General features: G+C 50.8%; 2 protein-coding genes across 8 annotated transcripts; one reads left to right on the top strand and one right to left on the bottom strand.

Annotated features, from left to right (window-relative positions):
- Positions 1–47,411: 47,411 nt before the first annotated feature.
- LOC114879298 (protein tiptop) lies at positions 47,412–114,776 on the bottom strand. 7 transcript variants are annotated; one of them, XM_029194102.2, is made up of 5 exons: positions 114,718–114,776; positions 112,724–113,402; positions 73,743–73,874; positions 54,351–54,594; positions 47,412–53,312 (listed from the first exon to the last, which is right to left on the bottom strand). In XM_029194102.2, exons 3-5 carry the CDS (start codon positions 73,807–73,809, stop codon positions 49,370–49,372), a joined length of 4,254 nt encoding a protein of 1,417 aa, XP_029049935.2. In that variant the 5' UTR covers positions 73,810–73,874; positions 112,724–113,402; positions 114,718–114,776; the 3' UTR covers positions 47,412–49,369. The 7 variants fall into 7 exon arrangements, with proteins under 7 accessions (XP_029049935.2, XP_029049933.2, XP_029049936.2 ...); XM_029194100.2 differs by lacking the exon at positions 114,718–114,776 and adding an exon at positions 114,296–114,643; XM_029194103.2 differs by lacking the exons at positions 112,724–113,402; positions 114,718–114,776 and adding an exon at positions 96,480–96,798.
- A 380-nt stretch (positions 114,777–115,156) lies between these two features.
- Positions 115,157–140,279, top strand: LOC114879297 (zinc finger protein 808). The gene is made up of 9 exons (XM_029194098.2): positions 115,157–115,265; positions 123,334–124,342; positions 124,422–124,691; positions 124,892–125,209; positions 125,277–125,890; positions 125,948–126,433; positions 135,280–135,477; positions 136,942–137,119; positions 139,433–140,279. Exons 2-9 carry the CDS (start codon positions 123,350–123,352, stop codon positions 139,670–139,672), a joined length of 3,297 nt encoding a protein of 1,098 aa, XP_029049931.2. The 5' UTR covers positions 115,157–115,265; positions 123,334–123,349; the 3' UTR covers positions 139,673–140,279.
- The last annotated feature ends 3,509 nt before the right edge of the window (positions 140,280–143,788 follow it).

Here is a 143,788-nt window from a genome sequence, read left to right as displayed (position 1 = left end):
TTCAGAGTGGTGCGGTTTGATGGGGATCCTCGGATCAACCCCCGTCATAAACCCTTCTTAGCACCGGCCACCCTTGTAGCTCCCTGTGAAATATGCATGAACCTTCTGCATACTGATTGCGTTATTTGTTGTATCACCTACCGAGAAGACAACGCGATCGAACGTTTGCGTTCGTCGCGCATCTCGCGTCTCGCGTTCCTACTCGCTTCTGATCGCGTGTCGATATTCGATATTCGATATTTGCTATTCGTCAAGAGAAAACGGTTTATCTTTGTTTTTCTTCCCTTCCGTCTTTCACCACTACTTCCGACCCTTCCAAAAGAAAAATGTGACGGAGGAAGAAAGGATAGTAGCGTGCAGGATGGAATAGTTACCCTGGCTGGTGGGAGCAGAGTTCGTTTTCGGGTTGGATTTCCTACCGAAAACGTTCGATTCATTGAGAACTGACGGGGGAGCCATAATTCCCGTCTCGGTTTGACATTAATGCTTCCCCTACTTCGAAGCCGGCAGATAGGCGAGGGGGTTAAGCTCGCTGCGACATATTTATGGAGAGGACGAGATGTTATCGTGCACGAGGACCCCGGGTTTGTCCGATCGCGCTGCGAAATCCGCCCTTCCTACAATCTACTTCGCAATTATCGGGTACGACGTTAATATTTGACCCACAGCTATCGCGTCTCCGTCGTCTAGCGATCTTCGATATTCGAGAGAGAGAGACTCGTGCAAATTCGTTTTCCCTGCTAGAATACCAGTTCGTTCGCAACTTGTTACATATCAGGCAAAGCTTTTACCTGTCCGTGAAAAATCTCGCGAAAGACGAAAGACAATGTAAAAGAAAGTGGAAACGAGGGCGTCGTTGGTATCGTTGCTGGAGACGGAGACGATGGCAACGCTGACGACGACGCTAGGATATAGCGGGTCGAGGTGCGTGTAAATTAAAGGCGTCATAGATTTTCGCGGTAGCCCGCAGGATCAGGGCCTTAGATTTGCGTCCGGCAGATTACCCCGGGGGTGAAATGGGACAATGGGCGTTAGTCTGGGCCGACGGCGTATAAATAAGGATCCCCAGGAAGCTTGTGGGGGTAAGGGGACAGCAGGCAGAGGAGATCCTCGCTTGGTAGCGACGTGGTAGCCGAGTAGAAAGCCCGGCTAGTGCTGAGACCGGTCGGCCGTCCATCTTGGCCGTCGCCGTGGCGGTCCTTATCTGCACTCACAGCTCCGCTGCTAGACGTCCGGTGATCTAGGGCACTTCTCTAGCCCTCTCTCCTCCCCTTACCTCCCTTTTCCGCCCCTTTCTCCCTATCTCTATCACTATCACTATCGCTATCACTATCTCTACCACTATCTCTTTCTCGCTTCTACACTCGCAAGCTCATACTACGCGAAGCCCTTAACATTTTCTTCTGCTTAACTACGTATGTACGTCGAAGGATTTTATCGCGTGTATTCTAGACAGAGTAGGCCGACCGAGAAGAAAGTAGAAACCAAGCGATTTTCCCGTGACATACGATTTTGACGTCGAACCGTCGAACCATTGGATAGGATAGTTGGCGGTCGAGAAACATACACGAGACGGCCAACTTCCTTTCGGGCAAGACCGTAACGGAGTCCCGTCACACAGTTGTTTGTGCATATCGAATGAACGACATACTCCGGGATCTCGGTCGGTTCTCGTGAAATCTTAATCGAGGTAGCACGTACTTATCGCGCGTCGCCGACACGTACACTCGTTCTACACCGTTCGCCAGCCAAGGGGATCCGTAGTTTCTAGCTGGAAGAGGAGCGGAGCATTAAATATTGGAAGTATCCTCTCGGAATTATACAAGAGAAGGTTCGCGCGCGTGGACCTTGCGAAGTCGAGGCGCGTGTACCGTAGCAGCGAAGGGTAAAGAGATACAGTAGAAACGGAGGGTGGTAACAGTAGGTGGTTTAGAAGGGGAATAGGTGAGCGAAGGGAGAGTCTGAGAAAAAGCAGCACGGGCTACGTAAGTACCTGTTTGGTTAGAAGGTGGACGACGAAGAGGATTGCGAGAAGTATACGGTGCATGTACTTACACAGTACCGCTTCTAATTAAACGATCAAAATATTTCCATTACGTTTCATTAGTGTACGTATAATCAAATTCTTGAGCGGAAAAGGAGGGAAAAGATAAAGGTCGGACTTCGTTAGGAAAGAGGTGTCACTGGAAACTCATGTTTCGTCTTGAACAAACCTTGTCCACTAATAAGCATAGGATTAATTACCATCGCACCTCTGTATTACGATCTATGTACTAGCCGTTTAATGGAAATAACTAAGTATTGTTTGGGCGAATGCCTTCCGTACGGAAACGATCCATCATAGTCCGGATAATTAGCACAACCATGGTTACGCCTGTAATCATCACCCGGAATAATAATGACGACGAGTGTACATGTATATGTACGTCTGTCTCTGCGCTCCCTCTCCATGTATCTCTACAATCTCTTCTTCTTCTATTTTTCCCTTCGTTGCCCGATGGAAGGAATTGTTTGACAATCGATAAGACGACGTATTCGGTGTCGAAACGTCGAGGAATGTTCATCGACGAATATTCATCGACAAAGAAGGTTGGTCGGCAGAGCAGCCCGAAACTTTAGAAAAATCAATCCCAGCCAGGGTTCGCGTAACGTTGGTGCCGGTGCAATTCATTTGCATGGGAATTGCACGCGACGGAGACGGCTGCAGCTCGGTATCGATTTTAAGTGGACCGGCTGTCCCGTCAGCCTGCTGTCTCGTCTTCCCTTGGACAGAAGCTACTCGAAGTCGCGCAAGCGCTGCCACGAAAACTTCTCTCGGAGAATCGACGAAAGCTTCAAAGTCCGAAACGGAAGACGCGTTGGACGGATGAATCGAAGCTTCTCCGTCCCAAGGTACAATCGCCATATTATTGGTAAAATTAGCGCAACGTCTCCAGTCCCGATTGCGAGATCGATTTCAAAGAATTAACGGGGGTGAGTTACGTCTGTTCGTTTCTCAGAGGGTTTCCGAGCCGGGGTCACTGAACGCGTTTCGCGCGATACGCGTATCGAGTTAGGAATTGCGGAACGAGTTTGAAAGTAACTCGGCAGCAAAAGAGGGCGGTTGTACTTAGGTGAGGCTTGGCGGGTGGGTAAGACTGGTTAGGCGTGGGTCGAGCATCCCTCGCGGCCAGTACGTAAGGACAATAAGCCAAAAAGTTGGTTTAAGGGAAGCATGGCGGGAGCCGTTAGCCTTTATGAAGCTCAAGGGTGAAGTCAAGATTGTAATTAGCTGGCGCTAAGTTTCGAGGTTTCGCTTGTATTTGCATGCGATCCCGGCTACCCAGCTGCTTCGACCTGCCGACCTGCCATCACCCCATCTCTACCTCTTTCTCTCCTACGGTTCGCGAACACGCGCGTGATAACGCGTTTCATCGGAAACATAAGCGGGTTTACGAAACGTAGCGCAAAATAAAAATTAAGTAGAGGAATGTTAAATCGGCGCGACGCGGCGTAAGGCGTAAGGTAGATACCTATGCGTGCGCGCGACGCGATTTCGAGTCAAAGGTACAGTCGTGCCGGAGCTCTTCGAAACACGTACCGCAATTACAACGACCATTCTGGAACATTCTGGAAAATAGAGGGTTTCCATCCCACGATTGTTATCTACACGTGTTGTTTATTGATTGTTTCGTTGTCTGCAGGCAACCGGCAACGTAGATTGTCGGAAGCGAAAGCACGGCTGCCAGTAATTGCCGGCAGCGTAGAGAAATCTAACGTAAATAGCGATACGTTTTACCCTTGATTTCGAAGAAATACGCTTCGAAACGAGCTACATAGCGATTACGAGGAATATACACGGCCAAAATTGGAGATAACGATTACTAATAGAACCGGTCTAATTTCAAAGATGATTCTTCAACGAGATGCGACAAGAAGAAACTACACTCGGTTCGAACACGGTCTCGATTTCGACCTCGTCGAAAGTTCCGTATCCAATTTTCCTAGCGTGATCTCGCGATGAACGGCACGAATCGCGAGAATCCATCGAGAATGTAAGAATACCGACAAAATTCCCGCCAATCCCTCGGAGAAATCTTCGAACCGTTGTATCATCGAATATCGTTGTATCGACGAATTTGTTTCGCATCGTATCGTATCGTGATGCGTCGTGTGGCAGCTAACAAATTCGCGATACCTGAATTTTTCACAGAAAATACGGTACGTTGGAATCCAACGATTTCATAGGGAAACTTAAAAAATAGCTCGATAGTAGCGTGCGTTTGGCAAGAGGCGCGAAGAAAAGTTGGTTCGGATGGTCGAGTGGTGGTAATTGGGTGGAAAGATAACGAAGCGACGGTCGCGCGTTAACGGGGAGGGAAGATCGTGGTAGTAAGACTGGGTACGGATGGGGTGGTGGCGTCGCGACGGGACACGGGTCGAGCGGTATCGCGGGTTCTGAAGGATGCGGCACGCTCGAAGAGGAGAGCGGAACGCGTATCATCGTATCGTTGGTACGTGCAGTACGGTACACTCCGTTAACGCGCTGCCATTTTCGATAAGAGAGGTTACGAGAACGACGTTGATCGGTCGCGACGCGTAGGCAAGCTGCTCGTAAAGTGTTTAGCAGAGGGGAAGGCAGGTGGAGAGGAGGACTCGCCGGAATGGGGTGGATGAGTTAAACTACACGAGGTCTGACGGTAGTAATTGAGTGCCGCTCTGTCTAGTTAGCACCTCGTGCCACCGGCTGACTCTCGTCACTTTATCGGTTAAACGACAGCGATGCGTGACAAATCCATCTTGCCTTAACCGCGGCAACGCCTAGACGCGGTACGTCGATTATCGACGTACCTACCCTTCCGTTCCCTTCCGCTCACGTTGATTACGTCGAAGAAAACGCCGACAGAGAGACGCTGCGATCTCTGGTCCCTACTTGCTAATAACTCCCCTGCCGTACCATTGTTTCCTATCGCGAAACAACCGTGTCCATTGGGATAGAGAAAAAAAACGAGTCTGAGAGTACGAGTAGAGAAAGCGGAGAAAGAGGAGGACGAGGGTGAGGACGCGTCGCGAACAAGTAAGGAAGAAGACGACGCGTCTCGTCGTTGCTTTATCTATCCGGCGAGTTGCCGGAGAACGATCGTTCTTGCGACTAAGCAACGACGAAGATTTACGCGACGCGCTACCGGGAGGAGATACCGGTCGCCGCGAGGAAGATATTCGAGCCCGTTTCTCCGTGCACTTTTTTCCCCTCTGGTTCTTGCCTTCTTCGCGGAACGGGACTCTGACTCGGAATCGAGATCGGGATCAAAGTTGGGATCGAGGTCAGAATCGGATTCTATGCTTTGCAACCGAGTTAACACCGGATGCGAGAAGGGCGGTTCAACAACGAACGGTAGTTGGCCGAGATCCGGTGTGTTTGGCTCTCGAGTGAATAATTAAATTACGCGGGCGAAAGATTTCGCGTTGAAGCGAAGAACGGTGTATAGCGGCGAAGGAGGAAAAACGGGATGAAGCTATAGGACAGAAGGAAGGAAGGAAGGAAGGAAGGAAGGAAGGAAGGAAGGAAGTTGAAAGGTAGAAGGAAAGTGGGAAGAGAGGACTCAAAGTTGAAATTTCACGCACCATTGTTCGATTCCGCTAAAGGAATAGGAGTTAGAAGCATTTAGGGAGCGGCAAGCAAGCGCTGGGAGGTGAATTACGGTCGAAGATACGCTGAGACGCGGCGAGGCAGCGAAGGGATACCGTGGAAGAACGGTCGAGGGTGAAGGAAGTTAGGGACACTGTAAGGGGCTGCTGCCTTTGCTGAGACTTTAATTCCAAGCTACATCGGCCGGCTAACGGAGCAACGATTCTTCCTCGTAAACGGCTTCGATTTCGACTCTGCGTGGCGAAACGAGATTAATCGCCTTTCCCTTCCACCCTTTTACCACCCCTTGTTCCTCCTCACCGTTTTTATTATTCGCTCTTCTGCTTTTTAACAATTTTTTACCGTTTATCAACAAACGTGTTCGAGGTGCGACACAGTTGGAAAAGGTAATCGAGAACAGGGGTGCGATGAGAGGAAACGAGAAGAAAAAGTTTGTGACGTTGACGAAGAAAGTGATAGAGACGCCAGGGAAGAAGCAACTGTAAAGAAGAGGAACGAATGAAAAATCAGGATGAGAAAGGGAAGAAGATGGAGGTGGAGGTGGAGGAAGAAGACGTAGAAGAAGAAGGGGGATGAAGTGAAGGAAGGAAAGGAGGAGCCCGCATTCTCGGAGATTATCGTGCTCGCCATCAGCGTATCACAGCGTCACAGGACAAGATTTATATGTAGAGTTTATTGTCGCTGAGTCCGCCCTACTGCGTTTTATGGATGTTTTTCGAAGGAGCGCTGCCACCCGCGTGATCTATCGCAGCTCCCTCACCCTTCCGCCGCGCTTCAGCTCTTTTCTCTCTCCTTTTCTCTTCGGCTCTATCCCTCTGTGTCTATTTCCCTCCTTCTCGATCTCTCTACGTTTCGTACTTTGCTCCGATTCGGCAGACGGGGGTAGCGAACCGAGGGAGACGGAGGGATTCCTAATGAACGCCACGACGGAGTCTCTTTTCTTCTGTATCTCTTTCTCCCTTTTCCCTTCCAATCTTTCTCCGCCGACTCGCTCCTGTAGCCAAGCAAGTGTCGCTTGTTCCACGCATTAACTCGAGATTTATACCGCGGATTCGTTGGACGATATCGCATTTACATTTTTGTCGCATCGCTATAAACCAGCCACCTACCTACCGACCTATCGGCGTACCTTTCACCAACCTTTTTTAATCATACAACGCTTCCTCCCTTCGAGCCATTCTCTCCTTTTCTTCAAAGATGTATCTTTTGAAACGGGGACGCGTCGATGGGTGTCGAGGATGAAAAAAAGTCGATGGTTGGTAGAGGCGGATGCGTGAACGTACCGCGATGGCCATCGTTCTCGATTCCAGCCGCGTAAACGCGTTAAACGGTGGAGAAAGAGCGCGATCGAGAGTGGGAAGGAGAGAGGAAGAGGGAAAGGGAGAGATACATGACGGCAGTATGTTACACGTGTTACCGGCCAGGCACGTACGGGTTACGTCCGGCAGTCAATCGCTCTAATACTCGCACTTGCTGCGCCACGTTGCGTACCGGTGGTTGCGCACATCGTGTTCCCTCGTTGCTATTCGCCCCCGTATCTCCACCCTTTCACCGTCTTTCTCTCTGTTTACGATTCCCCTCTCGTTGATCGAGATCGTCCGCGGTCAGTCTACCCTCTCGCGTTCGTCCAGCTTATCGCCCTCGTTCGTTTATTCGATTAACCCACCGCACTTTTCTGTTTTCTGTTTCGCGAAAAAAAAAAAAGAAAAATCCATCGAGCTACTTTCGAGTAAAAGTACCGCGAAACCGGACCAAATCGTTCGACGGAAATCTTTATTCGGTTTTAGACCGTTCCCGCTCATCTATCGGCCTTATAGTTACGCGTTTAACGAAGCTGAGCTGATTATGCCGATAAATTAAGTACAGCTACAATATTTCTCCCTCTCTCTCTCTCTCTTTCACCCCTTCTAGTCTCGTTCTCGTTTCGTTCTCATCTCGTTCTCTCGGTTTCAGTCTGGGACAGCGTAGACTCGCAACCGCTTTACCGGGGCGTACATCACGGACGTCCAGGGTGTTCCGCCCTGAATTATGCTCGACAATTATACCTATCTAACAGCGCGGTGAGCGTTATTATCATATTATACCGCGTTACCCTCCGCGTTTACGAACCATCCGATTCGTCTATCGAGGTCAACGTTCCGATTCGACGACCGTCTTATCACCTTATCCATTTTGTTTATCGAATGTCAAACACCGAGACCGACTCGGAACCGAAATCCCCCGAGGGGTCGGTGGGGAATAGAGAAGAATATGTAAAAGAAACGGTTCGGTTGTCCTGTTGTCCGTATGAGCGGTCGATAGTCTCGAAGAAACGGAGCGAAACGGAAACCGAAAGGTAAAGGCAGCTCGCGACGAAGCGAGCATCGATCGACGCGTGTCCCCCTCAGCGGGTGACCGGGCCTCGAGCCAAAGCTCGTGCGCTCTGCGGGACGGCTGTGAAAAATCCCTGAATTATGATAATGGCGCCGACATAATGCGATCCAATGAGGCAATCAAGGGGTGGCAGTGGCGTCGGCGGCGTCGGCGGCCTGCTGGCTGTGGAACCGGCGGTGGTGGCAGCGGCGAGAACGATAGCTGAACCCGTCGGTTGACGGTATCGATGCTCGGTGTCGACGTCCACGTCCATGTTGGTGTCGGTTTCGATGTCGATGTCGATGCCGATGTTGATACCGATGACGATGCCAATGCCGATGCTGGTGTTGCGGGGTAGCGCGAGTTACGGGTCCCGGGATCGTATTAACGTTGCTGGCCACCGAGCCGAGTCGAACCGAACGAGCTCGGCGATCTATGTGTCGGGAACGATACAATACGTGTACCAGGTATAATTGTCGTTGGTGGGTAGCAGTTGCTCTAGGAAGACCTGTTTCCATCAATCAGCACCGCTAAACAGTTACGCGCAAATCGCAGAACGCGACCGTTCGATACCAATTGCTCGAATGCGATTTCCCTACGATTTCCACTGCTTCTATTTCCTCGTTGAACCAGCGTACGAGTTTCGTGGCGGGGATGAAATTTTTAAAAAGCATATGCGCGAAATCATTTTTGTTCGTTGACACGAATCGTTTGTAACGTGGAAACGCTGTGGGAAACGATGAGCACGAGGGACAGCACGCGCCTTATTTAAACGTACCGGGCAATAGAGATGGGGTGCGCACACGAACAGGCACACGATTGCAGATAGAACGCAACACCTATGGTGATGCTCGTTGATGGAACGGGATGCCGTGCGGTAGTTATGGGACCACGAGGATGTTAATGACCATAAACAAGCAATCACGGTAATCCGCCATGAGTCACTCGGACTGTCCGGTTGACTGGGTTGAGATACGATGTGCCATATGCCTGAAATAGGCGAAGCGGGCTGCAGTTGAATATGCAGCACTACCGCTGCACGCCGAATCTCTGTCGGTCTCGTCAATTTCATCGAGATTGTACGTTTCCACGCGTTCTCATATCTTGTTTATTCCTTCGCGTTATCACGGTGGACGCGCGTGAAATATGTTATCCAGATTCGCGACACATCGCCAAGTTTCGTCTTTGCTTATTCCATCAAGCATCGGTATTCGTCTCGAGTTAAAATCACGACAGCGGGGATTCGTGTAAAAGGGTAAAAAGCAAATAACCTGGAGTCTGTCGACTGTCGTCGAGTTGGCTGATCGTACAGATGTGCAATCGTAGGGTGGGAAGGACGAGCGAGGGAACAAGCAAGGAAGACCGCGGAAAGTTGGCGATGACGGCGGATGTTATTGGCAGCGAGGCCATTCGTCGCGATGATGGATGCTTGACAGCCGTTCGCTCGCTCGCCAGGCAGTTATAATAAGTAATGGGCTCGCTTCCGCTGCCGTCGCTGCCTGAATGCCCGACTGCCTTGCCCGGTTATGCCTTCGATGCCCTGCGAAACCTTCGTGCCTTCGCCTCGTCTCGCTCTCTTTTCCCCTACTATTTCTTCCCGAACGTTATCTTTCCTTTTCCAAGCAAAATCCGCCTTTTCTTTCTCTCTCCTTCTCTTCCCTTTCTTTTCTTCCTTTTCTCTACTTCTCTATAGCTACCACCTCGCCTTCTCTCTTTCGCCTTTTCATTCCCTGGGGCTGAGTGAGGAGTCCAGGCCACTCGTCTTCCTACTCTTTCCAGCCCGACCTCCGCCGCCGCCGCCGCCTCCTCCACCTCCTCCTCCTCGTAATAACTACAAATCTGTCACGCATTAATTCTCCGTCCGGCATAAATTCGAGCACGGTACAAGCGGAGAAGGAAAAAGTTATCGCGGGGGTTGGAAAGGGTAACCCGGCTCACCCCGTTTCGCCTTCACCCCACTCTTCTATTTCCTGCCTCGCACCGGCAACTCGACTCGCTATCCTTTTTGATGGAAAAGGTGAATGGCAAAAGAGGGATCGAAACGGACAAAATCGAATTTCAGAGAGCAGCCTGTCGTTCTTTTCGTCCTCGTCGAGGAACGCGAACATGTTAGGAGTATATTAAGAATACGTTTATAGCGACACGGTCGAAAAAAGTGGTTCACTCTCTGTTCGGTAGCCGCGTGCTGTCTTAGGAGCGAGTAGGAAGGAGAACGAACGGGTACATCAACGACCGTGACAAATAACTTTCCTTCAACAGGGGTCTGCGTCATTTAATTTTCCTTAGCCTTGCCGTCGAAATCGATGATCTCCTCTCTCGACTATCTTACCGAAGACGAATGAGATGACTTAGACCGTGTTTCACCACCTAACGGAAGGATAGAGGGTGCGCGGCCTGGCTGGCTGACGGATCGATCGGCCGGATACCAATTATTCGCGGAAAATTAACCTTCCGCGTTCGACCCGATCCATCGTTGGCGGATTAACGCGATAGAAGTCGCGTACTTGGCGGTAATAAAAATAGTGTCAAACGTAAGGGGACGATACGCGGTAACTGGTCGCTCGATGGAAAAAGAGGAATAGGCAAATTTTGAGGAGAAAACGAGCAGGTAGCATCGCGTTCGGACGATTCTCTCGACATTTACAGCCTTCAATTTGCTCTTCCGAGAAGGAGGCGATGGTGGTGGTGGTGGTGAGCGAGTCAGGAATGTTAATTAAAGCCGTTCGCTCGACGATCTCGCGCTTCGACTAATTAGTCGCGCACAATGGCATCGTGAACGCCGGTAGAAGAGAGGCCGTGTTAGCGAGCAGGAAGGAGCGTGACGACGGGTCTGAGGGAAGGACGTAACCGGTCACGGAAAGGCGCGGTAAGTGTCGGCCGGGGATATCGTGGGGGTTGGGGAACGATGAACGATGAACGATGAACGGTGAACGGTGGACCGGGGAAAGGGCGAAGGGTGAAGGGTGAAGAGCAAAGGGGGATCGGAGGAAAGGTTTCGGGAGAGGGTAGAGGAACTGTCGGTGGCAGCCGGAGATCACTTCACCTCGGATGCGATGTCCAGGATCTCTCGTTCAAAGGAGCTCGGCAAACGTCAAACCAGCCCGTTCTCGCATTCACCGTCGTTCCGTTTCGAAAGAAGAATGCCAATTTGCCGAAAGCTCTCTTCGCGGTGGCCTGAACGTCGCGCGTCCAAATGGAAATTCTAAAGCGAACGGCTGAAATTCCAGCGAGGTGGTCGACTCGCTTTTCGACTGGTTTGTTAAAAACAACGAATCGTTCGATTCTGATTTGTCGCGAATATCGATGGATCGATAGATTCGCAAATTCGTTGGCGTATTAGGAACGCGGCAGGATACAGGGAGAAACGAGAAGCAACGGAGGATGTTTGACGCCAGAATCGGGACGATCGTAACCGGCTGCGAGAATCGTCGCAACTCGGACTTTTCCTCGAAATCCGACGGAAACGACGCTCGTAGGAAAATTTCTACGAGCCACGGAGAGGAGGCGCGCAGGATAGCAAGCGACGCGACGAGGTAATACTGTTAAGGAGAACGGGAAGAAGGAAAGAGGAAAGAGCATCGTAACGGGAGACCTCATCTAAAGTTACGAATCGCAATTCTTCCATGGCCGTGGTTCCGATTCTGTAAAGTTATGTTATGGCGCAAAGTAAGCGGGATTTATCAAGAAAGTTGGTATAACTTTGCTACGACTATTGATGCAATGAAACGATCGGATCCGCCTCATTTACCACACCGAGAATCCGTGCACGCGAATCCCTTCTCTTCTCCGCGAATTCTCCTTGGCTCGGCCCGAACAAGCTAATTCCCCTTGTCGTTACCATTTTACCAGCGAGTCTCGGGCTCGTTGCTGAGCTTGCTCGAAGGCTCGAAGGCAGGAATCATCGAAAATAATCGAACGTTAGGTAGACGGGGGTGGTCAGCGAGGGTTGTTTCGAGGGAACGGATACGTTGGCGTGACTGCAGCCACGAAAGATGGAAAGGGTAACGGCAGAGAGGTAGGCGGGTGAAAAGCAGTGGGGAGGAATCGTAGGTTTATCTGAAAATATTATGATGGTGTCGTCCGTGTTCTCGGTGCAAGGTAGCCGCCGGTTTTGATACGTCCCCAGCGTAGCGTAGACTCGTGCACGCTCGTATAGCCGAAGATATATGAACGGGATTGCAATCATGTCCGTGTTAGCCGGGAGTGTCCTGTTGGGATAATATAAATATTGTACGGCCGTCGTCGGTGGTAGAGGTTGACCCGAGAGGTGGATCGAGCGACGAGAACGCGAACATCGAAAGGGATGAAAGAAAAGGGAATGCCTCATTCTATGGATGAGGCGCAGGGATGAACGGTGAAAGGAGAAGAAAAAAAGAAAGTAAGATTTTAATATTTAATATTTATTTGATATACACGGATGTGACAAAGACCTCGGTAGAGTACAGCAAGACAGTGAACAAGATATTCTGAATTATTGCATTCTCTGACACGATACTTACTTACCAAAGAGAAGAGAACTAATAGGGGAAGCCAGAGAAAAGAGGAGGAAGGGTGGAAATAGAGAGGGAGGAAAGTAGAGTGGTTGGTATCTGGTCTAGATGGTAGGCGGTAGGGAACGAGAGATTCGTACTGGTCAGATAAGATTGCGAAACCGGTGTTCCGGTCCCTGGTGTCCTTTAGCTCCTGGCTTCGGTAAGGAAGATAGCGTTGGCCGAGTCCGGAAACGGATTCGGATCCTCAGAGCAAAGTTACGTAGCGCGGATGCTCGTAGGTCCTGATTTTTAGTCAACGATCGGGATAGGTTCGTCTCAGTTTGTGGCGCGTGTACGTCGGGTTTGCGTCGAACGAGCAAAACTAGTCAGTTCCGTCGGTTAAGACAAATAAAAGAATCGGCAGAGAAGGAGTAAGGCGCAAGCTTAACAAGCAAGCTTCGTGATGTACTGGCAGGAAAAACTTTCCTAATACCGTCGCCCGTACGGGATTACGCCGGAGATTGAAACGTATATATGTATTTACGAAGGTAAACCGTGCCTCCGGAGAATACCACCGGTTCTTGCTAGAATCCGTATTCCTTTCCCTTTCCCTTTCCCATTCCCTTTCCCTTTCCATTTCCTTTTTACTTTTTATACGTTCCATTCCCCGGTTTATCTGTCGATTCGTCCAATCAATTCAGATTTATTTTTGCGTCTACTCGAAAAATGCCGTGCAACGTTGCGATCGGTGTCGCGTCGACAGCTCAGGGAGAATGGTAGGGTAGCGGTTCGAAACTTTTCCTCCCTCGAAAGCATTCCCCGTCAAGTCCGTGGAGCCGTGGAAGCGTCGAGCCGTCGAGCCGTCGAGTCGTCGCGTCGGTTCTGTGGCTCGCGGGCCAACCCCCCGGTGCTACCTACTGCTATCCACCCGCTTAGCTACCCACTCGCACAGACCACGTTACAACGGGCCAGTATTTATGCACATTGTTGACTGGCATGTGGATTTATGTACGTCCGTTATATTATGCGTCCTGTCGTCCGCCGTGCAAAGCCGGTATCCCTGGTACCGTTGCCCCGACTACGCACGCAACACGTATTTTGGATGAACGTCTCGAGCTAGGAGAATTCGAAACCTAACGAAAATCTAACATTTCGCCTCCGGCTAGGATGACCGAGTGGACACGCAAGCCTGAGATAGCTCGCTGCTACCGCGATTGTTTGCGGGACCTTCTTGGAGCATAGTTTGCCACAAAGCTAGCTATTCTCCGAGTGACGCGACCCCCGGCGGCGCGTGCATTGTGTCGCTGCTTTCGACCACCGCCACTGCCGCAAACACCGTCTTACTTCGCCGTTCGGTTCCTTCCATCCTTGCACTGCACCGACAGCGAGGAAATCTTCTTGCTCCGATCTCTCCTTTCTACCTAATCTTAACGATAACCAACTGTCTGTCATTCACCGATTCCCCGATAATCGACATCTACGATCCTCCTGTTCGCAGAAGAACAGTTCCGGTGACAACGAGCAGCCCCACGAATCGACGCGAAAATGGTCCAGGCTTTGGAGAATGGCAAGAGGTGGTTAGCGAGGAGGAAGGCAACGGAAGGATAGTGACGCTAGGTAGGCGATGGCAGTATATCGGATGGCGGGACGGTGCTACCATCGGAGGGATTTTAGTGTCTCGGGGAGTAATAACGTCTCGGGGTGTAGATTATACGGTGTCCGGCCAGGAACGGGCGAGTGCCCAGTTGGGTCCTCCGATGATGCAAGGTCCCCCGGTGCCACCCCCGTCCGGACATATATTAGCATTCTAACCAACCATTATTATATGCCTGGTGAGCCGCGTTGGGCCGAGAGTACCACCAACGCCCATGTTGCGTACTTGGACCAAGTTTACCAACAATTCACCGGGGCTCGCGCTCTATAATGGCCCCACGGCTGCTTAATTTATCGCGGTCGTAATTAATAGCTTTGTAATTTTCATACAGGCGTACACGGGCCGCGTCGCCGAATTTATGGATACGTTTTCGCTCGCGATTATCGATTTCGTGCGGTGCTCGACGATAGTCGCGCCCCGCTAATCTCCGATGTGTTCTTCCGTAACGCGAAGCGACGCGTCGCGTCGCGCCGTTTACCTCCAGCTGACCGAACCCGTTATCAACCCTTTCTAACGTATGCCCGGATCGTGGATTTTTTTTTTCTCCGCTCTGTTGCAATTCATTCTCGTCGACTAAACGTCACAATATCGATTATTAAATATCCCCTTTCGTCTTGCGAGTAGCTTCTTCTTTACGACGCTTAAATATAAAATAAGTGGACGGGTGCACCGGTAAGGTGCTTGCCGCGATAGCTGGCTGACTTGTGGCTCCATTAGCGCCACCGGCCTCCTGCTCCCGGTAACGTATAGCATAATAAGAGTTTATGTGTCAGGTTGATGCGCCAGAAGTCTAGCAGACAAACTCTGCCCGAGCATAGAAACTGTTATATTTTCATTAGATCACCATGATCGTAACGAAGGGTGGCTTCGATGAACCGGAAAGAATAGCGGACTCTCTTGCCGCGAAACACAGGGCCTCGGTCGGTCGACTGGTTGTTGAAAAGGTTCGTTTCCGGAAAAATTTGAACGTCGCAGTGCGAGGGTAACCGAATAGAAGTGGAGGCGAGGGGTAAACGTAACGGCATACTCGTCTATACGCAGTCAAGCGAGCGAAGCATTATGCAATCTTGAGGTAAACTTAGCACTTAAAGGGGACGGGGAGTTAATGCAAGGTTGTCAGGCGAAGCAAAGTGTGGCATGGCGTAGCATGGCGTATCGTGGTGCGACGTGGTCCGACGTGGAGCGTAGAAAGACGATGGAAGGACGCGATGGGCGGTGGTCTATGGTTCGAAGTCCGGTCGGTCGGGAGGTGGGTGGCTAGTTGGAGCTTGTAAACGTCCGGGCGGTCGACAGCGGGTGCGAGCGAGTCCGCAGCCCTCCTTCCGCGATCCCTGCATTTCCCTGTTCGTTCGACTGCCTTGGCTTCGAAGGTACGCGAACGCAGCACGATAGCCCTTTCACTATAGACCAACCATAGTTGCGGCTGGTCGGCCGTCACCTCTGCGTCCACGCTCCCTTGTCTCTTCGACTGATTCAATTTGCCTGCCGCGTGGCTGTTTAATTACTGGCCGGAGAGTGGACCATGGTCGCGTGAGTAGGAGAGAAGGTCGATAGGAAAGGAGAGCCGCGCGGGGGAAGCTGTATGTATTCCGAACGGAGGAACTAGCGTGCGAGAGAGGAAGAGAAGCGGAAACGGTGAACGGATAAGAGAGAAGGGAAAGACGGAGAAGCGGAACATCCGCTCGAAACCGACACACCATCGGCATCCCCGTTTACCGTTGTGTTGGTGGCGTCGCGGGGCGACGCGACGCTGTTCCGCTGCCACTAAGACACTAACGGTGTAACGGCGTTCGCCGGTGGAGATTGTTGTTGATGCTAAAGTAACGGGCTGCCCTGAGGGGTCGCCGCAACAGAGCATACAGGGAGAAAGAGCCGGATACACGAGGAGAAAGCTGGCCAGTGGGGGATCGAGAAGAGGCTGGGTCAACCCTGCGACGTGTCGTGCAAACCGAACGACTGTCCAGCACCCTTCTACTCTTCCCACTCTTGCGCGCCATTCTTGCCGCTCTTGCCACCCTCGCCGCCACTCTTTTCCTTCTTGTTGCATTTCGCTTCCACCTTCTCGCTTTTCTCCCCCAACCCCTTTCCCGTTCCCGTTCCCGTTCCCGTTCCCGTTCCTCTCCTACTACCCCTGTCCGGTACTCTACCTCTCCTTCTCTCATCGTCCAGTTTGCATTGCAAACGTATTCGCATTCGCGTCCACGTTCTCTATCCTCGTGTTCCACACTTCGGCAATGTCCTCCGGCTTTACGCTCGGTTTGGAATACGATTTTACTGCTATCGGATAAAGAAACAAACCGTCGTGGCGTGGATTCGTCCAAACGTCGAAATTGCTCTTCGTCCTACGAGAGTGGACCACGAACGTTCGTCCTTTAACCTTACGAATGCTTGCCCCTTTGTTCCGTTTACGACCGTGAATTCGTAAGAAAACACGCGATGGACTCGAAGCACGTGGAAACGATCGAGCTTTTTTCTCAATCTCGAAATGATCGACCATTCGTGGCCGCAGGTGCGAATCAAAACGCGTAGGTATACCGGTAAGATCGCGCAGGTGAAGGCGACAGACAGGGCCTGGAAAGAAAGTTAGAACTATCCTGCTCATCGGTCAGCCGGAATAATCCTTCGACCCGTTCGTGGGGTCGTGGTCGCGTGTTTACCGATACTAGAAGAGAATATATGGTTGCACGTGTATCCTTCACAGCGCACACGTAGGCAAGTTTCTAAGGCAGCACGAGCACGTGATGACGAAGACGATGGTAGTAGTAGCGGTGGTGGTGATGGTGGTGATGGTGGTTCGTAAAAGGGCTCGACACTCGGCAATAAAGTGTGCCTCGACGAGCAAGCTCACGTGTTCGCGTTTAGCATTTATCGAAACTCGGTGTGCGAGATCGTAACTTGAAAATGCAGGCCTGCCTGCGTGTCATGCAGATAGGTTTAAAAGCAGAACGTGCCGCGTTTACAAATGTACTTTTCGTTTTTCGCTTTCTTCCTCTTTACCATCGTTTCTTACGCGCCGACATCCTGCGGTCGTTCTTGAGATACGACGGGCCTCGACCACGGATCGGTTTCTCGCGGAATTTCGGGCAAGGCGTAAAATAAGCGTTGACAACAAACGATCGATCCGCGAAACAGAGGAAACTTTGTTCGCGAACTCGTCCAACGACGACAGGATATCAATCCAACGTTGACTCGCAGGAAACATAAATCTTTTATTAATGAAACTTTGCCAGCTTGTAGAGCTCGTCGAGCTGAACACGTCTATACCCCGTTTTGTGGGCAGACGACTAATTGTTTAAAAGATATTAATAATTAAAGTTAGTTACTACTGACATTGAGAAGTATGACAGACTTGCACATACAACTCGCAATCTAGAGATCCACTGTTCAAATCCTTGATTCCAAACATTTTTCCTTTTTTTTTAATGATAATTTGTCTCTTTTTGAATAACTATTACATAAAAATCATCATTAAAAAAAAAAAATTTTTTGGGAACTCAGGATTTGAACCGAGGACCATTGAATTCCGAGTCACGGATCAGCTCCGTGGTTAAACACATGAGTCGTAATCTAAAGGTCATCGGTTCAAATCCCGGATTACCTGGTTTTTTTTTTTTTTTTTTATAGTGATAATTTTTAAGGAATAGTTATTCAAAAAGAGTAGATATATGTAGACGTGTACCTTGTGAAAGGATACGGATTTGTCGCGTTACGCGTTCGCGCTGTCTCTCTCGGAGGACGTTTAAGGAACAGTCGGTTGATTTCCTATCGATCGGCAGGAAATAAATATCCTTCGAGTTAATTCCAGATTCGCTCGTCTCTCTTCGAATCGTTGCATTTTTATTGGAACGTTTCAGCTGACCGTTTCTTTCCCCAGTTCCTTCTTTCCATTCTTTCGCCGAGTTCTTTCTTTTATTTTCTTGATCTCGGCGCCTTTAGTAGGAGAATCGGTGGATGCTGGCAAACGAGAACAAACACGAGAGTAGAAGAAGAATGAAAATAGAGGGAGGAAGACCGCAAATGCGGCCTCTCGTCTACGTCAGCGCGAGTTCTGGCTGCCTTAATGGAGACACGTTCACGCGAGCTGCCTCTTACGGCGGCAAAGCCGATTTATCTGCGCCCACGATCCCTTCTCCCTTCCCGGTTCTCGCTTGTTGGTTCTCGGTCTCGGTCTCGGTCTCGGTCTCGGTCTTGGCGCGTTCCGGTGCGGCGCGACGCGGCGGCCCTCCAGCCCGTTTACAAAGAGGATCGTGTCTCACACGGGGATATTTCACTTTCCCGTGTTCCCGTGGCACAGAAATCGAAGAAAGAGTCGTTGATACGCGTTCCACGACCAACGTGGGACCAACGAGATACGTTAACTCTTTGATCTCGATTGGAATTGATATTTTCGCCGGTCAACGACGTCTCTTCGATGCATAATCGAGCGAGCTAAGGGAAAATAGTATATGATCTATCGAATCGTAGATCACAGCGATTTCGAAAGGTACGAAACCCTATATCTCCGTATCTCGGACGGGTAAAAATCTACTCCGGCAGAGAGGTAGAAAAGATACTGACGAAAAGAAGAGACGCGTTCTGTTTGCACTCTGCACAAGCTGCGATGGGTGCGAGGGCGCAAAAAGAAGGGGTGGATGAGAGGATCCTGAGGGCGTAGCAGAGAGAGGATACGGTGAAGGAGGAGGAGGAGGAAAAGGAAAAGAAGAAGAAGAAGAAGGGAAAGACGAATGCGGTAAACCGTAGAACCGGAACGGCAGAGTTTGCCCAGCAGGCAATGAAGCACGTCAAGGGGATGATGGACGTCTCCGCATAAACCTGACGAGTGACTCGTGGCGCCTTCAGGAACGACTCTGAGGAGCCCCCTACATCACTTTTATTACGGCCGTCCTCATTTTCATATCTCATAAAACCTCCAGGGCTCCTCCGTTCTTCTCGGCCGCGGACGAGCTTGATATACGTATAATCCACGATCCGACTCGCGTGGCGAAATTATCAGCCTCCCCTTTTTCCTCTGTTCCAGCCCGGTGATCCTTCGTTGCAACGGAAACTCTTTCTCCCGGCGATTCGAGCAACCTCGACTCGCGACCGAGGACCGCGAACGGCTTTTCTCTCTTCGCTCCTTGCTTCTATTCTCGGTATCGGCGAAACTTTTGCCATTAGGAACGCGTCCGTCTTTTTCACGCTCTTATTCGAGAACGTCCCGAACGCGGCAAGAGGTTTCTCTCTCAGTCACTGGCAACAGGACTGTCGTGAGTGCCGGTACGCTGCCGGCGACAGTGAATGACTGCGCTGCACGTGACACAAGACTGACAGGTTTATGCGAGCGCGCGTGTGGGAACATAAAAGGGAACACGTAGCTAGCTAGCTAGCTAGCTGCATGCCTGCCCGACTGCCAGCCTGCTTGCTTGCTTGCTTGCTTGCTTGCTCGCTCTCTCGTTTGCTTGCTTGCCCGACCGCCCGTCTGCCTGCCTGCCTGCCTGCCTGCCTGCCTGCCTGCCTGCCCGTGATGTACGTCTGTTTGTGTAAGTGACACGAAGCGAACGAGTGACGCGTCTCTCCCTGGCAAGGCACCCTCTCCAACCCCTTTACATCCACCTTTTGCTCACCCCTCGAACATCCTCCCTCTACGTTTTCGTTCGAACCTGTTTTTAGACGGATTTTCCTCTTTGAGTAATCTTGCAAACTGTAACGGCGGCTGCTGCGTTTCCAATGGAATCAACGAACCGTCAATTTTTTCCTCGTTCGATGGGGTGCCTCACGGGGAAGCGATAAATTAGCGCGGAAAAATGATAAAAAGTGGAGGTGGGCGGAAGCTAGATATTTCGAGGATCTAAAAGTTACGCAACAGCAACCAGCGACCTTTCCTTTACTTCCATCTAATTCAAAACTATAAATCGAGGGCGTCTGTTGTATGTATGATGGCGAGCTGGCGCGAACCTGCGAGCTTGGCAAAGGAAAGAGAGAAAGAGGTTGAGGGAAGGAGAGAGCGAAGAGATTCGTGGAAAGATAGAAGGGTGAGGAAGAGAAAGAGAAAGGTAAAGAGAGAGCACGGCAACGTAGAGGGTGGGCGGAGGGAGACGTAGAGCCAGAGTAACGTAACAGATGCTGCACAATAAACACCTCCCGTCACTTTGCTCCATAAATCGCCCGGCGAGCTTCTAGAAGAAACATTCAACCTCCATCTACTCCTCGTCCTCTTTTTGAACTTAGCCACCGTTCCAGCGTCTGCCGACGCTTTGCGTGCCAACGCGTTCGCGAATGGCACGAGACCGCGCGCTGATTTCTAGCACCGCAACCACTGGAAAGGGTAACGCGACGAGATATGCAATTTGGAAACGCCGATGAGTTTAAAGTGGTGGATGTCAATTATTTTGGTGTCCAGACGAAAAACGCGCGAGAAGGGACGCGATGACCGGCGAAGGGACAGGTCCGAGCGAACGTTGCATGGGGTGTAGCGGGGTGTACCGAGGTGGAGTGGGGTGCGGTGGGGTGCGGTGGCCGAGGGCACGCGAAGTGGAAGGAGGCGGATAGGAGACGGAGGTTAGGGGCAACCGTGGCCGCGCGCGGCCGTATTGATCTTATCCCCCGACATGAGAAATGCCCGCCGGTTTAATAAACTCCCGGGACTTATGAAGCACGTCAGGGTGATTCACGGCCGCCTCATTGAGTCGTATTTATACAACCGCGACTGATAGATTTATGGAGGACAGCGCAGCGTGGTCCCTCCTGCCCCCTGCGCTCCTCCCTTCCTCCACCCCCCTCCTGCCAACCTGCCATCCTGCCCCACTATCCGCTCGTCCACGTCACCACCCCCTCCTCCTGATCCTCCTCCGCGGAACTCCCTGTCCATCTCGGTACACCACCCACCCCTTACCGCCCACCGCTTTCATTCGCGGCCTCTTATTCCACCTGACCGATAGGTGTTCGGTAGTCTCGGCAAACAAGAAGAAACTGGAAATCGGGGCAACAGTCGAAAGGATGGATTCGAAAAAGAGGAGGAAGTTAGGACGAGAGGGTGCGGGAGCAGAAGAAACAGAGAAGAAGGAGCAGATGGAGCAGATGGAGCAGATGGAGCGAACGGAGGTAGAAAGAACGGATGAAACGGAAAGAGAAAGAAGGGGGCGGGTGGTCGTTCGACGGGCATGGTGGAACATCCATGGATGTCAGGAGGGGTCCATGGCGTCACACACGCACCTCGGTTCGCCATCGGGCGAGAGCAAGCAGCCTTATAAAGTAGCTGGGCTACGATTTAATCCGAAATTTATTTCCTCCATTAGTAAGAGCTTGTCTCGGAACCTCGAGGAGCGAGCGAGAGGCTGACGAGGACGATGCTGCCCTTCCATCTCTCCACCATTCTTTTTGCTTCTTACCTGTCTTTGCTCTCTCTTTTCCGCTCCTTTTCTCGTTCCTCTCCTGTCTCGCGGGACCATCGGAATGCTCGCCGGTGCATCGGTGCATCGGTGCATCGGTGCATCTTAAGTACACCACTACATTATGACTCCTATATCGTCGTCTTTATTATATCCGTGGCTCACCAGTGTCCGCGGTCACGTTTGACGTCGTTTCCTTCTCTTCACCTTGTTTCCTCTTTTTTCATTTTTTCCCGTTTTCCCCTTTCCGCCGACTCGACTTCTTTCTCCTCTCTCTCACGACATTTGTCATCGTTATTGTCTAATACCGAACTACGCACAAACGCATCCTCCGAGCTGGATCACCAGCAGCCACAGTCCCGTTGACAATGTCTTCGACCGTACAGGCTGATCCCGTAGCCAGATACCTTAACGCAGATCGCGAAGAAACCCTCTCCAACAGGCTACGCAAGATACGCATCGGCCGTTTTCGACAAATTGCCTCCTCTTCCCTCCGCTCTTTGACCCCCTACCCCATTTCGATGGATCGGCAATTTGGTAGCTGGTTCGGGCATAACAAGTAGAAAGGTTACGTCGAGCAGACCGGAGGTTCCAGAGTGGGAGTTGACGTCTCAGTCAGCGAAGCGGGATGTTCATAAGTGTGTGCACGTCGGTGCAAGCGACCGTAAAATCCCTTGTTTCGTATCAACGGGCTTCTTTGCATGTTTTCCCGATTTTTCGTTTTAACGATTCCATTCGCGTGTCCTACAAGTGCGACATCCCGCACTTTTTTTACGCGTAAGCGACAAGGGGCAACAAGTGGATGGAAGCTTAAGCCTTTTCCTTCGAAAATCCAGCAGAAGGACGACTTTGCGAAAAGCATGTCGCGAAAGTTATCCTTCTCGATCGTAACTTTTTTTTCTATCGGACGTAATGCAGTTTGATAATTTTCACGTCGTGGCTTCGTTCGTAAGAATCGTATACCGCGCGCCAAAGACGAACGCCGTTTCCTCTAACGGAGTTACATCGCTAGTAAGAACCTTTCTAGTTGCTTCTCGAACCAACAGATGGCGCGGATAGTCTCAAGGTGACCTGTCCAAGAGAACCGGAAATAGGATTTGAACGCGTTTTTTACGGTCGAACATTTTCGGCAAACGAAAGGGTAACAGACTTTGATCGCATTATCGAATTTTCAACGCAACTTCCCAGACGATTTTCGTGAAACTTGGCCAACTTTATCGTTGCCCACGATTGTCGACGAAACCGTAAGGCAGGGTTTCCATATCATTTCGAGCCTATGACGTCGTTTCGTTGGCTCTTTTTCAGTTTAGACTACGCGTCGGAACAATCGTAGGGCTAGATCCCTGGTGCAACGATTACGGCACCCCGTGGGTTCCCTTCCCTCCGCCGAATTCGCCAGAAATACGTACACGCGCGATCTCGCGAACACGCGTTTACGCGTTTACGCGAACGGGATGTACGGCGATGTGTGGTAGAATCGTGTGGCCAACTACGGATACTCGTCGCAACGATTGTGTGCGCGCGCGCGTTGGTCACTTGCCATAAATCAGATTCCCGTGAGATAGCCGGCTAGCTGCTTCACTCCGTTGAGTTTTATCGGGCGTACCGGCGCCGCGTGCTAATTAAACTGACGTGAAATAATCGCGGCTGTTTCACGATTGATCGTTGATCGAGACCGTCCAAGTACCGACGTACATATTCTTTCCCTTGTCCGCGGGCGTGCTCGCGGGACTCCAAATACGAATCCCTATCTGTTTTCTGGATACCTTTGGCAGTTGGAGTTCTCAATTTTATTCGTAGTCACGGGGCGATAAGGCGACCGGAAGCAAAGATAAGAACGGGCATAATCGCGGCTAGCCGAAGCGAGAATTTATGCGATTCTTGATCGAGTAGACCTTGATCAGGCTGCAACTAGTTCCGTTGCGTTGGTTTCGCGACAAGTTTCTTTTCGCTTCGCCTTTCAGCCTACCCTTTCTGTACAGCAGAGTTAATCGGTCGCGAATAAGACACGAATCATCCACGAGTGAAGGTAATTACAAAGAACGAGATAAACGCGTAAGATTGCGAAAGAAGCAAGTTTTTCTCTCCTCGTGGTTCGATCCGTCGAGGTTCGACGAGTTAAGAACACGGAGAACCGTGTCGCCCGTATCGCGAAAAGGGCGGAAAAAGGATTGGCAAGTTTCGCATCAGTCTCGAAAGCAAACGGCGACCAGTTTTTTTTTCTGTCGCGTTGCAAAATAGTTTACGCGCGCCGGATCGACGAGCAGAAAGACTAAACAGGTTTTCGAGGACATCGGTAGCAATAAAGAGCGATACCGAAGTAGCGCCTAACTCTGTCGAGATATATCCGAGGCGGACGCGCGTTATCTGGTTACGATGGGCGAATCTCGTATCTAAACGGCGTACAAACATCCCTCGACTCTAAAATATGAAGTGTCCTGGCGCGATCCTTAGCCCGCGATCAAGGACGTCGCGCGTTCGACTCGCGGTTCATCGTACGCCGATCCGGACCGCCGCGCCGTGTTCGACGTTAAATCGGTCGGCCGCTTATCGAATTCGACGCCATCGCCTGCCTCGCAATTTAACCCAGCCCTTTTTCTCGCTCCTATTATCCCTCGAACCGTAAGAATCGGTACGTAGAAATCGAGAAGAACGCGTCCGAAACAGCGAACAGAGAACGTAAGCGAGTTAACTGGCACCGAATCGCTTCGGAAGCGTGGCCAATCGAAAAGTCGAGGTATTCGGTGGATGTTTCTCGTAAGCGGCGACGAAGCAGCGGGCACAGCCGAGGAAAGATGTTGCGCCGTAATTAATGGCGGAGCGAGTTCGTCGCAAATCACGTGGCACGTCCTATAACTCACCAAGCTGACGCGTATTTAAATAGAGTCCGATGGAAGAACGAGAGAGCGTTGCCGACGCAGCGAGACCGTCTCTGCTCGCGTCAAAGAAAACCACCACTTTTACCGTTTATGAAAAACGTCCTCGCGTCGCACGATCGCCGCGATTTTGGTAGTCGGTTGAGAATCGAGTGGCGATTTCAAATTTTTCGTAAAGTTCGAGACGATCGGCATGGCTGATTCGAGCGTTTCGGCGATTTCAGGATCGAGTCGCCAGGAGAGTTACGCCTGACGCGAAATCCCGAGGCTACGATCCTGGCGAGTATCGTACACGACACGAGCCATAGCATCCTCATCCTCCGCTATCGAAAAGCTAGTATTTATAGCTCCATTAAGGCCGGGACTAAATCATCGGTGTAGCCACAACTTTGTTGTATCCAGCCCGGCACTGCCCATCCAATACCTTCCTAGCCGCGCGGACCTCTTGTCTAATATTTCGTTGCTATGGCGTGGTCTAGTACACTCGCCCCTGCCTCCTCCCCATCGCCCCTCCGTATATTTCAACTACCGATATCGAGGTTGGAGGATGAAAATTTTACCGTGTCGCTTACCGAGCAAAGCAGAAACCCGGTAGACGATGGAGCGAAAGGAGGAAAGGAAAGAGAAAGAAGCAGAGAGACAAAACGGGATTCCATCGAAACGAACGATTTTCTTCCATTCGCGTTCATTTTGTAGAAACAGACAGCACGAATTCTTCTAGCCGATGCTCGAATTTCAAAGTTTGGCGAATGCCTTCGCGGACTATCCGAAAACCAAAATGGAAATGGTATCGGAGGTGGTTGAAATTCGAACGTTTCCCAAGGGAAGGTAATTCGGTATCGATTCCCGAATGCGTCCGGCCGCCGAAAGTCGTCGACGAATTGAATCCGTTTCGCCGATCCGTCTCTATGACGGCCGGTTGGCTGCAGGATATCGCGATCCAGTTAGTCGCTAGATCCTAGAGTGACTCGCGTAGTGGCATAAAAGACTGAGAGCGAAAGGGTTGCTTGAACGACGATTTCGAAAATGGAATTGCGAATCAAACGTCTACGCCTATGGTGGATCGGTGGATCGGTGGATCGGTCTATCGGTCGATCCTCGTTGCGGTTCTCGTAGCGGCGTGTACCTCGCCGGCCGACCACTATCCAAGAGCGGCCCTTGTAACATAAAATGCTGATTTTATTTAAACGCCAGCTCCCCTTTCCTCTTCGTCCTCGTCCAGTTTCGTAGCCACCGGTGTATTTATCGCGGGGCATTCCGGCCGGACGTAAGTATGTCGGTCCCTGGTACGCCCGTTAATAATGTCCTTAATCCTCGAGCTCGAGCTCGAGCTCGAGCCCGAACCCGAACTCTGCGGCGATCCTCCCACCCTCGCTGAGCTTTTTTGCATATATCGCGGCGAAACGTACACCGAGAACCGACCGAATTCTCGTTTTTCGAGAAGCTTTTTCGACGATACGCGACCTCTACTTTACGACCGTTTCGATCGTTCCGACGTCGCGACCCCCGTCCCTACAACCACCCACCTAACCTATCCACAAGCTGCCCATCCCCCGGCTGCTCCAGCGACCAGCTACCAACAAACAGAAGCGATCACCGCGTGTACAGATTACCATCGCTCCTCGTGATATACATACGCTGACGCACGGACGGGAAAAACATCCGTTCGAATTATCGACTCTACGCGAAATACTATGGGGGAAAAAACGGATCGCGTCTGGCCGGGTTTCGATCAACCAGGTCGCGGGCAAATCCGATCGTCCGGGCCGTTGTAAGTACTTAGTTGAAAGCGAAAGAAGAAGGAACATGGTTCGTGGAAAAGATGGCGGAGAAAATACGTCGCGAAGAAGAAGGTACACAAATTAATTAAAAAGCCGTGCAAAACGAACCGGACCGTCTAATTACCATCGCGGGCGAGTAGCCTCGTTTGGTGCAACTACGAAAGTTGGAGCAACCGTGTAAAGGATAGGAGGGCGGCGAGAGCGGCAAGGGTGGCGAGTACGGTGATGGCGCGTTGGCTTCCGCGGAACAGAGAAACGCTCGAGTCTCGGGTAACGGTAAGGAGGTTGCGGAGAAGAGAATTTCAGGCCACATCGAGACAACCGGGGCTAAACAGCCATCTAAATGCATCCGAGGTGGCGCTCGCTGCCATTACGGCTGATGGACGCTTATTGACGCGCGCCCTGCCACCGACCGAACCGGTGCCTCCGGCAAGCCCTCTTGGATCCCTCGGTGTACATTCTCCTACACCTTCCGTTCCACCACCGTCTCGTTCCTTCTCTATCTCTACCCATTTCTCCTTTCCTCCCTTTCACCCTTCCAGCTCCACTCTTTTCTTCTTCCGTTGCTACTTCGTACCACGGAATCCAGTACAAACCCTGTTTTACACCCTTATCCCACACACGAACCTACACTTCCACCTCCGACAGTTCTTGCTCCGTTTGTTCGTGTAATACAAGGGAAACGTGGTCCTGTCGGGGCTTGGAAACGGATACAATTCGAACGAGGCGCGGTGACGATTTTAATTTTTACGACTGTTCGCACTTGTCGATGATTAAACGCATCGCAGGATAGGAGCCGGCGAGATATAACGGCGCTTCTCTCGAATTCTGGCACTTTTGTCGCCGGGACAGGATTATCGCGTTATTTATGCGGCAATAATAACGAGTTAGCGTAGCGCGAGGGATGTGCTTTATGTCCTTGCGAGCCATTAGGGTTAATATGGCAACAGGGTCTCCTTTCGTACTCCGCACTCCGCGCTCCTTTTCCCACCGTACCTTCTTCTCGCGTTTTAACCAACGAAAAACCGAACGTTTCGTCCCTAGATCGGTTTAATCCTGCGCGATCTCGTTCAATTTCCTCAAACGTTTCTCTCGAGATCTTCTCAAGATGGAAGAAGCGAACGAGGGAGAAGCAAACGCGCGAAACCGATTAAGGAGGATAGATCGCAGGACGAAACGGTGCACGGCCAGTGGTCGCGCTGCCCCGAGTGTAAAAAGCTCCAAGACGAACCTGCTGAGTCCGCCGAGTAGAAGATCGGCTCGGTTGGTCATCGGGGAAGACACGAAGGACCAGCGGCGTCGGTTGATTGGCTCGCATCGATCCGCCGTGCTGGGAGCAATAGATCAGCGGAGACACTGACGCCATGCTGGCCTCGGCTTTCTCCTCCTCTCTTATCCTTTTACTTCCTTTCCTTTCCTTTCCTTTCCTTTTCTTTCCTCTACTCTCCACTGCCTGGAAACCCACACGAGTGCCAGCCCGACGAAGACACCAGGGAGCAGAAAGACGAGAAAAGGGATACGAAACAAGGGCTGGTAGAAACGCTACAAAACGGATCTATGAACCGATGAATGTCTAAAAATGAACGAACGACGGGTTGGAGAAAGCAGTTTTAGAAAGTCGAAGGAAAGTATCGAGTAGCGTTCGTAGAGGTAATCGCGACGGTGAAGAAACGAAAAGCGTAAAACGTAAAGATAGTATAAAGGAAAGGAAAAATCGAAGAAAAGAGTGGGAAAGAAGAAGGGAAGAGGAAGAGGGGAGTGAAAAGAGGCAAAGCATTGGGGGAGAAACTGAGATCGGGAGCAAGGGAAAACGGCTGAAGAGAGAAGGTTGTCAGCTTGTTCACTCGCTCACACGTGGCCTTCGCGGCACGCTGCTGTTGTTCGATTCGGGCCGCGCGGTTGCTGAGAATACGAACGGCCGAATTATGAAAATGGTCCCGTGTGACGCGGCAACCACCCTCGCCAGAAGAGATAGCTTCCAGCAATAAACATACCACCCTCTCCAACCCCGTGACTTGCCTTCGATCCTCCAAAGACGCGAGTCGAGACGAGTAGAGTCGAGCGGAGTCGAGCAAAGTCGAGTCGAGTCGGTGAAACGCGAACAAAGTAGCAGAATCGTAATTTTTTTTTTTTTCGACCCGTCGAGATCGCGAAATTCACGATCATTGTTCCGCTAAACTCGAAACCAATTTGGCTATAACGACAATTACAGAAGAGAGAGAGAGACATAGAAAAGGTTTGAGAAATTTTTAATCATCGCTCTACAGAAGCGAATTCGCGCGTTTCGATACCCGAAACGCGTCAATTCTATTAGACGTCTCTTGCTTTTCGCTCGTAAATCTTTCCTAGCCGAGCTTGATGGACAGGTTTCATACGCTAATTGCCACTTTTTTTCCCCGTATTTTTGGACGACGAACCAGCTCTGGCCAGCAGTTCAACAGGTGTCGTGGCGGTGGGTCACGGGAAACTTTTATTTGAGCGTGCGAGCGAGGGAACCCGTGAGAGAAATAGACAGAGAGAAAGAGAGAGCGAGGAAGGGGTGGAGAAGAGAGAGGAAAAGAGGAACTAGAAAGGGGATGAGGTGGCGAGGGGGAGGAAGAGGGTGTACGCCGAGTTGAGCGAGCTAGCGGGAGTCTATTAGTTCACCCCGGAAAAACGCGCGACCCCTCCTGATCCCTCTCTACGTTGACTCGACCCCGTTGTTTGGTATCGCTGATTTTTTTTCCCTTTCTTTCCCCTCCTTTTTCCATTGAAACGCGTCGACCACCGTAATCGCTCTGTCGAAGCAATCCCTCACTCGGTCCGATCTCACGACAGAAGGTCCGATAATCCTGCGCGTTGTCCACGCGGACGAGTTTTTCCAACTTTTCCACCGCTCCTCCACCATAGAGGTGCACACGCGCCGTTAATATTTTCCCTCTTTTTATCCAATCTACCGGTGACGTATGTACGATTGATCCTGTTACCACGAATCGACCGACCCTCTTTATCCGCTCTTTCTTTCTCTATTCGTTTCTCGCACCTGCTGGAAAAAATTTGCGTCCATACCGAAATGGATCGAGAACGAGAAACGGAGTTGAAATGAGAATGGCGATCGTCGACCGTCGCGTTGGACGGCTCATTGTCATCGAAGGCATTCAAGATCGTCCGTGCACGATCATTCTCATCGATCGATCGGTTTGTCGCGGCACGCCGCACCGGCAACGTTTAAACTCCAGCTGACCGAACAGTTCGAAACGAGCGTATTGCTTTCTTTTATTCCTCCGGCTCGTTTCGAATCTCTTTCTCTTCGTTCATTTTTTATTTTACCTTTTTAACTCGTATCGGCTGAACCGTTCTCTTCCGCTAAAAGATGACGAGTCACGCTCGTAGTTTGTCGTCGTACGAAATTGAAGAAAGGAGAGAAGTTCGACGTTCGTTGACCGATGCGGACCAACGCGTTTCTTGCAAGCTATACGGAAACGTTCCTCTTCGTGTCGAAAACGTAACGTGATGAGTGATAAGACAGGTGAGTGGTGGCGCGTAGAGTATGCCATGTGCTTGCGGCATACGCGAAGATGACGGCACGTATTCGAGCTGGCATTGTTGGCTGCTACGATCTCGGCCTACGTCCGCCTAGCCGTTTCGTATCGATAGCTAGCCAGATACCTTCGAGTATCGCATAATACTTTTGTATGGGTTTGCTAGGGTAACGCGACCGTAACAGACCGATGGAAACGAGCTGAGCGGAGATAATAGCAAAGAGATAAGAGTACCGGCTCGTTACATTCGGCGTGTCAGCTATGCGACCTCCTTGCCATTCTACGGTCTTCGGTCTGCGATGTGCGATTCGCGATTCGCGGGTGCACGCTTGCGTCCACCTTTCGTTCCTCTTTTGCAGATCGTTTTCAAGAGGTTCCAGAGTTGGCGGGCATCGACGGAAAAGGAGAAAACTTTTTAATAGCGAGTAGGATATCGCGCAATCGAACGATCCAGCGATCGTGTCACCGAAATTTTCGTTTCCTCTCGGCAAAAACGGTATGCTTGCGTAGATAATACAATAAATTCGATGGAAAATTGTAACGAATTTTAAAAAATGATTTTGTCGGCCGATATTCTGGCCGCTGGACGCGCAGACATAATATATACACAAATTACAATTCCGCGTTTAAATCCCGTTTAGTCTATCTTTATGCGTCTATGTCGAATCAATATTACGAATACATATTTACGAGCAAATTCACCTCGAAACCACCAATAAGCCGCGGCCTCGTATACATTTCCCGGCGCAATCGTTACCGGCACCACCGAGATTTTGATTTTCGTTCTTTGTTCATTTATTTGTTTTTCCCTTTTTACCGAAAAATCTGCCGATTTACGAGGGCTACCGTTTCCATCGCATCGACATTACCGCGCGTATCTGGTTACGCGCTTTCATTCGTTTATTTATCGCACGGAAATTTCGCTGATTAGTATCGTGCGGACTGCACTAATGCGTTGTCTCGTAATTCATCGATTTTAACGGGTTTGACCACGCCGGTCCATTGAATCCGTTTCGTCGCTCTGTCGCTCTGTTGCTCTGCACTGTTCACTCGCTCGCTCATTCAAGTCTGTCTCTGTCGAAGAACTGGGGAAAAATAGTTACGGATAATCCTACAACGATTTTTCTCGATTTCCAAATCGCGCGGTGCACGGTTTATCTTCTCGACCGCATCGTCGTGTTCTCGCGTGCAGCATTGTTCCTCAACGCGAGCAATTTCCCTGTGTTGGCGATGATAAGACTTCTGGTCGCCGGAATTCCCTCACAATAGAAATGGACAAAGTTTCGGCATGGTCCTTAACCCCACCGAACGTAGACTCGATTCGACTGGGTTTACCCTTTCACCACCCCTTTTGCTTATCCCTTCCATCTCCCATCCTTCCTACCTTGTTGCTGTTCAACGCACAACGCATTTCCGTTTCCCTCTAACTCGATTCGCGGCGCGATAGAGAAGGGGATTTAATTTAGCATCGAGAAACGAAGTAATAGTTGACGACAAAACTGAATCTTTTCTCGGTCGGAACAAAACTGGTCGGACACAGGACAGTTGTAAGGGAACGGTAAACTCGTGACCTGGCAGCCGACGTCGAGCCGAGAGATTGGATCCCGGAAATGAGACAAACCTATGGAACTCCAAACTCCTCTGGCTAAAACGACGCGGCTGTAGGTACGCGGTGCTTGCCTCGATAGTGGTCGTTATCCAACGACGAATCTACTCTATATCCTCCTTCTTCGGTGTTCGCGTCTCGCGTCCTCCCTGCGGGCCCCCTCGCATTTCTCTCGTTCTCATTCGTTTCGTCCGTTATCGCCGCCTCACCCGCTTCCAAGTATTCACGGCTTAGGTAACTCTACCGGCCAAAATTATGGGATCGAACCGGAGAATCCACGGCTTCGTCACAGCTGGAAAGGTCGTCGTCGTCGTTCGGTCACGTTCCTCTCGAACGAACCACGGAATCGGCGAAACGTGTTGCGATCGATCGGCAAACGATTCGATAGTTTGCATGAAAAACTTGCCGATTCGTAGAAACGTGGTCGCGAAGCCGCGGTATCAAAATCTCGAGGAGAGGCTAACTCTGTCGAGAAAATTCGAAGAGGTGTCGGTCGCGCCTGTAGATCTATCGAAAAGGAAGGTGTAGAGAAGAGGGATAGGTGGGGGTGGTGTTGGGTGACAGAAAGAGGGTAACATCCAGGACGGATAACGGGCAGCCGTTTAACGTAGTTTCGGGCGTTCGAGCGGCAAATCCATCAGGCGGGTAGCTCGGCATCGCATCCCCCACGGGGCGGATAAATACTTATTTAACGCGCTTATGCATGCAGCCGCGGTAGCGATACGACCCGTAAATCTGTCCGAGGAAGCACAATGCTGCTAATTATATACATTCCCGTGACGCGAGAGCTGGAGAGCTGGAGAGCGGGTAACGGCGTGGCGTGGCGGGGTGAAGCGGCGTGGGGTCGACAGGGAGAAAGACGGAGAAAGAGAAGGCGACCTCTGGTACCCCAGGAACGACGACCCTAGCCCCGCGCCTCTTCCCCAAACCATGCCGCCGTCGGCTCAAAAGACTCGCAGATTTATTACCAAAGAGAGGAGGGAAAATGTCGACCTAAGCTCATACGTACAGGCTTGGCAGTTTGTATGCCCGCGCACTCTCCGTCCAGAAAGACTACGAATCTAGCGAGAGAGAAAGGAGAGAAGCGAGAGGAAGGAGAACGAGAACGATAACGAGAGAGAAAGAGGAGGAGAGGTACGTATACCCTGAAGAGCGAGCGTGCGAGGATATCGGAAGGGGTGGCTCGTAGAATGAGCGGTGTCGGAGGGTGAAGAAGGCAAGGGGAACGCTTGCCAGTGGAGAGGGGCAGCAGGAACTGGCAGTAGAGGAAAGAGAACGAAGCAATAAATTCCATCCCTCCGCGTCTCCGCTCGTCGTGCTATATCGCTGATTTATAAATATGACTGTAGCGAAGTATAATAATACGTACGTATCCACCGAGCCGCGTCGGTGTTCACCCCTTCCCTCATCCTTTCTCTCTACCCCTTCTCTCTTTCTTCGCCCATCTCACGTTTCTGTATTCTTCAACAACGACGTCCGTTCTTCGACACCGTGTTCTTCTTCGAATTTTTCCTCAGCCACTTTAACAAGAGACCAAACCGACTTCTGACTTGTTCCTCGACGAGTTTTCCCGCTTTTCAAGTCGCAACGTCGGGAGAAGCGAACCGGCCGGACTGGCCCATGCGGTGGATCGCGTTGTTTCGCTTCGCTCCGTCTTACCTCGACGCTCTGATACGCCGGCTCGCTTGCCTTGGCTGCGCCGTAATTGAAAATTGATTTACGCGGTCCAGGCTGTCAGAGTTGGCCGAGTAAAGACGAACGGAGGAGGCTCGTTCGCCGCTGGTCTAGGGGGTGGTAGCTAGTCCCGCCGACGATGCTGCTGACTCTGACTCGACGAACAGAAAGGGTGGGAAGGAAGATAGAGTAGAAAGGTGGACAGCGACGAAGCACGGGTGGTGCCCGCCTGGATCGAGAAACGAGCAGGGCGAGAGGCGGTCGTTGTTGAACGCGGAACCGCAAAGGACCACGTACTACAAGGGGTGTCAAGTTGAGATGGAGAAGGAAGGAAGGAAGGAAGGAAGGAAGGAAGGAAGGAAGGAAGAAGGGTGGGAAGGAGTAGCGCGGAGAAATACAAAAACCAGACTCGAACGTGGCATCGTCCCCTCGCAGTATAACGTCAGTGGCAGAATATAATCAGGATTTGTAGCGAAGTATGGCGGTGAGTCGCGGCGATGCGGCGCGGAGAGCGTCCAGGCCGGATCGGTCCGGGCTGCAGAGAAGGACGAGAGCTACGATACGAAGGTTGGAGTGGGTTTCGAGGAGCACGAAGCGGAGGTGCGGGCGAGACGCGCGGCCGTTATTAAGGCGCGACAAGAACTCTGCCGTGATGAGCGAGCCGCCGTGCCAGAAGATACCGGCAGTGATTTATGCGACAGGGACATCCACCGAGCGCATCGAGCGTACCGACCTCACCGTCGCACCGACCATCGAGCAACACCGACTGCCTCCTATCGCCTCCACCCTTTTTCTCGCCCTTGATCCTCTCCAACTAATCTTTCCTTGCTTTTCGTAACGCGTACGCGCAAATTTATTTCAGTTTTTCCGCGTTTCTCGCATCTTCCGTTTCGTTTTACCCCGCGTATCTTCTCACCTTGTCTCTTTTTAACCCGTTCCTTTCCCTTCTCTCTATTTCCTATTTCTACCCAACCTTGCATACACGCGTCCATCCATCCATTCGTCTATCTATCTCTTCTGACTACCGTCACCAATAAGTCAAACTTATCCCGGCAGAGAAAAATGCCAGACGTTTCCCAGAGCAGAGAAAGGCTGGCTTTCTCTGGCGTGATTTGTGGCGACCGCTCGCTCAACTCACCGCGGCAATGAGTCGGTCAGTCGTAAATATCCTGGCAGACTCTTAGACGGCACGGACGGATGGACGAGCACGGAGGACGGCCCTACCGGATGGCCCGAATCGCCGGAATCGCCCGAATGCTCTGAATGGTCCTGATCCTCTCAAGACTTCTCGTCACTTTGCTCGCCAAAAAATATCCTTTTCCCATTCCGCTAACGGTCCACCTTCGAGTAGCTCACTCGCGTGAAAAGGTTTCGCCCTGCTCGATCTCGATCTCGATATCGATACCGATATCGAACGCGAACGTATCGTGGTCGTTTCGCGTCTACCGTACCCTGGAATTACTCTTCGACGAGAGCTCGTTGTTTCCAATGGAGTCTTAGCGAAGACGAGGATAAGATACCTTTCTCGATAACTGGAAATTATAGGTTCGAACGGTACCGAGCGAAACGACGCGGCGACGCGACGTTCGTTTCAAGTAAACGCGAAAGAACGTCGCGAAAGCTTCGGATCGTACCTCATGCGAATTAATGGATCAACGAGCGAATACACCAGGTGACTCCCTAGTGCCAAATTCCGTCGGTCGGTCGTCGGGATACCGGGTACGGGGTACCTCGGTAACGAACCGTGAAGGAAGAAGACGCCCGTTACCTTCCGAATTGCCGATCAAATTCGCGATCCTTTGGCAACCCACCCACTTCGACGGCGAAGCACGACGGTTCGGCTCCACCTCTCCTCTAAATCACTCATTCTTTAATAATAGACAGATCCCATTATAATACCCGAGATTTATATTCGTGGCTCCCTTTTCTTTTTAGCGATAAATTTCATCCTCTTCTCCCTTTTTTAACCATCGCATCGTGTCGATTAGCAAACTGTCGGTCGACGAACGATTTTCGCGGCAACGACGTCAAACGAGGGTCTCCTAAATATCTAGTTGTCACCGGCTATGAACAACGGGTACCCTTCCGATTTCGTCGAAATCGATCGACCCGCAAGGGGTAAGTTTATCCATGGCTTGCGAAAAGAAAGGAACTAGGCGGACTAGCCGTGCAACGCGATCGAGCCGAACCGGATCTATAAATATTCTCGAAACGCATCAAATAAATCCGAATCTTTCCCATGTTGCGGAACGAAGAGGGAACGAGCTGAGCGATGGTCCGATACTCGTCGTAAGGGTGACCCCTATTTATTGCCGAATTAAACCGCGTCACCATTAATTTGCATACCACGAACAGGATCCTAAAGAAACGTCAACGCCTGTCCGTTGTTCCATCTCACAAGGGGAACTACCCAAGTGTTACATTCACTTAAAACAGCTCCTAACATTTTTTTAAAATCATAATTTGCCTCTTTTCGAATAACTATTACCTAAAAATTATCGCTAAAAAGAAAAAAAAAACAGTAACCCGGGATTTGAACCGAGGACTTTTAGATTACGAGTCATGTGTTTATCCACGGAACTGATCGGTGACTTGCAATTGGAAGGTCCTCGGTTCAAATCCTTGGTTACCAAAAAGATTTTTTTTTTTTATGATAATTTTTATGTAATAGTTATTCAAAAAGAGACAAATTATCATTAAAAAAAAAAAAAAAAATGTTGGGAATCAAGGATTTGAACCGTGGATCTCTAGATTGCGAATTGTATGTGTGAGTCTGTCATACTTCTCATCGTCAATGTAAGTAGTAACTAACTTTAATTATTAATATCTTTTAAACAATTAATCGTCTGCCCACAAAACGGGGTATAGACGTGTACAAGCTGGCAAAGTTTCATTGATAAGTGAGTGTAACACTTGGGTAGTTCTCCTTTTCAGCTGAACGTTTCACCGCAAAATTCTTTCTCACGACAATGTACCGCTTTCTGCCAGATTCTCAAATAATCGATCGCCCGTGCGAATTCTATTGAAAGTTTGCAAGAGTAAACAGCAAGCGTATACACTCGTGTAAAGAATCTATAGGAGAGAAAGGGTGTAAGAAAGAGAGGAGAGAGAAAGGAAGACGGGAGAGTAAGAGAGATTCGAAGCAGAGGTAACGAGCCGCTCGATGCGCGCCATAAATTAGCAATTATTTAATTTTCGTAGGGCTCCGGGTCCTTAGACGGCTCTAAATCAGTCTCCGTTGCAAAAAGCATAGATAACTATGACGCATGGCCCCCGGGAAGAGACAGGGGTGCGCTCACCGGATTGTGGCGGTGGTGACTTGGTACGGACGAGTAGAAACGCGACGAAGGGGACAAGGTAAGAGACAGGAACGAGAGGGGGATAGGAATGGAAGGGAAAGGAAATGACCGAAGGACGGAAGGATGGTGCAAGATTTCAGGACTTATTGTAAGAGGAAGAAGAATGGTAAAGATGGGAAGAATGAGGTAGGGGATTTGTTTGACGGTAGCCGTTGCCCCGTAAGCGGTATCGGAACGGAAGTGGTGGCAGAAGCAGAATCGGAAGCAGAACGAGCGTGCTTCTGTTTCTCGCAAAGACGCGGGTCGGTGTCGTTGGTCTGGCTGGTTGGTTGGTCGTCTGGATAGCTGGATGGGTAGAGATGGCTGGTTGCACGATAACCGGTGGTAGGTGCTCGCTGCCACCGCGTTGCACTTGCTTCGTCTCCGAGTATGTAAATGCCACGCGAGAGACGGAGACAGAGACGTACGGGGTGCGGTGAGGAAGGGTGTAGCGGTGTACGAGTAGGTGTACGTTTGCGAGAGAAAGAGAAAGAGAAAGAGGGAACGGTGGAACAGGCGAACGAGCACACAGTGCTGGGCACAATGGCAACTAGTTTTAATTACAAAGTAAGGTGAAGCGATCAATCATAATGATGTACGTGAGGCAGGCGCGGCCTCTGGGGTGCCGAGGGTGGGAAGTAGCGCCGAGGAGAAGGACGTGGAAGAAGAGAAGGGAAAGGAAAAGGATGAGGAACGGTGAGGAAGAGGGGCTAGCTGGCGGTGACGCGGCGGGACGAGGGGGCCTTCGCGTACACTTTGCGTATAATTTACTGGCACTGGATATACCTGAAGTTATGCTATACCGAAGCTGCCGTTGCTCCTCTTCGTTTCGCTACTCGTTCTTCTCTCTTCTACCGTCCTCGGTTTTCGCCAACCTCGAGCGCGGAGCAAAGGGTTCTTTCGCGTTCCTTCCTTTTCTCTCTTTCCTTCTTTCTCCTCTCCTTTCCTCCCTTTCTTCATTTTCATCCGCATTCTCTTCTTCTTGATAGCTCTCGCCACCCTTTCTGTCTGTCCGTCTTTTTCTCTCTCTCTCTCTCTCTCTTTCTCTCTTTTTTGCTCCCCGTTTCTCCCTGTCTATGACTTTGCGCTACGTCTGGCAGACTGGTCGCCATAACTCTCGGTCGCTCCCTCCGAAATATCTGATGCGCCACGCGATATTTACGATCACCAGTCGCTGGCGAACCCTGCCGCTGAAAGCCTGACGGCGGTTCTTCGCCTCTTTCCGTCCCACCGATTCCCATCTTGCGTTTCGTTTTCGCGCGCTCCTGTCTTCTCCAGCTGGAATACTCGCGATCGCGTTCGACGCGATCGATCGAGAAAGGCGTCCGGTGGAGGCGCGTCGCGACGCGCGAATTTACGAGCGAAGGAACGACCGCCAAGCGTCGAGAAGAATATCGCGGTACTCGCCTCGGTATTTTCAGGCAACGCGACGAGCGTTGATGGAAATCTGCCTCGGTTTCTTCTCGCATGGTCCGCTGCAACAACTCGAAGCGTTAACTTGCTCTTGCTCTTCGCTTTCCGCGTGATCGCGATGATTCCTCGCGTGACAATACAACATCCATCAAGTGGCATCCTCCGCCCTCGCCATAGTCATCACCACCCGCCGTTTTCGAACGCATACAATTTGAACAATCATCGATCTCGTGTCGTCGAGTATCTAGGTTGTTCGAGGCTCTTCCTAGCGAAAGCGTTGTTCGAAAGTAGGCGCAGATCGTTCAACGAAGCGTCGAAGAAGCGTAACAATGAAAAAATTTATCGGAATTGAGGTGGAAGAAGCGAGAAGCGGTATGGATGGAAGGAAAACGATAGGAGGTTTCCAGTGTCGCGGATGCGTGTCGAACCGTACGGTTACGTCGTTGCTTATCGCGACCAAGGATGCGACTAATTAGTCTCTCGTTAGCGAACTCGGCCGTTCTACGAGCGAGAACGCAAAAAGGAGATAATTTTGCAATAGATCCGCGACTTATCGGTCTGTCTGCTGTTCGCCTGTACGCTGCCCCGTCGCATCGTTGCCCCTGCTACCACGCGAAACGGAGACACTCGCCACTCGCCCCTCCCGTTCTGCCGCTGCGAGTTCGCGAAGCGATTAATTACATTCTCGGATAATCAAATATGTCACTCAGCCGTCCAGTTTTAATTAAAGTTCGGACATTATCTATTTGCTTTATCATCGCCGAGTTGACTCGATCGGCCAAAGACCGAGATGAAAGCGAGGGTGAATAGACTGGCGTCGAACCTAGAGCGCAGTCAAACGCCTACCTTTGCGTCGACGCATCGTCGCGTCGATCCGATCGACGTCGAGCGACGTCAAGCTTGAAGCTCATTCGGAAATTGTTGGACATGTCAAAACTGAGTGAACGAATCTCGTTCGGAGCTGGTCAAATTTAGCGCTCGTTTCGCGCCGTGCCGGGTCGTTTGAATCGAGCGAATGTGCACGTTCGAAATTGCAACGAAGTAGTTATTTCGAAAGGGAAGATGTTGTATCTATCGAAGCAGCCAGCCGTCGGACGATGCGAGTCTCGCGACTTCTTCGTCTCTCGTCTTTTTGTCTTCGCCTCGATTAGAGTTTCCGTCGTTGGTCTGGAGCCGCAGCCGCAGCCGTCGCCGTCTCCATTGCTCTCCTCGTTCCCGTTCCCGTTCCCGTTCCCGTTCCCGTTCCCGTTCCCGTTCCCCTTTTCGTCCTCGTTTTCCGTTCCCTCCGTTACCCTTAGTCGTGGCTGCCTCCGTCGGTAAGACGGTTTTACGTCTTATGAGTTCCCAACTGCGGCACCTCTTCTATTCCTCGCAATGATTTCGTCGCAATCACCCTCATCCTACCCGCTGCCAGAACCCTCGACGGAGCGGTAATATCGGAGAATGGCGCGACGAAACTACGAGAGGCGGAGAAGCCGACCGACACTTTTGTCAATACACACGGAACGAAGGAGAAAGACAACCGTCGAAAGAGACGGTCTCTCTCAGCTGGCGTTGCCGCTATAAAGACCACTCGTGTCATTTCGCAATGACGAAACTTTACCCCGAATTCTCTCTTTCGTTCGTTCTTCCGTTCCGTTCCTTACACCCTGCCGCCTGTCCCGTCTATTTCTCTTTCTCCTCCTCTCGTTCAGCTGCCGTCACACCACCCTCTCACCTCGTCGACCCTTTCTTATCCGTGTCTCTCGCCAAAGCTGCAGGTTCGTTAGTCGAAGCAGCTTGCTTTTGCTGCCGTCAATTCTACCGTACTCCTTCTTTCGTAGTTCGAGTAACTTTTCGTCGGACGACGAACGGGAAACGACGCTTTCGAACGAGTACGGAAATGCTTCGGACCTGGATAGCCTTCGCATCGTTTCTGCATCGCGTCGATTAGAATGCACGCGAGTGTCTTTAAAACGCGTACGTGTTTGCGTGCCGGTTACGGGACCGACCACCCAACGACATACGCTCGTGCGTATAGCCACAGACAGTGACTACAGATACGAGAAGAGTGGACATGCCTTTGTTCTCGAGGGGTAGTGATTTTGGGGGTCCCAGACACCTCCATGCGAAGTTAAATAAGGGATGTAAGGGATATTTTTTTAACGGGGGAAATCTTGCATGGAATATCCCACCGCCCCCTGGGGTAGTCACCGCCCCAGAGTAGTTTCAATGCACAGTATCCCGAGTCTGTGCGTTTCGGTAGCCGGAGGAATCCGAAACGGACCAATGCGTCGCTACAGCAGCAGCAGGGAAAAGAAGAGCAAAGAGAGCGGGATGGAAGAAGGACACGGTCGCATTTGATATGGACCGTAGATAGCAGGTAAGATACACCGGGCGCGGACTCGCTGTCATGCAGCTACATAGCTGCTTACGAGCCGTCCGTGTATATATGGTTCGAGTCCGACATCGGTCCGTTGCTCGAACGGATACACGAGAGTGCGGCAGATGCGCGTAGATGCACGCATAAGCGCGCCAGTTTTACGATCCGAGAGCAGTGACTACAGATCCAACAAGATTGGACATGCCTTTGTTTCTAAAGGGTCTTGAATTTGTGCCTTGAAAACGGGTGCCATTTGCTCTATCCTAGGATAAAAATGTGAAACACTTCGCACTCAACGACTGTACCCTCTCATCATCAGTCAGTGCTAGTTGCATCTGTTTTCACTGCCGATTCCGCTGGTCGAGGCTCCCTTCTTCGAAGAGGGAACGGAGTAGGTGGATGCTCGCGATCTGCGTCTAATCCTGAGAATCGAACCGCGGTATGCATATTATTTATACGGGCGTAGAGAAGTAGTTGACCGGTGGGTAGGAAGGGGTGGAAAAAAGGATTGCGAGCGGTGGTGGCGATGTCGATGCCGGTGCTGTGTTGGGTGCACCGCGCCGCGTCGCTGTGCTAGTGGTGCAGTGCTGCTGCTTTCAGCGATAGCGAGGGCCCAGCCTCTACGGTGCTCCCGGTCACGACTCGCGGGCTCCTGTATTTGAATACAATGCATTATATTGTCCGCGTCATATCATATATCTCCCAGCTAAATAAACACCGTCTCAATATTTAGGCCCGTGAACCGCCCTGCCGGGAGCTGCGGTACGTACGAGTACACCTTTTGCCAGCGACTAAAGAGGGTACAGGGTCGAGAGGTAGAGGCGCGACGACAAAGAAGCCCGCTACGAACGCAGGCTTTGCGTGGAACGATCGTAAAACGCGCTTCGCGTTTAGCGTTGCGACCCCTGAAAAAGAAAATCGCGATGGGGTAAGTTGCGAAACGAACCTAACCAAAGATATTAGCTTTCGAATCTGTATCGGGCCGAGTCGAGCCATCTCGCGGCCGTGTTCGCGGTAATCCGATACGTCGAGCCGACGTCAATTGACATTTAACATGCAGCCGTGCACTTGCCGTTATATGGATCTGTTGGCGCAGTGTATCGCCCCGGGTTTATGATCTCATCGGCCGATTGATTTATGTCGGCAATTATAGCGTAGCTAGGAGTGACGCACGGCTTCGTGTCCCGAATGAGTTATGGGTGTTAATCTCGGGAAAACCAATGAAGGGCCGCCCTCGAACGACCGTCAACGATCGCGTTCCTCTCGGTTTCGGTCTCGGTCTCATTTCGCGTTTTCCTCCCGGTCCGTTCCTTCTTCGATCCTCCGCTGGCCCTTTCCGCCCGTCGCATCGTCAGTCGTCGCACGAACGATCGCCTCCACTTCTCTTAATCCGATGACATCGGATCGCACCGTTTGGTCGCCCGCCAGCCCGTCTCACGAAATCTCCAAAATATTAATGATCCTTAATGCGACCATTCGAGCAGTTTCGCCGAAAACCTGCTAGCGATACCGATACAAAAAGGACCAAACAGAGAGACCTTTTTCGTCGCGTTGACCAAGGAAAATCTTACGTTCGCGTACGCGAACCTGCACGAACTGCCATGCTGAACGGCAAGAAAGAGGACGAATACAGCCTTGAAAGTTATTACTCTGTCCCGCGTAAAACGTAATTAGATGACGCTCGAGCGGAGCAATGCCGCTCCTCTTCTAACAAACCATGATCGCGGTTCTCAACTTCATCCATCCATCGCTTCTGATCTTTTCACCGGTATTGTGGCGTTTCTTACGGGACAGGATACGCGTAGAATGGAAAACGCTAAATCACCGTGCGTCCTCGTTGTTGCGGAGGTTACCCTTTGCGGTATCTCCGCGGGTAGATCCGACAGCTTCGGGCACGAGAGGAGGACCGAGAAACAGAACCAGCGAGGGGGTTAAGCCAGAGAAAGAAAAAGGAGAAGGAGAACGAGCAAGAGAAGGGAAGGCGAGAGGGGTATTTACATTGCTAATGTATCGCCGGCCTAACTTCTAATTAAACAAATTCGCACAACTCAGCGCACCGCGCGGTTGCCTCGTGGAATTGCTCCGAGGAAAGAAACGGGGTAGGAGACGAAGAAGAGGTAATGAAGGAGGACGGGAAAACGGATGCTAAAGAGAAGAACAGAGGCAGAGACAGTTGGTGTACTTTAGCGAGGTAGCGGGGTAGAGGGAAACGAAGGGGAAACTCCCTTCTGGCTAGAGGGGTCGCTCGTTAGCGCTCTTAACGCGACTTACCGCCTGGAGCGCGAGCCTCCAGTCCCTCCCCGATTCATCGAGAAGAAGGAATGAATATTTATAAGAAACTGCAAAATAGTAGTCTAATTTTTTCTCTTTTTACTGTAGCCTCCCTTTTCCTCTGCGCCATCTTCGTTCGCGCACCAGCACCCTTTTGTCTCTTTGCTCCCCCGTCTCATCTCTATACCCCCTTTCTTTTCTCTCGTATTTTTCGTGTCTCAACACCGTGTTTCGAAATATGTCACAGGAAAAGAGGGGCGAAAGAAAAGAAATCTCGCGGAGAAGGAGCGCATCGTCGATGGTGCTTACGCGACGTCGATTAACGGTCAGACGTTCACGATCAGTTAATTTATTCGACCTATGACGATAGAGCGTTGGCCGTGCTGCTAAATCCACTGCCGTTTTCCGTAAGTGATTTAATCGAGCCGGATTAATATCGATCGTGTATGACGATTAAAGTAAGCGGTATACCCACGCGTTTCTCGCGATGAAACGCGTACGAGCATAAACGAGTTATCGGGCAATAAGTTGAATAAATCGCGAACGCGCACCTCCCTGCCTCTCTGCTCGTTCCTCCTCGATCCTCGCGATTGCTATCTACCGAGATAGGAACGCGATATTGTTTTCTTTGCGAATCGATGTCGAAAAATGTCGCTCGATCGAGTCAGAGGATAGAATAACGCGTCGCAGATTTCGCTTTCCGCTTTCTGCTGCGTCGCCTATCTGCACTCGCTTCCGGCGCCTTCGTTGGCTCGATTACGGTGCAATAAAACACCGAGCCGACACCTGCGGGCTCGACGCAGAGCACCGTCTTCCTTCCTCGATAACGAGAATTCGTTCACAAAGCGGGCTCTATACCGTGGCAAAGTTCTCGCGTATCCCTCTCGCAACTCGCAGCCTTGCAAACACTCTTTTTCCACGAGTTGCCAGTCACTCTACCGTCGGAAAGGATTCGACGATTCGACGTTTCCGGTCATAGTTTCATAGGGAAAATTCACGATCGAACAACGATCGAGTTGATTGCGGCAATGAATAACAAAAATATTGGACGTGCCTTTTTGGGGCTTCCAGACACCCAAAGGGTTGGATCACCCTCCTATTGCTTTATCCCCCTCTTCGCTTTATCCGCGTAGGAGCGTAGAGGTCGACGTGCGTGCACTCGACTCGGATCTTACTTGCCCTTGACGAGAGACGAGCGTACAGACGTGTAGGTGCAGAGCGAGAGAACGGGTGAACGAGCGGCACTTTGTGGGGTCGTAAAACAGCGGCAGCCTTGTAAATCTGTGCCCGAGTGTGCCAGCCCTGACAGATTCTCGCTCCCACCTCTTCTCTTCTTCTCTTCTTCACTTCTTCCCGCGGTCTCGCACACTCGTCTCACGCTATGTAGCGCCTACACCGCGTCCGCAGCCGCATCGCGCTTCCATCTATATTCGTGTTCGCGCTACCTGTACCATCTCTCCTTCTATCCCCTGTTGTTCGTTCCACCGGCTAACGCGTCGTTGTCTCTATCTTCATTTATTTCTCATTCCTCGTACACGATTTTCTTCGCCGCTTCGTACAGAATAGTATGCGCTCCATCCCGGTAGATGATTCGGCCCTTGTGATTCGGTAACTAACGCGAAGAGCGTCGAATTTCTTGTACAAGAGTGAGTAGAGCAGATTGAAATTCGCTAATTTGCAAGGCAAATGTCGGGGCAAGATTTTGCTGCATGCCCACCGGTCGCATAGAATTTTTATTGTTCCGTCGCGAACTTAAGCCTGTTGTTCACGATACACGAGAGCCGTGTAAAGCGAAGAACAAATGTAACGAGGCGGTCGCGTCTTGCTCGACTAGTAGCTTACCTGATCACCCGCGTCTTACACCCTTTCCCCTTATGCGCGACTTCTTTTTTGCGGTGGCGCGCTACATTCCGCTTAGTATGCGCCAGCGAGTCTCGTAAAGTAGATGCACGGATCGCGCGTATCTTACGAAACTAAATTGGAACGAGAAGGAACGAATGGCAGTGTGAAGGCGAGAAGGTAAAACGGCCAGATAGAAGCGGAAAGGAACGTCCAGCCGAATGAGGACGAAGAAGAAGGAAATCCACGGAAAGGGAAGAGAGAAGAAAGGAGAGGAAAGACGATGAAGAAAAAGAAGATGAAGAAGAAAAGGAAGGATGGAAAAACGGTGCATGGAACGCGTGAGAGTGCGAACACCCACTGGTCAGCCTCGGTGTATCCAGCTGGCTCTCCCACGCGTTCCCAGTTCTCGGCCAACTGACATCTTCATCATCCGCCGGGGAACGATCCTGTACCAACTGAATTAAAATTCTCCTCAGCGAACTCCCAACTCCGGGAGCGCTGCCCTTCGAGTTTTTCTAAGCTCGAACGATTTCGATCGCGACAACAGTATGCCGCGAGATTTGCGAGAACGTACGTCGTGCTCGTTGGACGATTAAACCACGATGCAATCGACGAAAACGAAGCAGGAGGAAATAAAGAGAGAGAACGAAACGGATTCTGCGCGAAAACAGCTAGCCGGTTGGTTATCGGTTGACCAGAACCGCTACAAATCTCCAGCTATCGAACGATCTCTGGACCGCTTTTTGGTGGCCTCCTCTAATGCCTCTGCTCTCGTTCTCGATCCAAGCGCCTACGCGAATGCTAGAGGAACGAAGGAAAACGCGAAAAGAAAGATAAAGAGAAAGTTTTAAAAAAGGGAAGTACCTGTACGAGTACTTGAATAGTTGGATAGTCGAAAGGAAGAAACGTATATGTATGTAAGAGAAAAAGGAACGGTCTTTCACGTGATTACCAGCTGAAAGTCTTCATAGCTTTTGCTACAAAATGCAACAAACGAAATGAACTTAAGTAAATTAAATAAATAACTGAGAAAAGAAATGACATGCATTAAATAAATAACTCGGAAAGGAAAGTGGGTAAATTAAATGATAAATTAGTTGCTTTCTTAAAATCATTTATTTACCAAAGTGCATTAAGGAGAACTACCCAAGTGTTACACTCACTTATTAATGAAACTTTTCCAGCTTGTAGAGCTCGTCGAGCTGAACACGCCCGTTCGCGTATGAATTTATACGTAGTCAAATTCCGCGCTACCCTGACTAATTATGCGTAGCGCCGCGACCAGCGCTCGCGCCGCGATTACCGCTAGCGCCGCGACGCGAGACGCTGGGCACGTGCCGGCTGATTAGGTCTGCACTTCGTCGTTCTTCATGGATCAGAACGTTACTTGGTCTGTTGCGGCACCGCAAGGTAATTATATCCCCTTTTCGTTTTCGGGGCTCGAAATTTGCCCACGGGGTTTCTCTCTCGCGTTAATACGTTTCGTAATCGGAAGTCGGGAACATCCTTCTCGAAGCACATTGCGATACGCGTTCGTTTGTCGCGTCGCCATTTCTCGCCGGTCGACCAGCGACCGTTACAATCGTGTCGGTTGCGTTATACGCGTTTGTTCGCGATTATACGTATTATTTCTATCTTTTCGTGGATTCATATATCCGGGTTTTCAATTCTATTATATTCCGATTTGTACTTGGTTCATATATCTATTATAATTTGCGGTTACGCGTTATATTACAATTTATATTCTGTTTTGTTATGATTACGTTTTCTATTACGTTTATTTTTATGTATACGTTATACCCATTTTGTGGGCAGACGACTAATTGTTTAAAAGATATTAATAATTAAAGTTAGTTACTACTTACATTGAGAAGTATGACAAACGCACACATAGAACTCGCAATCTAGAGATCCACGGTTCAAATCCTTGGTTCCCAACATTCTTTTTATTTTTTTAATGATAATTTGTCTCTTTTTGAATAACTATTACATAAAAATTATCATTAAAAAAAAAAATTTTTTTTGGGAACCAAGGATTTGAACCGAGGACCTTCAAATTGCGAGTCACGGATCTGCTCCGTGGTTAAACACGACTCGTAATCTAAAGGTCCCCGGTTCAAATCCTGGGTTCCCGTTTTTTTTTTTTTTTTTTTGAATGATAATTTTTATGTAAGAGTGATTCAAAAGGAGACAAATTATCATTAAAAAAGAAAAATGTTCGGAACCAAGGATTTGAACCGTGGATCTCTAGATTGCGAGTTGTATGTGTGAGTTTGTTATACCTCAGAATGTAAGGGGTAACTAACTGCAATTGTTAATATCTTTTAAACAATTAGCCGTCTCAAAAGGGGGTATAGGCGTGTTCAGCTCGACGAGCTCTACAAGCTGGCAAAGTTTCATTAATAAGTGAGTGTGACACTTGGGTAGTTTCCCTTGTAACTGCAGACCTAATCTCATCTGGGGGTATCTGGGACCCCCTAATTCATAACTCCTCGAACAGAAATGCATGTCCAGTCTGAGAAAGGGAGGTGAGAAGATGAGGCGAACGTTCAAAAATTACGAATTCGGAGTAGTTGAAGCTGCACGATTATAGAATCTCTCAAATGCAACATCCTTTCGCAACGAAGCAAGGTTGATAAGTTCCATTTATGGATACCGTGGCCAGCTCGATGTCGCGAATAATTCGTGAATACTATCGCATTTGTTTTACTCTTTGGACAATTTCACCCACCGAAAGAACGGTCGAAAAGAACAAAAAAAAAATGCGAAAGACAGTTTCGAGAGTGAGGGATCAAGAAAAGGAGGAGAGAGAAAGAGTGAAATAGGGAGGGATGAGAGCTCGTTTCTTTAAAGCGAGGGTTACTTTAAGGATCGTTCGAGAATCGGTAGCCTCTCCACCAATGTTTTATTTTATCCTCTCCGCTCCATAAGATCGCATTCTTTACGACCCATTAGACGAATTCATTACCAGCCCCGGGCTAGAGGTAGGCGAGGTCCGTAAGCCCTCTTTCCTTCGATTCCCCTTCTACTGTTGACCTTCTCCCTCCGTCGTTTCCGTCCTGTCCATCCTGTCGTTCTTGCCTTCTCCCGATTCCTGTACTGTCAAAGTCGAGGAAACAGAGGGACAGAATTGAAAGTCGGATAACTGACTGGGAGAGTTAATCCATGGTATCTCGCGAACTCTCCGCTGATAAGCGATTTCTGTTTTACGATGAAAGAAAAGAAAGCTAGATAAGAAAACAAAGACACGCTATTACTTTATAACATATATATTTATTTGAGCTTTAATTGCATTTTAAAATACAACCGAAATAATTAAATAATGACAAATCTGGTAAAATGGTTTCAAGAGTCGCGTATACATGATGCATATCTTTGTGGTTGCGCATTTGTAAGTAGGTAGGTACTTTTCGAGCGTATTTTTCGCACGGTTGGCTATTCCACGTTTCGTTTCTTATTTTCGCGAGTGTGTACACGCCGCGTTTTGCTTGTGCGCGTATGCCGTCTTTCGCATCCACGTAGACCTCTCGTCTCTCTCGCCTCCGTCACACTCTCAGCAATCGTATATAATTACAATAATAATATTAATATTATCGTTATATCGATAAATACTTTTAAAGTCCGCGATGGAAGAATTAGAGTTTACAAGAAATACGTATACAAGTGTGTTCCGCTCCAGGTTTGCACTTTCTCGTCCTCGAACGCACGTCGCCCATCGATCTATCGCTCGAGCCACCACCAAATCCCTTCTCGTACTCGCGTTTTCGTGTTTTCCCGCGTCTCTTTGCGCTTTTCTGCGCTACTCATTCACACTCGCACACAGGCACGCAAACAAACACCCATCCATGCATTAACCAATTCACACCAGCGATTCTTCGCACACCGGCACGCCCTCGCTTTTGTCGAGACACGATCCCGGCATCGAACGCGGCCTGCTACACTTTCTGTCTCATCTTCCCATAAGTAATAGAATAATCGTAATCGTAATCGTAATCGTGTTCGTATTCGTAATCAATATACACGGCTTATTCGCGATGATCCGAACGATAGTAATGATAGTATTTTACACTTAAAATGTTGACGCGTTGGCTCGCACGGCGCAATAAATAGTGAATTTGAACAAAGAAAATTTACAATGGTCTACTCGTACGAGCTACGAGCGAAGTAAAACGTTGTATTGTTCGAGGACGCCACGTTGCGCGCGCTCGACTAGCCGTGCACACGTTTCAAATAATTGCGAGCCTCGCTATTGCACCGCATCTCGTTGCTTCTTCTCGATGCTCCTCGCTAATTTTCCCTTTCTCTCTCTCTCTCTCTCTCTGTCTCATTTTCATTCTTTCTTTCTTTCTTTCATTCATCGTATATCGCTGTTGTTCGTTCGGAGTTCGGTGCTCGTCAAGCAATCGAGCAGCTTCGATTCCGAACGTTTTATCACCGGTTTCGCAGCAATAAGAGTCAACAAAGAGATTCCTATACAAGGGCGGACCCTAGCCTAGCCTATTTGCTAATCAACTACGCTCTTACGATCTAGAGGTATACATGCTGATCCAACCTTACGACAGCTTCGATAGGTATGCCTTCCCTTTCTTTTCATCTTGACAAATTTGAACCCTTCGTTTCAGCCCCGTCGCTAGTTTCCTTACTCGACCATCCCTTTTCCCCAAACGTTCTTCCGTTGCTTTAATTTTCGTTCAGTCTCTCCCATTCTCTCTCTATTTCTCTCGCTCGTCGTAAATGTCCTTAAGTATTTATAAAATCACAAAGTTGGCCGCTCGCCGAGCCCCTTGACTCAGCGGTGTCGCGAGATATGGTGGCATCACAATTTAATTAACGCACCTTCGAGATCCACCTCCTCGTTGGACGCGTCGTCTTTCTTCGGACCGCGTGATCCGATCGTCCGTGCGAGAAGAAATTTCGGACAGTAGTTTAAATCGAAAACGACGCGAAGAGACTAAACGAAAGACAGATCGAGGGAGGGAAGGGAAAAAGAAACATAAGAAACGCGAGTTCAACGCAAGAAGAAACGAACGACGGATGATGGATGAGTGATGAACGATGATGAGTGACGGACGATGGAGTCGCGAGCGAAAGAGGACGAACGATCGAGGCGGATGTTCGATGATGAAATGTGTCCAACCGCGTGGCTAGTTACAGTCGTTACAGTATAGATACACTTATGTACAAGTGGCACCGCTACTTACGGGGCTCGGACTATACGTACTTGCTGGACAATTGTTTGGCCAGCTCCGTATACTTGAGAAATTTGGAGTGCGGGCTCTCCTCTAGGGGAGAGGCCGCTGACTGAGATGGGCTGCCGTTCGCCTGCGGCAGCGGTGGCGACTTGTTGCGCTGGGAAGTTGGTGGCGAGGAAGAAGCGTGACCGGTCGACGGGCCGATGCTCGAACTCTGAGAGACCGCGGCTGCAGCGGCGGCTGCTGCTGCCGCCGCCGCGGCCGCGGCCGCCGCCGATCGTCCGATCGTCAACGGGTCCGGAATCACACCGTCCTTCACAAAATGCATCTTGGACAAATGATGCCTATACGCGCCCTTCGAGATAAACGGTGTATCGCAAAACGCGCACTTCATGATCGAATCGGCGGTGACCACGGCATCGTTACAGGCCCAGCTGAACGCTAAGATCGCACCCGGGGTTGTTCCGGATCCCGGCCCTGACGCGCCCACTCCACTTCCGGCCGCTGAACCGAGACCGGATGCAGTTCCGGGACCGCTACTCGATCTGGACCCACTCCCGCTCGGACCTCTTGTCTCCGTCTTGTCGCAAAGCTTCTGCAAAGCCGCCAAAGGGTGACTACTGGTTTTCCGGCCTTGCGAGTCGACCGTGCTGCTCGAACCACTAGCCGCGTTGCCACCACTTCCGCCTGTCCCACTGCCACCCCCGCCGCCGCCACCGCCAGCGCCGGATAAACTGTCGAACATGGAAGAGAGGGCTCCGAGACTGCTCGATCCTTTGGTGTCTGGAGTTCCGCGTGGCGTGACGGAACGGTCACTGCTCGTTGGACTACTCGTGCTGTTTCTACAGGGACTGCGACCCAGCTGTTCCGGTTGTCCGCTCGACCTCGGAGTTGGTGGATTCATGCGAGGCGATAATACCTCGCGACCCTCTTCGGAACCTTCGTGCAGGCTGCTTCGTCGATGATTGAACGAACCTTGTTCCTCCTCGTCTCTACACTCCTCCACGATCTCCTTCTTCACGAACACCTCGCGACTCTGTTGTGACTGCGACTGTTCGTCCTCGTTTGCCAACCCCCGTTCCTCCGACTCTTCGTCCCGGGGTTCTTTCTTAACGACTACCGTGGTCGCCGCCGTGGCCGCTGCTGTGGCGGACGACTCTTCGTCACCGGATTCCTCCGTCGCGGGATGGTGACGAACCGAGGACAAGTTTTGCGAAGGAGCGACTTGCTTGTCCGGCGTGACGCGAGGATGATGGGAATGTCTACCGTCCGAGTGGCCGACCGATGACAGATCCACGCGCCTCTCCGGTGTCATCGTCTCGGTTCTACCGCCGCTGCCCCGCTCGGACACAGAGCTCGACTCGCTTCCGCTGCGTTCTCTCCGCGCCGCGGTGCTAGTGGAATAATGTTGCTGCTGTTGTTGATGTTGATGCTGCTGTTGATAAGATCGTAGGAGGTTCATCGTTTGAGGATCCACCAGAGGTTTCGTGTAGTCCACGCTTTCGTCGATACCTAATCGCTTGAGGATACTGGTGCCCATCGGTGCCCCAGGTTGAGCGTGATGCAAACCGGGCGTACCGTGTCTGACGCGAGAGTCGAAACTCTTTTCGATCAGCTTTTCGATGGCGTTTAGAACGGATGGAGAAGAACTACCGGTAGTGTCGCCGGTGGTGGGTGTTGGGGTCTCTTTACCTGGTGTGGTTGCGTCGCTGGCCGACGAGGGTGACCGATGGTGCCTCGAGGACACGGACGAACTGTCCTCGGTGACGCTTTTGCGTCCGCTCTCGGTCGGCGGTAAGGTTGCTGGTAAATGATTGGACATTAACGCGTTCTTTAAAAAGTTGCGTTGATTCGCCCCCATCGTTCCCGCGCCGATGCACTGTCGTATGTGATCGACAAAGATGGTCGTCTCGATCTTCTCGCCGCACTTTTCGCACGTTATTCTACCCGCGTGCTTACCGAGTGTGTGGCCAAGACCAGTGGCAGCGTCTCCGTTCTTGAACTCGTTCTGAGCCCGTTCGAGTTCCAACAGTTTCCTCACGGGCAACGATTTCTTGCGTTTCTCTCGCGTTTGTCGCCGCCTGCCTCCGCTTTCGGTGATTGAACGCATAATGTGCTCCTTGTAATGCGAGTTCTTTACCATGTGATTGCTCAGTTCCTTGAGCGAGCTAAACGCCTGGTCGCAAACTTTGCAAGTGAGCACAGCACTCACGTGGCTGCTGGTTGCCCCGGAACCGGGACCAGTTGCGTTCCCTGGATGTGGTCCGGAAGCGGCACCGGTAGGTACCGCGGTTCCGCCACCACTACCACCACCCACGCCACCACCAACCGCCCCACCGCCGCCTCCGCTTGCTCCACTTCCACCGCTGCCACCCTTGTTCTCGTCCGACGATTTCCACGAGATGATTTGCTCCTGGGAGATGATGTTGGTGTAGTGTTGCGTTTGTTGCATGTGCGACGTCATTTCGGCGAGGGATCGAAAACTCTGGCCACACCACATGCACTTAAGAATCTGCCTGGTCTGTTCGGCTCCCTTGCCCAGCCACACATCCTGACCGCGAACCAGCTTTCTCGGTAGCGGCATCGTTTCCTTGATCAGCAGATTCAGCTCGGACGGGCTCTGCTTGTTGCTCGGTGCGCCGGAACCAGGACCAGCACCGACCGCCGCGGCCGCGGCCGCGGCTGCAGCGGCCACGGCGCCACTGCTGCTGCTCGTCGAGGTTGTCTGCGGTTGGTGGGGTTGTTGCGACGTCGGAATGTTCGGCACGTTACCCTGTTGGGAATGCAACGCGGACGCGGCACCCGGGACGGGCGTGTTGACGCCGCAATGTTGCGCCTCCTTCATGTGTGTGGTCATCGCGGCTAACGTGGGGAAACTTTTATTGCACCAGACGCACTTGAGGACATCTTTCGCCTGATCGGCGCCCTTGTTCAGCCAGTGCGATTGCCAAGCGCTATGCCGACTGCCGGACGTCGAACCGGTCGCGTTCCCAGCGGCCGCAGCAGCGGCAGCTGCAGTCGCGGCCGCGGCTGCGGCACTCGCCCCAGCCGCCGTTACCCGTGAGCTCGATCTGAACATGTCTTCTCCGCCAAGCTTGCTCAACTCGCTCATTTTCTCGAGCGCTTTGGTCGCCTCGCTCGGTTGATAGGACTTGTCCAACGTCGACGGTGGTTTCATCTTACCGTTCCAGAGCTGCTGGTGATGCTCCATTACACCGGCGGTACTCTTCGGGGAAAGTTGCTGTTGACTAGTAGCCGCGGCCGCGACCGCGGCAGCAAAGTAGGGGAAGTGGGAAGCCATGACGGGCGACGTCCACGGCGAAACGACCGGCGGCCTCCCGAAACCAGCAGTCGTCGCGGCTTGCGCGACCTCTTGGTGTGCCGTCGTGGCGGATGCGGCAGCGCCGGATAACCTGGACGATTTGCGAGTTGGCGGTGGCGGGGAGTCTTCAGGTCCTGGTCGTTTTCTGCTCGGTACCGATAGATCTAGCGGCCCGTTGTTCGTTTCCGTGGAGGAGGAAGGAGTCGGTGGCTTGCTCAGGTTCAGTATCTGTTCGTCCTCGTCATCTTCGGTCGACGAAGCCTTTCTGGTGCTAAAGTCGAGGACCGCGGGTAACGGGGTGGCAGAAGGGGATACTTCGCCGATGCTGCTGGGAGAGACTAGCAGGCCAGGGGTGGCCGCCGGTGGAGAGCACGAGGATGAAACCAACGGCGACACCGATCCTCGGGACAGTGGCGAGTGGCCGAGGAGTAGCCTTTGGTGGGTTTGTTGTAGGTATGCTGCCATCATGGCTGCGGAATGCGGTGGTAAAAGAGGATGATTACCGAGCGGCAATGGCACGATACCACTCGGGCTGACTGGACTCGCGGTACTCCTCGTGGCAGGCGGTGGAGGACTTCCGGTTGCCGGACCGGACGACTCCCTAGAATCTCTCGAGGGACAGCGCGGACTCATTGGCTCTCTGAAAACATGAAACAAAAAGGCGAGAGGTTACGCGAGATCGGCAACGATTCGTTTCTTTCGTACGATCGTAAAGATACAACGGTTGAAAAGTACCGGTCGAACGTGATTCGTGGTTGGCGGTTGGTGGTTCGCGGTTCGCGTGGAACGATCGATACCTGTCGAACTACGAACACCGGGTCGACTGTTCTCGGCCAGGTAGAGAATCGGTAACGAGAATCTAGCACTTGACCGAACGATAACGCGCGAAAACCCGGAGAGATACGTTGCGGCAGGCTTGTCGACGGCTCGCTCGTAACTGACTGCTTCTGACTGAATGCCGAATACGTGGCGCGAGATAAAAGGGGAGCAGCACCGGCGGCACGCATGCAGGGGAAGTTCCACGGCACTGGGGGGGCGGCGAGGTGCGCGGGGCAAGAAGGCGCCACCGGCACACGCATCCACCACCGCCCCCGTGGTGGTAACCGTTTGCGTTGATGCGGCAAAGCGGTACCGAAGCGGCGTGTTCGTCGGCGTTGGTGGGATCGTCAGTGCAAACCGACGCGTAACACGTGCCTATCTCTATTAGCTGTATGACGTTGCACGGCAGTCACCGATATCGGTCTGGCACTGGCTTATTTATCCCTCCTTCGTACGCGATCTCTCTCTTTCACTCTCTCTCTCTCTCGCTTTCTCTCATTCCCTAACCGCCTACATCTCTTACCCCCTATTCTGTTCTGTTCACATGCTATCTCGCTTCCTATCACGGGGAGACAGCGAACGGCACTTGCAGACTCTCGCTCGTGCGCGGCACGGATACGTGACAATTCGTTGCGCTTAAACAACGGGTATATAGCAGCGTGTGTACACACACGAGGGCGCGCAGAGTCGGCGACTTCAAAGGGAACAGTAGCGGCGCTCTCGTTGATTTAGGCGGTTTATGACGAAGCTTGGGATAAAGCACCGGCTAATGAGTTTCGAGCGAACAACGAAGCACGTCAAAATTTACGTTGCAGCGGATATTTTCGTCGGTGGCGATCCATTTGGCGAACGACTTTACCTGTCCGGGGGTCCTGTTTCCCTTAGAATCGTAGGATTCAGTCTCGCGGCTGCGGAAGGGGGTGGCGTTGGCGCTGATGCGTCCTCGTCGTCCTCTTCGTCGGTTGCATCACCATCCTCTTCCTCTTTAGCCACCACCGTACAACCCCTTTCGCTAGGGCTAATTGGGCCGTCATCCTCCACGCAATCGCCCTCCTCCCCTTGGAGGTCCGTGCCGGGCCCTGAGCCTTCGACTCCGTCCTCCCCTGCAATGAAAAATCGTACGATCGTTTAAGTAACACGAAATTGATCAACGAGAATAAGAAGGAGAAAAGTCGAGGTCGAAAATGAAGAGGAAAAAAGAGATTGCAAAAGACAAAGAAAAAGCAAAAGCGCTTTCGCGACGCGTTTGACGTGGAAAATTTGGAAATGACAAAGTCCGCCATAGGAAGCAAGGATGTAAAGAGGTGCAAGGATGCAGAGCAGTACAATAGCGTTATCGCTTCATTTATCGGCCTTTTGCAGTTACGGCGTCGGCGTCGGCTTTGGTGTTGGCATCGGTGTCTGCGACGACAACGCGACGTCGACATCACAGGCGTCGGCACGACGAAGTACAGTACATTTTCGCGAGGTTGCGTCGAGCAAGGTACGAATTTCCGCTACTCACATTATGACTGTTAATCAAATCGCGATTCCACAAGCAAGGCCTTTGATAACGAAAGTGGAAATCGAGTTCCGTTTCGCGTCGTTCTCGTTGTCGAGACGCAGAGATTGTGCCACTGTCCGAGATCGCGGTTTGTTTCGTCATTCGCGGTTCGCCGTTCACCGTTCATTGAAGCGCGAGCGACTGGAGATTCCGGAAAGGGGCGCGGATCGGCGAACGGACGTGTGGAACTAGCATCGCCATCTTGTTCCGGTGACGCGTCCTCGGTCGTGAGTCGGTGAGGAGAAACGCAAAGATGAGGATGCCGAGGCAAAGGGTCCGAGGAGGGCAAAAGGGAGGCGGACAGGAGGCAACACACCTCCCTTCCAAGAGGGTGGGGACAAACAGGACGAAGCGCACCGTCCTACTTTGCCGACTGGCCAACCAAACGATCGTTTGTTCGCCGATGGGCCACGGAAGAAGAGGAGGGAAAGGAGATCGCGCATTGATCCGAGAAGGCATCGGCAACTAATTACGCAGATTTATGTCCCCATTGTCCATTGTCTGTGTCGGGGCCGGAGTGGTCCTCGGTCCTCGATCCTCGGCCCTTCGGAGCCCTCCGGATCCTTACGTGGCCGTGAACGATTCGCGATGGAACGGCCGGAGCACCAACCAAGAACGGGAGGTGCTCGATGAAAGGAGAACGCGACCAACGACCGCCAGGACGAACGCGTCACGCAACTCGAGAACGAGGAAGAGGACAAGCGGGTAAAACGAACGAGAACGGTACGAGGATGGCTCGGAATCGGAGAGACCAGGGCGGACCACCAGTAGCCAACAGCTCCGCCCGTTTCTTACTTCTTCTTCTTCTTCTTCCTCTTCCTCTTTGTTCTCGTTTCCCTTGGTTCGCGTCCGCGAAACAAACTTTCGTCTACCTCCTCAGGCTGTTTCTTCGCTATTTCTCGATCTCGATCCACCAGTCAATCGATATCCTCCGCCAACAAGCTCTTTCGTTCGTCCACAAGTTCTTCCAAGCGGCCTGCACTTGCAAGCGACTTGCAAGGCGAGTAACAAACACGAGTCTGCCGCGGCAAAAGAAATAGAATGCAAATGGTCGCGCGCGAGCCAAGATCGCGTATCCTCATTGGCAGACCGCTAACGAGTAGGCCAGCACGCGGGGTTGCTGCATATTCAGTCTCGACAAAGATACGAAGGGAATAAGGAACGTGGCGTACCGAGTTTAAAAGCGGTCGAGCCCTGACACGGCTTCGAAGATGCTACCGCGCGATATCCGTTCCTCCCGTACCCGACTCGGCCAAATGCTGCTGGCTCGAAGGATATATTAGTAGCTACGAACGGAACCCCGACAACACGAACTCGCCGATCTCATTCGTGTCCCCTGCGATCGTCCACCTCCCCCGCATGCCGCGCACCCGATCCTCTCGCAGCGAGATCCGCCATCGGTACTTGCTGCGCAACAATAATTAGTCTTATCGGCAAACCCTTTCCTTCGAACAGTCTCTTCGTCCTCGTCCTCGTTCCCGTTCTCGTTCTCACTCCCCGCTAGCCACTCGTTACCGTTCAAGATTTAAGGAGAAACTTAGACCGATATACTACGCGTCGATACTTCCGTCGACGCGACGGTTCGATTCGATCTACCTCGCAACTACATCGACAGAGATTTTTATAAGCTAGCTGAGGTATCGGTCGAGGATAGCGTCGAGCCTGGTTCCGCTTGAATTTATGCACCACCGGCGTGTTAAATCGGTTGCGTTTGCTGGTAATTAGACCGGTCGTTAAAACATCGCGCGTCGTGAATATTTACGACGAAACACGCGAGCTTAACTCGTTTGCAGGGTAAATCGAGATAAGACATTTTTCCCTGTACTCGCTATCACCGCCTCTTTTGTGCCTGATCGTCGGTAAACAGGCAACGAGCCGAAGGAAAAACGTTGACGAATAGAAGGATTAAGAACGAAGGAATCGGCCTGTTTCCAGCGGCAAAAAGTTGGCCAAACGATCTCGTGTGTAGTACGATATGTAGTAATGAGCGATTCGAGATGTAACAACGAGTAGCACACCGAGTGGAATTGAACGCGAAGGCAGAGAAGAGCAAGGAAACTGGCAAGCGGAGCAGGAGGATGAGTGGAGCAAAAGAGCGAGAATGCAAGAGTGCGAGGGTGTGAGGGAGCGAGAAAGGGAGGGAAGGAACAAAAGGAGCAACGGAGGAGGACAAGGCAGGACAGGACAGGAGAGGAGATGAATTCCTGATGCGAGAGAAGCGTCGGGAGGCTGGCGAGTAGAGTGACAGGAGGCAGACGAAGAGACGATCGGATGGACAGGCGGACAGACGGACGAACGGACGAGCAGGAAGGCGAAGGGAGCGGTGAGGAGGAGTGACTGGTCGTACAGAAGGACGAACAGAGACGAAGAGCAAAGGAGGGCTAGGCTTCGCATTGTGATTCTCTCGCGGTCTGCCAGAGAGTGACTGACGGGTGAATCCATTCTCCTTCCTCTCTCTTTCTCATCCCTTTCCTCTCTTATGCTCTCGTTTCTTCCTCTCGAAGCAGCCGACTCGCGAATTGCAAACGGACGCGTCGCCTACTTCCGTTTCGCGGTTAACGTTTTTCACGATTCTTGCCCGTTCCATGCTTTTCCACGAGATGCCTTGCTTTTCTTCTCTCCCGAAACAGCCTACTAACGTATTCTGAAATTGTCCCGTGGTCTCACGCGTTTGGAGTCCGCGCGTAAAACGTTTACGATTCGGTTTTCCTCTGTCTACCCTTTCGCGTTATCGCGCTCGTTTTCGTACCTTCCCCGATCGCTTTGTCTTCGCTGGTGGAACCGGTGGGGTGGTCGGTCGTATTCGTGAGTCACTTAACCGTCCGAAGGAGAGGACAGGCCCGAACCGAAGACGGAGCACCGACCTACCGTAGTCTACCTGACTGATTGACCGATGAGCCGACTGTTATCCTAAGTCAACACTCACTCCATCAGCCTGTCGAATCGCTTCCTCCCATCGCCGAACGCGCCACGTTCCTTCGTTCTTCCACCGCCGTTGTTGCTCACGATTCCAGCGGTGCATAAAAATGCGTCGACCGATCCTCCCGTTTGCTCGTCGCCCGATTAAGACGTTCGATCGGTCGAAACGCTTTCGAGAAACACGAGGATTCGCGATGTTATTCGGAGAAGTGGAATCAAAGCGACGCGACGCGACGCGATTCAAAGGAAAGCCTTGGATTGCTCGATCCCTGTTGAAACATCGATGAATTCAATTTTCGGGGCTGGTATTTCGTTCGACTGTAACGAAATCGAAGAAAACGCACGATAGGAATTTATAAATCCCCGTGGCTGCGTTTCTCCGGTTCGACCGGATTCACAGAGCAAATACGTATATCCGCGAGGATGAAAGCGACTCGGCTGCGGTCAATTACCGCGACGAGGACGGCCGTATCGTTTGCTCGACCGGCTATTTATCGCGCGCTATGATCGCGAAGACTTTATCGTGTATGCGGATTTTCGTGTTTCTCTTCGACCAAAGCGTCGAGCTTTCTCGTCGATGATTCGACGTCCAACAAAATCATTGCAATAAAAGTATCAAAGACCGAGGAGGAAAAAGCAACAGAATTGAGAGAAGCGCGACGCGAGGCGTCGCGACGCGACACAGTGACGGAGCGAAAGATGAGACGGGCAAGCGGAGGACGAGAGTGGAAGATGACGAAGCGACAGACGCGTCGAGGTGACGGTGAGCGATGGAGTGGAACGCGACTCGACGTGGTAAAAGCTGAATCTCGCGACGAAAGAGCCGGTGGATCAGCGCGACGCGTTTGCCAATGAAAACACGGCAGTTCGTAACTCGGTAATGTCCGGGTTATCGTTGGAAATTTCGATCGATCGTCGAATCGAACGTTGTTTGAGGAAACAAGGTGCGTTTGTTTTCCGCGGTCCTAGATGTGATTCGCGAAACACGAACGAAGGAAGGAGCGAACGAGCAAGCGATCAAGTAAATCGTGTCACGCGTACTTGAACGAACGGTATTAATGATCGGAGGCGCACGGTCGCGCCGTAGGTGCGTCCGCCGATGCAGGTAGAACGACTGGATGATGGATGATGGGCTACGCGTCCAGCAAGATCGACCGCTCGTTCGCTCCTTCGTTCCTTCGTTCGTTCGTTCGTCTGATCGAGCAACAGGCGACAGTGATGATCGATGCGCGGCTGCCGCAAGGTGCTGCCGCTGTTACTGGAACTCCCGCTTAAAAAGTTGAAATCGGCTAGCCCGTTTCGCTGTTAGCACCGCGACATTCCCGTGGCTTCTGGATTCGAACGAAAGGTGATTCAGACGAAGAACAAAAGCGCGAGAAGGGTGTGGAAAGGTTTTTCGTTCTCCCTTCGTAACCTTCGAACCTGCGCCTGTCCTTTTCGACTCTCCCTCTATCTTCTGCGGTACGCGTCACGCTGCCTTTCGAAATGTCACTCTCGTTACCGAGCGGCGGTGCAGAGGCCGTGACAACGATAATTGTCAGCGAGGCAACGTCTCTGCAGTCGGTTACGGTTGAGAGAAGAGACAGGAGAAAGAGTTTAAAAGTCAGTCGGCAGGTTGACGAAAGAAAGGATACGAGAGGAAAGAAAGGAAAACGGGCGAGAGAACGAAGGAAAGGATCTTGCGACGGGTAGGCGCGTACCCGAGAAAGAACGAGCAGTCCGCTCCTATTTATAGAACCGGCAACAAACACGGAGCAGCTGGTGTCGATCCGTCCGGTTATCGTTTCGTTTACACAGCCTCCGGTGTCGCGGCCCTCGCGAAGTGGTCGCGCGAGAAACCGTGGTTCACCCACCACCCTCGATCGCGACATTTCACTGGCACCCTCTTCTTCGAACCTTTTTTCAACTATCAACCCTTCGAATTCGAGCCGAGTTGCGAGCGCCTGGAAAGCAACAGTCGTGATGGAGAGTACAACGACCCTTCTGATCGTCGCGCGTCGTGGTTGCTGCAAAGCCGATGCGTCGTGACAGCCGTCAAAAAATAAGACGCGTGACCGGTCTGTGTATCTTAATCCCGAAGGAGAGTGGATGTCCCGCGGAACGACCGACTGGCCGGTCTTTCGCCGCGAGCACAGCCTCCCGAAATAGGTTGCCGGCTCGAACGACCGCCTCACCGATCCGTCCTAATAAATATTGTGTCAACGTAAATAAGTGCGATGTCTGCTGGTACGCGCGAACCTTCGAGCGAAGACGGCACACCGACAGAGAACGGTCCGTCCTCCGGATGACGGACGGCTGATGTACGGAAGGACAGGTGCACCCAGCTCTCGATCTCTTCACCCTTCTTCCGCCTCTCGTTCATGTCGGTGCTTCGTCTCTTCTGCGTATGAGGACGAACACGCGCGCTACAGCTAATTTTCAAGCCGATCGTCGCGACCGAAGAATTTCCCAGCTTCACTTCCCTTACTTTGTCCGCATTCGAAAAGATCCGAACCTCGAGTTTCGACTTTCGCGGTAATATTCTCTGGTCGCGATAAAGTCGCGAGATTGTAAAGACGTCGCTTCGCAAACGGTGCTCGTCTATAAATAATCTTACCGTAACGCGGAGCAGAACGTGGTTCCAAGAGAAACGCTATATCGACAGCTTTACGGCCGATCGACGTCGAGAATAATTCGGAGCGGGAATCTTTCGACCGCGTACACGAGCGAGGAAAAGAAATTTTTGGCCAGATCGAAGAGAAAGGGTGAACGAAGCGCGCTTCGATATCGATCGTTTCGCCTGTCAGTCGGTCTGTTAAGGTAGATAGCTGGATAGCCAGCCAACTAGCCGACTAGCCAGTCAATCGTCGTCGTCTTCGTCGTTGTCGTCTTCTTCGTTGTCTGTACCGAAGGAAAGTGTAGAAACTGTTCCAGTGCAGTGGCGAGGGGTTCGGTACCGAGGTCGGAGCAGATTTATGCGACACACATGCGGCAAAGCGTATAACTCACTCGCACGCCCATAATATCTTCCCCCGGTCCCTTCGAGCGTCGCTTCGCCTCGCTTCTTAGCCCCCCAAAGGCATCGAGATGAGAGACAGATACACCAATAACGCCGAACCAGGCCGTCGCAACGATATTTATTACGAATTGCTTGGAATTACGTTACGTCAGTGGTTCTCAGTCAATGCGGCAAGAGTAGACGCGATGGTGGTTCGCGATTCGCGTCGATGGAAAAACGGGCGAGGAGGGAAACAGGAAAGAGTAGCTGTATAAGGGGTTCGTGGTGGCCGTATCGGGGCTAGTTAGTTCAGGATGGTGCCACCTTTGTTTGCACGCCCCACCTTCGGCTTCAGCTTCGGCTTTGGCTTCGGCTTTGGCTTCGGCTTCGACGCGACAGCACACAAGCGCGCACGTGCACGTACGTGTACGTACACGCACACCATCGTGACGGCGGTAGCCGTGGCATTATATCGTGAGCACAGAAGTAATTTATAGTTGCAATAATTTATTGGGTACCATGGGGTTTATACTTGCCTGACGTGTAGCCATCCGTCACCGTCAGTGACGTCACCTCCCTCCACATAATGACTACCTACGCCTCCCCCCTATCCCCCTACGGTGCCACCCGTCCGTTCCAGTCGTCGTACCCCCTTCCCGTCTCGCGCCGTTACCGTACACCCTTCTGCCCAACTAACCCTGCTCTTTCTTCTCGCTTCGACGATTTCTACGGGTGCGTTTCCAATTTGTCCAATCCACAGCATCGAAATTCCACGATTTGCTCGAGTTTCTCGTCGGAAAAATGGCAAAACAACGAACGGTTCGATGGAAAGAAAAGGGGTGGGAAAGCGGATGATATCGAATCGCGTAACGAAAGTAGGTAGATATCGAGAATAACGGCGGGTGCGTCGGATGCGTTGGGTGCGGCACGGCAACGGGGAGAGCAGTGCCGTGACAGTCAGCAGAGGCGCCTCTTGATGGCTGGTTGGCAGAGACGACGAGTCGGTCCAGAACTAGATACGCTCGTCACGTTTCGAGCTCGCCTCCCGCGAGAGGAGACGAGCAAGGAGACGAAGGAGAGACGGAGAAAGAGAAGATGGAAGAGGCGAAGGTGTCGCGGAGAGGGTGATATCGCGCAGCAGCGCGTCGGTGCTGTCGGAGGAAGCCGACGTTGCGAGTGGAAATGACGTTGACGGGCGTTTGTCACTGTCCTCGGCAAATAATATCCAACACCGCCCGCTGTATACCCATCCTATTACCTCCACGAAGCTGTCTCTCGGTGTGTACAGCCGAGCGTGGAAAAGAGGCTAGTGTGCGAGCGAGAAAGATAATATGTACGCGTGTACATACGTGTGCCGTCCATCCGCTTGGCCGTACAACTTTCTGTTCCACCTTGTATATTACCCGCGTAATCCTGTTCCGCGTATTCGTCCGCCTACGAATCTCTTTCTTTCCTTTATCCCGACATTTCTTTCGTATTTCCACTTAAAAAGTCGACACCCCGATCGAAACAGTATTTTCTTTTTCTTCTCCTTTTCTTTTCGTTTCCGCGACAGGGGATAATTAGGAAAAAGTTGTTCGAGCCGTCGCGTCGCGTTGCGTCGGGGCTGCTAGGCGAGAGAAGCAACGCGACGGCATCGAGTCGTCGGGAAGGCTTGCCGGGTTAGAAGGTGGAAAGAGTGGAGGGTCTTGGCGACAGCCGTCAATCGATTGTCAACCGGGTCAGGCGACCAACCTAACCTAAACCTTTCTATCCTTCTCCTTGTCCCGTTGCTCGCGTACGTATCCGTTTGTACTCTCTTGCCTTCTTTCGGTACTTGCACCCTCCTCTACCTACACCCACACTCGCACCCATCTTTGGTTCCGGGGTTCTCGCGCCCTCTTTGGTCCGTCTTTCTTTTTCCCCGTCTACCACGAGCATCACGGTGCTCGATATAATATCGTTTCGAAGAAAACAGAAGACTGCAGGGTTTAACCCCCAGCGACGCGGTGGTCGAACGGTCCTTTGCTTGCTATCGTAACGAGTTCCGAGTCTCGAATCCAACGATAAACTCGATGGCTGCTTTCGAAAAGGTCGAAAATTAGGGTTATTCGTAATTGCGGACGATCGAAAAAAAATTTGCAGTTTAATTCGATGGTGTACACCCACCATGGTTCGCGTATAAACGATGGTTCCACGGAACGGACGGCCCTCTGACAATTTGCCGGGCTTACCGCAATAACGATCTTGCGGCTAGTTCGCGGAATTTCGTCTGAGATCGTAAACCGGAGGCTTTCATTATAGCACTAGCCGAACGCTGAATGCCGGTTTACGGTTTTCGGTTTTCGTTTAGGCGTCCAGCGTGACGCGTAGGTTGCATTAATTGTCGGAGGAGTGGCTAGGAAAACGGGAAAGTCGCATAGTTTGGGTGTGCACGGGACTCGTTGGATCGTTCGATCGGTCGGATATCCGGAAACAGGTTGGAACCGAACGATTAAGCGACACGCTGAAAGCTGTAGAAGGGGTAGGAGTATTCTGTCGAGGGGGAACTTAATCGAGCGTCGAGAACCGCACGGCGTTCAATTTGCCTCGATTAACGTTTGCCGGGTGACAGCGAACGAACGAGCCGGCGAGCTACGAGGTGAACGCGACCGAATCAAGGGAAGCAGGAGGGAGAAGGAAACGAGATCCTTCGCCGGTTCTCCAGGGAGGAAGCTCAAAGAAATCGGAACTGACGCGACGAGGAAACGAGGGATCGACGCCACCGTGTTTTCCTCTCTTCTTCACCCGCGCTACTTTTACTTCCTACGTTAAACATGTAGATAGGTAGAGCGATTATTTCAGTACGGATCGCGTTTCGTTAACGAGTCCGATCGTCGCCTTTTCCCTTTTCTTTTTCGCAAAGCGAAGAAGTTGGAAAAAGTCCGGCATCCGCCTAGCTGCGTGGCCGTCTTTCCGGACCCTCCCCACCGTCGATATCAAGACAGCCGTCCGACAGATCAATGCCGTGAGCGGCGACGACGCCTGGGCGTCCACCGTCGTCACCGTCGTCTCCGTCCAACAGATTCCAGCTGACGGACGTAGCGGTTGGCTGGCCGACTCTCAAAACCTTCCTCGAATACATGTACGGCATACAAATATACGGTTCACCAGCATCGACTAGAATCACCGTTTGCATTGGACGGAGAATGACGTTCGTTTCTTTCCGATAAGCGTCCGTTGGAATCGGAAAAGGGTGGAGAAAGAGTCGAACGAATGAACGGAACGGATAGACGAGACAAACGAACGTAGAGACGAAACCACACCCGCAAGGTTCATTGCATATTCAGCAAGAAAGGGACCTATGTTGGCGAGAGGATTTTGTCTTCGAGTCTCGGCAAAGAAAGGACGGAAAAGTCAGAAAAGCCGGAAAAAAGCAGAGATGGCACGCGAATCGTAGTCAGTCTGTCCGAGACTTCGGAATATCGTGTCCCGCTGCGGTTTATTGGTTTCGTCTCTGGTGGATCTCCGGTTGGATCCTCGAATCTCGTCGAGTTGTCGAGAATGGCAACGGGGTAAAACGGGTAACGGGATGCCGGAGCGTCCTCTCCGTGTAGGGTGTTGGTTGGGTGCGATTAAAGGGGGTGACGACGATCCGTGACGTCGAGTTATTTCGGAGCGGACCGGGACGATGTGTCCTCCCGGTGAAACGAGAGAATTCGTAGCAAACGTACGTGGCTACACGACCTCCTTTCTTTGCCGGTACGACCGAGAGAACGCGAAACGCGCATTCCTCGCGTGTCCCGCACTGTCCATTCCGTCGACGGATCCGAGTACGCTGGACCGCGATGAAATTAACCTCGACCAAACTACCCCTGCGCTTCTTTTCCGTTTTTCGCTTCTTCCGTTGTCCCGTCAACCTACGGTACCTTTCATCTTCAACTATTTCCATCGCTTTCTTTTTTTCAACGTCGTAATCGTTTCACGTATTTTCGCGAGATATTTGTCGATTAAAAAGAGACTGGATTAAACCTTCGGTCGAGTCACATGCAACGAAAGTTTGACCGGACTCGGTTCGAAGAAAAGGGTCGGCCGCATCGAAAGACCGCGAGGGGTGTGGTACGCGACAAGCGAACGTGAGTTTGCAGCAACGAAAGAGAGGATGCTACGATTCTCTTTCTTTCTCTTTCTTCGACAACCCTCTCGCCCTCCCCCCGGCCATTTACAATTCTATCTTTCTTGTTCGGTTTCTCTCCCTTTACCAGCGTTCCTCTATCTCGTTTTCCGTAAGAGCTACCGTGTGCGTGCGAGCGAACAAGTGCATTCGATGAAAGAACAGAGGGTAGAGAGGGAGAGAGGACGGAGAGAGAGAGAGAGAGAGAGAGAGAATGTAAAGAGAGAAGAGGAGGGATCTAAAGAGGGTGCGAGGGAGAGGGTAGCTGTTTCATCTGTCACCTGCAGACGCCGCCTTCCTTTCCGTCATCGTCCCTCTCACCCGACCGGCAACCATCCCCCAACGACCCCCTTTAATAATAACAACAATAGAGCTGGACTAGCGGCGGTCGGTCGGCGTGGTGGCATGTGGACTGGGAAGCGGGGGATGGAGGGATCGTGGGTCGCGAGGATCGGGGGTTGAGAGAGGGTTGAACGGGGTGGAAGGAGCGGTGCGGCGCGTCGCGTCGCGTCGTGTCGCGTCGGTGGGACGGTACGGGTCACAAGACGGCCGTGTCACGTCCGCTTCCAGCCTCGACCCTTCTCCTCGACAGGTCCACCCCGCGCGTCAACTTCATCCAGGGATGTAGTGGACCACCTTGAGTTTAGCTACCGTCCGTACGTTCGATACTCGTAGCGCGCGCAACCACGCGAAAATCTTGTACACACCAATATCGCGCTTTTACCTTTCTACCTTTTTTACTCTTTCCAATAATTTCCGACGATTCACTGCTACTTTTAACGCGTCCACCAGTAAATGACCATTTGACAGAACGTCGAGTACCGATCCGACCCTGATTCGATGCAACCCCTTTTGTTTCCACACCCTCCTGCTGCTGTCGCTGTCGCTGTCGCTGCTTTCCTCTACTTTTACCAACCTACGTCCGTACGGTCCGTCTCTCGCGACCCTTATTACGCGTCGCGGCTCGACTTCATCAGAGAAATGTCGTGCCGTTCTCTCGCGCGCCTACATTAACTTGCGTGCACATCGCACGCGGCCACCGTTCGTACACGCTACACGGATATGCTAATGTTCAAAAACGACGTCGTGTGTGTGAATGCATCTGCAGTATTTCGCGATAATGGCCTTCGTCCAGGGTGGGGATGAAACGCGCTCCGCTTCGTACAACGTAGCTAATACACCGCAAAAATATAATATAAATATAAGGTTCTCAAAGAGTTAATCCCGTTTGGTAATGAATAAATAAATAAATAAATAACGTCAACTCGCTTTCTTTTGTTTTTTTCTTCATCGGTCATTTCGAATCGAGAGTGATTTGAAATTTGAACGAGCAATTTTTTAAATGATTGCTCGATGAAAATAGGGAGAACAAAGTATGGACAACGAGAAAGAAAGACGGGGAGAGATTCGGATCGCGAACGATGAAATAACTCTTTTCGGGATATACTTTTTGCCGGGAATTCGGTGATTTCGCGCTGATTCGTGACCCACGAACGCGTCCAGAGCATTAATCGTTCGTAATTTCATTCGATTTAATTACCTGGCCGGTGCGCTCGAATCGAACGAGGCATTAAACTGTCCGAACCGACTGGAATGTTTGCATTTTAATACGCGGTGCTGATGTTCTCCGTTCGCGTACACTTTTACCTCGCCTAATGATAGACGCGTAACGAGCGCGACGCTGCGTCAATTAACGCCCGATAATTAGCAGCCGGACAACGCGACTCTCGTGGCCATATATCGGCGTCTTTTCTACTTTTATTCGAAAATGTTTTCTCGAAACGTTTATAGCGTATAACGTGTAGGGAAATGCCAAGGAAAACGCGACGAAAAACGGCGGTAATTCTGTCGAAACGAATCCAACGTTCGTCCAATGGTCGTTTCGGTCGATCGATAGGTTCGTATAAAACTGAAATAATTTGATAAACGAATAGGCGCGTGCGTGTAACATCATCCTCTCGCACAATTTCCCACGCATCGTTCCTCTCCCTAGCCACATTTATTTTTATTTCTCTTTTTATTTTCGTTCGAAAGGTAATCGAATCGAGAACGATGATTGAATTATTAATCGAATGACGCGCGCGTGGTCGAGGCTGCGAGTGCGTTTTCCTGCGCACGTTCCATTCGTCCACGCTGTTGCGGAACGACTGTTCGTCGCGAATTATTCGGCGACTAGCGTGGCTTTTAATCCGTCTCGGACGAAACAAAAAAGCAGCCACCCACTCATCGATGGAACAGTGAAAAACGGAGTTGAACGCGAAACCGCGAAAGCTTCCATGAAGAGAACGCCGCGTTCTCGAAAGCTAAAGAAGCTTTGGAAGCCGAAGAAGCGAGGCGAGAGAAGAAAAAGGTAAGAATCAACGGTGAGAAGAGGTATACGGCCGCGAAAGGAGCTTTGTCTCGATCGTCGACGGCCTTGAATAATCTCGTCCTCGGAAATTTGATCGACACCGGTCAAACGAGTCGACCGGACTTCAAATACCCAGGTACGCGGTTCTCCATTCTCCTCTCAACATCCCTGTCTACCCTTCGAACGCATCATTTCTATCCTTCGTCTCTTTTCCTGTCTCGATTCGTCGGACGGGGGCGACGAAGTAGGTAGAAGTAGGTTGGAAGTCGTTCGATGAGAAGCGAGCAGTCGGAGAAGCAGAAGAGCCGGAGGAAAACGACAGCAGCGATCTTCTCTCGGCGGGAACGGGAGAGAAGGAAACAGCGAACGCCGTGAAAAGGCACACGGTCGGAATAACTTGGAAAGTGTCGGAACGATAATCTGACGGCAGCTACGTGATGGACGGGTCGTACCGTCCACTTCGCGTCCACTTGCTTCTCTTTTATCTCTCTCTCACTCTTTCTCATTCCGCCTCTGTTTACCGTTCCCCTTTTGCATCCAACCCATCATCGCGTTCCTCTTCTCGTCTCCGTCGGCTTCGACGAGATCTCAACGAGAGCCGTTGCACGTCGATCGCGTTTGAACGATGAACTCGATGCGAAAATGAGGGAAAATTCGCGAGAAAAACCGCGCGGAGGGTGAGAAAGTACACGGTCAAGTCGGAAACGGGCGGGCAAAGTACAAGGTGAGAAACCGAAACGGGTTCGGTGGTCTCGTTTCCGAATATCAATTCCAGTCCCGTCATTTCGAGTCATCGTTCGAGTGCGCGGGACGAGACGAAAGCCAGGTGCATCGAGACAGATCGAGGTCGTCGCGACGGGGATATTAATTGCAATGCGTCGCGTACGAGAGGCGAAAGCGAGGTCTTTTCGATGGCTTCTTCTCCTTCGTCTTCCTACCGTGTCACACCGATTGATTCCGACAAGCATAACCGCATTGCGTATAATCGAAATAATTGACGTTGCATGGAAACACGGGCGAGGAAGGATCGAGGAAAATGATCAGAAGCAAAGGGTAAGACGAATCGAGGTAGACCGGAGGTGGAAAAGCAAAAGCAAAGCAAAGTGAAACGAAGCAAAGCAAAGCGAAACGAAGGGATGGAAAGGGAAGGAAAGGAAAGCAAAGCAAAGCAAAGGCACCTGGACGCTTTTGACGCGAAGCTCGGAAAGCCTATTGTGCGTTCGTTTGAAAGGCTCGGCTGGGATCGCTGGCCGCGATAGGATCTAGCGAGATCGAGGGCCGACCGTGGGGAATTAAAAATGAGAGAGGCTACTGCCGCCCGCTGGCAGGTGGAGGTGGACCGTATTATTCGGAACGGTCTTATCACTCGTCCTCGCATAAATTCTGACGGAAACAACACGCGACTCAGCAGCGGTGCACCATGGATCGCCAGATCCACCAATCGTCCTCGTGTTCCTGCACCTCGTTTCGCGAGTCTCCCGCGTCGCCTTGCATAGTTTCGTTACTTTCACCCGTCTGCTCAGAAATTTTTCTTCCCTCGACTCCGTTCACCGTGTACGACAGGATCACGAAACCGTCCACGCGATCCTCTTCCCTTTTAACGAAAAGAATCAAGATTTCGAGCTCTTGTCGTACGTCGATTCTTGTGCAAATAATTCGCGAGCCAGTCCTCGCGATATCTCTCACCCGGTTGTGCACGGTCCACGTTCTCCTACGGTCGTCGACGGAAATAGACGATACGGCTAGTAATAAATATCTCCGTATTATAATTAAGCCGCGTTCGAGAGTGTGGAATACGTGTTATGTATGACAGACATGTAGATGGATGGACGACCCAATGTACGCCACGACCGAAGCGATGATGATGGTGAAGTAGGATACGGAGGGGGAGGAAAAAGAAGAAGAAGAAATAGAGAAACGTGTGAAAGACGAAAAGTCGGAGAGTCGGAAAAGCAAATAGATAAAAGGCAAGATGGCACACTTAGCAACCGTAAATTATAGTTATTGGTAGTGGACGGTCGTATCGACGCGTTTGGTTAGAACCGTGCTTTCAGCGGCGCGGGATCGACGCTGGATCGACGCGGCATCGTTGCGGCACCGGGGCGGCATCAGCGAGCTACGAGCGAGGAATGAGCACGGCCTTGTCAGCCCGTCCGGCACGTCCGTCTGCTGCTGCTGCTTGAGTGGCAGCGATTCATTCCGCTCTCCTTACACTCCCGTGTACCACTCGCTCTTTCCACTTCTTCGAGTCGAGCGATTGCATCGACCGGTACGAATGCACCAACGCGCCTTGCACTCCTCGCCAACGAACGTCAAGCTTTTGCTCCGTCTCCTTCTTTCCTACGCTTTCCATCTTTCTTATACTATTCGCTACGTTTGTTCAAACGTTTTCCCAAATTTCTAAAGATACTCTTCGACTCGTTCGTCGAACAATCAGCTCACCGATGGCTGCAACGAGAAATTTTTCGAAACGATCGACCGATTATTATTTACGGTCCCTGGGAGCAACTCGTTTTCCATCGAGATTCAATCTGAATATTTCACCGACTCGAGGACGCGTAATTGAAAACGTACAAAAAAAACGAATATCTTGTGCACCGGCATACATTAGTAATTAATCAAGCTGGTGCGGTGGCGTATGCAAACGCATCGACTAGAAAACGAGATTATTATTCGATCGATAAGCGGCAGATCTCGATCGGAATAACCGAAGACATCGTCGCGACAAAGTACAAGGATATCCAGTTCCTCCAACGCATAGCCTAATTGCCAGACGACGTTGTTCATCATCCGGTGATAGTCGTCGACTAGAAGCCCGGAAGAATAAAATCAAATACGAGTCGAGAATGTCAAGCTCTGCACTGTTCCCCGTAGTCAGAGCGGTGTGTTCCAGCGTCGGTTCTCGAGCGTACGGTTTGGCCAGCAGCCGCAGTAGTCGCAGTACCAGCCGACTAATATCTCGTTCTTTTGTTGCGTTTCGCGACAATTCGCCTGCCTACGCTCGCAACGAATTTCAGGCTGATTATTCGGGGCGGTGGAGTGACGTCGGTTTGCTGGATTAAAATGCTGCTAGTAGAACTACCCGCGGAAACGCAAGAGGGACAGAGGAAACGAAAGAGAGGGAATGCGCGGCATGTTAGCCTCGGGGAGTCAAGTTGAGTCTTCCTCCCTCCTTCCTTCATTCTTTCTTTCGTTTCGTAAATTAACGCTTTAGGTGCTCAACGCGAGATATCTAGTGATATCAGAACTGTTCGAAATCGCGATCGTAATAGCAGAAAAATAAACTAGCGATCGCGTGTTGGACGAAATAGGTACCCTGAAAGAAACGAGATAAGAACATCGTTGAAAGCGTAATCGGTGAAAAATGCGGACACATGGAGAACTACGTTACACGACTTTCTTCCTCGTTAATCCTGTACCCATCGTTTTTCATTAAAATATAATCGTTCATCCGCTCGCACGCTATAAGACGCGATTCCGGCTTACGGAAGCGCCGTGTCAAAGGTTAATTCGAATCGATCGTTCGACGAATAACGGAAACAAATAAATTATACCGGTCGCGTTGCTCATCGAAATTTTCCATCTTTACCTTTTATACGCTCAAAAGTCCGCTTTCCCCTCGACCTCTTCTCGACGAAAGAAAGTATTTTATACACGATATTATCGTAGATGAATCATTGTTGATTAATAGATCGTGAAAAGAAGTTACGGAAAATGATGAAAAGCAAAGACGATTTTGAAACGGAAGGATCGACGAAGGCTCGTGAAAGACAAAGTAGAACCGAGAGTCGGTCGTTAGCGCGTTTTACGACCGCATTAAGCTTCTCTTGAACGACGCACGCAAAGTGCACCTCCTTTCCACCTCCTCGTTTTCCTTTCTCCTTCCATCTTCGTATGGTCGAAGCTAGTCGATCCAGGAATCGTTCTAACCCTTCGCTACTCGTCGATGTGTCTATCGGCGGGATGTTCTACTTGCTACGAGCTCGTCTTCTCGTTCAGGTGGTCGTGTTCGATTTATAAACAGGTTCGCTCGTAAAACGGAGAATCGTAGAGGTGGTAGGGAAAGAAGGTAATCGAAGGGGTTGGCAAATCGAGGGAGACGAAAAGTTACAAGACTGACAAGGAGAACTACCCAAGTGTTGCACTCACTTATTAATGAAACTTTGCCAGCTTGTAGAGCTCGTCGGGGTGTACACGCCTATACCCCCTTTTTGGGGGCAGATGGCTAATTGTTTAAAAGATATTAACAATCACAGTTAGTTACTCCTTACATTCTGGGGTATAACAAACTCACACATACAACCTAAAAATTGTCGCTAAAAAAAAAAAAAAAAAAAAACAGTACCCGGGATTTGAACCGAGGACCTTTAGATTACGAGTCATGTGTTTAATCACGGAGCTGATCCGTGACTTGCTATTTGAAGATCCTCGGTTCAAATCCGGGGTTCCCAACAAATTTTTTTTTTTTTATTGATAATTTTTATGTAATAGTTATTCAAAAATAGACAAATTATCATTAAAAAGAAAAAAAAATGTTGGGAATCAAGGATTTGAATCGTGAATCTCTAGAAGTTTGTCATACTTCAGAATGTAAGGAGTAACTAACTGTAATTGTTAATATCTTTTAAACAATTAGCCGTCTGCCCCCAAAAAAGGGGTATAGGCGTGTTCAGCTCGACGAGCTCTACAAGCTGGCAAAGTTTCATTAATAAGTGAGTGTAACACTTGGGTAGTTCTCCGTACGAGAGGGAGAGAGAGAAAAAGGGAGGGAAGGGGGATCGAAGGGAACATGAATGGCGAGGACAAAGCGCGGAATCGAACGATTCCGCGACAGAGATCGGACGTTGGCCAGTTGGTGGGCGTGTATGGACATAACGCGCGCAGGTAGACAGGTAGTAGGTGCGCGTGCAGTCGTGACGAAGAACGAGAACGAGAACCAGAATCAGAACGAGAAGGAGAAGGAGAGAGGGAGAAAGGGAAGAGGAACGGAGGACGCGGAGGGCACATAAGTCCATCGGTGACATTGGTGCAACCCTCGCGTCGGACTCGAGTATCGACAGATATTTAAATGAATATTCCTCGGCTGTTAGGGATCCGCTCTTTGAAATCAAAGCAGAAGGTACAACGGTTCATTTAGACGACGTCCGCCGATATTCCGTGCCAGCCGGACCGTGGATACAGGATTTCGCTTGTCACGTCATTCGTGGGTTATCGTCGAGACCGGTACGATTCCCTGCTAGAGGCTATTGGAAAGAGAAGTCGCGTGTCCCTCGACGACCCCGTTTGTCCGGCACACGCACGCCGACTTGTTCTTTATCCGAGTCTGTTATCCACTTCGACCGACGCGATCGTTCGATATCTCTGACCTGTCCCGAGCGTCATCCAAGGTGCTCCTGCCCGGTAGTGACCAGCCTAGCCAACCAATTTCCACGCCCAGATCTTACGCGAACGCATTTTCATCCTCTCGTTTGCGATCGAGGCTTCTTTATTTTTCCTCACGAAACGACGAATCGGTCCCACTTACCAGCATCATAAATCTCGAACGTTAAACTCTGCTTCTCGACAAAGTGAAAGCGCTCCCGTACCGCCTGAATCTGTTCGCGTTCTTACGTTCTTACGTTCTGACAGCTATCACACGACGAGGTTCGAACGCGCACCGGTATACGTTATCGCGTTGGACGTTACAACGATTTTCCATCAAAACGGTTCGACGAATATCTGTTACGTCGAGAGGTTCGTAAATCAGCTAGATTCGGTAAGAACAGAGTCCCTTGGTCAAACGATATCAGTCGATTTAGCTTCTGATTCTGAAGAAGGTAACTGATCGGACGACTCGTCGCGACTGTTCGAAAAGCAGATACACCAACTGAGCACGCGGCAATAAATCTCTCCGGGTATTTCTAATTTCCACCGAGACGCACGCACGTACGTTAAACGCGGACGCGGCATCTGGTAATTCAAGATCTTCAGCTTTTTGGTGCGTAGAGGAAAAGAAATTTACTACAGACGCGTTCGAACGACGTAACTGGCACTGCTGCTACCATGAAATTAACGCCCGAGGGATGAGCAAGGGCCAAAAAAGCAGATTTCTCGATTAAAATTTCGTAAAAAACGCATGCAAGAACGCGTAAAGGATAACAGATGTTTAGATAGATCGAGGATGCTCGCATAACGCAAGTTCGTAACGAGGCGCGGAAATGGCAACAGTTGTACAAATGAAATGATAATATGCTTGCTTGCTTACTTGTGAGCATGCGTGCGTGTGTGGGTGCGGGCGTGCGTGCGTACGTGCTCGTGCGTATTGATATGTTGCGAATTTGAAATATTTACCGGTAAGATTATCACCGCGTTGCTGCGGCCACCGAAAGGAAGGCCTCGGCTGCTGCTTGCTGCGCATGTCTTCCGTCCGATGCGGCGGCTGCGGGCCGCTCGCTTTTCAAACGATCGGAGACCACTACTTACCTGAAAGAGAAAAAGGTCAAAATGGTCAGAAGAATGTCCTGTTCCGACCACGATCGTTCGATCGACCGATCGATCTAACGGTGAAAATAGATTTTTATTTTATCCCTGTTCGTTTTTTTCTTTCTCTTGCGGGCGTTCAGAGTTTTTCCGAACAGTGGTAAAAGGTTAGAGTCGCGTCCCCCGTGCAGCCACAACCAATTCCCCGACCCCTCTCTTATCCACCAGTTACCAGCCATTCTAACCGGCCGTATATCTTTCCACCGTACGCCCTCGAAAGCGGCCGCCTTTGTTTCAGATATTTATGAGGCGTTTTAATTCGCGCGCCGCGTCACCCGGTGTCGCCGAGCCTCGGTCTACGTTACTCGGGGTCGTTCGGCATCGTTCGGCCAGGGTCGACCGCGCGAACCAAGTCCACGCCGTGCCGAGGGGATTCTCGCGTTAAAACTCTACCATAGGAGGGGTGAGGAGGTATAATAGGCATAAGGGTGCTCCGATAAAGCGGCAACCCTGCTCTTCCCATTTGCTCCTCTCTCCGCAGTTAGCCCTTGCAGAACCTACCGCCCCCTTTCCAGACGCAAGCCATAAGCGCGAACAAACTCTCGCTCGTATATCTCGGTTGAATGGTTTGCGCGTCGCACGCTGCCTTCTATCGCCGTGCCGTATCGCACCGCGCCACCTCGTTCCCTTTTCCTCTTCTTGCTCTAGCCACCTTCATCCGTAGATTTGTGGCCGATCGAAAAATCGCACGGTTCACGATTATTCGTCTATCTCGCGATCTTTATTGAAAATGTTTTTAACACAAAGTTCCTCCTCTCCATTGCTCTCGTTCCCGAAAAACCAGCCACCGCACCGCGCTGTTTCTCTTTTTCTCTACCCCCGTTCGCATTACGGGCTGTCTTTGTCGTTGGTCTTCGTTCCTTTCCTTCTTGTTCAAACACCATCTCTCTCGCCCTCTTCTTAACAGCCTTCACTCTCTAAAAGCCTGGCTGTGATCTATGGCGGGACGTTGCGTCACTCGGCGAACAGATGCAAGACTCGTATATTACTCGACCGTATCTACCGGGAAAACGGAAAGAGGAGAAAGCAGAACCAGCGAGCGTCGAGGATAGTGCGAATGGAAAAGATATCGCGTACGGTGGGGAAAGTGATAAAAAGTACGACGAGCCCGACAAGCTCGATCGGTAAGAAGAAGCGTAAAGCTAGGATAGAAAGAGGTCGAGTCGAGAGGCGGCGAAGCGGACACGCGTTTGTGGAAACGCTAGCCAGCTGTCTGCGCGTACCGTGCGGAGAGAAAGCAACAGCGGGAAGGGAGGGAGGGAGGGAGGGAGGGTCGAAAACGCGCGTCGGCAGGGTAGACACTTGGAGAATCCCATAAATCAGGTCAGGGTTGGCGACGGGGGTGGCTGCGCGGCGGTAGTTACAGAGGGTGGCCAAGGGAGTTGAGCGGAGCTAAGGGGGATAGCTACGACTCGGAGCGGAGGGAGCGGTTAGGTAAAGGTCGACGCACAACAAACCCACGCCGAGGACTTGGAACGAGGAACTAGGAACGAAGAACGATGAACGAGGGACGAGGAACGAGCGCATGCTCGTAAAACGTTTGGCGCCAATTCCATTCGGCGGGATAGATCGTTGCGTCTGAGCTTGAACGAACGGCCAGCCACGTAATTCTTCGACGAATCGTTCGATTTTAACCGTTCTTGGCCTACAATTTTCGTGGCTCGAAACGAAACATCGATTCCCGTTTGTACGTCGCTTGTTCCCCGAGTCGTTGGTCGACAAAGTCTAATTCGGAGGCTCGCGCGTACACCACGGTGGATCGATACTTGGAAAGTAGTAAAAGGGAGAAAGAGAGAGGAGATGGACAAAGAGACAGGAGGGAAAAAGGAGAAGGACGTTGAAGAAGCTTCGGAGGGACCCCAGATGGAATCGGTGCAGTTTGGAATATTGGAAAATGTTGGAACGTGCGAGAAATCGAAGGTGGGAAGGGTGAGGGAGCAGAGGAACCGGCAGAGTGCGAGCAGGGCCACTATTTATGACGCGTACGTGAATTCTTGGAACAGCGGGGATACGGCGTGTTCGTGTCACGGCGTCGCCGAAGAAAAAGAACGATCGAGGTTCACTGAGCCACTCACCGGGGGTGGATACGGTGTACGCTGTACGGTGGTGTCGTAAAAACTAGAGGAGAAAGAACGCCGTGCTCGATTTGACGCTACTGCGACCCCGGCTCGATGTTACCATCGAATTTCTCGTCTACGAGTCGCAATTTAACCAACTCCCCGCAACCGATCGTTCGCTGGTTGCACCAGACTTTCCACGGAATCGTCGGGTTGCATCGCGATCAGTTTCCACCGGAGAAAGGCGAGTTTCGAGTCGAGAGAAATCCGACGGAAAGTTCGTCCTTCGTGGACTGCGTTAAAGGTTTCTCTTAGAGATCAAAGCTCCGAGACGCGAGAGAAAAAGAACGAGGCTTCGATTGATTCATTGGACGCGCGTGCCTGGTTTCAAATCACCAGAATAGAATCCGCTCTGCCTTTGGAATGCCAGGCTCACGGCTAATCCATCGAGCGTCTTTATTGCTCCGCGACATTTATAAAACGCCAGAGAGACGAGGGCTCCCTGCGATCGCGCTCATTCGTCACCGATTATAAATCGTCAAGTCCCCTCTGCCCCTTTTTTGTCGCTCGCTCGTTCGCTGGCTACTCTCTTCTTCGTACTTTCCTCACTCTTTTCGCTTCTCTTTGCCTCGTCGTTGCTCATATTCCGTAACGCCTTCCATAATTTCTATTCGTCGTACTCGAACCACGACCGTTGTTCAAAAACAGGCGTTCACCCATTAAATCTTTGACCGATGGCTGAAAAACACGTGGAATTTCTACGTTGCTTCGAAGCAACTACCCACTCGGCAATCTAGCGGTACTAAGCGAAACAGCAAAACGAAAAAGAGGAGATTTATTTTGTAACGAATGAGTACTGATATTTCGTACGAGTCTATCCGGTCGGAGAGTAAGATAGGTAACTGTGGAAGGTTGATAGGTCGGTCGGTCCTCCGCGTCTCAGCGACCAAGGGATATAGCGTAGATAAGGCGGGCTCGTTGCGTCGAAACGTCCCTGGGCGACCGTCCTGGAACGTCCTGAAACGTCCCGAAACGTTCCGATGGCCCGACTCTTGCCCCCGCCTCTATTCTTCCTAACGACCACCGGTCTCGTTCTCCAGAGCATCGTCGAAACTCCAGCGTAATATCGCGCCTGTTCTTCCTGCCGCCGTTATACCGAGTACCTACAGTTCGTCCATAGGCGAATGGAACGAGGGGAACGAGGAGAACGAGGAGAACGAGGAGAACGAGGAGAACTCGAAGGCAACGCACTCGCATCGAGTCCCTCCCTTTTCTTCTCATATTCTTCTTCTCATTCTCTCCATCGCCTCTCTTCCCTTTTTCTCTCTATCTTCATACCGACAAAAGCAGAAGATTCGAGATATCGCGAGAGTGTTCGCGAAGGGAAATAGAAACGCCGCGGTGCCGTGCCGGTATCCGTGGGTGGAAACCATTTAATACTCGCCTCGATGGCCCAGTGTTTCTAGTAATTGGGAAGTTAAACGGCTCTCCGACATGCACCAGCCTTTCTCTTTTCGTCGCATCTTCTTCCCTTTCTTCATCTCCTTTCCTTTCAACTTATCCCCTTTCCGTGGTGAACGCGCGCCTCTCCAACAACCCTTCGATATCCTTGCATTTCCCTGCGCCCCTGGAAACTGTACTACCCGAAATACTACGGCTACGAAGAATCTTCTCGACGGATAGAAAGCTTTAATTAAAGAAGTCGAGGCAACGACCGGAAAGATCGTCGAAAGATTCTCTCCTGATTCCAAGACGCAAAGCGTTCTCCTTTTATTTCCAGACAGTCGGACGTCGATGAAAAATTGAATTGCTATTTGTTGTTTTTCTTTTTCCTTTCCTTAGGCAAGGACCCAGCGATCGAAAACCATACTACCCCTTTACCTTATTACTACCGGTCAGTATCGTCCATTACGCGAACGATCCTTCCATCGTCTCGAAGCGGAAACATTCCTTTGGCGAAGATCGAACGAGTCGAAGCGCTAGCCGAGCGAAACGAGTACGAAGGAGAAGAAGCGATCGAGGGTGGACGGTGAGAAAAGAGAAGGAGACGATTGAGAGAGAGGGGTGGGAGAGGAGAGAAAGAGAGCAAGAGAGACGAGAGCAAGAAGGGGCAAGGTAAGTAGGTATAAAGGAGCGTGACTGGACGTGAGTTCAATACGCGGCCCTCGAGCACAGCTGTCACTGACATCGCCGCAATTCGAAACTGACCACGACAGCTAACCTCCGTACCGGCGGACCACAACGGCGGAAACTTATACCAGCCTTCCGATTGATACGTCTCGGCCACTCACCATACGCCGAAGGGGACGGATTAGTTGGCGGATGGCAGCCTTCTCCGTACTCTCTGCCGCTCGTCTCGCCATTCTACTACCACGGTCCGCTCAGCTTCGGTCCAGTCCGCTCCAGTCCGCTCCAGTCCGATCCGATCTTTTCGCGTTCGCGACCGTAGCAAACGAAGATTCGCTTGCCCAACATTCGTCTGGCTAGAAAGTTCCTCTGAACGCGTTCGACTTTGACTCTCGCATCACACGGCGGAATGATCGTGCGGAAAATGAACAAAAAGGGACGGGAACGATCCGTTGGTCCGGGAGAATTAGGAGCCGCAACGTCGGCGTCCCCGGAGAATAGCCGGCTTTTTAATAGGTGAACGCCAAATAGGAGGAGGAGGAGGATCGGAAACTAGCGTAGTCACGGTGGGACCGCGCGACCAGGATAGTAGGTATATAGTCGCTTCTCGATGAACCAAGGACCGAAAGGATGGTACGCGAAAGGCAGCGAATTAATAAGGACCCGGCACGATAATAGCAAGTACGAAAAAACCTGCAACGAACGAAGAGTGCGAACGAACGAACGAATGAACGAGCGATGAAGGAGAATGGAACGAAGAAGAAAACGAAAGCGGAGGTAGTTGGGTCGTAGCTGGTCGATCCTTCGTGAGAAGGGCGAAGAGGTGATTGATGGAACGTCAGTCATGGTGCAGCCATCAATCTCCCGTACCTATACCTATACCTATACATGTACCTTTATTATTTATTATCCTTGCCGTTACGGATACTTCGCTTCAGGTACACCCTATTTCTCTCCTCCTTCCAATTCCTTCTCTTGTCTCTTCCTCCCACCGATCAGGCCGATGCATCGGCCAGGCCCAAAGGCCGACTGGTGACGAAGCAGCCTTTCAACTACGAGCCACGTCGGGCCACGTCCGTGGTGCAAGTTCAGAATTTCCATCGTCCACTTGTTTCTTCGCGAAATCGTTTCTGATATTCGATTTCACCGAAAAGTTGAAAACTTCCGCCTGGTACACCCTCGATTTTAAATCGATTCATTTTTTCTTCTCCTCGCTCGAAAGCTATTTATCACGACGCGTACGAACGAGCGCAATACACGATACGTACAAAAGAACGCGCGATGAAGTCGATGTAGTCGAGGCGTATTACTTCACGGGCACATTCGCGAAACGTTCGTACGAACCGATGCCGGACGAATCTTGCTGTCCGTTCGCCCCTGCTGCGTCACGAAACAAATGCGCTTTCAGCCAATCATCGTGGTGCCGTCCATAAGGACGACGATCAGGATGACGATCACGATGACGCGGTCAAAGATGACTCTTCGCAGCTGTCAATCTTCGAGAAGCAAGGTTCGCCCGTAGCCTCGAACGGTTTCGAGTTGGCTACGAACGTTTTGATCGGATCAAACGAACCGTTCATCGTCGGCACGGCACGGCGGGACGTGGCGGTCAAATATTACGATCGAAAACTTTCTTTCCTCTAGCTAAATATTGAAAATTTTCATTTCCGAAACAAGGATGCGTTTTCGTACGATCGCGATGGAGTTTGGAGCAAACGCTCGCGTTTGTTCCCAAGGGATTGGTGTAAAAAAAGGTGTGCTTTAAGACGGCGAAGGACGAGGAGAACCGCGCAAAGGGAAGGTTGGCGCATCAAGCAACAGGGGCGGAAAAGTTGACGGCTTAGACGTTTTAAATTTCTCGAGGCATTCGAGAAGACGTCGAGCAACTCGATCTTTCGAGCCGGACGCCGGAGATACCTGCACCTGAGCCTCTTAGACGTTTTTTCTGTCCCTTTTACCGTTTCGAGAGCCGAACGGGTTGGTTCGCCGTGTCTGCGTTCTCCTCGAGAAAAGAAGCGGATCCGACGTGGAAAAATTTTGCATCGCCGTTCGGATACCTCGACTACGCGTCGCGAATCGTACGCGATCAATTTTTCCGCGAAACACTTGGTACGACCGCGTACAATTTCGTGCAAAGATCGTTCGACGCTTATTGTTAGACCAGGCGTAATGAATGTCGCATGAGATTCCCATGGAAATGAATTGTGCCTCCGGTTGCGCCGTTGTTAATCGTTAACGCGGAGTAATACCGGAATCGACTATCGATAATTAACCGGTGACCGAGCACGGCAGGTGCGTCGGTGTAACTCGTTAATATTTTAATTATTCGAAATCAGTGGGTTCGCAACGCGACGTGGCGCGGGCAGAAACGGGTACACTGGCAACGATCTGTGCGCGGACGGATTAGGATTTACATGATTTGAGGCAGGTCAAGACCGGGTACACGCTTCGGTCGTGGTAGTAGATACGACTGAAAGGTACGGGTCTCTGCTTCATTCATAGTTGTGCGGCGCTGTTTATGAACGGGCATACCTATTATGTAATGTATCGTCGGCAACAACGAGTCTTTTTATATCCGCCACGTGGTCGAACGCCTGGATTACGCGTTACTGCTGCCTCCTCTTCGAGCCCCGACGAGCTATGCCTGCGGCTAATCGCCCACCGTTCAACTCTTCCTTCGTCTCGCGAACAGCTAGTCACCTTTTCCTCCACTAATCGTCAGGAGTCCGTGCGTATCGAGGCGATCAAACAATGCCGTTTTATCAAAGAATTCGAAACGGTTCAGCCGAAAAAACGGCTCCTCCTGTTGGGTGAACCGAGATTCAAGGAGCTAGAAAAGCATCGTCGACCGCGTACTCCTTTTGTCCTTCTCCGGGCAAAGAAAACGATATTCCTCGATCATAATTATCGCGCGCAAACCTCTTGGTTGATACGTTCGAATTTACGAGATCCTTGAAACGTTCCCGATCGCCGATGCGTGGAAGCGGGTTAATTGGAATCGTATTCGCGGCCGATCGACGGGAATCGATCACGGTGATACGACGCGGAGACCTGTTTCTCTTTCTCCCTCTTGTTCAGTTTCCTCTCTTCGGCGTTGATCGATAAAATTGTGACGAATGGTATTTCGTGACGAGGTCGTAAGACCGTCGACAAAATCTCTTGCCGGGAGAAATTGGGTTACATGGTTGGCGAGTCGACGCCACGGAACCGTGAAACGATCGTCGATCGACGAAAAAATTGTTTATTCGCCAAGATCGAGCCTGTATCGAGATGAACAGAGGGATGGGACGAGCGTTGAAGGAAGCGCGGATAGGTGCTCCGAAACGCGGCCACTAGATAACACTATCCGGCATTATTATCCCGTAACAACGAGGACGATACGAGTGTGATTCACACGATAGGACGTTCCATAACCAGCAATGTCCGCCCGCTCAGCCGACCGCTCGCCTGCCCGCCTATCGATCAACCTTGTCAAAAATAATCGATCGACTTGACGAGTCTAAAGCAAATCCCCCGTGTCGACGAACCCGACCGGACACGTTAATGCGAACGTCCAGCCGGACCGATCGGTCACGAATTTTCGTTCTAGTGTACCTACAGTGTATGCAGTCTGTCCAAGCGGCGTGCAACGAGAAAAGCATCAAAAAATCAAAGTTTAGTGTTCGACGACCGATCGAAAGGCTGCGAAGCTTCTCGTAACGCGACGCATCTGTTTCGCAGTCTGAAAACGTTGATCCTTTAGTGCCACGTACGACTCCACCCAGACACGATTCTTGTCACCGCGTGATCGTCATTGTCATTGCTCTCTGCTTTCCGCTGACGACGACGACGACGGCGACGGAGACGGCGAAGAACACGAAGACGACAAGCTCGAGGAACAGGAGGAACCCGACGACGATAACTCGTCGCGAAAGATCGGTGTCCTCGAATGGCACTGCCACTTCCGTCCCTTCCCCACTATCTTCCCACGCAAGGAAGCGCCTCGGCGATGCAGTGATTCACCGGTTTACACGCGACTTCGATACCGTTACACGCGTGTGGGCATACACGGTACGCGCGTGCAGCCACGTTGGAGAACCGCGCGGGCCAAACCGGGTCGGGTCGGGCAGCCTTACTCCTCCGACAATAGACCGCGTTTACGACGTCTGTGTCGTTTCGAGATTCTAGCTCCTCCTCGGAATGCAGTTGCTCGTTTCGAGAAAGCGACCGAAGGTTGAAAGGAAACACCTATAGAGGATAGGTGAAAGACAGATGGTTGGGTGGCAAGTTTGAATAATTATTATTCACCCGATTTTTCATAAATATTTTCACGTTGCCCGATAAGTGAAGTACCGTCAAATCTTCCTTCTGTCCTGTGAAATCCGAAGTGCAACGACGCGAGTAATCTACCGGGTGATTCACGGAGGAATTTTTCTCGGTAGCGAGGCAAAAGGGAGGGAGGATTTATCGTCTATCGCGAATACATAAAGTATGTCGTTCGCGTTTCTGGACTTCTTCGAGCACTAACTGCGAGATATCATCTATCCGAGTTGCGCTATCCGCTGTACGATAGCTACCTACGTATCTCGGGGATGGATGAGCCCGTGATCGAACAACCGGAGCGAGAAAAACTCGGTGAATTTTAGAGTTTCTGGCGAGAGTCGCGAAAGGTGGAAAGGGAGAGGAAAGCAGCGCGACGAGACTGGATATTCGGACGGTTGTGCAAGGAGAATAAGTTACGAGCCGTCTGTGGCGTCAAGCTGGCAGCTTCTTTGATCGATGCGGCGCCTGTAACGCTACCATCCTGCTACTATCCTACCGAGCGTTTCCACGCGAGAAATTTCGGAAAAAGCATCTTTCAACTTATCTACCACAAAACTATGCGTATGTAGCTGCGCGCTCGCGGCAAAGATTCTCGATAAAAACGTTAACGAACAAAACTGAGTACATATGTAACTACCTTTATTTGGATGGCTCGTGCTCCGTATCAGCGGACATTAGCGGTGAAACGTGCAGCATGCGGAACGCTTACCGGGACAGCGTATACCAGAGGTTATAGCTGGCTGCCGCGAATAAAAAGTTGCACGCGAATTATCGTATTTCACGCATCTCCCTTTTTGATAAGCCATTAGCCGGGATCGCTCCGATCGACGGAACGCGGCGAACAGACAAACTGTTCGTTCGCGTTAAACAGACAATTTATGAACTCGTTGCTTACAACGGAAACGACAGAGGATATCGAGGATCGAAGAGAGAACCGGCATTTCGATTGTTCGCCGATGCACCGTTTTTCAGTCGACCTGTCTTCGCGGTCAAACTCGTTACCGATAATTAAAAATTGTCAAACGCACTTTGGTCGAATCACAAGCGTCACAAGCCGCGCGGAATTCAGTTGGAAGTAGCCCGAGGGTGGATCGCGAGTAAACCAAGGGAAAGGGAGACAGGTACAGAGAGAAAGAGAGAGGAGGAGAGATAGATAGACGGAAGGAGAGAGATCAACTTGACTATATACACGGTTGCACGATCATTAGCCAGTGTATATTATTATTCTGTGGATATTAATTGATTTCGAAAATACAATTTTCTGTGCGACCGATCAAAAACGTGCGCATCTCCCTCCTTCCCCCTCTCTGTCCCGTTCGCTCTTTTAACCCCCTTTAACTCCCTTTAACCCCCTTTGCCGTGGTGCTCACCCTCGTTGTACCTCGTTTCGTTTGGCTAAACCCCGCCGTCGACGAGCCTCCAGCGTTTCGTTTCCCTCTCTCGCTCGATCCTCTCTCTTTCTCCAGGGAGACATCGAGGAACACAAACGAATCGAAAGAGCCTTTTCAAAAAATGACCAACGCGAATTTGAGAAATCTTGATTTTGTCGAAAAGTTTCGCGCCATTTCGCGGCAGAGAGATATGAAAGAAGAACGAGAACGGGAACAGGAATAGTTTAAAGTTGAGCGCGTTTTTCGCTTGGCTGAAACGTGCACGTGAAAAGGCGGAAACGGAAGCAGGGATACGTCAAATCGAAAGGTGCGCATCGATCGTAATTCGAAGTGCAACGATAACCTTTCGTGGTCATTCGTCGTGCGATACGATTGCACACACGCGCAATCGATGCGTAAAAATGGAAATCGAGCGAAATGGATTTGTTGGAACGAAAAAGGGAGCGAACAACCGGACGACTAAACGATAGACAGAGAAAAATAGCCGGATTGGGGGGTGGAAAGAGGGAGGAAGAGGGAGAACAACAACGGGGTGGAAGAGAGAATGGAAAGAGAACAAGAACAACCAAACCGCCGCGGGTCGCGGCAAATTAGCGCCATCACGGCTGGCTAATATTTTTTTGCGTTCACGAAGGGTGACGCTTTTTTCCCTTTTTTTTTTGGTTTTCGTTTGAATTTGTTCCTTGTATGACGTATGTATCACGATAAAACCGATGGTTCATCGAGTGGTATGATTTTGATCAAAGAGTTTTTTGTCGTGAAATTTAACGAATAAATATTTGAAACGCATCGCTCGTCGACCGGTTTCCCACGGCGTTCTCGCGTCGAGAAGCGTTGTTCGTTTAGCTCGCGACGAGAATCGTTAGAAATCACGACATATGTATGTACATAAAGAGTTGTTGAGCGGTTCGGGTAAACGTCGATTTCGAGTGATCCGATAACGCGATGCTGCCGTCAGGGATTCGAAAGAAAAGAAAGCGAGAAAAAGGAAAGAGGGCACGAAACGCTGCTAACACCGTATTGCGCGTACAACTTCGCTATCGTTCATTGAAACGTTACTTACTCGTTCGGAAGCGGCGTCCCTTGACAGTTTACAACTGCAGCGAGGCCGCGTTCGTTTACCTCCGTAATAATCTCGTCTTTCTTACCAAGATCGTTCGTATCTTTCGACGAATGGACGTTCGCCGTTTACGAGATCTTTACGATCGGGCGAGATTTAAATGCGCGCGTAAAGCTCACGCTCGTAGCGCCGCCCCTTCCGAAGCCCGCGAAACACGTACGAGCTCGTAAACAAACCCCCGAATCGTTTCCTCGACGCGGAACCATGGAATTTTTCTCTCGCGCATTCCCGAATCGGAATAAATCGAAACGAGAAACGTCAACGAATGCTAAAATACCGATAACTTTGTAGCTGCAAAGCTTCGCACCTGTTTGTTTTCCATTCGCGTCGAGAACAAAAGGAAGCCAGAGGTGAGGGTGTACCCGTAACGAGTGTGTACCGAAATGAAGAAAAAGAGAAAACAACGAGTTATACTAAAACATGAAAGAAGGAAAGAGAGAAAAAGAGAAAAGGCGTGTAGTACGTTGATCGGTGGTAAGGTAAGAGGAAGGGAGATCGGGAGATGGAGAGACTGAAAAGTTGAAAGAGAGCCCCCGAAGGCCCGAATATCGATCTCATACATAATTAAATACCGACCCGGCGGAGCATCACAAAGAGAGCTTACTTCGGCTTTGATCTGCTGACAGACGGGGCCCGTCATCGCAGACTTCAATAGGCGCTACTGAATCGCGGGGGTGTGTGCTATTGACGCGGCAGAGAGGAGTTCGAGTTGAAGCTCCAGTTCGAGTTCGAGTTCGCGTTCGAGCTACCGTTCCCGCGCTCGTTTCTTTACCGCTGCAGGTTCGTCGTCGCATGCGAGCCTTTGGTCAATTGACTGTAAACGCGAATATCGAGAAGGGGTGAAAAGTAGCGAAGCAGTGATCATTTTGATAGGAAAGCGTCGCGAAAACAAATACCTAATCAGGTTTTGGAAGCCAACCGCAATGACGTCAACAATGTCAGCTACGCGTCAAACGAGGATCCATAATTGGCGTCCATTAAAAAATGCAAAAAGGTATCTGCATTGGGAAAATGAGAAGCCATCGAACGTCACGCGTTCTCGAATTTTGAAACGAGCAATGAAATCAACACTTTATACCCTGGATCCTTTCTTTCTCACGAATTCGTGTCGCTGGTTGTGCGCGTATACGAGGCGTCTCACGGTGACAGGACGGTTTTAATCGCGTCCAATGACGTCATTTCTGCCCAGTTTTAAGTCGGTGAATTGTAATTGTCCGAATCGATCGGGAGCATGCAAATACCTATTTACGGCCACTCGATTTTCGTTTCGTTTCGTTACAATTTCATCGTTTCATCGGACATAACTTTGAACGTTACCGCTGCAGAAAAAGACATTTTCGAACGCGGCGTTTTATCCACGTACGAGTGTGTAACACCGTGCCTTGTTTGCACACACGATCACCGCGATTCCACGCGAACACATTTTACGACGCACGAAAGTGTCTGGGAAACGTTGACTCGCACCCTACGCGATCGCAACGAGGAAAGTTATACGCGTCGACAGTTATCTTCGTCGCAAATCACACTGCGTGCCACGTGGCAACGCGTTCACCGCTTTGGCAAACAACGAGGACGACGACGACGACGTAACGCGAGTGCCGAATGCTCCGAAACGAACGCGTCTCAACGTCTGATCACTGATTGGTATATTCTCCTTCGTTTTCGCGCCCTCCATTCCCTACACGGTTCAGCTTAATCCAAGTAGAATTAGATGCACGGATAATGAATTATGAGTCGATGGCCGCGAGAAATTGGCAAACTTGAAACGAATCGAGTTACCCGCCAATCGGTGTGCTGTTTATCGTCTATCAGCGAGGAATAAATGTGCACCCTCTACATGCATGCGTGGGTGCGTGGGTGCGTGCATGCATGCGAATCAACTCGTGCCTGTGCACGTTCTATACGCGTATGCGTGTCATGAAACGAGAGGAGCGAGCTGAAGGGGAAGGGGGTGAGTGTGCCAAGTGGTGAGGGAGGGGAACTATAGAGAAAGATAGATACACGTTAACGACGAAGAGGGAGGAAAATCTGAACGGAGCGCGTGGACCGAAATAGAAGATTGAAACGCGACGCGATTCGAATCGTTAATTTCATTGCGAAAACAGGATCGGTAAGAAGAAAGTGGGATACTCACTGTCAGGTAACTAATCGAGTCGAGGCGTTCGAGACTTTTACGGAGTTTGGTTGCTCGCGATCGAGCGCATCGCGGATTTCGCGAAACGAGCAGCCCCGGTTGACGCCATTCGATCGCAAACATTGCGAAAAAGGACTCACCGTGAAGTAGTGGTTCCAGAGCGCAGGAAACGTCAGTCCCGATGAGTTCTCAGCTCCGTGATTACGTCAGGAGCGATTATCCTCGTCGCGAATAGATGAAGAAGAACGCGACGCTTGGACGAGGAGCATCGGGACACGCGTGTCCTCCGTGGTTCCTTCGACACCATATCACCGCGTCATCCTCACGGATCTTCCACCCACGCAAAGACAATAAAGACGCAACGCAACGCACCACTCACTCAACTGGTTTGGCGCTCGCTAGCCGCCTGTCACTCTTTCCTCCAAACGTATCTTTCTCTCCCTCTTTCTTTCCTTCTTTCTTTACTTTTCTTCGTTGCTTTCGCGCACCTCACCGCACCGTATTTTTATATTCGCATACCCGCGATCTGACGAATCGCTTGACCGAGTTAACAATCGCGGAGACGAAATCGCTTCGAACAAACGGAGTCACGATTTAGCGGTGACGGGCATGACTCGGGGACGGAACGGAGCGAAAGTAAAGACCCTCCTACGACGACAGCACGTGGCGCACTGACGGCTCCGCGGTCATCTTCCCCACCTCTGCCCCCTCCACCTCGCCGCCGCCGCCGCCGACGACGACACGACGACGATTCATCCCCTCTCTGCCCCCGCCCCACACTTTCCGTCCCTACCATCACCTTTTCGCCTTCTCCACCCGCCCCTTGCCACGCTTCCCCCCACCCGATTCCTTCCCCTTTCCGCCCTCCTGCTTCGCACTACTCATCACTCTCTTTCTCTCTTCGTTCATCCCATCCGCGATGCGCCTTTTTCTCTCTTCCCCTTGATGCACCCGTCCGTCCCATTGCGAGTTCCACGCCGAACGGACCGTATCGCCCCGTCTGGCCCCTCACCCAAACGAATCGCCCCTATCCCTCCACCCGCGGCCCTGACCTATCCCCACCCACGACACGCACCGGTCCGACGTATTTCTCTCCCCACTAATGCCCCATTCCACCCACGCCCCCATCCCACTCTTCCTAGTTTCACCGAGGAGACTCTCTTCCTTGGCTCGCGACTTCTTCTCCGTGTCTCTCGTTTCTTCGTTTCCACCCTCTTTCTCTCTCGCGCTCACCCTTCGCGGTTCGCCTCTCTTTCATCCCCTCGCTACCACTCTGCCAGACCTTGCTGCCCTTTTTTTCCTACCGTCGCGTCGCGTACACTCCGTCCACCTACACCATTCAGTCCTTCGAGCGAATCTAATCTTTCGTCCCTTCGCGCGCACCGTCCGTCCTTTCGTCCATCCGACGCGATTCGTCGATCCGTCGATTCATCGATTCCTTCTCGATACTCTTATCCGAGTATTCCGGTAGTCGGTAATTTTCCCGGTACTTTGACGCGCTCGAGAATCGTTAAATCTTTTTTTACCTTTCTTCATCCCTTCTCCCGTTTTCGATTTCCCTACCTGTTCCGTCGTCGTACCTAGTTATTCGTCTGTTCGGTCGAAGGATAATTATTTATAGACGGGAGAATCTCGAAAATCGAAAAGATACAAAGATAACACGGCCACGGTCAAAGTTACGTAATCCTTCGAGACGATCTCGTTAACATCGGTAATACGATTTGCTTAATAATGATTTATCAGGCGGTTACGATACCGTTTGTAGCCGTAAATATTTCGGCGATGACGTTTATTAGTTGGGTGTAACGGGATCCCCTGTACACCCTTCTCGTCTTCAAAGGTTTGTTAGTCAAAGTTTCGTAGTTGCCCGTAACGCGTTAACGCGACAGATTAAAATCCGAGGATAGATCGTTCGCCTGATTGGTTCGTTCGAAATTCAGAATGCTCGCTTCTGTGTTTTAACTTGGAAAGTGTGTTCCCCTGTTGGAAGCGGGCTTAAGGAACGATGGTGAAACGGTGAGTCGCGGAATAGAGAATCGGAGGCGCGATCCGCTGGCCCTTGTTAACGCAGGAATGTAAATCAACTCGTAATAGCGTGGCAGCCGAGGATTAAGCGGCGTGCGAAGACGAACCGTGGTACGGCACGGCGAGAAGGTACGAAGTGTCGGCGAGGCAAGACCCACGACGACAACGACAACGAGCACGAGCACGACGACTACGACGACTCCGATGACGTCGAGGGCGACGACGGCGACGACGGCGACGACGATGTTGGCGACGGTAGTAACGGCGGAACGGGGGGGTGGCTGGGAAAGCTGATGGGTGGGAAAAGCGGCAGCACCCTCTCCTCGTGCCCCGAAGCATTAGGAGTTCGGTAATAAATCTCGTTGAAAAAACACACGCGCGCACGTACAGGCACGTACACGCGTATATTCACGTATTCTCGAGCAGGGATCTCAGACAGTTCCGTTCTCTTGCTTGCGTCTATCTCGTTTGGTTCGTACATCTGTGCTCTCCGAACGCAAGCAGCGCGAGAAAGAGAAAAGCCAACGGATTGTAAGGTGGGAAGAAGGGTAAGAGGGTGGTCGTCATACCCCTCCAAGCTTTAGATCTTTCCCTCGTCTCTTCGTCGCGAAGCACCGCGTCCGACGGCAACGAGGTCGACATGATCTATGCACGCCGTGCAGAGGCGAGTGTCACCGTTTGCTTGATGCATCGGTTCTCACCTGAGCCCTCCCCTCCCCGAACCTCCCTGCCACCCATCGCTCCTTCACTTCGCGACGTTTCTTGGCCGTGCCCACCGATGCGATGCTTCGTAGATCGCGGATCGTCCTCCTCCTTTGTTGCGACCGTACGCGCCACGTTGTTGAAGAAAGCTTCCGAGACACGTGGAAATGTCCAGCTAGTTTCAAGGGCGATCGAGTTCAGAGACGATGGAAAATAATGGATAACGACAGGAAAGAGAGATAGAAAGAGGAAGACAAGGGTGAAAAGGGGGGCCAAGTTTGACTCGGTAAAAGGCTCGACACGGCGCGGCGAATAGTACGACGATGGTTACGTTCTACGGATCAGAGAGCTCGATAGCGTGCCGAAGTCGGAGCGAGCGGCAATAAATCCATTTTTCGTGAAGGGTCGGTCGAGGGGCGAGAGCGAGCCAGGGTCTGATTAGCAGCCTGACTCGCCGTACAGGATGACAGCCGGTGAGTTATAATATTGCCCATCCATCTATTTATCTACTCCATCGCCTCTCTTCTCCCCAATGCCCGTTCCTACCACCCCTCTGCTCCCTTCCTTCTCTTCTCACAGTTCCAAGCTCCTTCTTTCGAGGCGGGAACACGAATTTGCGTCATTCGCGTCAATTCGCCAAATGTCTGAAAATCTACTCAAACATCGAGACGCGATCCCAAAAATTCCCATCCGTTCCCGACGAACGACTCGACGCGACGCGCGACAGTCGAACCGTTTGCCTATCCTGATTTTTTCTTTTTTTGAAATCGAGAGAAAGAATTAAACTCGCGCGATATCGCGTCGAGGGTGACCCCTCGCAAATCTTTCCGAGGAAGGCGAGTGGCGGGACACCTCTCTATACATTTTGAACTGGAAAGACGCGGCGTCCCGAACTTTCGACGGGAACCAGTTCATATATCTGAAGTATGGCTGCCATAAATAAGCGACCTGTCCGTTTGCTCTGTTCGCCCAACCTCTTGCAAATCTTTCTTCCCTTCTCTTTCTTCCTTGTTCGTTTCTCCGTCTTACCCCCGAATTTCTTGAGATCGTAATATCGAGGTCGTGCGTACAGAGCTAGCCGTCTAAAGAACTACCACCACGAGGAAATATGGAGGAGGGTAAGACACGGACCTTTCTCTTTGTCCTCCTTCGCCTTTTTGACGTCACACTTGTTAACGAATCCTAGACCGTTTTCCGCCATTTGCTTCGACCGATTGTTCTCTTTCATTCATCCTTGTCGATTTTTTCATTATTTGGTTCAGTTAAGGTGTCGCGTTAACGAAGCATCGTATCGAATACATAAATGTTCGCAAGTATGTGTGTATGTGAACGTTTGAAAGCCTGATGCCGTAAAAGTACGCGTTGTCTTTGATAAATCGTTGACGTGGAACGGTTCGCGATCGCGAGAAGCCAGAACGCGTTTAAAGAAAAAGAAGACGGACGGGGCTGTGATCGCAGTATGGTCGCGTTTCTGCAGCCGGATATCGGGCGAGCAAGCGACCAAGAGAGGGACCAAGAGAGTAAGCGACCGAACGAACGAGCAAGAGAGTGAATGGAGCGGAGTGGAGCGGAGCGGGAGTGATTTATGCTAAGTCGCTGATGCTGGTGAAGCGGGGGCCCGTCTGTACGTTCTCGGGCAGCCATCTTGGGGTCCCTTCGTTTCTCCGAGGACTCGGATCGATTGACAGACCTATGCCCCCCGATCGTCGCTTAACGAACTCTCTTTTCGTTCTTCTAGCGACGCTTCGGTCGTTTCTTCTTACCTTTTCGCGCCTATCCACTCTTTCTTTTCTTCCTCCGCCACCTCCTCCTCCTCTTCTTCTTCTTCTTCTTTGCCTCGCTGTCGAGATTGTAGACGCGCGATAGTCAGTCACTACGGTTCGATGTATTCGAGAGTATTGTACTCGGACAACGTATCAAATATAGAAGCTGCTTGTTTCGAGGGTGAGTATCGCTGTCGAAAGCGAACACAGTTGATCGGATAAAAAACAAAAGTAATTCGGTTGATCCGTAGGTCGAAAGTTTCGCGCCTCTTGGTGCCGTCGTACAGTAAAAATCGTGCCACCGACCATCAGCCAGCAGCCAGCATCCGTTCTGATTTCTATCCGTCAACGTTGGTCAGATTTACGATGTCGCAGAGGGGCCCGTGCGGCCCTGTCGGTGGGCCCGGGGGTCCTCGTGCAACAATGAAACCACGCCATTTGTCACAGAGGCGCTTCCTCCGCTTCTAATAAACGTTCGTCCTACCGTCGTGGTAGAGTCGAGCTGTGCAACGTGCAGCACGGATCGACCTTTGCTTTTGCTCCAAGGATCGTGATCTCTCGACCGACTGCGCTCTATCTTTCTCTCTTTCTTTCTTTCACAAAGTCCTGCTTCCTTAACTCTCTACTATCCTCTCTCAGTCTCTCCCGTGTCCCCCCTTCTTTTCACCTTTACCTTCTCTTTCCATCTTCTCTCTTGTCCGTACCTTTTGCCCCGCGAGTTTCATCCTTCCTTCTCACTCTCTTTCGTACTTCGGAAGGTTGCGCGCCTCCATTTGTGATTCCGAAAGAGAGATCGAAACGGGAAAAGAAATGAGGAGAGAGAGAGAGAAAGAACGAGGGGCAGAGGTAAAGAGACAACGTGCACGATAGGATACAACGTGCCCACGTTCGTACTTTCACATGCCGGCACAATGCACCGGACCATCGAGAGGAATTGTCATACAAATTGTCGCTTATTCAACGACGATTCTGAAGCGAGGATGTACGACCTACGAGTCGGTAGCTTGGAACGCAAACTCGCCTTTTCAAAGAAATCGATCGTTCGAAGGAAACGAGGGACGAATTAAGTAAGAAAATAAATCTGATGAATCGTGTAAGAACAAACGATATCACAATCGATTGCATTCCGCGAGAACGCAGAGATTTCTGTCGTAAATGTAACGTGTCTAGCAGGAAAGATAGGAGACCGGTAGCTTGACTGGCGTTGCTGGCTGCCGTTTTGTAAACGGAGGTCATCCATGCTTCCCAGCCGCCAGATTCTTTTTTCTCCCTAAACGTCACCGCCGATATTTATGGCAAAGCATAGAGCCGAGGGGTTCGACTACTCTTTTCTCTGGGTCTCGCTACACGGCGAGAGCAGAAGACCAGGGCCCCGACGTAATTCTGTCAGCGTCACGCTCTCGGGTCAGCTCGACCTCGAAAGAGAGCCTGCGAAGAAGCGTAACGGAAGGAACAGCAGCGACCGAGTGCAGACCTCGGCGTGGGTGAGGGTGAAAGACACGAAGAAGAAATACGTCACTGGAGCATTTTCAATCATAACGCTCAACGCAACACTTCATTTCATTATCGGTCAAGGTTATCAGGTTATCAGGTTATCGGATAGTAGATCGCGTCCTAGATACATGCATCGATTCTTTCATTGCCGATTTACCGTATCCTTCGTTGGAAGAGCGAATCGCAGAGATGGTGGATCGTCAACTGTTTATCCCGCTTCTTTTCTCGAGTAAACGAGATTTCAGGTGGAAAGCATCGGTATCCGATACGCTATGACGAAAGCAGGAAGACGTGGTAACCGGTCTTTCGTCGAGTTTTCTCCTCAAAAGATAACACCGGCAGTCTTGCCGAAAAGCTGGTATTCAAGCTACGTGCTCTGTGCTCTATACTCTGTGCTTCGTGCTTCGAGGAGGTCTACCAAGTTGAAAGATTTATCGCTCTCCACTTATAATAGGTACGAAAAGTCGAGTTGCGCATCGTGGGTGACTCGACGAAACACGTTTCGTTCTTTCTCAAGGGAAATCGATCGATATTCCCATGGAAAGGCTCTATCGGGGATTCGTTGAATCGTCACTGTTAAAGGAATCGTATCGCCTGTGCAAACTGAACGAGTCTGGAAAAAAAAGAGAGGAGACTAGCAGATTGCACACCAACGATTTTACACCAGCCTTAAATAATAGAAACGACGTGAATTTTTTCTTAACATCTGCAGTAAATAGCGCGTATAAAACAAGCACGGTTCAACGATAAACCTACAAAGCCAACAGATGTGGTAGAAAATTTGTAACTTCTTTAAATCGATGCCCGAGGTAGTACGTTAATCGCTTTTGGAAAATATGGTTGGCAGATCTACAGGTTTTATAGCTTTATTACCACCCAAACAACTCTAGAGACTCTGAAACTTATTGTCGGTACCCAGGTACACCCCCATCTGCTTTCCTCGCAAAATTCCAATCTTCCCATTGTCGATCTAACCACCCAATACACCTATCTGATGAATCGTTCATCCGTTCCTCTTACCATACGTATCTAATTGTAACGAAATGTCACGATTGCGTAAGAGAGATTTCCTAGCTCGTAAAATGAAGAAGTTGAATTGCAAAGGGAAGGAAAATCGGGATCGAGAAAGAAGGATTTGGATCGAATCGATTTCATGGCTCCGGTTCGGCTGATTATACGATATTGTTATACAAAGGAAATCATGCGAGAAGGAGCGCACGGACGTGAACGGAAGAACGGATGGACGGATGGACGGATGGACGGATAGACGGGCTGACGGACTGACGGACAGACGGATGGACGAACGGACAGAGATGCGTACGGAGCGATCAGGTTTGAGCAGCTGTCTGCAACCACGTCACTCAAGTTCAGCGTGTCGGGTTCGCGGTGGAATGAATGCCTTTCATTATGAGTCTTATCTTCTGCCCGATCTCTCAACCCTTTCTACCTCGCGTTCCCGCTGCTCTCCTTTCTTCCTCGCCCATCTTCCTCTTCGCTCCGTTTCGTTCTCGGTAAATTCGATAGAGCAGGACTCTCGCGTTCCCGGAGGATACGATAGAGAAACGGAAAGAACGAACGAACGACGGAGAAGGAAAATGTTATCGTCGAACGGAGCACAGCCCTCTTTATACCTGAGTACCGCGAGATTTATCGTGGGTAAACCCGTCGAGTTTTTCTTCTTTCTCCAACGGCGACGCACCGACCGGTCTCCAGGGTCGAACGGAAGGATAATTAGAAGGATACACGGTATCGCGACCGCTTGGACGCGCACGATTCGATCGATCGAACAACGAAAGAGTGAAAGACCGGAGGAGGAGAGGAACAAGTGGTATCGGGGGAATATGAGCAATCGATGACAAAAGTCGACTACCGTCTCGTCGAACATTCGAACGGAATGAACTGTAAATATTTCCTTAGCTTAAAAACGCGAAGGAAAGTGTAAACGCAAAGAACCTGTTCTCTAACTCTTGATTCGCGTCAGAAACACCTGCTATCATCGACGAGTACCCGTTCATCTTCCGGAGACAGCGAGAATCTCGCATTCCTCTTTCGAACGTGTAAACGCCGCGATAGCTACGGCGCGGTGGCGCGCGCGCGATGACAAGCCGGACAGTTTGACACTCGACTTCCTAACGATCGGTGCTGCCTGTCGGAGAAAAAGGAAGCTTTGAATGCCGATTCTGTGGACCGCTTGATCGACGCGTCGTCTCCCTGTCGAGACCGTCTCTCTTTCTCTCTTTCCATATCCTAGATTTTCTTCTACGAGCCACCGCTTTGTGTGCCAACCCATTCGAGTTTAACGTTTATTGTCTGCACGCGCCCGTCTTTGTCCTCCTCGTCATTCATCGCCACCGAGCGACCGTGCGACCGCGTACACTGACGACCGTCCGTTAACGCGACTTGTTTTATCAACGAAATTCGTCCAACTTCCAGCATCGTTTTCATTTGCCAAAGTTGACAGGCGAATCGCAAATTTAAGAAACCACCGAACGAAGAGGAGGTATTGGGCTTCGTATAGATTGTCCGAGAAAATGTTTGCAAAGTGGCCTAGCCTCGGTCGAAGCAAGAGGCAATTGGTTTCGTTGTCTTTCTCGCGACTCCGTCACTTCGAGCAATTGACTTTGATCCGTTCGTGCGCGCGTAACATTGAACGCAATTACGGTCAATTTACGATGCCTCTCGGTTTCTCTCGCTTCCCTCCGCGTTTTAGCGGTCGCGGTCGTAGGTAGAACGCGATACGCGATCCACGAATTTACGCGTATAATAGTCCGAGAGGGTCGAGAAGGGTGTTTGACATGGTTCGATCGAAAGGTAGCCGATTCGTAAGGGAAAAGGAGCGGAGAACCTTCTCGTGCTTTCCCGCCGTTAAAGCCCGCGAATTCGAGTGGACGCGACTCTTCGTATAATATTACATCCTATTAGGGAGGAATAACTGCCGAATGAAACGCGACGACTAACGATAAACGAAAGGGGCGGCTCCTGAGGGTGCGTGTCGGTTGATCGTCACGAGGTCCAGGTAGGGCCCTAACGCGACGTCGTTCCTTGGTAATCTATCATTTCAGTTGGTCCTCGTCTTGGCTTCTCCGACGATATCGCACTCGCGAATTCCTTCGGGTACGCGGTCACCGGTGGTCGCATAAAATCCTCCCCGCGAAGAATAAATAATTTTGGTGGTAGATGGTTTTCGGCGAACGCGAAGAAACAAAGGGGCAAGAAGGAGCGATAGACGTGGAGGGGGACGAATTCGTGTTCCTTCGGGAGATCGGGGTGACGGCGGGGCAGTGGTCGGAAGGGGTGGTTTGTACCGAAGGAAAATTTCGACTATAAATAGCAGTGTATTCTAAACGAGGTACAGAGAGCGCATTGGATCTAAATTATGAATTTCATCAGCGGCAGTCTGCCGTTTCATTCCGCGTTTTAGCCTTCTACTCACCCTCCATTCAGCCCGTATCCTAGCAAAACACTCTTCCCAAGCGTTCTCGTGCCGCGTTCCCTCTTTGCCGTCTTTGTCCCGCCTGGCCGGCTTCGGTTCTTTCGGTCACGTCTCTTCTTCGTCGTTCGCGTTCGCGTTCGCTTTAGCTTTCGCGAGTTTTCAACGGATAGCCGCGTCCCACGGCACCCTCCGCAACCCCCGTACGCCCCCCTGGCGTTTTCCCGGCACCGCCAGAGATGAAAAGTTCTGGCGAAGACATAAAAATACGGCGCTGCATTTCCCTTTTAAAATAACGCCCTTTGCTCCTTTTTCAGTTTATTATTATCAAGTTGCGCAGGCTGTGCAAGCGCGCGTTCGCTTTTCGCTGTTTGCCGACCTCTTCCTCTCTTTCTCGCTCCCATCGAGATTCCCTTCTCGCCGACTTCCTTCCACTCGGCAGCCACCCCTCGGTACGACCGTATCTTTGGCTATAACGCGGCAAACTCGCACCCTGTTAGCCCCGTGTTTTCCTCCCGTCTCATCTCGCAGCCAACGCGGCCCGTTGCAACTCTATTCGTAACTTCGCGTTTGGGAAGTTCCAGTTATGGGAACGAACGTCCTCGTTTACCTAACTATACGCCCGCTCTACCCGACTCCTCTTCGATAACGCGATAACGCGATAACGGCAGGCTACGAGGGATCGCCGCACCGCGGCCGTTCTCTCGGTTTTCCATCGATTTTCTCGCCGACCGACGGGAGTCATCGATCGAACCGCGAAAGACGAAGAGGACAAAGAACGAATTTGGTTTCGTCAGCGTGGCGACCTTGAATACGATGACGAGCTCGTGACGCGAGAAGGCGTCCGGTTCGGAGCAAAAGCGAGGATCGCGCCTCACGCCGCACGGCTACACTATTTATAGGCGGCCTGGCAAAAACACGAACGATGACGGCAGGGTGCGAAGTGCCTTCTCTGAAGCTCGACCAAGTAACTGGAGAATCGAGCGGATCAAGAGGTGGAAGGAGAAGAGAAGGAGAAGAAGCTGAAGAGGATGGTGGTGTTGGTAGCGGGAAGCAAGAAGCAAGAAGCGAGAAACGGGCACCGGGGAGGCGAGTGGCGAAAGACGCGGGAGAAGAGACAAGACAAGACAAGACGAGACGAGACGAGAGTGCGAGGAGGCGAGTTCGATGCGGAGCATCGTGTGCGAAAGGAGGAGAGAACCGTCGATCAAACGTCGCGAACGTCCGAAGCGTCTGTCTGGAACGAAGACGTCTCCATCAGACGTCAGATCGAGCCACACGTTTCTCCTTCCTCTCATTTTTATTACCGCCCCAGGGCTGTAGCTACTCGTGCTCCGATTCGTGCCATCGGCACCGCGACGAGCAAACAACGAACAATGTCTTGCGAAAAGATTCGCGATTTCGGGCTCACCGAAACGAGAATTCTCGATTCTCGATCATCGATAATTTGGTGGAAAGTCGAGGGACGTAGAGCACGCTGGAATTTGTCCGCGAAACTAGCTTCGAGCCGTTCGAGCGGTAGTTGGCGAGGAAGCGAACCGATAAAACGGCCAGATACGCGGCTGATACGGGAACGACGCGCATCGTCCCAAAGTGTTCCGGCTAGTTGCGACGCGGTTCAACGTATGATTATCCGCTCCCCTGAGGCCCGACTCGGCAGAAGAGAAACTACGCGGAGGTGGTGTTGCGCGAAGGGACGCAGCGGAGGTGGTGGTGGTGGTGGTGGAGGAGGAGGATGAAGAGGCGGAGGACGCAGGACGGTTATTAGTTGCCACGCCGTTGTCGTTTTATCTTCGTGCCCAATTAGCAAATATCATTCCGTAATGCAACGTGACGGGGCCTCCTCTGAAAAGAGTGCAGCTGCATCGGCATTAAAAAAAGGGGTAGAAGAAAGCGACGCTCGAGGGCTGCGGGTCGACAGCGGGGCCAAGGGAGCGTGAAAGAGGAAACGACAAAGATAGCGGATCCCCGTTCAAGTTTTTTTTATTGACATTTTAAAAGGTACCCGAATAATACCAGTCGACATACGTAATAATTATTGCCTTGCTCTCGCTACCGATCGGTAATGCATGGAACGATTCTCGCGACCGGTACTCCACGAGAAAACGGCATCGATCGACGATTTTAAGCCGTCCACCGACTTGCCGCGCGTCCCTTCTGGGATTTTATACCAACGACTCTCGATGTTCGCCGCGCATTGTAAATTATACGAGTAACGGTCGATTAATTACCAACACCGATGCGCCAGAACTCGTCCAAGATTCGCTCGTTACCCAAGCCGAATCCCTGGACATCCCGAGAGTGCGTTCATGCTTTCCACCGACTCGCGTCAGCCGCGAATTAATTCTCTCCTTGTCGTTTCGACCGTGATACCCACCTCGCCGAATGGTACGAGTATCGTCATCGCCAAAAGTCTTTCAGTCTTTCCGAGATATCGCGGTTCGATAGTATCGAATTTTCAAAAAATCTGGTCGAAGGTCGGTTGAGGGGTGAGATAAATGAAAAAGGCGGGAAACGGGCGAACGATTTCAACTCGGGAGCCCGACTAGAGCAAAGATCGATGACGACGATGCCATGCCGAGAGAAGTAAGGTGAAGGTGAAGGTGAAGGTGAAGGTGAAGGTGAAGGTGAAGGTGAAGGCGAAGGCAATGGCGATGGCGATGGCGAAGGCGAAGGCAAAGACGAAGACGAGGGCGAAGGGGAGGCGAGGACGGATCCGAAGAAACGACTGGTTGGCAGTGCACGGTGGTCAGTCAGGTCGATGTCAGCTCGCTAATTGGCAGCCGTGTCGCATAAAGGTACCTCGAAGCCGGTTTGTGTAGCTGGCTGCTCGTCGCGTAATTCGTAAGCGGTTCTTGCCCCTTCTTTCGTGGACGCTCCCACCCAAGCCTATCCTCCCTTCGTTCGCATTTCTCTCCTCTTTCGTCTCGCGAGCAACCAGCTACTCGTTCATCCTCCATCCAAATATCTTGGCATTCGAATGTCCCTGCGTTTTCGCTCTACGCCACTGACCGCGACCCATACACTCCTCCATCCACACCGTTCCTCCTCCGTACACCTTTCGGCCCTGTTTCCCTTTATGCGTTTACGCGTCGCGCGTGGGCGAGTTAAACGGAATGGACAGCCTGACAGCGAGCGCGTCGAAACGAACGACAAAGAGAGACCGTGGTGGACAGGGGGAGGCGAAGAGATAGGGGCCGGTAGAAAACCAACAGGGAGGAAAGGAGGTGGTTAACCGACAGAACGATGTATCCTCCGTTGCATGCCTATGAGCTCGATCACCGTTAACTCTTGTAGAACAACGAAACGTCATGGGTGGTCCTCCAGCATACGTTCTACCGGGTCGCGTATATCTACCAACTTTTTCTCCGAAAGCGTACGGGGGTGAAACGCGACCGGAAGGAATTGCCAGAGGACACGAAAGGACCAACGCGGAAGGCCGGTAGGCGATGAGCTCGGAAGGGTAGAGAAGGGAACGGTGCGAAACGGTGGTGGGAAACTGGGAGTAGTGGGTGGAGGCAGCGGCTGCTATCTGCACCGCGGCTGACACCTGACGGATAGCCTGGCGTCGGCAACGCGGGATATTAATTTGGTAATTTATGAGGCCCGATTAGGCAGCGCTATCTGTCGAGCTAATGCGCGAACCGTTGGCAGGTCATCGCCAAAGGGCCTGTGTTTCGAGCCGCTAGAGGCCCTTCCACAACAGGGACTCGGACCGAGTGTTTGCCTACATCCGGAATTCGAATTTCAAAATATCGCGTCCACCGAATGACGTTACATTTTTGTAATTTTCACGAACATTGTTTAATCCTGAGCGTGCGGGTGGTTAAGAGGAGAATCGTGTACGTACGGGAAGTCGATTGTCGCGAATGGACAGAGAAACGAGGAGGGGAGAGAAGGTTTCGGAGCTATAAAGCGGCTCTAGCCTGGACTCTGATCACGGCAGCAAAGCCGCGTTACTTCTGACGCGTGATAGATGGATGCACAATGGAAGAACACGCGTGCCTGGCTGGGTGCGTGCGTTACCGGTCCGGGTAGCCGTGTAGGTATCAACGTAGGTGGATGAGGATGAATGGCTCTCGTCAAACGGAAGGGACCGCCCGCCGTTTCGCGCCGTAATACGCGTCCGCGTAAGAAGCACAGTAGGTCGGCTTATCGATGACCGGACGGCTACTTACCCACCAGAGAACAAGCCACTTACCGGGTTCAAAGTCTCGCCAGTTGTTTATCACTCGACCCTTGACAATGTCTCGACACCGACCCTAAGCTATTCGTACTAGCAAACTCGGTTTCATCGACTCTTTCCTTCGGTATCTTCGCATAATCGACGAGAACATCAACGACCTAACGATTATAATTACGCGGTCGGTTTATCGATAGCCGGAAGCTAACCGAGGAATCGAGGAATAAGCATCGGTTTTGCGATCCGAGTAACCGCGTACAAATTTCCGCGCGATTGACGGAAAATCGTCGAAGCGAAAGAAATAGAATCGATAGGCCGGTTCGCGGGTAAAGCTACTCGCCGGCAACGCGTTTAACGAGTCACGAAGCTGTACGGGAAATTAGAGCTCGCGTTTTCCCGTACAAACGCGACCGTACAAACGATAACGTTCGATTCGAGTTGGCAGGTCCTTTAAACGGATCGCACCGGTGACGCTGGGAAAAACAGAAAGCGCCGCATCGAACGGGAAAGACAATAATCGGGTGTAAACAAAAAAGCGAAAAACAAAAAAAAAATACTTTCAGCGGAGTGGTAGCGCGAACAATGGTAGCCACAAATCAACGGGATTATGCCACTATTTCACGCATGGCTATGGCCGGCTCGCATGATAAATCAAGCTGTCGTTGGGCCACAATAAACAATAACATTTGGACGGCCGGCTGGCGGGACGGCTGGTACGACTCTTCTTCACTTAACTCGGTCATTCGCTCGCTCCAGCGCACGCTCCGATCGCACGTGTTATTTCCTCGGCCTCGACGCTCCCGAACGCACACCGGTTCTCGATAATAAATCGCTTCGCGAGGACATCGACGAGCGCGTGGGCATCTCGCTGCTGCCTGTCGTCCAACTTCTCTTTCTTTCTTTCTTTCTTTCTTTCTTTCTCTCATGCCCGATAACCACGCTGTTAAATCTGTTGCGATAAACGGAGCCAGGGATCGTTATTGATCGTACCGATTCGATTGCCCGCGAAATCGATGAAACTCGCTCCGTTTCGATCGACGCGCCGAGAAGTTACGAAATCGTCGCCGAGACGTTCACCGTATCGCCTCGATGCGTCTACCCGTGGAATTTGTTCGTCGACAAAGTCGATTGGAACTCGCGAACCGGTCGCGTACAGTGCACGACCGTATCCGCCGACTAATTATAGCCTCCTATTTATTTTATTTACGCGTACGCGCGCGGGCGAGTTCCGCCATGGTACTCGTATGCACAGATACACACATCGAGTACGGTAGAGACATAAATCAAAATTCCATTTCAACGTTCTAACGAAGGATCAAATAAAACACTTTAATTGACGTTTTTACGGCGGCCGGCAGCCCAAGTCGAACTGCTGCCTACCCGCTCGACGACTGACCCCGCTCATTCTCGCTCGTTCCTTCGTTCTCGAGTACGTTTCCAAGACCGTTCCGGTCACGTTGCAAGGAGATACGACGTTTTGTCGCGCTTTTGCTCCGTACTCTGAACACTATATCCTTCGAGAATCGATCGACGTTTGCGTATCGATTTATAGCACGAGGACACTCGACGATTCTTACGACTCTGTTTCAACGAGAAGTTGCGTTCGCGTCTTTGTTTCGGAGCAAGACGCGTAAAAGTGGACGAAGAAGAAGAGAAGAGAAGAGTCGAGAGGAATCGAGACAAAAGGAGAAGAAATAGGGGGAAAGGAGAAATGGTATGGGATAAGAAGCGTAAAGGGGGATCGGTGATTATAGCATCGCGGTTATTGTTAAGGGTGCGTCTAGCCGCGTTACTCCCCGCTCATAGTGATTATCAGTAATTTCACGGTTTTCGGAAGAACCAGCGTAAATATAGAGAAAGCCCTCTGGCCACTTTAATATCGCTCCACGCCGATCAATAATAATAACGGAATACGCGGCTCTTGTCCCGGACTCGATACACCCGATGTATTATAGTAATTTCCTACCACGATTTCTACTCCTTCGCTCTGCGCCCTTTGGCCCACTGCCCGTCTCGAACCTTACGAATACAGCGTAAATTTTCGAGGAATCGAAAAATCGTTATCTAGCGAATATTTCGTATTTGATTTTCATTGAAATTATCCTGAAACAGGAGGTGTAATATGCGAAGAGCGAAATGGAAAAAATTGCAAATAGAAATTGGATCGGTTTCGAAGTGTGCGACAGTACAAGAGGGACCCGATAGATCTGACTAGCCAAACTCGAAGCGACTCCAGCGACGAAATGAAAAAGACCTCTTCCCTTCCATATCGAGATAATGATACTCCAGCTTCCATCCCTTTAAATATAAACACGCACCCTCACTGGACCGCATCATCGTTCGTTCCTCCAAGTTGATCTTCCAGTCGCGATTTTTTTTCTCTCTCTTCTGTACCCAGTTTGATGCTCGATTCTAGTTGTTTTGCGGTTTACGACGGTTCGCGTTACAACTGATTATTAGCCGCCCTTCCTCCTACCTTTCCCGGCCTTTCGTCCTTCTCTCTTTCCTTTCTCGTTTCCCTTCTTTTCTCCTCCACCTATTCATCGTTCCTTCTCTTTCTCCATTATTATACGTGGCCGCCATATACGGCCATTATGCCCAGACCCCGATATACAACACAATCCGCTGTAATGCCGGCCATAAAATTAAATTAGGGTTATAACACGATTTTTCACAAAGGTTCCGTGGGCCGCACCATACCGAGCCACGCCGCATCGCGCGCTACGTTTTCAACCGTTCTTCTCTTCTTGAACGTATTCTCGTGGCTCATCGGCAACTACCTGCTTCGATCGAACGTACCTGCCAGTACGTCCCGATCGTTCGATCGATCGACCGACATTCCTACTGTCGGAAACCTGCGTACCACTTTGCGAACCTCTCGAACCAATGATCCTGTGCTCTTAAATGACTGTAAAATGCTTTTCAACGCCTTTGAACCCGTCTCAGCTATTCTCTTACAACTTACGCCGTTGTGTTAGCAATGATGATCGATAGTGATCTATTTAAGATGAAGGAATAACGTCTGTCGAAATAGTTTATCTTCCGTCCGATAAGCATCACGGGTTTATAAGGTATGCGAGGATTTTTGATCGCGGGTCAACAGTAATCGTCGGTGCATCGGTGTCTCTATCTATATACGAACTATGTCGCGTATTAAGGTCAATCGGTAGAAATATCCGCGGCACGGCGTGGCGAATCAGCGACGAATTAAGAGAGGAAGCGAGCGACGTCTGGCACTCGTTAAAACGGACGAGACCGTAAAAGTGTATCACTGATGCACTGTGCAAGATCAGCGCGTGAAAAGCGCGTTATGCCAAGATGAAATTCGGCGGAAACGAGTCGCGATCGAGTGGACGCAACGGCGAACGAATCTAATTAATAACTGGATTATTCTGTACGAAGGATAGAATCGTTTCCAAGAAGGTTCGTGTTGTCTACCTTTATGAAGAATTCAACAAAGTTGTGGATAGACGAGCGAGCCTGGGGCCTCGGATAGAGAGATAGAGAGATGAAGAGGGAGAGATAATAGAGCTATGGGGGAAGTGAGAAGCGAGGAAGAGAAAAGGAGCGTCGATCGGAAAGAGGGAAAGAGGGAAAGAGAGAAGGGTAGAGGGTGAGAGGGAGGAAAGTTTCGGGAAGGAGAAGCCCGCGAAGAGAATTCGAGAGGCCACAAATCACGGAGCGAGGGTGTGAGGCGTTGGAAGTAGGGTTCGTCGGAAGGTGGAAGAGGGCCGGAGAGGTCGGAGGCAGCGATAACAGGGGGGTGGACGGGTTGGACGGTTGGACGGGTGGTCGGGTGACGGGGCAGGGTGGCGTAACCGGGTTGGGAACGGGGGCGAAGTAAGAGGCGAAGGCAGAAGCAGAGTCAGAGTCAGAATCAGAGGCAGGGGCATAGGTAGAGGCAGAGGCAGAGGAGGAGTGGCAGGCTGCAGACGCGGGGCGCGACATGCTTTATGACGTCTGTTCATCACATCGCCCCAGTCTCATAAATTAGAAATCACCCCTTAGATAGCTGGCACCCATCTACGATGGCGTCAGTGCCGTATCGTGGGAGGCAGGGATCGCCTCCGACTCGTCCGATCCACAAGAAGGCGGGGGAGTGAGACGGAGGGCGGCAGAGAGGATAGAGCGGACAGGGGAGCGGTACGGACGACGGCAATAATTTTCACCGTATGTCACGCTGCTGGAAGAAAAAAACTGGCCATGGCTCCGCAGGATCGCACGAACCATTCTCGTTGACCCTCTACCGTTCTTTTCCGTTCGCGTTCTACTCGCTTCGGCTTCGACCCCGGCTTCGATCTAGCCGCGTAAACGCAAACCTTAGATCCCTTCCAACCCTCGATATCTTTTAACCACCAACAATCGTTTCCCTTAAATCGTTGGAAAATCAACGAGACTACGAGAAACCCCGGCTAAGCTTACGAAACGGCGAAACTTTAGTCCGTCACCGTGACAAGAAATCTGAACTCGACGTCGCGTCGCGTCGCGTCGCGTGACTGACGCTCGACGTTGACTGTATCGATCGCTTGTTCGTTCGTCTTCGAAGTAATCGACGTTGATTAAAATCGAAGCGTAGCGAAACGATCTATTGGCCTTATCCGTTGCTAGACTGACCGGTGCGCGTTTCTAACGTGTACGCGGCCTTGTTTTTGCACCGCTACAGAACGCGGCGTCTAGCTGTCGTTATTCTCGCTTTCTTCCCCTTTCTTTACCCCTCGTTCGTTCGTTGGCCACCCTACACCGTGACGTCCACCTTCCTTTCAACGAGAGCGACAAGCGCAGCAAGCTGTCATCGTGCCAAAATATCTTTCGTTCCCTTCCTCTCTCTATCGCCCTCTTATTCTCTTTCGCTTCCACTATTTCCATGCTCTTACTCCATTTCCCTGGCTTATTCGTCTCTCCGCTTCTCCTCGGTTGATTGTGAGTCACCGGGCCATCAAACTTGCCGGTAAAGCGCGGAAACTTTACGGTTCCGCCGTGTTTAAAGGTGAACGATTGATATCACTGGGCGAAGTCGAAAGTCGAAACGAAAAAGGAACGAAAAGGGAAGAAGAGAAAAAAAAAGAATAATTCGGGTAACGAAGGAAATGACGCGAATGAAAACGGTGCCTCGATTCTCGAGACCCTATGAAACCGGGAAGAAAACAAATCGGAATCTTTACGGTGCTCGCAAGCAAGAGGATTCGTTGTCGAGAAAACTTTAATTGGTTCTCGAATCTTAACGATTAATTAATCTTCGATTGACTCTCGACTACTAATGATTCATTACGGCCGATCTTTGGCCGTTACGATCCTCGACACAAGAGGCGCGGAGAAAGACGCAGACAGCTAATCGTCGCGACTTCTTACTTCTGCAAACTTTGAACGGTGCACGTTCGATACTGGAAGTTTAAGCTAATAACAAACTATAATATTTTATCCAAATGTCTTGGACGGGTTTTTTTTCTTTACCATGAGCTCGATTGGAAAGGTTCTGTCGACAGCTGCAAAAGCGTTCATTCGAAGGGAGTTTCGAAGGAACGATTTGACAGACGCAGAGCTGTACGTCGCAACTGTCCGCCTGTACACCACAGACTCGCCACTGACAAGACGATGGCCCCTGTCGACATACTCCCCCCTCGATTCGTTCGATGTGGGATGTGGAAGAATACTTGGGAAAAGTGTGGACTCGAGATACGGTGTAGCAAAGGGGTAGAACGTGGTGCAGTAGCAGCAGCACAAGGACGAGGATGAGGACAAGGAGGAAGTGAAAAAGGAAGAGGAAGAGGAGGATGAGAAGGAGGTAGAGTTGGCATCGGTGGTAGTAGCGAGAAGTAGCGTTGGTAGTGGTTGACGAAGAGGACGGTGGCGTTCACCACCACCACTACTGAGAGGGTAGCGTTTATGTGAACGATACAGAGGGGTGAGCGAGTTTGGAGTGCGGATTCGACGGTGAGGCGAGGCTGTCCATCTCGCGGCACGTCGCGGTAGAATGGAGTCGTGGAGTAGGTCGAGGGGTGGGTGGACGGTCGAAGGTGGAGGAGGTGGTAAAATGAGGGTGGTTTGAGGTGGGTGTTTGAATGGGGAGGGTGGTAGCTGTCGCTCGCCCGGGCAGCAGACGTCTTCTGACCCGGCCGGTGGCTCAACTCGACTCAACTAGACTCTGCTTGCTGGCAGGAGGCAGCAGCCGGAGAAAGAGGAGGAGGAGGAGGAGGAGGAGGAGGAGGTGGTGGAGGAGGTAGCGGCTGAGGAAGAAGAGGTACGGGGGTCAGGGGAAAAGGAAGGTTCGCGGAGGAGACGCGAGGAGACGCGAGCAGGGATAGAGAGTAGGGTGGGTAGGTGATGGCGATGGTGAGGGGCGCGGATGGTAGGTGCATTGCTTTTCACAGGAGAAGGTGGAGGAAGTTGGGGTCGTAAGGGTGGCAAGCGTATCGATCCGGACGGAGCTTGGCTGACGGCTGACGAGGCCGTCACGCGAGACGAGACGAGACGAGTCGAGTCGAGACGAGACGGGACGAGACGATACAGCCGGACGGACAGACATACCCTACGTACGTACGAACGGACGAACGGAGCAACCCCACTCCTTCGATCTTCCCTTCTGCCAGCAAGATTCGAAGGGGGTCGCGGTGTCGGGGTGTACGAAGCGGCAAGCCGTAATAGTAGATTCGGAGATGAGAGAAAGGGAGACGGACATAGAGAAGACGAAGAAGGAGGACGGACAGAGGACGGAGGACGGAGGACCGAGGAGCCGCGAGGGAAACTCGAGAGATACTGCTTACTTCCCCTTCGGGGCCTTCTCGTTGCGAAACAGTAGCTAGATTGTACGTGCATGGCCGGATAGCTTGGCCACTGTGCCGCGATATCGTACTTCCCTTCCTACCCTCGTACTTTTCCCGCGTCCGTGTACTCGTGCACATATAGGGGCGCGTGTCTGTGAAGCTTCCGCTTTCCGCGCACTCGTCCCACCCTTCGAACGCGATCCTGCACGCGTGTGCGTTTACGAGTTTTGGCTCGGTATGTCGCGATCGCTACTCTCCAACGAAATCTTTCCACTCTTCCTCAACCTTCCATCGAACCAGTCCGAGCAAATTCTTGTCTCGCATCCGGAACTCTCGGTACTTTGGCCAACTTTTACGACGACGATTACTCTTCTTAATGAGAGACGGGTTTCGTTCAACGTCGACCGTTTTATCGACCGTACCTCGACGAAACGAATCGAATGCGTTCTATGTTTCTGGAAATTTTCCGCTATTTACAGAAAAACGGAATGCGATCGTGGAACTCTAAACGCTTGTGCTTTCCCTGGATGGCCGAGTTTATTTCACGGCAACCGATAATTAAACAATGACGTTCTCGACTTGCCGCGTCCAGTTCGTTTTTTCCTCGCACCCTCGAACGAGCTCACGTTCGTTCCTTTACCCAGCCACCCCAATCTCGGTCGGCAGCGTTTCCGTGCCCCCAGTGTGACGCGTTATATATGAACTGGTCGACACGGCGATTCGGTTACCTGTCGCTGTGTGTTCGAGCCGAGTACAGGTAACCCGAGGGAGTTTGCAAAACTGGCAAGGAAAAGTCGGGGGTGGCGGTATGTTGTGTGCGTACCGGCGAGAAACGGGCGAGCGAGGGAAGGAGAAACGAGAGGTCAAACGCACTATCACCACCGCCACCACGCCCACCCCCGCGTTCCCGCCTGCGGCTACTCGTCCGCGAGCATAGCCGCAAAGCGAACGTTGTCGCAAAGGCAAAAGAGTCTCGCCGCGTGCAAAGGGCAAACACCGAAAGTCACTTAAGCGTGCCAGCACGTTCAACGCCAACCGCGGCAGCGGTAGTTCCTTCTCGAGTGGCACGGCGTGTCGTCGATGCGAGGACAAACCGTGCCTTTTCTCCAGCCGATCGGACGCCGAAGCAGATAGAGAATTGGAAAAGGAATTCGTAAGATCGCCTCCTATCCTTTCACTTTGATCGTCCAACACCACCCTCTGAATCTTTCACCCCATTTCCCACAGATCCCAGGCGTTAAGATATTTTCCTCGCGTTTCAATATTCGAAAATTCTCTCTCGATATAGGTAAATTAGCCTTTGCAACCTCTTTTACACCCACGAGAATATCGTGAATTTATTTCGGTTATTCTTCATCGTTTGACGAGAAAATGAAACAACGGGGCTGCATCGGAACGGTACGGATACGCTTTGATGTGCTTCCAGCACCCACAAGCGTCTCGAACGGCTCCTTTATGGCAGCCATCGGGCATCTGTCGTACTGCTGTCTTTTTCTCCGGCTAATTTATTAGCACCGCTTAGAGAATGGCGCGGGGAAAGATCCGGCAGCAGGCGCTAGACCCGAGGAGCGACCAGTCGTTGCGTCTCTCGGTATAAATTGGGAGACGGATCAGTCGGATACGGCGACGCCGGTTTTACGAGCATCGAAAATAGGGTGAGAGGACGCGAGACGAGACGAACGCGACAGCTACCGCTAACGCATCGCGCTCGATCCGATGAAAACTCTCTTCTCGTTAAATGATTTATTCCAAATGAGAATATCGACCAGGGCCACGTTGCCGACGGCTCTACTGCCGCATTATACCGATACGATCAAATTCGAGCCCTTGATTCGTTTCTTTGAAACACCTACGTATTTTCTACAGGTGTAGGTACAGTTCCTGAACAGCTTCGCAAGCGGGTCACGGATCTACACGAAAACCTGTAATGTTATCCGAGAAAATGGTCATTACCGTGAAGCATGTACACTTTTGTCAGCAACGTACGGTGATTTTTCATTGGAATTAAATTTCTAAACGATGCGACGCGAAAGCTTTAAGATTTAAATGTTGTTTCAAAGAAATGTAGTTGCGAACGGTTATAAAACAAAAAGGACAAAGTAGAGATCGGTGTACAGCCTCGTTTGTCTCGAGATATACACCGGTTTTAGAGTACTTGCTCGTCGCTGTTACATCGCGTGTAAATCATCGTCACCGGAAGAAATAATGGAAGTCGATTAGAAAGCCGGCCGAATAGCAGCGTACAATAAAACGAAAACGTCGAACCTTCGAACGAAAGCGATTTTACTATTGTCGTTTTTTGATGAATCTCATCGAATCGCAGCGAATGGAATCATCCTGTTTTCGGCCAAAAAATGTTTCATCGATCCTGTCAGACGCGATCCTCTCTCTACCTGCGCGTTTCTCGAAGGTTATTCGACGATAAACTTTAGTGGTTGGGCGTCGAACGTTGTTGTCGACGTTGTCGTTGTATACTTTCCTGTTTCCGTGTCTGGTCGAGAAGCTTGCGAGAGGTTGGAAAGGCTACGTAACGTTTTTCACAGGGCTGAAGGATTTATGAGGCTGGGGGAGTGAGACTATGAGACCCAAAAATGCGTCGGCATTGTTTGAGGTGAAAGTTTTGCGCAATGGGTGCCGTTCGCCACGGGTCACCGAGGGATTTTACTACGATCACCAGTGAAATTTCTCCTTACGAGGAGGAGCAGGTATCTACGGGACTGGGTACCGTGTGTCCTGTCGAGTCCTTTTAAGGACGTCAGGAATCGTCGTAAATTTTTTGCCGCCCGTCTCGTAGACCTCGCATCGGTTATGGCCATGGGAAAAACGTGTTTTCCTTTTCGGCCATTCGACGTTGTCCGCGTTTAAAAACAACGATCGATCGAAAAGTTTGATCGAAGGAAGAATTTCCGTTCGCGGATAAATTACTAGAAGGTAAAATTAATTGCTCGTTGGTTGGCGAACCGACGCGCTAAATATATAATCAAAGCCGAAGATGTTTAGCGTCGAATACGCGAGCGAGGTCTGTGTGTCGTCGAATCGATCATTTTCATCTGGTTCTCCTGGTTGCAGCGAGTCTTTCGACCAGTTCCGCAGAGTCTCGAATTGAAACCGTATAGCGTCGTGTTGCCTTTATAATTCCGGACCTCCGAAAATATCTGGTACCGAAGACGGACGACGACCGTATGAATGCGCGTGCGCGGACTTAAGGTACTCTTCCTGCTTTATGAATGGAGCCGTGGATCACGGAGTCGCGTCGCGTCGCGTCGCGGAGAAACGCACGGAACGGTGGCCAACTCGATCATCCCGTCCTCCCAACATATTCGAGCAAAGCCTTATAATTAGCGCATCGCGGTCGAGGCTTCCTCGCCTCTTTACCTCTTTGCCTCTCTCCTTCTTCGATTCTTTGACAGTATAATGGTTGCTTGAACGAATACTCTGAACGGTGAATTATCGATTATTGTACATCTAAGGGTGGTTGTTGATCGACAACGTACGCTTTCACGGTGGTTGCTCGTTCGTTGCCAGAAGCAGAACGAAACGCGACTGGCTACGGGTTGATCGTGAAACAGCCACGAGATCGAATTACAAATGAGTTTGCTTTTTCGGACATTAAGAAGAGAAGAGGTGCCTTTAAACTGCACCTGTTGCGCCAGCTACGAATTTTCTGATAAATAGCCAACGCGTTAAACTAACGCGATCCTGAATCACCCATCGTTCCTCGAGACGAAAAGGCCGGTAATAAATAATGCGACCTTCTTAGAATCGATTACCTCGAACGTGACGTTCACCGTTAACAGGCAATCGAGGAGCGAACAAAAATAGTGGAAAAGACGTATCTGTCGCGTTCGCAGCTTTCGATTAATCGCGCATCCTGCTCGATCTTCTCGATATTTCATCAAGAATTTTTCGACGGAACGAGATCGAGACCGAGATTGAACGGTAACCTTTCCGCGTATAATGGTAATATATTGTTAATTAACTTCCTTGAAGTAACGGTCGCGGCATGTTGCTAGTTTCGATAGACGGCAGATCGATTTGTACGCTGTTTCTCGAATCCTTTCACCGAGACGTCATAAATTAAACGGAGAAATTGGCCCAAGTCGCGTTGCACGATTCGCAAAGCGTATTTTGTTGTTTCCCGACCTATTCGCGCCTACTTTCGCTGACGGCTTCATCGTATCGCGCGATTTCTTTGCGTTTCTGCTGTGCCCGGATAAACGCGTTCACATGCGTATCACGTGGAAAACTCGGTTGTCGTTCGAGAGGAACACGGAATTTCGCGAAAATCTGATCGAAAGGTGGATTCGTTCGGAAGCTCTGGCACCACGGAAGCTGGCGAAAAACTGCGGCGTTTACGGCGCCGAAACTCCGTAGACTGCCGTGGATTTATGTACGCGGCGGGTATCCGCGCGCGCGCACAACGAGATTTATCGGCGCTTGGCCGAGTTTCGGTAGGGCAAGTTGAGTGAATTGTAAATGTTTCCGGCAGAACTTCACCAAGATGGCGTCCTACACCAGGGGCGAGTTTGTTTACGCCTCATGGCTCCCCACGTGGGAAAAGCAGCATGGCGCGCATCAAGCTTTCAAACGCACGAATCCTCTTGCCGTTTGACGACTGCTTTTTTCACCACTCGTTACAAACTTTTCTCTATCGTTTACCATTTTATACTGAAATTTTTCAACGCTCCCCTTTCTCCATCGTATTTTAACTATTTCAAAATATATTTCTAATACAGTCCAGAAATATTTTAGTTGTTCTAAACTAACGTACTTAATTTTCAAACGAGACTAAAATTATTAACGAATATATCCTATCAATCTTTCTGTCAATCGATCTAAGGTTTACCTTAAATTTTATTTAGTGCACGTGTCACGAATAACTTGTAGTCGGTACAATAGTTTAAACGTGAAACACACGTGAGTAAATAAAAATGGTCGATCATGGAAACGAACGAAAGAACAGAGAAGATTTATCTCTTTATCGACAAACCTTCCTCGGCACGTTAAAAAAGTTATTTTATCGAGAAAATGAACGCGTATGACGTGAAATTGGTGGAGGAAAGGAGGCACGTTACCTCGAGGCTGCGTACAACACGTGGTCACGTATACTAGACAACAGAATATCGAGAATGCAACGTCGGCGTTGCATACCAGTCGAGTGTCAATATTGAATCATTTACAAACATCCCGTATCGATTGGAAACCTAATAAACGCGTGTAAATTTCATTCCTCAGCTGACTAGCTACGCATGACAGTCATTCACGAGGTTAGGGAGGAAAAATGCGTTAAAGATTGTACTCACATTTCATACGTTGCGGAGCGTGCTGTTTCCTTCGGGGCATCTGCGTCCTTCGGGGATGCTCGATTATCTGTATGGCCTCCAGGTCTTCGCTCCTTAAACTCGGCCGATCGGATCCGAAACATGTGACGGTCGTGCGTGGAAACCTCCTTCGAAGATCCGGCGTAGATCTTCCGCGGGAAACTGTTGAAAGTTTCCCTTGCTCCGACTCGCACTATAGTCACCCACTCGCGCGTTTCCGATGAGCACTACCTCATCGCGATCTTGATTGATCGATTTTGCCTGATGATCGGTGCTCCAACGATCGGCTTCATCGTTCTCCGGTTCTTTTCGTGTCAACGATTAATCGTAGCTACATTTGTACAGGCACGTTGTTTAGTCGTATACGAGGATGATGTTCGACCGAGATCACCGGTTGTTTCGAGGTTAAGGATTCCAGCAACGTGCCGCGCACTGATCGCACACTCGAATCACCGCGAAGTTCCGCCAGTTTGTTTTTCTCTTTTCGATTAATCGATGCGTGTAAACTCACTTCATATCTCGTGCTCACTAACAGAAACGCGCGTATCACTCTCGTAACGTGGCACGATTCGTCAACGACATCTGCGATCGGTTCACTGTTGGATTCGAGATGAAAATACAGGCCCGCTCGGTTGAACGTTAAATCGGGAATAAGCCGCACCTACGAAGGATCCAAGATAAGAGCGAGGAAGCGTGCTGTCTTCTTGTAATCTGCGTGTCGCGAGGGAAACACTAACACGCTTTCATCTCGCGATCGTTCCTCCGTGAATAATAATCTCGTTTTCGACACTGTCCGCGTGTAATGCCTGTATTTCGGCGACCAATAGGCGTCACTTGAGTGCCGTGAGTACACTTATCGCGACGCGTTTTTCTTTCAACAGAGAGCTAATCTGAAAATCGGCGACGGCGATTAGCTTGTTTAAACGCAGCCGTAAAGTGGCGCGATGCGACGCGACCCGCGAAACGGAGGAACGAACTCGCTTTTTCCAAACAATCCAAAGGATCCTTCGATCGAGGACCGAGGATCGAGGATCCTGATGATCGCGCGATAACTTCTCTCTGGGACGTGTGCCTCGCGACGACGCCTCGCATCCACTTGGGACGCGCGCACGACACTCCGCCGTACGTACTTGCGTTCGTAGGTACGTACGGAGCTAGCAAAAGCTCGCTGGACAGAGGAAAATGGAGGAGTGCGAAAGGCAGAGATACCGAGAAAGGAAGAGAGGAAGAAAAGGGTAAGAAAGGGGGAGAAGCGGTACGCGAATGTGTGCGTTCGTATATACCTGGGAGACCAATTGAAAGTGCAAGGGTGAAAAAGAGGAACAAAGAAAGAGGGACAAAGGGGGAGTACGAGAAAGATTGAGAAAGATAAAGAGAGATAGAGGAGGAGGAAAGGAATAGATATGGATGCAGAGTGAGATAGAGATAGTGATAGAGGAAGCGGAAAAGGAAGAGAAAGAAAGAGAATACGGGGATGGAGGGCGAGAACGCGAACAAGGTAGAGAGAAAAGAAGCGGAGGTGGAGGAGGAGGTGGAGGTGGAAGTGGTGGCTACCGTCGTTCGTGGATCGCGAAATCGAGCGGGCGGCGGTCCAGCGCTGACTGACTACGGACTGGCGTCGCGGCGGCAGCCCGCGTGGTGGGGGGCCCCAGGAGTAGTAGTCCTCTTTCCCTCTCGTCTCCTCCACTCGTTCTCGTTTCCTCGCTTGCCAGCTCTTCCTTGCTCCGTTTCGCTCTGCTATGCTCCGTTCTATCCCTTGCGCACTCTTCTTCCACTTTTCTTTCCGTGTTTCATCCGATGATTTTCCCTTTCACTGAGCACTCACCTTCGTGTCCATATTACCGATCGCGACCAAAAATTCGACGATCAGGGCCGAAAAATGGTAAAGGAAAGATACGAGAAAGGTGGAGGAATAGAAGGGAGGAGAGAGAGATAGAGGTTACTTGGAAAAAATAAAACAGCGAATAAACGTCTACCGAACAAATTGAGCAAAATCGAAGGAAGAAGCGTTCTCCGTGACTGTCGATTTTCTTCGTCTACTCGCCGGTTCAACGGCGCGACGATAACTACGAAGGGGGCTGGTGTAAACGTTAGCGGCGGCGCAATGACAACCACTCCACGTCCGTTGGATGCACTGCTGATTCAAACGAGATTCCACCGTGGTATTCACGCGTTCCTCTTATTTCTTTTTTTTATTCCTCTTTGCAGTATGACCTCTCGGAAAAAGAACGAACCACGAAGAACGAGAACGAAAAGACGCGACGAAAGTTGGTCGATGGGCCCGAGGGACTGACGTTCCGCGCGTAAGATGATCGAGAAAGGAGGCGGGGTCCCTAACCACCTCGGCCCCGCTCTATTCCACGAGAGGGGAGAATCACTCGGTACGAATAATTCTTCTTTGTGCCACCAGAGGCGCTGCGTCGCGATACCAGTCGACCACGGTACTACGGCGTCACGAAGCCACACCTACGAGTTTCTCGAGATTTTGCAGTATTCGAGCCCAACAAACCCTTCGTAAGCCTGGGTAAGTGCATCATCGATATTCTTCTATATCTGCTACTTCAAAGCGTCTTCGTAAATCCGACACAGAAATGCGATTAACTCGATAGCGAGCGATTTTAAAAGCTAACCTCAAAATTTACGAAGAAACTACCCTTACGTTAAGTAATTATTATTTGCAGTAAATTTACTCAAGTTCTTTCAAACGTTGAATGGTACAGTTGAAATTTGACTTTTCCTCTGTAACTTCTAAAAAAGTTTTAAAAAAACACAACTCGTTGAAAGGAACACACGATCGCTGGTGTTAAAAAATAAAATTAACGCTGGATGGAGTAAAGATTCGATAAACATCGTAATGATGTTCTTAAAATTTAAGTCGGTCGATGTCAATTCTCAATCTTTATCTTCTTTTTCCTAAGACCGAAACATTCCTGCTCTGAGGAGTTCATATTATACCAGATGGAAAGTCTCGAGTCGCGTTTTAAGGTTCTTTCCCTATATTACGTAAAATTTCGCCTTGTTATCGTTAATCGAGGATTCAGAATTAATTTCAATGCTATTTAATATGTTATTTCGAGAACACCTTATTTTTTCGTAAAAGGGGAAACGTTTGTAATACGAGTTGAAAAGTCGGAGCATCGTGGAGAGGATCGGTTGTTTTCCAAAAACGTGGAGCTTTCTCGAGACCGTTCGATACGTCATCGAGGTAAGGACGAGCGTTACACTCGGTAGACTGCTTTACGATAATTTGGGGCGAAGATTCGAGTTGGAAAAGAATCGAAAGGAGGTCGAAGGATACGGTTTGGTCGGGCTTTAGGTAGTCGGTGAGCGGAGATCGTTTTGGCGGGCACCGGTGGCGGCGCTGCCAAGGCTGGTCGAGTCGAGGGGAAAAGAGCATTGGCGTACCAACTACCAGGTTGTGCCCGCCTACCAGGCGGAGCCCGCATGATCTATAGCGTCATAGAACACCCCTGCCGTTGTGGTAGGAACTGAATGGCGACGCCCACGGTGTGGAACGTGCGCGCTGCCCCCGTCGCCTCCGCCGCCGCCGACGACGTCGCCGCTACCACCACTGCCACCACCGGGATGTTTATGCTCCTGCCGCTGTGTCTCTATCTAGTCGCGGCCCCGGCGCTGCGCTGTTCCTCTTCTGCCGTTGCTGCTACCGATGCTGCTGGTGTTGCTGCCGTTCCCGACACTGCCACCGCCACCGTCATCGTCGCCGTTACCATTGTTGGTTGCCGTTGTCGTTGTCGTTGCCGTTCTCATTGGCATCGTGGTTACCGTGGCTATCCTACTCCTACTCGATACTTATCCGGCTCCTTCCACTTTGCGTTCATTACCGCTAAACATTCCTGTCAATTAAAACTGCACCGATACCCGATTTACTACCAGTTCCGCCGTTCGTCCTCGAGATCTTTTCCTGCCACGTTTCACAGGTCCGATATTATAAGTTCAACAGGGAGGACCTTTTCCCTTCGTTTCTTGTATATGTATATCTCGCTTTACAGGGTTTTCTTCACTATCTTCGTTTATCAAAGATAAGGCATTCGATACGGGATTAATCTCGGGCCGATTAATCCCGCTGCAACAAATCAAGTAGAACTCCGTTTGTTTTCTTAGTTTATCGTACATCTTGTTAACACAGATGTTCAGGATATTTGAGTCACGGCGGTGTGTAATTTGATACGTAACCATATCGTATTCGACGTATGACAGGAAAGTACGATAAGGGATTCTCGAAATGGTGGACCTTTAATTTTTTTAGCGAAACATCGAACCTCTGTACCAGAGGGAATCTCCAGGAGCAACGTGGAGCATTGACGGCTATCGTCACGCTCCAGTTTTACGCCAATGACGTTAGGGATTCGTAGCGGCGGCGGTGGCGACGACGATTGTCATAAAGAGTATTTTATGTATTTCGAGGATCGCGGTGCCGTTTTTGTTCTGGGGTCGCAAAGCGATCGCGTCGTTTCTACGCGCGTCAGGCCAATTCAATGCCGACGACATTCGCGGCCCGACGTTTACGAGATCGTTTATTAGGTGACGTTTCCATCGAATGCTTTTACTCCTCTTCTCTAGAGTCCACGTTAAAGAGGATTCCAACTTATCGCGATTTCTTGTCAAACCTATTGCCGTATATCATAAAGATTGAGCGGAATCCTTCGAAAATTACGAAGCAGTAGAAATAAATTTCCGCTCCTCGAAAGAAGATTGCGTTAATCTTGTGCATGCTTACGTTGAATATAAATTCGTGAATGAAATTCTCGCGATACCAGTTTGACGGTTAGCGGTTGCCCCGATCTCGCAGAATCTCTAGGCTTTTTCTTTCATTTACTAGCAGCGTGGATAAATGTATTCGAGATAAAAGTGGTTGGTTAAAGTAAGAAGCATTGCCAGTGGAAAAGATCGAAAAACGGTCTGCCGCGCGCGTGGTACGCGTCAGTTGCGTTTGTGTCTCTCGGTGACTGCGGGGGTTCGTTTTACGAGCGTTGCCGTCGTCGGTAGACGAGACCGAAGGCACTAAACTTGCGAATATTTCGAAAGACGTCCCGTTATGCAACGACAATGTGGGTCAGTGCACAAGTCTGTTGTGTGCGTTTGCACGTTTTCTACGGTCAGCTGCTCACAAGAGCCAAAATAAGTGCGGGTTGTAAAATCATACTTTGTACGCGGTTTTTTCCACCTATTTTCTACGGTGTTACCACGCATCGTACAATATCTCAAAATGCATTTACTTGCGGTAATAGTAATATTCCAAAAACACTCGATACCGACACGTACTCGAGTTTAATTAAAAGGATTCATATTTTGTCTTTCAACATGTTGGATATAAAATCCTAGACATTGTTGGATTCGAATTGTAGGTGAAAAAGATACGAGTCGCTGCACGAGCAATGAAAGATCTTGAGAAGCTCAATGGCTGCAAGACAAACCCTTAGGAAATATTTCAGTGTTTATCATTTGTTAATATTCTTAAATTTCTTCCCAAGGAACTTGAATAGACGAATATGTAAAATGGTATCCAATGGCGTTTCGACGTATTTAGAAACAATGGTTTGAGCTAGGTATAAGTAAAAAGTAAGCGAAATATTCGTGTTGTTCGAGGGCGTAACACGGAGACGTAATAACCTTCGAAGTTTCGAAAATAGCTCGACTATTAGAATTCGATGGTGGACGAGAAGTCCGCTGACCAGACTCGACTTGTTTGAAAATAATTTCTTCGGTGTTTTAACGTGGAGAGATCACAGACGAACCCCTACGGTCAATCGAATTGCCAATGAATCGCGCATTCTTGGACCTGTTTTTTTTCATAGCGATCAAAGTCCGGCACTCGCAATGGTTTTCGATGCATTATTTCGAGAGCGGAAGATACATTAGTCCGATTCATCGGCTCGAAACATCAACGTCCCGTGGAACGGAGTACGCCAACAGACGTACAGGATCGCGGTACTTTAACGTTCTTTCCTCGTAGCGCTCGCATATTTTCGCGCTCGTTGAAAGTTTACGAGCGCGATAAACTTTGCCCGTGCGTTTCTAACCTAACGAAATCGGCTCCGGTTCGACCCATGAATTACTAGGATATCGAAAACGTTAAGGAGCCACAGATGAATCTACGCGTATCTTTTTGTCAAATTCTCGGTACTCGTTACGCGTAGCTTTCTTAGAACAAATTGAAAAAAGAGGTTGCGACGAACTTAATAGAATAAAACGCGTGCCACAACCTATTCGAGTGCGTGTACGCATAAAATACGAGAGAAAATGATCGAAGAACGATGTCCGCAGAATTGGTAGGACGAGGCGACGCGACGAAACATTGGAATTCCGCGCGATCCGAAAGGAGCCCGGAGAGCGAGTTGGAAAAGTTTGGAAGGCTGGAGGCGCGCGAGGGACAAACGAGAAGGACAGGTTTCTCGATGAACTGGATAAACTAGGGACACTGAGATCGCACGTCAGAAAGGAAATTCGTCGGGGCGAGGTTTACCGCGCGATCGGTCTAGGCTCGAGAAGGAAATCTGCTTTGTAGTGGGAATAGGCGGCGGTGACGGTGGCAGAACGGGTCACGGGTCGAGGGTTAGCGCGATCGTGTGTAAGCGTGTGTAAGCGTGTGTAAGCGTGTATAGCAACGGCAGCATTCGCAGAAGGTTCGGTATAGGGAGCGAGGCGAGGGACGGTTCGGGGCTTCGGAGGTTTAAGGGTGAGGGTAGATGGGTGGGTGGTTGACGAGGGGTGAAGTGGTATGGGGTGGTTAGGTGGACGAGAGTATGGGGTGGTTGTCGACGATAGGGCGAAGAAAGAGGTGGAGGAGCGCAGAGAGAAGCCGAGGTCCGTCGGTATCGATCGGGCGTCTGCGGTAGATTGACACGTGTCATGGCCGCCTCTCGGTGTTCGAGAGAACGCGAGCTAGCGGAAGAAAGAGGGAATCGGTGGAGAGAAAGGTGGCGGAAAGGAGAAAGAGAAGCGAGCGTAGAGGGTCCTAGTGAAAAAGAGAGGGCAAGAAACGAAGAAAGGCGAGAGTGACGAGGAGAAAGGTAGCGTGGCGGCAGCGAAGCAGCGAGGCAGTCGAGGGGATAGCGGCGTCGAAGGTGGAAGAGGAGGACGCGGCGAGGGTGGTTGGCGCGGGGGGGAGGCGAGGGAAAAGGACATTAAGGTGCGTAATAGCCAGCGGGGCGAGCGCGCACCGCCGCGGCATCGATTAGACAGAGGCTCCCTCGTCCCATTGCTAGGATGCAGCCCTCCCCTTCTCCTCTTCCTCGTCGACCCACCGACATACTCACCCTCCGCGCTATATCCACCCGTCCACCACCCACAGCCCATACTCTCGACCGAGAGGTCCCCACGACCACCCACCCACCCACATTCACCCGCCTCCGCCTACTCCGTCGAACTGGAGAGCCCCCGAGTACGTGCTCTACATACACACTCGTGCGCTTATGTCAGTTCCTGTCCTGCCGTGCCGTTGCCGTTGCCGTTGCCGTTGCCGTTGCCGTTGCCGTTGCCGTTGCTTCTGTCTCTGCCTCTACCTCTGCCTCTGACTCTTCCTCTGACTCGGCCTCTACCTCGGCTGCTACCGCTGTTACTACTACCGTTGTATGCCACCGCTGAGAAAGAGAGCAGTCGATGCGAAACGAAAGAAAGGGAGAGAGACACGCGGACACAGGGATACGGAGAAAGCATTTTGCGCGCGTGAGGTAGGAAGAGGAAAGGAGAAGGAGAAGATACGAGAGGACGAAACGAGAGGCCGAGAGCAAAGGATAATAAGAGGGAAGGAGAGACGCGAGGATGTAAAGGGGTGAGAGGCGGGAGGAGAGGCTACGCTAGAGGGTAGGCGAAGCCACCTAGCTATCCTATACCACCTATACATACGCTACCAGGGACACCAACGTCTAACGTCGTTATAAACATTAACGGAGCGGCTCAATATTCCCCGGACCTTGCATCCCCTGCGTCTACCTCCGGTCCATCTCCCTTCTAGACCAACCTCCATCTCTTTGCGCTCTACCTATCTCGGACGCTCGTCCGTGGTTATCTCGCCTTGCTACGCTTTTCGGACCCTTCGATTTCGCAAACGTCCGACGACAACGTACGTTCCGATCCTGCCCCGTAACTATATCGTTTGTCCGCCAGCTGGGATCACCTCGCCCCTCGTGTTTCGAGTAGGTACGCGCTGTTTAAACCTCGGCAAGTTGCGCGTGCCATCGTATCCATTATAAAAACAAGCGATCCGAGGAAATTACGTTCGTAGAGATTGCTCGATCTCGTGAGATAGGGTCAAGCGTAAAAAGCAATCGTAACGTTCACGATCTCGTGGGAATCGACAGACACGAATCGGATCAAGAACCTTTGCGAGAATCGAAAATTATCACCGTTGTTTACCACTTTTCGTCGACGTAGTCTAATTTCCTTTTTTCCGTTTTCATTCTGAAAAAGGCCGAGTCAACTTCGTTCCCAAAACGTCAAAGGACGATCCGTTGAACGAGTCTGTACGCGTGGGGTCGGGCGTTGATCATCGTTAATTGCGGTTGATATGGAAGAACGAAGGGGATGCGAGACCCTCGACCATTTCGATCGGATTAACGACACCGATCGGAACCGTACAGGGAAAGGTATCCCTCTTCGACAGGACGAGCCTGTCAAATTCGTGCATTGTCGTGCATTATTGTGCATGCGATGCAATTATGACGAAACGTTGCGAAGAGAGGAAGGAAAAAGCGTGTATTCCGCATGCACAGAGGACTCCGAATTTTCCACCCTCGAGATCGCACGGTTCTCGTGTATTACGCGAGGCACGTGTAATTTAGCCTCGCGTCGCGTCGCAACAGAGGGAATTCGTCTAGTTCGTGCGTTCAACAAGTATCCGTCCCTCCTCTTCCTTTGGTGGCTCCCGTTCCTCCCTCGTGTCTGCAGTTAGATCGCAAAGTGGCCTCGCGCGTCCCTTAGCCGAACGTCTGTTTATTTTTCGCCTACAAGAATAGAAGGGAAAGCAAGCTTTCCTCGGTAGCAGGTGCGCCGCACTGTTTTTTTTTTTATTTTCTTCGTAGAACGACGATGGGTAATAAGGGATTAGCGATCGATGCGATCGTCGATCAACGTTAACGCGGCCATCGGTTAGTTGTCTCAGCGCGATGTATCAAAGTTGGATATTATATTGACGTATCGACGTCTCGATGTTGTCCACGACCGCCAGCCAATTAACGGACCTTCTTGTTTTTCCGACAAACACTCGTAAATCTCGGCGAATCCGTCCGTTCGATACAGTTCTATTTTCCTGACTCGTAGATTCCACTGCGTACCTTTGTCCACGTTGTACGCGCGTTCTACGTCACGATTAATTAATCGTAGGGCGTGAGATTGGCCTTGCTCTGCAAACGATTCGTGTACGTTACGACCGTGGCAAACTAAATTGGGACGGTTTTGTTTCAGCCGGTTCGCGTTTATTTCTTCCGCTGTCCGTGGCAGGTACTCCGATTGCGTGACGCATCAACGTTCGACCATAGTCGCGTAAAGACCTTCGATCGGTTTATGCTTTTAGGACAATCGTATTAATAGCTTGGAGAAATTAGATTGCGCGTTCCTCTGGTCGCGGCCGAAACCGCTGTCGTACCTTCCGCTTGCGTTCTTTCTCCAGCCGTTAGGTTTTCCTTCTAATTCGAGAGTTCCGCTACTCCGCTGCAAATCGAATTTTAGTCACGTCAAAAGCAAACGATCCGCCTGGATCCGTTGCGTTAAGCGATCGACTCGCGAACCGAATGTGTTTCGAGCCGGATGGAAATCTCATTTGGTAGTTTTCTTCGTTTAATAAGAAGAGAAGAGACGAGTGAGGAGAGAGGAGAGACAGGGTGTAGGGAGACGGAGCCACGAGGTCGCTGCCGGTTCGCAGACTTCGGAAAGGGGAAACGGAAAGGGCGCAACAAGGCCGAGGGTGGAGGTAGCGGAGGGTGTCCGTGAGGGAGGAAGAGTATGAGGTGGAGGAAGGGCGGGAGGGTGTATGGTTGGAAGTAAGCAGGGGTGGGTAACAGGGTTGGGTGGCGGCAGAGGGCGGCGGAGGGTCGGCCAGGACTGGGAGGCGAAGTGTCGTCGTCCGAATAACGGCCAAGCGGCATCGACCGATCTTCCTACCCCTAGCTCGTACGAAGCGTCAACTTGTTTCCCTTCTGTTCCGCGAATATCGGACCTTCAATTTGCCCGGTGCGGTTCGCTAACGCGCGATGCACTGCCCTTTACGCGCAATCCATACACCGGCCGTCACTTGTCCATTCGATCGTGTCCCGTTCCTGTTCCCGTTCCTGTTCCCGTTCCCGTTCCTACTCTCATTCCCAATCCCATTCTCATTCCCATCCCCCGTATCCATACCCATACCTTTCCTGATCCTCGGCCCCAACCCGACCCTCATCCCATTTCCATTCCCGTTTACGTTCTCGTTCGTCTTACGTTTTAAAAAAAAAAAAGTTTCTTCGCCGATAAGTCGACTTTATCTATGCACCGAGAAGTTTCTTGATTAACCAGCGCAGCGGCGAGAATTTAACCTTGTTCGTTGGTCCTGCGAATTAACGTTCATTGAAATGTACCTACGTAAACGCGTATATTTTCAGGCTGGTCAGATAATCGATGGAGAGCTACGAGGACGACGACGACACGCATTTTTGCATCAAGTGTCACCTGACGGTGCACGGTCTCGAAAATTACGTGCGACATCGTCAGTCTGGATGTCGACCGCCGGACGACAAAAACGTGGCCGTTCGCGTGTCTCCCACAACGCCGACCACCGTTTCCTACCCCGAGATACTGAACGCGGACGCGTTCTTTAGTTCGTTAGAGTTACAGAGTAGCTCAAAGTCGAATCCTCGGAGGACGACTGGTTTATTGGAGGAGAGTAGAAAATTTAAAAAGGATGACAAAAGAAAGAAAGGTCAAAAACCGCAAGTAGACGCGGAAGAATCCGGTGGAAAGGAGAAGCTTCACGGCATGTTACCAGGTGTTTCGGAACTCGAAGATCCGACCGAACATCTCTGCATGCCGCCACTCGTTGGTTTTCCCGATATCGTTTCTTCCACGGCCAGTAAGCCAACGGTCACGGCAAGTCGAACGAAATTAAGCCAATCGATGGGCCAGGTTTCGGGGAATATCGAGAGTACCAGCTACCCGACGAAGCACGAGACGGAAAATTCTTTGGAAACTCTGATGACGTCTCACGCCGAGTCCAAGCAGACGGAGAGAAAACGACAGGAGGATAGTCAAAGAATCGAACAAGTTCACCAAACGTGGCTAGAAGACACGATACTTGCTGAGCTGGTGGCCAATAACGAGAACAAGGATTTGGCTAGGTACGAGTTCGAATATCAACAGGAGGAAGACTCGGAGGATGATATGTTGGAGGAAGATTTGGGAGAGGACGACTCCTATTCCGAGTCCGAAGACGGAGAGGATCAAGAACGTCCACCGCACGGTCATACCGGTGGCAAATGGAAACCCGGATTGGAGGATCTTCCTCAAAATATGTCTCAACTTCAGGACGACGAGGCGGAAGCGGAGGACGAGCAGCAAGAGCATCCGCCGCCCACGTACACCGGTGGAAAATGGCGACCTACGGAAAGCTCGCAGGTAAGTATCATCTCGGCATCATGGAGATCGATATTTTTCGTGGCTATTTATCAAGAACAAGACGTATCGCGTTTCGCAGAAGCTGGAAGAATATCAGGCTAAGGACAACGCCGGACAACCACCGCCCGGACACACGCAAGGGAAATGGGTACCGGGTGCACGGACGGATATCGAGTCAGGATATTGGTGCAGTCCTTGCGGCAGGAAACTTGCTTCTCGATTGGTCTACAACAGGCATCTTCTCTCTGATTTGCACGCTAGAAGGAGCATCAGAGAAATCGATGGAGTTCTTTGTCTGCCTCGAACCGGGAGCCTGCACGTTGCAAAAAAGACGTCAGCTCGTAATCAAGTAACGATCGGGATGCTCGTTAATTTCGGCTTAATTTCACTGTTCTCTCGATCTTAATAGCTTTCTTGATAGTAGTACTAGCAACGGTAATGGTAGCAATAACGTTTAACCGATGACCTCGACACTTTTTTTTTCCTTTAATTCATTGCACGAATTAGGAAACTTGATAAACTTGACACCGGATCGCGTTTGATTGACAGAAAATCAGAGGGATACTGGAGTCGAAGGAAGCGAAGAAAAGTTTACGGAGACGGGAGAAAGAGATAGTTTGTTGCGAGACGTGCCATGCTCGAGTCAGAAGAGTACAAATGGGCAAGCATTTGCTCTCTCATTATCACTGTCGCGTCGCGGGCGTAAATCCTCGTGGGCCACGAGCGCGTCGCTTTTTACTGGAAAATATGGCAAACGTGGTTCGGCAGTGTCCCTTTCAATGTTCTTCTTGTCGGTTTTATTGCAACACGGAGGAAACGTTTCTGCATCACTGGCGATCCGAGCTTCACGCCAAGATACTCGAGCAGGTATCTTTTCACCTCTCGTTCTTTAAATCGGGAATACCGCTTAATACTTGTCGGTCCTTGTTTACAGATCGGCGGCAACTACAAGTGCAATCCGTGCGATTTTTGGTGCGAAAACAACGAGTCGATGGATTCTCATTTGCTAAGTACGAGTCATCGCGACGTTGTTTCGATGATGAACGGTTCGTTACCGGTGGTGGTCGGTCGTCAACGAGCACTATCTTGCGGTAGTTGCGATCGCAGATTTCGATACAATTTGCAGCTGCGGCTGCACGTGAAGGAAACCGGTCACGAAGGGAGCATGACCGCGTCCGACGCGTATCAGCAACGGATCAGGTGCAATCTGTGTCCTCAAATAGTTAGATCTTTGGTGGCGCTTCAGCGTCATCAGTTGACTTGTCACCCGACAAAAGAGGAGGTGAAAAAGGAGGAGGAAAAAGAGGACCACTCTTCCCAGTCGGCTCCGTATTTTTGCTCGTTTTGCTCGATGAACTTTGTTACAGCGCAAGAAGCGGTGTTACATCGAAGAACGTCCAGTCATAAGGAAATCGTAAAAGCTCGTAAGTGTAATCGAGATTCCTCGACGAGCACGATTCGAGAGTGTCCTCATTGCGCGGAGAAGCAAACGAATCTGTCGGAACACAAGAGGCATCTTCTGGAAAATCATCCGGAGCTTTGTCACAGGTAAGAGAGGCAGCGTCGCGACGCGTCGGATCTCGTAATCGATGTTTTTCTGCGCAGATGTCCTAAATGCGGTACACTTTTCGCCTTATCGCAAGACGTGACGAGGCATACGAGGGAGAACAAGTGTCGCGTCGATAAGGAATTGAACGAGACGAAAGCAACGCTCATCAAAAATGAATGGAGATGCGGTAGTTGTAGTTTTTCAACGAATTCTCGGGCGGAATTCATCTTTCACGAAGCCCTTCACTCCGGGATGGTGGAGAACGAGCAGGACGATCCGAACTGTAGCAAATCGGTAGCGAAATATTCTTGTCCCGTGTGTAAAAAATCGTTCACGAAGGTGTCGTTGCGGAATCACATCCGAAGTCATACCGGAGAGCGTCCGTTTCCGTGCGCAAAATGCCACGCATCCTTCTCGAGGAGAGCAGATTTGAACGCCCATCAGAAAGAGTGCACTGGATCGACGTCATCGGACTGGTCGGACGAATCTGGCCGGAAACGCAGCTTCGTCTGTTCCGAGTGCAACGACGCTTTCTACACAAGGTAAGCACGATATGTATTTATCTCGCGATGCCTCGTGATCGTCTCTGTTTCGAGCAAACTTATCGAGCGATTAATAATTTTAAACGGTCGCTTGAAACTGGCGCGTAAAAGTAATTGCTCGAGCACGTTGTACGTGTACGGGACCTCTCGATAGTTCGTACGACGAACAGCGAACGTTACCGTCGTGACAACAATAGCTTTTACGTAGAAAACTTGCCGCATTACCCAGCTAACAAAAGGATCGCATTTATCACGGTATATCCAGTTAGGTACAATTATATTGCATCGATGGTAGATCGGTAACGTCGAACGAACCGTGACCGCGTTCGACTCTAGCTCGAGATCTATCCGTGCCTTCCTATCTCTCATACCTCTCCTGTCTTTCCTGCCTTTCCTGCCTTTCACCGGCCCATTATTTATCTTTGCTCGAGTTACCTTTGCGAGTGCGTTAACATCGATGCCCGAGCAGTCTCGTAAATACTCGCAAATACTACTCGAAACGGGCCATGAAAATACGTATTCGGTACTTCCCGTACGTGGCGAGTACGCTGGAGCGGACCGAGAGGATACGTGGGTGCCCGCAACTAGGCGCCACAGCGAGGACGGTTCTCTCGCGTGTCGTCCGTGCACGTCGTCGGGCCGAGTATTAAACCATTGCCCGAGTGAGAGCGATCGGTATAAAGCAAGTGTTAACACATATGCTCACTCGTTCGCTCGACTCGATTTCCTCGTCCCTTTTTCGCTCCCTCCTTCGCCATTCCGGCTTCCATCGGATCCCCGCCACACTTGTGACTCTTGCCACTCTTACCACTCTTACACGCATTACCCGCGTTGTAACGCTACTACTACCTATTCGACGTCGAAGTACGGAAGTTTTCGAAGCGAATCGTTCGGTCAAAAGTCTCCGTGTCGATCCGAAACGACACGGGTTTCGCTTAATATCACCGTTCCGTCCATTTCCAGGGATTAGGCTCCACCGGTTTCGTTTCGACTTACCCTCGCGATCTTTTCTGTGCTCCACAGATAACGCTTCGATAGAGAGACGTTTGAATTTTCGCGGTAGAATTTCGATCGCGACCGGCATCTGGGTATTCGATCTAAAGCCGAAAAGCTGTACCGTACCGGTTATTTCTGGCGGTAGGTGTATTCGTCGGAGATTAACCGACCTGTCTCGGTTCTCTCGTAAATTCGACTCGTCTATCTCCCAACTTTCCGGAATCCCGTCTGCTCGATCACGGTTCAGTTTCCTGTCCCGGCGACTTCTTGCCAGGCTACCTGGAACCGCGCATCATCTTTCGACCGCAAGCAGTTAAAACTTCCGCCAGGCTACCTTGATTAGGACTTTCTCCCGCCTCATTTTCCTGCTAAACGGAAGTCAGAAGCTTGGCGCGTCAGTTGTCGACGATGTCGAATCTAAACTCTGTCCCGTATCTCCGATGTAAACGGAGACAGTTTACCAAGAAACGTTTTACAAAGTTTCGCGTCCATTCCTAAAGCTGATACGTCTGTTTTTGAAACTCTCCGTTCGTTTGTACGAAAGGGAGGAAAGATAATTAAAGGATAGACGCGATGCAGCCTAGAGAAGAAGACGCGAACAGCGAACAATCGCAATAGAGGGAGAGAGTAAAGGTTGAAAGTGTAAAAGAAGGAAGAAAGGAAGGAAGGAAGAAGAGAAAAGAGATAATTACGAGAAGATGGGCAGCTCCCGCGCATTCGATCGGCTAACCAATTCTCAGAATAAGCGGGCAATTCTCGATGTATGCGCATATTCAAGATAGTATGTTACATACGCGAGCTACTGACCGTACGTTTCGTCCGTTCTACCCTCGGGCCCTCCGCCTCTCGTACCACGCTCTCTACTGTTCGTCGTGCTCCGGTCAGTCCTTTCCAGCGTTCTACCCACCGGCAACCCTCTCGTTTCTGCCTGACCATGTGTACGCGAGTTCCCCAGAGGTATTTACATATATGGACCGCGGCGTGGCGGGCGCGTATCTTTTATCTTCTGTAGCAGTAATGGCGCGTCCACCTCCTTCGTAGCTGGTCAGGTAAACGCCGTAAAGATATGCATACTGGGTGAGATTGGCATAACCTCGCCGCTCGAACGCTCGTTGACGTTACACCGGATCACGCTCCCGATATTGTTTACAAAGAAAACTCGCAGCCAGCCCCGGGAATATCAGAAACATCGTCGATCGAAAGATTCCCGACGTACGCTGTCCCTTCCGTTCAGAAATGGAGGAAAGATCGATCGAAAGTTTTGATCGGTCGTCGATCGAATCCTCGCTCCTGCTCCTTGCCTCTGTTGGGCTCGACGAAAGAACGAATCCCGACTTACCGGATTCGAGATAACGACAAAAGCGTACGGGATCGTGATGCAATTAATTCGAGCGTGAGGCATGTTCCGATTGAAGCTGTACATAAATCTCCGATCATCGTAAATTTCGAGAACTGAGAAGGAGGGAGGAGGACCGTTCGCGTCTCGGCCTACCATTGTCTCGTTCGTGGCGTGTAGGTGCGTGCGCGAGTGTGTGCCTGCGCGAGCATGTATCGTTTTCTCTCACCTCCGTCGGCGCTGCTAATGAGGCACGGTGTCGTCTTTACGGATCACCCCGTAGGCACCCTTAAACATCCGGCCGGTGAATCCCGCGAGGGATTGTCCGCGTTAGCGGACGAGTGCAAAACGGGCTGGATCGGGCCGGGCCAGGCCGGACCGAACGGTGCAGAGCGGAGCCGGGCCAGGAGAGAAAAGAAAGAGGAGGAAAGATTTCTGCATGCCCCCCCGAGGAACAATGCGACGCTGTTGCACCGCATTCGTCGCATTGAAATGTATTAGTGAGGTGTCTGCCGTGCGCGCATTGTGTCGCAAGAATGCACGCGGATACGCGCGATAGTGTGCACGTACGTTTGTACGAAGGTGCATACACGTAGCAAGGGTTTTCTTCGTTTCGCGCGGTGGCAATGGTGGTCGGTAGCGATGGTACGCGGTGTGGTACGGTTTGGTATGGTGTGGCACGCGGTAAGCATGGCCCCCGTATGCAGACAGTTTAGCGGTAACCGCCCCGCGAGTCCAGTTGTCGCGTGAAATATTGCGATTCATAAAATAAAACAGGCCTGCGGTCGAGGACGCGTAGATATAGCCGGTGCCCGGTAACCCAGACCTAACCCGCCCCTCTCTTGCCTCTCCTTTTCTCCTCATCCCTTTTTAGCGGCTCTTTTCGAAACGCCGCATCCCCCAAAGCCCAACCTTTCATCCACCAACGCCTCCGCTCTTTCTTACTCGTGTTTTTCCCGTCGTTGCTTTACTCGCTCGATTTCTGGTTCGTTCGAGCAAAATCAAGTACCGAATCCCGATACGCTACGAGACTCGTTGTTCTCCAGGGGTTTGCAAATACTTTGCGAAAGCGGTAACTAGCGCGTTCCGTAATGCGGTAACGGGGAAAGAAGGCGACTCGAGGAGAGGAAATAAAAAGTACCAGTCGGTCGAGCAACGAATTGGTTTATTTAATTAAAATTTTTTCCATAGCCCGACGTTAGCGCGGCGCTAACGTCGGAAGGGTAACGAATGGCCGAGAAGTACACGGTATCCGCGTAGAAATTCGGAAACTCGAAGGCTCCGGTAAGGTTATCCCCGATAACGAAGAACTCGCGATCTTCCTCTAACGAATGATCGTCTCCGCTGAACGAGAAGGTAGAAACGTCGACGTACGTTACGGTTAAGACGCTCCTCCGTTCTGGAGATTCCTCCTTTTCCGCCGACGAAATTAGCGGAGGACATGTTTATTGTAAATGAATCCTACTCCGGGAGCGGCTCGTGGAAGACTGGTACATGTTGTAGGGGTGGCGAATCGGCGGGACGAAGACGGAGGCAAAGAGAGAGAAAGACGCGGAGAGGGTAGTTTCGAGGGCGCGCGCGCTCACTGCTCCGATTTATGCGCCCGTTACCGAGCCCTCTGGCGCAATTAAGCTCGCGTTATAATATTGTTGTTTATTCTGAGCCTCGGCTGCGAAGCGTTAACCACCCCTCCGCTCTCTACCCGCGTTGGCTGTACCGGCAACAACCAACCCTACGATCCCCTAATCTCCCTGACGCGGCAGCTAGAATCTCTCGCTCTATCCCATTTCCTTCCCCTGTTTATACCCCCTTCCCTCCACCTCTTCCTCTCTGACTCCCTCTCTCTCAGCCTTCCATCCTTTCCACCCCGCAACTATGCCCGCTTGCCACCCTCTGGCTCTTCTCTCTTTTACTCTCGACGACTTACAGCATCAGCGCCAAACGCGAGACCAACAAACCACTCCCCGCTGGTCGACGGAGACGAAATTCCGTTTTGTTTCCCGCTACAACCTCGTCTTTGATTGGGATTCGCGCGTTAAGTTCAAATTATTTTTGACGCGTGGTCACGGACGCCCTAATGAAGCTGGCTTTTTCGCCCGTCGAGGAATTTGCTCGTTCGATCGTTTGTCCCGATTTGCGTTCCCGTTCCTGCCAAATCCAACCGATACACCGACACCATCGACACCACCGACATCACTACCACGCCGATCGAACTCGTTTGCACCGGTCGCTCTTTCGAACGAAAGAGATTTATCGCCGAAACGGTTGAAAGGCTCGAGGATTTCTACTCCCGTCAAATTTCTTCGCCAAGCAATCGAATCGCACTCTCGTAGATTTATTCTCTTGTTTACATAAATTTAAGGAATCTATAATTAAAGGCGCGATCCGTCTTACAAGTTTTTATCTCGCTCGAAATCGAGCAATTTATAGCGTTTAAATAACGCGTGAATCATTCGTTAAACCGGTTCCCGGGCCGATCCTGCTAACAACTAACAATATTGACGAAACGAACAGAAACGGAATTCGTTTCAGCCGAAATCGACGTTGGATCGATGACGGCCGAAGAAACATTGATGGTCCCGGTTCGAAAAGCGAAAAACTGATTACAAAAAAAGTCGGATTCGACTTTAAATTCGTTAATTCTAGACTTTGAAACGATTCGACACGGGGGTGCGTACACACGATTGTCCCCGCGACAGAAGGATGAACAACTTGGAGCAAGGGAATCTCGATGGAATCTAACGAGCGAAGAAGATCTCGATGACTCTACATCGAGAAGGTACTTGGCCATGATCAAGATTGGACTGCGAGGAAGACGAATAGAGAAAAAAAGAAAGGCGCGGAGGCAAACGGAGAGAGAAGGATCGTCGGTGAAAGAGCGAGATAGAGGCAGGTGCAACCTGCACCGGTGCGGGACGAACGTACGGACGTACAGACGTACGAACGGACGAAGGTGGGATTGAGTTATGACAGCGTTTGCTCCAGGGGGCCGGCTCTGGACCCGGCGAAGCGGATATTCTTCTTATTCTTTATTTCTTCGTCTGCGGCCCCGCCGTAGAAACCGTCGGCCATGCATCACCTTCGGTTCACTTTGGTCCAGCCTCCTCTTCGGCATCGTTCCACGGCCACACCACCATCACGGCCCATCACGATCCCACCTTAGCCATCGTCCGCTGCAAACGTTGATTCCACCCACCGTGGCAGTCTCAACTCGAGCCGTAGGCTCTTCGAGTATTTACCTTTTTAACCGTGTCCGTTCCACTCGTATCCACTCGAGTTCGCTGCCACACGTTCACCTCCTCGTTCTCAATGTTCTCTAGACCCGGTAAAAGCCGCGAACGATGCCTTCTTGGATCGAAAACCAAACGACAATAAGAAAGAAAAAAGGAATTTGGGTAGGGGCTATGTTTTTGTCAAAGGGTACCAAAAAAGAACTTGGTAAACTCTGTTTGAGAGGGACGTCTAGTCAGGGGGATAGGTCGGTGACAGAGTCGAAGAAAGAGCGAGGCAAAGTCTCGTATAAATCATTGGTGGTAATAAAGATCCACTTGTCGTGGCACGATATTTATGAATCGCCCTCGGTTCTGCTGCGCAACAGAAGAGAATCGGCCGTTAGCTCTCGTGGCTAGTCGGAATGAACGATCGTCCGTCCGATTTCGAGATAATCGAAGAGGTCAGGGGCGGAGGGGACTAGGCCGCGGAGGACTTAGCAGGAACGGCAGGAAAGATGTCGGCGAACGAAGGTGAGCGAAGGTGCGAAAGACGAGAAAGGCGAAGAGAAGTCGGGACGAGATATAAGACGAGACGAAACGAAACGAGAAAATCATGGAAGGGGAAATAGGGAGGAGGAAGAAGAAGAAGAAGAGGAAGAAGAAGAAGAAGAAGAAGTCCGAGTCGACGTTCGTTGTAGAGGCCGCAGACCGACAGACCGAGCGAAGGACCGCGAGGCCATAAATACCTCAGCGCGTTCAGCCAATTAAAACAAATCATTTTAATGCGCAACCTTTTTAATTAATGCCCGTGCTCGCTCACTCTCATCCGCTTCCCTCCTCCCGGATAGTACACGATCGCTTCACCGGCTCCGCCATTCCCATCCCAGAACGATCGAGGCTATATTAACCTGTACGTCGCCGTATCTTGTCTGACTTTGCCTTTCCGAACGAATCTGTACCCTTCTCTGTTCCTTTTGCGATCCACTCTACCAGCTAACTCGTCATCGTTCAACATTTCTTAACTTTGGATCATATGAATTTTCAGGACACCAACGATTCATCCAGATCGTTTTCCTTTCATTTTACGAATCGCGACAGATCGCGACCGTTATTGACGAATAGAAGGACGATCGTAGCAACGAGGATTAGACTTTTAAATGACCTCGAGTCGGGCCGGCACATATTTCACGAGATGACGCTGGACGTCGCGCTAAATCATCCGGAGTGACCGCATCCGCTTACCCAATCGAGCCGAGACTCTTCTTAACGGCCTCTTGTCACGCCTGCGACATTCCACCGAAACACACGCCGAGAACATTTCTTCTTCTTCATCTTCTTCTCCTCTATCCGCTTCTCCGTCTCTCTTTCGTCAACGTCGACGTGGCCGCGAGACGCGCTTTTGTCGGCCACCATATTAATATTGTTCTATCGGAATTCCAATCCCCCAGAATGGCTCGGCAACACGAGATTTCCCAATGCCATAATTCACCGGAACGTCGCGTTCCTCGTCGTCGGCTCGACACCGGCGTATTTCCGATAGATTTTTAAGCAAATTAACGCTGCTCGATTGCTTGCTTAAATAGGCGTTAAGTCGAACAGCTGGATCGAGACGCGAATCAGAGAATCTTTTCTTCGTGACTATGACGAACGGGAGTATCGCTGGAGCGAGCAGGCGTGAGAAAACGCGACCGCATATAATGTCCTTTTTATCGAGACTTAAATCCACCGGAAAAGTCTTGTCTCTGAATACCTCGGATGTTATAATTCAAGACAATTACAAGCCGCATGTAGCATGGTTGGGCATCGCGCTTCACGACCGCATCGTCGTTGGCGTTCACCGCGGTTACCTGTTTTTCCTTGAATTTGCGGAATGCTGACCCGTTTCCGAACTCAGGGGAGTTGGCGCGGTGAAACGCAAGGAGGAAACGTTCGTTCGCGACAGCTGACAATGTCGCGAAAATGTTCGTTTTCGATCGGTCGGTCGGTACAGGTTGTTTCGACTCGGTTGGGTCGTATATAGATGGAGCGTGAGCTAAGGAGAAAAGAGTAGCGAGATAGCCGGTGGTGGGTGCACGGTATACAACTAGCGGGTGACACGGGAACGTACTTGCAGAGACTACCTGAATGCAGGTGTAAGGAAGGTACGTCCTAAGCTGGTGCGAGGGCGTGTATATCCTGACATTGTAAAAGTTGCCGTTACACTTGCGTAGCCAATTGGGTAGGCCGAGACTCCCTCTAGGACGGCCCAGATCTCGTAGCCTCTTCTGCTCCTGGCGTTCCTTCTCTCTGTCCCTTCCTTTACCTTCCTTTCGTTTCTTTTCTACTCTTCTTTTCTCTTCTCTACTCTTCTCTTCTCTTCTCTTCTCATTTCTTTTGCTTCGATTTTCTCCTTTGACTCCCTGTCCTTCGTTCTTGCTCGACTTCTATAGCGACCGATCTGTTGCGCGGTCGTGGAGTTTGCTGCCGGTATCGTCGAGCTGCCATCTCGAAAAATCCGTGTCCTTCGCTCTGCTACCGCGGTAGGTTTCCCTCACGGTGACCACGTTCTCTCGCAAAAGATCTCGAGACAGGAGCGAGAGATACGTGCGCGAAGATCGTGGCTACCACGTTCGGAAATTTGCTGCCGATTTCGATAACATCGACGAGCTTTCGCTTACTTTTCTACGTATCGAAGAATGCCGCTATTAGCGCGGCACGTTTTGCCGGTGACTTAAGCGCTCTTTCGCGTTCCTCTTCCTTTCGTTTCCGCGTGTCGCCTGGTATTTTAGAAAAGATTAACGCAAGATCGAAAAACTTTTCGGTGGAATAGAGAAAGTAGAGTAACGTGAACGACGTACGCGTTCCGCCAAGTTGGTCGCCGAGCTGGCAGCGAGTTCAGTAACCGTATAGATCGTCACCTCTTGACAGAAACTATTTAAAGTGCAGCTCTTGTGTGCGCACGCCGGCAGGTTGATGTAGGATGCAACAGCTGCGATCGGATCGTACGGCGTGCGAACAGCCGATGGTCACACGCGTACCATGCATTCGTCGGACCATTGTGCTGTCTTATTACGCGTTGAATTTAACGAAAACGCGTCCCTTTTAGTTGCAAAATCGTTATTCTTAACGCGTCGTGTCGACCAGTCGCGGCTACCGGTATTCGAAAAATTATACGCATCTCGCGAATTATTTTCAGGATATTAAACGGAGCGCGTGGCACGCGATACGAGGTATCGTTTCCCCAAGGCGAACCTTTCCTTCTCTTCTCGTAACCTACTCCCTGTGCTCTACACTACACGTTCGCTGTTTCTTCTGTGTTTCAGACACGCTCTCCGACAGCACATGTTGCGACACGCAGGGAAAAAGTACAAGTGTGGACTTCCGGGCTGCCCGACGGTGCTTCGAACTGCCTCCGAATTGAGATCGCACAGAAACTTGGTACACCACAGCACGCCATCCGACAGGCAATACAAGTGTTCCGACTGCAGTTACGCGGCTAAAACGAAGACGCAGTTGCGTAGGTGGGTATCGATATCTTTGTCTGGCCAAGCAGAGCAGCTACTTAATTTGAAAGATCCTTTGAAAAATTTCATTTCAACCATCGAAAAGAAACAGATCCTCTTGCTACTGCTATCACTGGCGTTAATTTTAATCAAGATTCTCGTTGGGAACCGTGCAAAGCTACGCGGTTAATTGCACTCGTGGTTATGTACGCGATGCATGATCGATGCGTTCAAGGAAGTAGAGAACTAATTGCATCGAGTCAAGCCACTCTGCAAGAGGATAGACGTGCGTGCCTGCTGCGTGCTTGTGCGTGTATCGGTGATAAAAAATCTTTGCTATTATCGACACAATTTGTTTCGTCTCGGCTATAAATCTCTAGTGGTAATTAATGGAAACGCGTTTACGCGATTTCTACGCAAGTCCCTTTAATCAACGATCACGGTTCGGATCGTCTTATCCCGCGAATCGATTGATTCTTAATCGTTCGTGGAAGCAGGAATAGCTGGGAATACGCGATTCGCGTTTATCCTAGGCTGCGCGCGAAAACGTACCGCGATTCGGTTTAAATGAAGTCTTATCGAGGGTATTGTATCGTGGACGACCGCTAATAAATTTCATCTCGTTTCATTCACTACTTTTCTCCGTCCCTCTTTCGCCTTTTTTTTTCCCTCTCGTGCCGCGAGTAATCAAACGAGTACGAGAAGAGAAACCGAACGAAAGAGACATAGTGGCAAAGTGGAAGGGTGAAAGAGGGACGGAGAAAGAGCCACGAAAGCGGAAGTTGCGTGCAGCAGTCGGCCAAGTGCGGGCAACCCGTTATGATCGTCCGCATGGCGATGGTCGGCGCGATATTTCATCGCGAATTGAGTACTTACTACGTGAGTCGAACTCAACGCAGCCACAGAGTGTCACGGGTTCTCTTCCACCTCCGCCTTCTCCACACCCTCTCTCTATCTCTATCCCTATCTCTTCTCCTCACCTCTCTTTTCTCCCTTTCGATCTGTACCTGTTCTCCCTCCTAGCTCGTTCTACCCTTTTTACGTTTCTCTTTCGTTCTCTTTTTCATTCGTCCCCTCTACCCTCTACCCTTCCTCTCTTTCTTTCTTCGTTCTCGACACGCGCGTATCTCTGTCCGTCTCTTTCGGTTTCGCTCTGTGCGGCGGAGTAAATCACACAGGATTTTAATTAAACGTGTCACGCATTTCGAACCTGATATACACGTAGCCACGGCCAGTGGCTCCCTCGTAATATCGTGCACGCATATCGCATCGTTCATAATCACTATCCTCGCTGCGACGATGAAGTTGCCGGGAATGCCGCGCCTCCGAGACGCGTTCCGTCACTTTTACCGCTCCGCTCTCGAGCTATTTCATATCGCGCCGAAAGATATTTCTTAATAATCCCTACTTGTCGGATTAACATTTTACCGTAACGTTTCGGGATTCGAATCGTTATCTGAAGACACAATTCCTTCTTTGCAGGCATCGCTCACGACACGAGGATCCAACGAGCGGCATGAAATCGGAGCTACGTAGCTGCCCTTATGCTGGCTGCGCTTTTAAAACGAAAATTGCTTCTCATTTGCAACGGCACGTACGATTACACACGGGTACCAAGCCGTACAAGTGTCGTCATTGCGCTTACGCGAGTAACAACTTGGTAAGTTTCATTTCAGTCGATCAAAGTCGACCGATTTCCTTCGGATCGACAGGCGTTTCGTTCTCTTTCGGAATGCGGGCTAAACATTTCATTTATTCGCGGGGAATTTGGAGTAGGGTGCGATAAACGAAGAAGATCGGTCTTACGTAGCGGTGCAGGGTGGTGCAGGCGGTAAGAGCGGAGGTTGACTCGCGGTTCAATTTTTGTAGCCTGTGTGGCGTAAATTAAGCAAAGTACACCTTAACGTTTGGACCATGCCGCCGCTTCTGCCGCCACCGAGACGCGATAAGATAACGAGTTAATTGTGCTCACTGGATGCCCACACACGCACGGCCCAGTCATACCGAGCGGCCGGTATGCTAATGCCCTTTGAAGCTTTAGTTAGGATGCGACTCGCATACGAGGGCTCCGTGTCTCTTTGATAGCGACATAAACTCATTCCAGTGGCTCTCAGCCCGGGATAACTCGGGCCAAGGTAATCTCGCGGTACGGAGAATTGCGAATGTTACGTCTTGCATCGGTAATGATACAACAGTAAGCACTTCTGAACTGTACCGAGCAGTAGCTACGATACGAGTTACCTCCTACCTCGTGCACGCTCGCTTTAATCCTTTTCTCTTTTCCATTTTTCCTTGTCCTTTTTTCTTTTTCCTGCCGCGATCGAGCGATCGGCCAAGATAACGATTACGATCGTAAATTCAACGACCGATTAAATTCGTATTCGATGCACGACGCGACGTTCAGGGCTACAACGACGAATTTGGACGTCGAAGACGAGGAGGGTCTGTCGATCAGGGATAAGACGGGCGCGTGCGGATAAGAATCGTTTTAGTCCGAAGGGAATATCGAGTTTGGCGATGGCCATTTACTCCGTAAGACTTTAATAAGGAAGGTACGAGGGATCGGCGTGCGAGGCGATTTAACGACGAAATTCCCTTCCACGTAGCGAGCGGCTTGCCTTGCGTCAACGAGATTACACGCGCCACCTTTCTTCCTTCCTTCCTTCCTTCCTTCCTTCCTTCCTTCCTCCATCCAGTTTATGATTTACCTCGGACGGTTACGCGCACCTTTCTCCTTCCTTCTCCACGATCCGTTCCACCTTCGTTTTTCCGTATCTGCCTTTTCCTTCTGTTTCTCGATACCCCCCGCCTCTTGTTGCCGGTCGGAAAACTTACGCTTCGCTTGTTCTGGCTGCTGGCAGTGGCGGTGAAAACGCGCTGTTAATTCTCGAAAGCAACGGATCTGCTTCTCGTTTCCATGCATCTTTTGTTTTTTGGCTGTGCAACTTTTGATCTTCGCAACGTTCAATTTTCTATCAGACTCGACGGTTTCTAACCCGTGTGAAAATTTGTCTTGAAAAATGGAAACGCGCGCCCGTCCGATAACCCGTCGATAAAATCTCGATCTTGTATAAAAATGCTGACCGTATGCGCTTCTAATTTTACCATCCGCTTTGATCAGTGGCCGAGCAAGAGAATATCAAACTTATTGCCGCGTTCGATAATTTTCTAACAGGCGTAGGTACATGTACGTATGGATACACGTTAGGAGAACGTTCGAGTTCGAGTTACGGTACGGTAGCCTACAGATAGAGAGAAATTAATATGACCTCAGACCTGCTGGAATCCCGAAAGAAATAAAGAAGTAAGAAGATAAAGCGGCACGATTCGAAATCGTAGAACGAGGGTCTCGTAAAACGATATATTCTACGGCCACTCGCGTATATGTAGTAACGTGTGTATATAGTTTCGATGTAACATAAAATTATATCCAAAGAAGAAATCGGAATCGATCGGATTAATTGAAGGTGCATGCGAACGATTTGCGTGACGACGCACACTTTCCGCGATCGGAGCGTTCCAGGTAAAGGTGGACGACCGCCCATCACGGTGTGAACGAGTCTTTATCCAAGACCGTCACGGAGCACTGGCCGTGCAGAAAGATTTACTTATGGGAAATTAAATTTGATGTTGCCGTTGCCATCAACGGCTCGTATAAGCCCGCCTGGTAGGAAGATGTTTACGACTACGGCCGGCTACTTAGCCCGAAGAGGGTAAAGCGCCTTTAAATGCTCCATGGCGTATCCAATGAACGCGGCCGGTTTGCGGCAGACCGATTCTGGTCGCAGGTATTCACCGTAGACCGATACCAAGGAAAGATCGTTCCGACCATCTTCACCGTTTCAACGCTAGCTACTTTGATTTTCCTTCGACTAACGAGTCACTTTCCAACATTCTAGCATCGTAATCTGACGCGACAGTTTCGCGATCGCGCGTTCTATACACGTTCCCTTTTCTTTTTTTATTGTTACAGGAAAATCTTAGGAAACACGTGCTCTCTACCAGTCTACATCCTGGCAAGACCATCTACGAATGCGACGTGTGCAAGAGAGAAAACGTCGAACCGTTTCGAACGAATTTCGCGAAAGAGTTACGAGCGCATTTGCAGGAGGCGCACAACGACGATTTTCCAACTCCTAATCACGCAAACGACTACGTTCTCGGGATTTTCGAGGTTCATCGAAGCTCCGCTTCCAACGACGAGTCGACTTAACCCGTTCGATTGTTTCTCCCGATGGTACATTATACCTCGTATGTCTGGACCGCGAGCAACGTTCACCAGCCGGTGAACAGGAATTTACGAAGCGTGTAACCCTTAAAATTGTCGACGGACAACGGACGACGAACGATGGGCAGCGGTTCGATCGGAAGAGCAACAGCATCTTTCGAATATATCCCGTGGATGGACGAGAGCGTTGTTGAATTATCACCGATGCGTCGAGCTACGGACATAGCGCACGGACTCGCGTTAGTCCTGTACGTCGATGGCATCGGTGTGGCCTCTCGTCGTTTGTGGTCGTGCGAACCGGCAGACTACGCCAGGAAATAGTTAAGCTGATGTACGGTCACGTGGCACGGTAGGTACTTTGAACGCGTATACGATCGAATCTTTATGCTGCCGAGTGCAACACAACGAGATATTACGAGAAAATCATCCGAGTCCAGCAGCCGCGGATTCTCGTTGCCGCGTCAACGAGAATTTATATACATACATCGCTGCTGAAGGAAAACTTTCATGGAATGTAACGATTTACGCGCGAATCTCGGCGTCTAGAATTCATTAGATAGTCGACGGGTTACCAGGATGATATCGTTGTATCCGATTCTCGTTATCTAATAAACAGAAAAGGAAATTAGCAAGCGACAAGCACGCGGTTAATCCGTTCAGGTGTATTTTCCGACAAGCGCGAGTAAGCGTGGACAAGCGAAGACGAAGGGGTGAGGGTAAACGAGTGGGGTGGCAGAAAGGCGAGGAGGACGGGGACGAAACGGTCGTTGAAAAATTCATCGTGGCTGAAAGCCAGCGGCGGACCACCTCGTGGATCGTCTTACAAGACGCGTTTCCGTCTTCGAGGGTCCTGATTGTGAGAAATGCATCGTGCTGTCGCGCGAGATAGGTGTCGTAAAGTATGCGGCCCTTGAGTTCTCTCGGGCAAAAAGGAGGAGAACGAGCAGGAAAGACGGAGAGATGAGAGAAAGAGAGAGAGCACGGGCATCGTGAGCGCGAAGGATAATTTATTGACTAATTAACGAGGATGTCCTTCATTACGGGTCGAGCAGCAGTCGTGGTCGCTTGCTCTCGCTCGGAACCGGCATTATTTGGCGCCCGAATATTTACGACCGCGTCCTCCTTCTGCTCGTGGACCGGGTCCTCCGCCCCGATACCGATGCCGATGCCGATGCCGATGCTGATGCCGATGCTGATGCCGATGCCGATGTTGCTGCTGCTGCTGCTGTCCCTGCTCGAGAAACAAACCGTAAGGGAGACGAAGACGGAGACGGCGAAGAGGAAAGAGCGCACGGACCCATAACGACGTGTCCCGATCTTACGGCGATTCGGGGGACTTGGAATTTCCTTGGCAAGGGGCTTCCTCCGGCCTACTCCGACACGACCACGAAATTCGCGGGCGTTACTCTTCGGACAAAGGGTCGCGTTTAAATCTTGCGAAACTCGTGTCGCAGGTTTCCACGGTTCCTCGTCGCGTCCGCGCGCTCTCGAATCGCCACTCTTTGAAATATCGATCCGTACGAATATCCTTAAAGAATAGAATAGAATGGAAAGTAAAGTAAGCAGAGAATAGACCAGTTGCGGTTCTTTGAACGTGTTTATTGCAAGTTTATCAAGGGAAACAAGGAAACCGATATGTAGAAAGAAAAAGTAACGCGAAATTAGTGTGAACTGCAAAGTGCTAAGAAGTCGCGACAGGATGGTTAGGTAGACCGCTTAATGAAGATATAACGAGCCTGGCGCCCCGTGGGGTTGGCACGACGACGTCGGCACCGAGACGCCCCCCACCTTCATTCCCCAACGCGTCCTCGTCGTTTCTGCGGCAGCCCCTTCTCGCAACGAGTCTGCTGCGGGCCTCGGGTTACGCCAGAACACTCGTCCTCTTTACGATCATGGAAGCTGGGCATCGTGGCATCGTGGCTCGCGAAATTCCGCTCACTTTATTCCCCTAATTACACCCGGGAACTTATGTCACTGGCAGCAGGATTCCTTCCCGCGCGATGCCGCACCACCGCGTCATTTATTTAGACAGTTAATAACGTACAACGACAAAAGCGTTACACGCGATTTTCGTAATTAGCGAATGATGCGTGGCTTCGCGACATTTTTGGTATGGCTACACATAGAAGGATCGCGTCACCGGTCCTTGTCTTATCTTGTTGAGAAAAAACGCTATAAATTTGGCCGTTCGAGTTCAATTTCGTAGACAGTTTGGTTAATCGCGAAGTGATTGATCGCAGCGAGGTTTATCCAGATGAATCCACGCAATACTTTCTACCGTGACAGCGGAGCTCTCGCATACGGCACCGTTGGCTTCGGCTTCTCTTTGCTTCTCTCTTCTTCGCTTTTTCCTCTTTTTCTTTTGTCCCTTTTCTTTTCTTGGTCCATCCAAAGAACGAAGCGTGGACCCTTTGCCCATTACGATATTCAGTGTGCCGAAGTTCGCGAGAATCGCTGGAATTCCACGCGGCCGAACGGGCGTAGAGAAGGAAGAATCGAAGCGGAATGGGCCGAGGGCGGACGATATATTTTCTCTCGGTGGCTCGGACACGGCCTCGCGTGTCTACACGCGTGAGCTCGATGTCACGTTGCGAGGAGACAGCGGGTGTCGGCCTGTACACGCACAAGCGCCGAAACGCCATCTTAATTATCGGCCGCGATTATTTATGTCGCGTCGCGCCGTCACACCGTCGAACCAACCGTCGAATCGTCGTCGTCGTCGTCGTTGCACCGAGTGCGAACTCGATCGCGACGTTTTGTCGGCTCTCTTTTGTCCGCGAAATTTGCGAACGATGCTGAAGACGCATCGTGGATCGCGCCAATTAATACCAGGGAGAAGCAGTATCGCGTGGAAGAGCCGCGTGCTCTCGGAGACAGAGATACCGCGTAGAGAAGACAGGAGAGGATAGGAGGAGGCGAGTTGCCAGGACTGGAAAAGGGGACCCACGGGGATTGATGGCCACCACCTTTAATGCCGTTTGTATGTAGCGGCGCGCGTAAGCGCCTCGCCTTACAGTAATTAGCTCAACAAACGCGCCACCCTGTCCCATCAATTGCTACCCTACGCTTTCGGTTCTCTCTCCCTCTCTCTCCCCTTCCTTGGTCTCTCTCTTGTTGTCTCGGGCTCGCTTATACGCACGCAACTTCTGTATCTCTGTGCTCCCTTAGCCCGTGCTAGAATATCTCTGCCCTCTCTGTTTCACCGGCTCAACACTCTCACGTATCTTGAATTAAACATTCGATGCCTCCTGTCTTGGCGGCGTGCGCGCACCTCTTGCGTCGGGAATGCAAATGCAGAAACGTGGCTGATCCGCGTGTGCGTGCTTACGTGTACCGGTTAACACACGGCTAACCAACCTGGTCAAGAAGGGGAACGGGTGTTATCCTCGAGCGACGAATTAAAGGATATGCCGAAACCCGATTGAAAAACCACGATGCGCGCATTCGTGCGTGTATACCAGCCTCTTCATCCCTTTTTCTCTCCGTATCTTACTTCTTACTTCCTCCGCTTTGACCGGTCCAACTTTCTGCTCGTTTCAGAGGCGGTTGTCGTTTCTCCAGGATTTAAAGGCACGTGCGCGCGACGACGAAACCTTTCATCGGCGAGATTGCTCTTCTTATTGGCAGAGGTTCGAACGCGCATAAATTTGACGGTATAATCTCGTAGCCGTGAACTCGAGGAAATGTGACGGACGACGCTTGGAGAAGAAGTCGAACCAGGTTGCTTCGAATGGCCACCGTTTAACGATCGTTGTCGTGGTAACACGGTCCGTGCAATTATTGCAAGCCGGCAGGATGCTGCATCGCGTGCATGTTTGCACGTATGTCCTGCGAGGCGAGGTTGCATCGACATCACCTACGCGACCCCTCCGAGAAACAGGCAGCCATATTGTGCGCGGTCTTCATATTTACGATTGAAACAAATCAAACGTTATCAAGCATTCCGGGCTGGTGATAAAGAACACAGAGGGGACGCGGAGGCATTTGCTGCTCCCTAGGGAGATGTCATCGGAAAATCTTCCTCCCGGCATCCCCATTTAACGCGCCGTCATATTTGCTCTATATCGTATCGATCTCGCCCGTTCTCCACGATTACATCTT

This window comes from Osmia bicornis, chromosome 14 (genome assembly GCF_907164935.1).
Source record: "Osmia bicornis bicornis chromosome 14, iOsmBic2.1, whole genome shotgun sequence".
Lineage (NCBI taxonomy): Eukaryota > Metazoa > Arthropoda > Insecta > Hymenoptera > Megachilidae > Osmia > Osmia bicornis.
This window is presented reverse-complemented; position numbering and strand designations above follow the sequence as displayed.

Bases quoted from the DNA above. Each gene is read 5' to 3' on its own strand.
- LOC114879297 (XM_029194098.2), top strand. From the start codon at position 123,350: ATGGAGAGCTACGAGGACGACGACGACACGCATTTTTGCATCAAGTGT. The intron at 124,692-124,891 runs GTAACGATCGGG...TTTGATTGACAG, and splicing joins AGACGTCAGCTCGTAATCAA to AAAATCAGAGGGATACTGGA. The intron at 137,120-139,432 runs GTAAGTTTCATT...TTATTGTTACAG, and splicing joins CTTACGCGAGTAACAACTTG to GAAAATCTTAGGAAACACGT.
- LOC114879298 (XM_029194102.2), bottom strand. From the start codon at position 73,809: ATGCGCAGCAAGCAGCAGCCGAGGCCTTCCTTTCGGTGGCCGCAGCAA. The intron at 54,595-73,742 runs GTAAATATTTCA...TTTTCATTGCAG, and splicing joins ACGCGGTGATAATCTTACCG to GGGAGGACGGAGTCGAAGGC. The intron at 53,313-54,350 runs GTAAAGTCGTTC...TCATGTTTTCAG, and splicing joins GAAACAGGACCCCCGGACAG to AGAGCCAATGAGTCCGCGCT.